The sequence below is a fragment of the Mytilus trossulus genome, chromosome 9 (genome assembly GCF_036588685.1).
Source record: "Mytilus trossulus isolate FHL-02 chromosome 9, PNRI_Mtr1.1.1.hap1, whole genome shotgun sequence".
Lineage (NCBI taxonomy): Eukaryota > Metazoa > Mollusca > Bivalvia > Mytilida > Mytilidae > Mytilus > Mytilus trossulus.
Window position 1 is genome coordinate 43,462,729 of NC_086381.1, and position 144,179 is coordinate 43,606,907.

Sequence of the window (144,179 nt, forward strand, 5' to 3'; positions counted from 1 at the left end):
TTAAATTTTGATAACTTTCTTATACTATTTTTTATTTGTACCAAACTAAGACAGAAGCTTGTTTATGATCAAAAGCTAGTATCTAGAAGGAAATTTTGTTAATATTTTTTACTTGAATGTGTATCTGTATTTTACTTATAAATGGACTTAGTTTTTCTTCCAGTTAACATTACATCCAGTCTGCAGTTAAAGTTTTTAAAACATTTATTAGATTCATAAACTATCCAGGATTTTTTCCAAACTTGGACAGAAGCTTCCTACAACCCAAACATGGTATCAAGCGAATATATTTATTGATTTTTTCCCTCATTTTTGTTGATCCTGCAATTTACAGCAAAAGTAGGCGAGACACTGGGTTCCGCGGAACCCTTACAAATTTTTATTATAGACTCCCATACCACCATAATACCCGATTTATTAACACTTTTGAATATTGAACTTTTAGTCTGAAACGTTGAAATGATTATAATATCAGATTAATCAGTACAATGTTGCAATATTACATTTTGGACAAAAACAACAATCATAAAAAAGATATGTAAACCAAATAAGAAATTGTGACATTTATCACCAATATGTTATTATTATTCTGAATAAATAGTGATCAAATGTATAAATTATGCTGAAAGGTCAAAGATCCTGGAAACTATAACATTACGCAATATATTAGAAAATTGCTATTCTTCACAATAAACATACGATTTCTGAATGAGAAATGTTACAAATAAATGTTTATTCGCATGAGAGAGTCTTGTTAATTTTAACTTTGAAAAATATAGAGAAAAAGTGAGATTGATGTGAAAATCAGTGAATTTATAAGTACGTGATACGGTCTTTGGCGTGTTCATCTCACGGTCCGCTGACCATTGGTGCCTTGTGAGAAGTAGGACTTAGACAAGGGTGCCAGGTTAGTCAACTTATATATGTAAGATAAAGTTTTTTTTATATTTACAAAATAGAAATAATTCAAGTCATCATAATGAAATTGTAAACAAAATTTTAACAAAACACAATATGTTAAATAGAACATAATGATTGAACAGGCGTTACTATTCTTGTTGTTTTTGGTTAAATAATCAGATTTCTTTTTAAATTGTAAAACTTGTTTTTCTAAACACTTAATTATCAATTCTCCCATGAAATGTTGACTGTAGACTGTTTTGGGCGTTTGGAGGTCTTTTAAATGCTGTGCGTGTTAATTCATCAGACACTTTCCACACGTTAGCCTCATGAACGTCCCCATCAAAGGTTAATTGAATAATCAAGCAGCTTCAATAATCGTTTTCAGCACGTGCGATGTCCTCTTTCTCGTCTGAAAAGGGATAAATGTTGTGTAGACTGGTATATATATTTAAATATTGAAAAGTTATAAATGTTGCCCACGCTAGTAAAACCGATAGGAAGCTATGGAGAACGTTTTTGAACATATTGATCTTTTAATAGACAAAATGTGAATATTCATATTGAATATAAATATTTGGTGCATATTCAGCATTAATTTTTTGTTAGATAGATACTGAATTTGTTATTTGAAAAATATGTCAGAAGTCAAAATAAAGTACAACAGATGTTGCAAAAACCAAATACATTCCCACATTAAAACTGAAAACTTGGGCACAGCAATTGTAACCAATACGATGTTTAAGTTTATACTGTAAATACTTGATTTCGTAGGAAATCACGCACATTGCTCATTAATTTTATATGTAATATATTAGGACAACCAAATTTGAGAGACAAAACTAACGATGAAGATTTTACATCACTAGATGTAGATTTCGACAACTAATTAGTATTGGGGTGATAATCAAGTTTAAAATATTTGAAAGTTTCAATTGTACTTAAACGCTGAGAAGATGCATATGTCCTTTTGAACTGCTTGTGAAGTTTTTATTCTCCGAGGGTATCACTAGCCGAGTAGTCAACACTTCTGTGTTGACAAATATATCATTGATATGGTCATACTTATAGATAAACTGTTGACAAAATTCTTTTTTTTGAAATACTAACGCTCTTCTACATCAGGAATAGTTTACCCGTAGCCGTATTTAGCGGAGCTTTCGATATTTTTGGTCCTCAATACTCTCCAGCTTCGTACTTGATTTGGGCTTTTGAACTGTTTTGAATTCGAGCGTCATTGGATGAGTCTTTTGTAGACAAAACGCGCGTCTGTCGTAAATACAAAATTTCAATCTTGGTACTATGAAGAGTTTATCTTTGTCAATAGAATGGAACAAATGGTCATACAAGTCAGCGGTTTAGCTAGCTATGAAACCAGATTTAATCCGCCATTTCCTATATAAAAAAGTGCCTGTACCAAGTCAGTAATATGACAGGTGTTATCTATTTGTTTGATGAGTTTGAGCTTTAGGTTTTGCCATTTGATTATGGAATTCCCTTTTTGAATTTTCCTCGGGTGTTCAGTATTTATGTGATTTAGATTTTGCTATGACTCCTTCTTTATCATTTTACGAAAACATGGATAGAAGAAACAAAGAGAAACGAAACTACACGCACCTGTTCTTTGGCAATTTTTCGATTTCTTTCACTAAATTATTCGTTATTACTAAATTAATTTGAGAATTGAATTCAGTTATCTTTTGGATACGTCTCAATTGAATCGAATATCAAATATGTTAAACTTAGAGGCATTTTAAAAAGGTACACTGATTTGTCTGTAGCAAGTCAGGAATATGACAGTTGTTGTCAATTCGTTTGGTGTATTTGAGCTTTTGATTTCACCATTTGATTAAATACTTTTATTATTTTACTTTTTTTTTGGCAAGAAATTCGAAAATCGGTGAATTTCTGTAAAATAAGACTCCGTACAAAATTACAAATTCAATATATAATATGTGTTATATTAATGAGTTCAAAATACATAAAAAAAACATTAAGTAAGTAGCTCAAAAATTGAAGAAAAAAGATGAATATTATTTGTATAATTTTAACATGATTGTATGATTTTAAAACAATTATTACATAGTTTGTTTCGCGCGAATTCTAGACTGAAGTCATACATGATAGAGTACCGTCCTAGAATACGGGAGAATTAATCATGTTGGAAGTTTAGACTTGTTCATATTTTTAGTTATTAGGAGTCTACTATTTATTACCGTCATATTTTACGACAATTTTTGTTTTATTCCCATTCATTCTGTCATCTATGAGGGAAATAGAATTACACAAATGGCCAATGAACTCACAACCTTAGTATTTATTTTTGTTCAGAGGAGATCATGTTCCTTATTTAGTTTTAGTTGTCTGGGCATTTTTGTCATCTTCCTTTTTTTGTCAGGTGATAATGTTTCTTTGACCATTATTTATTTTATCTTCTCCCTCGTAAACATATGTTTACACAGGGGGGACAACTGACTTTCTCCTACCTATATAATTTCCTGAAGTATATAACCTTTATTCTATTACAGAAATCTATGCATAGGTACTAAAGCTTATAAGAATGCTATGTGTTTGTAACAAAGTATATTTAGGAACTCCATGTGTATGTCTGGTAGCACATTTTTGACTTCTAGACTTCTATGTATAGGTCTCATGGCATATTTAGAACATCATTGTGCAGGTCCTGTTATCTTTTTGGAAATTAAATGTGAAGGTTATTTCGCATATCCCAGAATTTTATGTGTAGGTTTTGTGTCATATTTAGGGATTCTGCGTGTACGTCTTGTGGCATATTGGTGATTTTTATTTGTAAGTGTTGTGTAATCAATGTCATTTGTGTGAAGGGATTGTGGTATAATTAGTATTTTTATGTGTAAGTCTTGCATTCTATCATATTTATGATTTCTATATGTAGAATTTGTGGCATATTTAGAAATAAAAGGTTTAGGTCTTGTGGCATATTTATGATATCTATCAGTATGTCATGTAGCATATGATATGCGATGATTTCTATGTAGAGGTCTCTTGGAATATGTATGATTTCCATGTGTAGGTCTTATGGCATATTATGATTTCTATATGTAGGTCTTGTGGTATATTATGATTTCCATATGTAGGTCTTGTGGTATATTATGATTTCCATGTGTAGGTCATGTGGTATATTATGATTTCCATATGTAGGTCTTGTGGTATATTATGATTTCCATGTGAAGGTCTTGTTGTATATTTTGATTTCCATGTGTAGGTCTTGTGGTATATAATGATTTCCATGTGTAGGTCATGTGATATATTATGATTTCCATGTGTAGGTCATGTGGTATATTATGATTTCCATATGTAGGTCTTGTGGTATAGTATGATTTCCAGGTGTAGGTCTTGTGGTATTTTATGATTTCCATGTGTAGTTCATGTGGTATATTATGATTTCCATGTGTAGTTCATGTGGTATATTATGATTTCCATGTGTAGGTCTTGTATTATATTATGATTTCCATGTGTAGGTCTTGTGGTATATTATGATTTCCATGTGTAGGTCTTGTGGTATATTATGATTTCCATGTGAAGGTCTAATGGTATATTATGATTTCCATGTGTAGGTCTTGTATTATATTATGATTTCAATGTGTAGGTCTTGTGGTATATTATGATTTCCATGTGTAGGTCTTGTGGTAAATTATGATTTTCATGTGTAGGTCTTGTGGTATATTATGATTTTACTGTGTAGGTTTTAAGGCGTATAAAATGTCTGTGTGTACGTCTTCGGGCATCATTTCGATTTCTTTCGATATATATTATGGCATATTTAGATTTCTGTGTTGTTTTATATGTACTCTCAAAAATATATTTTAAACATCTTTAAAACCTGCAGGAAGAAAGGCATGCTCCAGATATTTTGAGTATGCTCTTTTTTATATCACACATTCATATATATACATACATATATCTAATTTCTATGGGTAGGTCTTTTGAATTGGCATATGACGGGGTCTGGTTGCATTTTCCAGAATTTCAATCAGTAAGTCTTGTAGCATATCTTGTGGCCTGACATTAAGGTTTCTATCAGATGGTCTTGTGGCATTTATAATGATTTCTGTGTGTAAGTCTTGTGGCATATTTATGACTTCTATATATAGGTCTTGTGGCATAGTTGTGATTGTAGGCCTTGATGCATTTTAAGAATGTCTGTGGATAGCTCTTTTGGCATATTTGAGATTCCTATGATTCTATCGATAGATTTTGTGGCTTATTTATGATTTATATGTGTAGGTATTTGTGGGATATTTATAAGTGCCATGTGTAAGTCTTTTTCTTTCGTAAATTTACGGTCTTTTGGCATTTTTAAGAATTTCAATCATTAGGTCATTTAGCATATGATGATATAATTTCTTTATGAAAGTCGTGTAGCCTGATGTTAGGAATTTCTACCAGAAGGTCTTGAGGCACATTTATCGTTGCTATTTGTAGGTCTTGCAGCACATTTATCGTTTCTATGTGTAGGTCTTTAGACACATTCATCGTTTCTATATGTAGGTCTTGCAGCACATTTATCGTTTCTATGTGTAGGTCTTGAGGTACATTTATCGTTTCTATGTGTAGGTCTTCAGGCACATTTATCGTTTCTATGCGTAATTCTTGCAGCACATTTATCGTTTCTATGTGTAGGTCTTATGAGTTTAGTGTGTAGGTCTTGGGACATTTTTAAGATTTATATGTGAAAGTCTTCTTTTTGTTTTAGGATTGTGGTCGAATATTTTGTTTATCAAACCAAAAAATCATTGAGGAGTTTTGTGTTGTTTTTTTTCTTTTCTAATGAACATGTTGTATGATGCACACAATGTAACTTTTATTTCATTTTTTAAAATCTGCCATAACCATTAAAAAGTTAGAAATAATAATAAAAAAAACTATATTAGAATACAAAACGAAATTATTGATATTTCACACCTTTATCCCACTTTTCAAGAATTGTCCAATTTAGAAAACATGTAGTGATTGAGGGGATAAGTTAACCATTATATTATATATCTGACTGATCTGACAACACGACAAAATACTTCTTTATTTCCTTTGATGTTAATCAATTATTATGTCACCTTAAGCAAAACATATAATTAGAAAATGTATAATAAAGACCATTATAGCCATTGATGCGTCCATATGTGTATCATGAAGACAATTTATTGAAGTCATAGAAAAATACAGTCATATAATTAATCAATATACCACGAGAAACATTGTAATATATTTCTCATATATTTTAACATGTTTAAGATCAAAGAACATTAAATGGATAATGTGAAGGATAAATTAGGTACCAATATAGTCACATTGAACTGAAATTGAAAGGAAATTTCATTTAACTGTTTGAATAATAAAAATCCTCAAAACGTTTCAACAATTGAACAGAATGTACTGAAAATATGCCAAAATTAAAATATAATAAGAATTATCTTGAAAATGTGTGTTTTACAAGATATATATCCTTTTAAATGAATATATCCGTTTAAATGATTAAAGGGTCAGTGATCCCGTATTTATCATTCAAAGGGTGTCATTGATGAAAAAATCAACAAAACTCAAAGTAAACTTTTTGTGATCGTTTTAATCAAAGCCATAAAAGACTATTTATGGCGTTTTTCACTACCAAAATGGTAACAGATTGGTTAATACATCAACATACCAAGTCGGTGACCTAATGAATTTCATATCAATCAAAAGGGAATGTATGTAGCAAAACCTTGTCAGTTTTTTTAAGAAGTATAGGAATTGGTGTTGAGATTTTTTAGTTTAAAAGAATTGTTTCATGATTTCGCACATTTCATGTACACATTTACAGCTATTTTGTAAGAGTTTATGCAACAATATTTCTGAAAATAAAAGAACAAAAATGTATTACTTTACTTTTCTTTATTATCATACCGCAGATCTAAGCAAAATCATGAAAAATCTGTAATATGTGTAACTTGATTAAAGTCACATATCGAAGAAAATATCAAACATGTTTTTTTTTCTATTTTAAATATATAAAGTTAAATAGAAATAATGATGATATATCAAGACTGTTGTTAATATGAATCTGTATGATCCATCTATAAGATACCTGAAAGACACCTGACCTCGAACCAGTTTAGCTATTATTCTTTATTCTATGATGGTCTCTTTATTTCATATTTATCATTATGAAGTGCACTCTATTGAAGCTGGTAGCTAAATGTTTTTTTCTAAAACGTTTTTATATAGTATCTGTTGTATTTATTTTAATACCATTTACATTTTGTATAAAATATAGTTTGTTTATCTATATTTGATTTCACTTATTGAATAAGCACACTGTGCTAAAATCAAATTTTCATTGTTAACTAATCCAACAAGATTGTAGAGAAAGGAGGTTATACAATCAATGACTTAACTTAATCATGTTGTAAAGTAGTTAACCTATTCGTTTTGTTCAGAGGAGTAGTGTTTTGGTGGTTTGTGTAGTCTGTTGTGGCATGAATTCATGTATTTATCTATTGACATATGTAGAGAGAACGCGCGTCTGGCGTTTTAAATTATAAGCCTGGTACCTTTGATAACTAATTAGAGAATATCCATTTTGCCAAATATTGAGTTTTGAAAAAAAGTCTTTGACAGGTTATCATTTTTTTAAGCAGGAAAAGTATCTGGTGACCTTTTATCCGTTTAAAGCAAATCCAGAGGGGTGGGGGTAAATCCAGCTATTCGAGAACAGTTTGAGTCTACATAAATACTTTTCGAATATATGGCATACGCATACTTAACTGTTTCTGCAACAGTTAAGTATATTTATATCCTAGACGAATAATCATATCATCTACAAACGTGTGCCTTTTGCACTTCAACAATTTGCCTTTGTTTTGCATACATCCATCACACTGTATTCTTATAATTGTTTCAGCTTTTTTTTCCAAAACCAGTATTTTTAACAACTGTTTCTTTCTATTTTCCCCTGAATATGGTTAATGACAGCGGTATATGATACGTAATTGGGTCAATTTTTATAAACTACGACGAATGAAGTTAACTAATAATCGAATTTTGTAAATCAATCTGAAGGAGACAAATAAAACCAGTAAACAAAAACCTATAGGGAATTGCATGAACTCTCAACGGAGCGAGACGGGTGCGTCAACAGGGAATTCCTTCATACATACATTTCTCGTCATACGAACTCCATGAACATGTCCAAATCGATAGTAGGACACAATCGGTAAAATTAAGATCTTGGACTTAATAAGTTTAAAAACTGCTGTTAACAATTTTCAGAGAAACTATTAAAAAGTAACATCCAAATATATGTTTGAATCGCATAATGAACAACCAATGTCTTCTTTGTGTACACAAATAGTTTAATGGGTATGCTATCAAAGTCGTTTGTATAAGGTATCACGATTTAATGACATTGTCATCATCTAAAAAAAGTTATATGTAAGCAATAATACGTTACATGACTATTAATGAGCAAAGAAAGAATGTTGTGTCACTTTTTTTCAATACTTTTTTTTTTTATAGTTTTGGATGCTGGATCCTAATTGTTGGCATAAGTACTATGAAAATATATATTTTACTATCAAATAAAACTCTTTTTTTATTGGTGCCTTTGTCAGATTAATTGTATGTTTGATTTCATTTTTAGTCAATTATTTTGGTATGTCTGTGATGTCTGTTTGAACAGATTTAGCTGCTGAATGCCAATTATTGTCACATGTACTATTTATGTCTGTTCACCCAATTTTGTAAATTTAACGGAACTACAAACAACTGTCACACACGGTTAACATAGCTTTCATCTTTCAGTTTAAGGTGGTAGACCTTGGTTCAGGAAGATAAAATTGAGAATGGAAATGGGGAATGTGTCAAAGAGACAACAACCCGACCATTAGATAACTCTTTACATCAGTAATGTGTTTGTAAAAATCAAGCTTCATCAACGTATTTTAAGCATTTACCTAATACAGATTGAAAATAATCTATGTAACATAACAGCTTAGAATATATTACTGAAAATGGTTGACACAAACGTACTGATGATTTTAAGAGTTATTTCCCTTTACCAAGGTCTACCTCCTTAAATCAACAATTTTCTTCCTAAAATGTCTGTACCGAGTCAGGAATATACATTTTGTATCTGTTGTTTTCCGTTCGTTTCATTTGTTGATATAGTCTAGTGTCTGATTTGTTCATGTCAAAGAACTTCTGCCTTTTTGAATTGAACTTGAATTTCGGTATTTTTCTAAATACGTTTCTCATATATAAATGAATGAGATAAATTATAGACATCTATATGACAACCAAGCATAAATAAAAGAAAGACATCTGTATGTCAGCATTCACTCTTTAACAATACAAAAATGGTGGGGTCTTTATATCGACTTCACCATTTTGTAAAATAACATCATTGTTCAAATGTTTATGTTTAGAGCTACATGACAATTTTCTGAATTTGCAGATATTCACGAAAAGACCTTTAATTACAGGATACAAAATAATCTTGAACAGCTTGTTCGTCCGAACCTGTTATTCTAAATATTTAAGAACTAATTTATCAGTTACCCGTTGCCTGCATTCTAGACACAACAGGTATTAATACAAGTTCAAATCAAACTTATGTTAAATCTGTGGATGTTCTCAAATCCAATTTTATATTCTATGTCTACGTCATTAAGTTTGACATCATATAAGTTATTATGATAAAAAAAAAATAACCGCCCCAATGTGATTACAAACCATATAATAGAGGATTTACGACTCCTAATTATTGTCAAGAATATGTAAATGTAAGTCTGCTAACTATTTGGAAAATACAGACTTTAAATTACAATTTGTAACAACAGTTATAAAGAATTCATGTCAATTTAAAAAAAAAGGCCTTTTATTTTTTATGAGTGTTTTTCCAATATATTCGAAACAGTTTTTCTCTCCAAATATTACAACTAATCCAGTAAAATTTAAAGAATCAAAGTGAGATAACATAATTTGCAACTTTGGTCTGTGGGATGTTGAAAACATCATATTTTCAATTTAAACCGCTATATCCATAAGGAGGACTATTATTTCGTTCCTTGAATTTGAAAATTATAAAGCGTTATAATTTTATATAATACAGCATCCATCAGATGTAACTAAGACATATCTCTATTGAAAATAAGTTTTTGTTCAGTTTTTTTTTATATGTTGCCATTGCTTAATACTTTTGAGTATCAAGTCAAGGGAGCCAAGGTTCTGTGTTGAAGGCCGTTCCTTCACCTGTAATGGTTTACTTTGAAAAATTGTGCTCTTTGGTCTTTAATGGTTTACTTTGACAAATTGTGTTATTTGGTTTGCGATGGTTTACTTTTACAAATTTTGTTTTTTGACCTATAATGGTTTACTTTTACAATTTTTTTTCTTTGACCTATAATGGTTTACTTTTACAAATTGTGACTTGAATGGAGAGTTCTCTCCTTGGCACTCATATCACATCTTCTTATATTTATTGTCCATGCTTTTTTTTAAAACATGTTAGGTTGTAAGATGAAAGGGGAATGAACAAACTATAGTTCATTTTGTATACTCATTCATATTGTAAATTATTTTTGCGTGATACCGCATTGTTAGTATTTGAAAATTGTTGGCAGTAACCGCAGAAATTCTTTGATTTATTATTATATATACATTTAATTAATGATTCTTACCTGTATTTTAGTTATCTATTATACGTTACCAGTACAAAGTTAAGTACTTCTTTGAACAATCATCTCGTGTTAAATATGTGCCATGGTGAATTTCTGTTATCTTGACTTTTAGTTTTGTTATATGCTTTGTCCATATTCATTTTTTTGTGTTTCTCTGTTGACACATAATTTTTTTTTTTATAGTGATTAAGGTTGTGAAAAAAATATTGACTGATGTTTGAAATGTTCACCAATTATAAAAAAAGAAGACGTTATCAATTATGTCTGTTTGTTTTTGTTCACACATTTTTGTCAATATAATGGAATTTTGTGCAGCTGTAAAAGTGAGAGGTTTAGCTAAATATAAAACAGGTTTCATCCATAATTTTCTACATTTAAGGAATGCCTGTAATATTTTTTCTGTCTATGAAGAAATAACATAAAAAATTTGATGCACACTGAATAACGCGCGTAGCGGGTTATTTAAGTGTGCACCACATTTTTTATGTTATTTCGAATAGGCAGAAATAATATTACAGTCATTTCTTATAATTCTAAATTCCATTTTAAACCGTAGAAAACTATGAAAATAATGTTGATGACGTCACGGTCTCATGAGTAAATTATGTCTATGGGCCGATTACAAAATAACGTCAGGCAATCAGAAGACGCGTTACATCCAAAATTAAATTATAAGAAAATGTCTATAAAAATCAGGAGTATGACAATTGTTTGATTTCGTTTTATAGGTTTTGGTGTGCAATTAAAGATAGTTGTCTATTAGAATTCGCTGTCATAAAATATAGAAATCATTTCGAATTGATGAACAAATCTCCCCAATGTATAGATCTGTTTCATTGTCTAGGTTTGTGTGCACTATTGGAACGTTAAGGTTTTATAAGGATTTTAATATTTTCATTGTAAAGTATTAAAGATGTTGTTTCTTGTGTTTCTTGTGTAATTTTATTTGTCTGTTCGTCTTTTTCATTGTCAGTTAATGTTCGATTTATGAGTTTGACTGTTCCTCTGGTATCTTTCGCCCCTCTTTTGGTAAAGTATTAAATAATTTGGCCTCGGCGAGTAAACTTTTATTATCAAAACGACCATCTGGTGCATTAAAATTTGTACTGTTAATGTTATTTGCCCACTAGTATTTTTAAGATTGAATATAAAATTATTTAACGATTGAAGCTATTGTCACGTGACTGTTACATATGCTATTTATCACGTGGCTATACATGATTGACTGCGTTCATAGTAATACATAATAAGTTAATAGATGTCTTTCTGAAGAAAAAATACCCTAATAAAAAGTGAACCCTTGATATTTGAACACAACAAATGCATATGTTTCTATAGGAAATGATTTATTCCTATTGGAAAACACATGTTCCTATTGGAATACAGGCTTTACACTTTATTCCGTTAGGAAAACAATGTTCAAAAATGCTTCTTTCGTTCGGAAAAGATATTATAAGATAACTTCTATTCTATAAAGTTATGAATGTAACAATTTAGAATGCTTTGAAGTCATTGCTGTTCCTTACAATATTAAAGTGAGATGCTTCCTACTTGATGTTCGCGTGTTTCTGTTGTTATGTTGTTTTCTGTTGTTTTCCCCTTATAGTCGATGTGTTTCCCTGATTTGTGTTCGCTTGATCGATTTATTACTATTGAACAGTCTTTATTTATATATGCACTTATAGTGTTAAGGTGGTATGGATGTCTTACTCCATCTTGGATTGTAAAAAAACAGAGAACCAAATGTCCATATTTTCTATCAAGTTAGCAAAATGGGATGCAGGAATGCAGATATTTAATTTGATTTTCATTTAAAAGAACCAATTTATAAGAATATAACATACAAAATTAATACTTTTGCAAATGTTTATTAGTTTTAGTTGTTTTAAAAACAAAAAGAAGGCATTTTAAGGGGAGGTAACTCTAAAACAGTGCATTTTCTGAAGGATTCTACATGAAATTTTCCTATTTTGTATTTTAGCCGGAAAAAAACGTACGGTGACTCTATCTTTTCTTTTGATATTCTCAAAGCATTGTCTGAAAGCTATCTTTTCCTTAAGTATTTAACAATTCTATCATTTTGTTTAGTTTCTAATCACAAAATGGTGTTTTTTCCTGTATAATCCATACAAAATTTGTCATTTTGTCACGTCCTGTAGCTTGAGAAAATGCACGGTGACCTACCATTTTTATTATATTTTTCATATGTCAATAGATAATAAGTTTTGGCAAATTATGAACAAATTTTATCATTTTTATTTTAGACTCCCATACCACCTTAAGGGTTAAAATATGCTGCCTTTATTTATTCATTTTTATTCAAGGAGTAAAATCTTGTTAATGAAAGTAAAGTTAAGGTTTCATATCTCATTTGTATAACTTATAAAGACATGCTTTCCGTTTTTAATTTTACTCGGAGTTCAGTATTTTCGCAATTTTACTTTTTATAATAACTGTTTCTCAGTTTAGTAACTTATTGATATACGGAGTAGGATTTTGTCCATTAAAACTCAAGAAAAACCTCACATTCCGTTACAAGCAGGTTCAAATATGTGTACTTAACATATTGTACATTTCACAATTTAATACACCTACCCGCTTTTTATTTGCAAAAATGCTTGAAATTTCTGGTTTTATGCGTTAACCCTCATTCCAAATTTCTCGGATAAAAGATTCCCAACAGTAATACATGTATGTAAGATATTGTTAAGTTACGATGTCAAGAAGTATACATCTTTATTGATACAACGATCCTTAACTTTAATTAGATACTAGTAAAGATGACGTAAAAGTTCTTGTGTATGGGAAGTGTGGACGGACAAACAAAGAGAAAATTCATGCTATACATTCCGTCGTTTCAATTAGCAGGAGTATAATCAGAGTTGACTGTGATATATAACCATCATGCATTATTGTACCAATGGATATATAACCATCATGCATTATTGTACCAATAGTTATCAAAAGTACCAGGATTATAATTTAGTACGCCAGACGCGCGTTAAGTCTACATAAGACTCATCAGTGACGCTCAAATCAAAAATATTTATAAACCCAAACAAGTACAAGGTTGAAGAGCATTGAGGATCCAAAATTCCAAAAAGTTGTGCCAAATACGGCTAAGGTAATCTATGCATGGATATATAACCATCATGTATTATTGTACCAATTGATATATAACCATCATGCATTATTGTACCAATGGATATATAACCATCATGTATTATTGTACCAATTGATATATAACCATCATGCATTATTGTACAAATGGATATATAACCATCATGCATTATTGTACCAATGTTTTTGCTCACAACATATAGTAAAAGGTGCACTTTAGACAAAAACAGGCTAGATAGCAAAACATATTTAATCATTTGTGACTTTCAAAACTAAGAGTAACAGACTAGCAATATTTATTCTATTCCCTGGACAACAAATAGCTTACAGCTGACAAAATATTCCTTTTTACTAAAATGTTCATTTAACGATTTAGGAACATTTAGCATTATTTTTTAATTGCAAAACATTTTTTTTCTTCAGTACCCGGTCCACAAAAGACCGGGTTGTTGTGTCCATTATATATATTCACATCTCCGTTTATTGTATCAACATTTTGTTAAATGATACTTATTTGTTTTTTTGTTTTAACATGACTTTTTTTAACAAGAAAGGATAGGCAAATTATCTTTTGAAAATAATATTTAAGTACACAAAAAACTACTTGGATATCATTAGCAGTGTATGATGTTGCATATAGGTGTTGTCTTCTTGACATGTGTACCTGATGACAAACATAGATTAGGTTATAATATCTTACTTATTAACTTTTATGTGACTTTGACACCTTTCTGGCAAAAGCCTTAAACTTTAATAACAACTAATATGAAATCACATGAACTATTGTTTCATTCATTCAAAAGATGTGTTTGTTTGTTTTATTTCCTTATTTCTATATCATTGCTTATTATGTCCACCAATTTTTATCAATGCATCTTAATCTTAAAAAAATATATGCGTATATCTAGCGCTTAATAAACAAGCTGTTGTAATTTCTGAGAACCTTGACGCATGCCTTCATATGTAAATCATTATTATTGTATACTGAAAACAATGGACAAATTGATTCAAACAACAAACATAAAGAACCCGTTTTTATGATGTATAGTATCATTATTTCTAAAAAAAAAATAGACAAGGAAAGTACAGTGTCATAAGAAGGGTAAACATTTCAGAGATGACAATAGGTCCTTGGTATAGAATTCGTTCTGTATGATTAAAGAAAATTATAGTACAATGTCATTAAACAGATGGAAAAACATTTTAAAGATGACAATAGGTCATTGGTTTAGAATTAGTTCTTTGTGATTAAAGACATGTATAGTACAATGTCATTAAAAAGATGGATAAACATTTCAAAGATAGCAATATGTCCTTGGTATAGAATTAGTTCTTTGAGATTAAAGACATGTATAGTACAATGTCATTAAACATATAGATACACATTTTAAAGATGACAATAGGTCATTGGTATAGATTAAGCTCTTTGTGATTAAAGACATGTATAGTAGAATGTCATTACACAGAGGGACAAACATTTCAAAGATGACAATAGGTCCTTGGTATATAACTAGTTCTTTGAGATTTAAGACATGTATAGTACAATGTCATTACACAGAGGGACAAACATTTCAAAGATGACAATAGGTCCTTGGTATAGAATTAGTTCTTTGTGATTGAAGACATGTATAGTACAATGTCATTACACAGATGGACAAACGTTTTAAAGATGACAATAGGTCATTGGTATAGAATTAGGTCTTTGTGATTAAAGACATGCATAGTACAATGTCATTAAACAGATGGACAAACATTTTAAAGATGACAATAGGTCACTGGTATAGAATTAGGTCTTTGTGATTAAAGACATGCATAGTACAATGTCATTAAACAGATGGATAAACATTTCAAAGATGACAATAGGTCCTTGGTATATAATTAGTTCTTTGTGATTAAAGCCATGTATAGTACAATGTGTTTACAAAGATGGACAATTATCTTACCTCCTATACATTTCTAGGAATGTGATTGGTTAAAAGCGCCCTAATGGAGACCGTGTATGTTTGATATTAGGTAGTAGGGAGGCAGGGCTTATCTCATACACGGTTAGTAGAGGAGTTAATTCCCTTTATATTCCATAAAAGGTAGTAGCGAGGCGGGGCTTATTTCATACACGGTTAGTAGTGGTGTTACGTCCCTTTATAAAAACAAAACGGTACTGAGAAAAAAATCGTAAAGGTTTCAACAGAAGAAGAAATTGATGATTAAGAGTGAAATAAATTCATATAACACATTTAATCCTCACAAGTTGTTATTGTCGGTATCTGTTTTAGTAGGATCATTGGAAGTAGTTTCTTAATGCTAACAGTATTGAGGACTTGCTCATTTTGATAGGTCTAAATTTCACACGTTAAGATAGTCGGTAAGATAAATTCGTTACATAGTGTGCTAGTTACCTAATACGGTATATATGGGGTCAGTGAATTCCATATGGGGACTCGAGCTTTACTAAAAGGAATTTTACACGTATATAAGATATTTTAAGGTATACGTATACGGATTCGAGCTTTACTGACCCCATATATACCGTATTAGGTCACTAGCACACTATGTAACTAATAATATTTCAAAGATGAAAATAGGTCATTGGTATAGAATTAGTTTTTTGTGATTAAAGACATGTATAGTAGCCTCTGGGTGCGGGAGTTTCTCGCTACATTGAAGACCAATTGGAGGCTTTCGGGTGTTGTCTGCTCTATGGCTGGGTTGTTATCGCTTTGACACATTCCCCATTTCCAATCTCAATTTTATTTACAATGTCATTAGACAGATGGATAAACATTTAGATATGACCCTAGGGTTTTGTATATGTTCCAGACCATATGAGTATTTGGAAATTACGCGTGCGATCCGGACCGTATACGTATACTCGTCCGGTTTGACCATACGCGTACGGTCGGACTGTATGAGTATACGCGTATGTTCCAGTACGAGCTAACCATACATGTGATTGAATCATATGGGTTATATTTAAACAATTTATCACAATCTTTATTTTAAGTTTTACAATTTGTTATTATTACAATTAGACGGATAAACTGAACAAACAAACAATTGAAATTTAAGATTTGTTTAATTGTATATCTGAATCCTATTTTGGTACACTCGCCATAAGTGACACTTGCTAAAACAAGTAACGTAATATTTTATACATTTAAAAATGTACATATTTGGAGTTCATGCATGTTCCTTTGCATTTGCATTTTTCGCAAAGTTGCTAAACATTCTAAAACAACTGCCCTCCCAGATTATGTTTACTTCAGATATCTTCAATTTCAGTGATAATATTTCTATTAATATAAAACTGATCGACATGCTAAATACAAGAGATTAACATAGTTGATTAGCGAGATTGTTTTAAATAGTTAGAATATAAAGTTTTTATTTTGACTTTTTTTTTATATTAATTTGAGAGTAAAGTTATGTTGATCTGTAATATGCATTTGTATCTAATAAACCTGACCAACTTCTTGATATTAGTCGTACAGTACGCGTACGGTCCGACCGTATGAGTATTTTAAAAAGTACGCATACGGTCCAGTCCATACGCGTGCGGTCCAAATAATCATACGGTCTGGAACATATATAATTAGTTTTTTTGTTATTTAAAACATGTTTAGTACAATTTTATTAGTTAGATGGATAAACATTCATTTATATAGAATGGTATACAATTGGTTGAATTTTGTTGTCAACTTTAACCTTTTTAGATGACATTAGTAGTGTTAAAGGTAGAGTTAACAATAACGTAAACATTTACGCTTTATATAGTCACAAGATACCATGTGATAATAGCCAGGTCGCGCATCTGGTGCAAAAAAATTGGTACCGTTAATTTTATTACTACCACTGGGTCGATGCCTCTGCTGGTGGACTATAAGTCCCCGAGGGTATCACCAGCCCAGTAGCCAGTACTTCGGTACTGGCATGAAAATACGGATTTTTTTGTGTTAAAATTTGCTGTTACAAAATATTAGAAATTATTTTAAATTAAGGAATGTATCTCCCTCATGCAAAGCTCTGATTCCTTTCACTGATTTGGCTATACAATTTGGACCTTTTGAATTATAGCTCTTCATCTTTTATATAAGCTTTGGATTTCAAATATTTTGGCCACGAGCATCACTGAAGAGACATGTATTGTCGAAATGCGCATCTGGTGCAAGAAAATTGGTACCGTTAATTTTATTATCCTCTATCATCTAATACCCCTAATAATAACAAGGTCAGATACCAGATTTAAGTAGCAAGCCAACATGTATCCTTCAATATCAAATACCCCTAATAATATCAAGACCAGATACCATGTTTTAATAGCTAGCCAACTTTTTTCCTCCATTATCAAATACCCCAAATGATAACAAGGTTGGATACGAGGTTTAAATAGCTAGCCAATATTTATCCTCCATTATCAAATCCCCCTAATAATAACAAGGGCGGATACCAGGTTTAAATAGCAAGCCAACATTTATCCTCCGTTATCAAGTACCCCTAATAATAACAAGGTCGGTTACCAGGTTTAAATAGCAAGCCAACATTTTTCCTACATTATAAAATACCCCTAATAATAACAAGGTCGGAAACCAGGTTTAAATAGCAAGCCAACATTTATCCTCCATTATTAAATACCCCTAATAACAACAAGGTCGGATACCAGGTTTAAATAGCAAGCCAACATTCATCCTCAATTATCAAATACCCTTCATAATAAAACGTTCGGATACCGGTTAAGTAAGAAAGCCAACCTTTATTCTTCACGTTCAAATACCCTCCATAACGACACGTTCTGATATAGCAAGCTAACATTCACCCTTCATTATGTCATGGTAAGATGTTTAAATAGCAAACCAACAAGAAATTTCACAATGACAAGTTTATACGGCAAGCCAACATAAACCATGCATGGTGGGAGACTGGATTTAGATAGCAAGCGAACATATAACCTTAATAATTACATATCCAGTTACCATGTTTAAATAGCAAGACAACATTTACTTTTTATAATAACATGGTCGGAGACTGGGTTTTGATAGCAAGCCATCATATACCATTCATAATGACAAGATCGGAAACCTGGTTTAGATAGCAAAAACGAACATATGACTCATATAAATGCAACGGAATATGAAAACAAGAAACACTTATATTAATCCGTCTCCCTTAACAAGCTGACAACATAAAGAGCATAGTATAAACAAACAAGACGACAATTGTAATTCATACAGTAAAATAAAATTGAGTCTAATAACAAAATACGATTAACGCATTGTGTTTTAGCTGTGAATACATATATTCACGAACATGATACACAAACAAATTAAGTTCAGTACCAAAGATTTCAATTTTAAATCTATAATGAGATTAAATTTCAACTCCTTCAGATAAATTCACTTTAGCTGGATTTGGCTTTCAATTTCATATCCCTTTTGGTCTTGTTGGTCTTCAGCTGTTTCAGTTGTTTACAGCCTTAATTGGCTTTTACATGTTTTGTCTTGGGTACTCCTTATGAAGATAAATCCAGGAAAGCGCATTGGTGGTATAGATTGTTAAAGTGGTGTTTTATTTTGTTTTAGATTAAAAAAAAAAAGCATAAAAAAACCAAAAGACTCCTTGTTTCAAAATATAGATAAAATTATTCAACCTTAAAAAATATGTTGCTTTTCCTCATCTCTGTGACTTCATTACATGAAAATAAGGTTTTTATATTAACATTTCCTGTTAGAGTAAAAATGGTATGCCCCCTAGTTAATCTATAATTTGAGCATTCTTTATATTAATAATCAACCATATTTACAACGGTTCAAAGGAACTATAGCATGTCTGTAAAAACATTTCCATTTAAGCATTTTAATAAGGTTTTAAGGAGTTTATATAAAAAGAGATTGCAGCAGACATCAGTTTCAAGATAATGCAACCTTGAAAAAGTCAGGAATATGACAGTTGTTATACATTCGTTTGATGTGTTTGAGCTTTTGATTTTTCCATTTGATTAGGGACTTTCCGTTTTGAATTTATTTTTTGAGTTCAGTATTTGTGTGATTTTACTTTTTAAATGTCATTTCAGGCCACATTAATATGTATCATTACTTTAATGTGGTTACAAAACGACATTTGCTGACCATTAAATGTTATTAATAACATATAAACGAAAGGCAATTCATGAATATAAGTTATTGAATTCGTGAAAAGCTCTATGACAAAACAAAAATCAAAAGAATAACAAAATCTATCAAACGTTTTACCGTAACTTTGTCAGAGGAAGAAGTTCATTTAAGGCCAACTTAGCAAGAGAAATCTCCGGCCAACTTTGCTTGAGGTAATAATTATTCTAAATTCAAATTTCGAGATGGAGTTGGAACCTTGGTTAAATTATCAGTTTCTCCTACTTTAGCAGCAATACACAAGATTCAACTGAATATGGAATAAACATTTCCCACCTCATTCGATATTCAAGAGATTCCAGCTGCTACTCGGACGTTATAAAACATCACCAGTATCTGAACAACAGAATTGAAGGACCAGGGTTATGTCAAAGAACAGCTCTTTTTTCTCTCTCTCAAAACGTTTATCGAAAGATACTAAGACCTTGTTATTCGTTATTCCGTATCAACTTCCCAAATAATACACGAGGGGTCCTGAAGTATAGATTCTAGGTTCTGACGGTTTTTATCTTATCTTAAAATTACGTGTACTAGTGTTCTTTTATTTGCCTTTGTAAATTATTACTGTAACTGTTTAGTCTATTTTTGTTTTGGTAATATCCATTTGACGTGGCTTGATACTTATATTGTCACGGAATAGAAGTTCCTTCATAATATAAGTTCCAAAGGGAAAAACTATACTGGAATATTATTTCCTCAGGAATAAATGTTACAGTAGATGTTCCTAACGGAATAAATAGTATAGAATATTTGTTCCATCAGGTACAGGTATTATGACATTGTTTATAATAAAGTTTCCACTGGAACTTCTGTTAGGTGGAACAAATATACGTTGACAATACCATGCTAAGGTAATTTTTTGTTTTGTTTTCGTTCGTCTTTGCTTATGTGCAGTGTCTATATACGCTTTTGTGTTTCTTTGTTGACATAAATGTTTGTATCTATAGTGATTATGGTTATTACATAATTGAAACGTCCACCAGCAGTGGCAATGACCCAGTGGTGTAAATAATTATCAAAGGTACTAGGCTTATAATTTGATACACAAGACGCCCGTTGCGTCTACATAAGACTCATCAGTGACGCTCAGATCAAAATAGTCATTAAGCCAAAGGAGTACAAAGTTAAAGAGCATTAAGGACCCAAAATTCATCAAAACCGGGTTCAATCCACAATTTTCTACATCAGAAAGGAATATGTCAGTTGTTATCCATTCGTTTGGTGTATTTGAGATTTTGAATTTGCCATTTTATAAACTTTTGGAGTTTGGAGTTCGTATGCATGATAGGACCGAAGCGTGACAGAAACTCATTTGTATAATGTATATATTTCAGGATGACTTTACAGAAACACATTTGGGTCATCACATTTATGTGTTACTGTCAACACATAACAAGAGGACTTAACAATGTACCAGTTGTCATGACTGTGCACAGTCTGGCAGATACAATCAGGGAACTCATCAACGAAGCCGCTAACGAAGTCAATATGCAGAGAAATATGATTATGATGGAAAGTAAGTTTTTAAATAGGCTGCTAACGGGGTCAAAATTCAAAGAAATATGATTATGATAGAAAGTAAGTTCTCAAGAAATATAAACAAGAGTTATTGAAGGGTTACTTGATGTCATTAAAATAGAATTGTATGCGACTCTCATACAAGCGAGAGGTTAAACTAGCTATAAATACAGTATCAATCGATTAATTTCTACATAGGGGAAATGTCTGTACCGGATTAGAAATATGACAATTGTTTCCATTTGTTTGATGTGTTTGAGGTTTTTATTTTGTCATTTGATAAGAACTTCCTTTTTTTATTTTCCTTGAAGTTTATTGTTTTACTTTTTAGGGATGTCAAAAGATCTGAAATTTAATACTCGGATACTCGGTCATGATACTCGAGTACTCGCAAGTACTCGAATGAATCTTAAAAGACTGAGACTGAGTCTAAGATGGGATGCAGTGTTTTTCATAAACTTTCATAAAAATATTAACGAAAGACAAACGTACTAGTCTACAAACACAGCTTGGTCCTCTGGTTTTTTTAAGTGTGTGTCAATTGAACAATGATTTACCGACCGCCGTTTCTACAAATAACATATCATAATAGCAATTATTGATTGTGTACGTGTTCATGAACCAAATTACAATAAAATCAAAAAATATTTGCATATAAAGTCCGACAGAGTAAACAATTTATGTATCATCTGTTATAATACGACTTGTCCATTAATTTGTCACAACAATATTGGACTTTAAATGAATTGTGCCTTTCCGTAATGCCCAGTCTTACTTCTTTTCTCGGTTTTGTTTGCACTGTCGTTTGTCTGATTTTCTTTTAATTTTAGCCAGTTCGTTGTCTTTATTTTCGATTTTTCGGTTTGAATATCGCTCTCGTACTTTTGCCTATCTTTAAATTGTAAATTAAAAAAAATTGGTGCCTTTTATAGCTTGTTGTTTGGTGTGAGCCAAGGCTCTGTGTTGAAGTCCGTACCTTGACCTATAATGGTTTACTTATATAAATTGTTATTTGGATGGAGAGTTGTCGCATTGGCACTCATACCAAATCTTCCTATATCTATAGATAAGTTTCAAATACAGAGTAATTAAATTGATTTTGATGTACATTTTATACCAATCACGTTTACATATAATTCGTGATTAACGAACAAAGGTACGTGTTTACGGCTTGTGATGAGTTGATTATTAATCCATGAAAGTGTTGATCCGTGTACAAACACCGTTAAAAATGTCTCTAATCAGTTAAGTAGGATTCACCGTAGGTCAGTCACTTTGATATTGTTCTTGTTTAAAAATATGATCTGGTAAACAATATCAGACGAAAGACTATTTTTTTTTTGTTATAAGTTGAAGTAGTGCACATGAATACATTCCCTTGAAAGGAATGGAGTTGCTGGTTGTACTATAACACATAGTATCCTCACGATAAACATTTATGTTGTAAATAGATTTATTTTGGTATTTAGAAGGGGATATTTCACGGAACTAAAAAGAGTGGAAACATGATGAGAAATATCTAAAGATGTATAACACGCAAACGAGTATCCGAGTACTAAAACAGTACTCGAGTATTCGGCCTTCCAAACGAGTACCCGAGTACTCGAGTACTCGTTGCCATCCCTTCTTTTTACTAAACAAGTGAAAATCGTTCAAGAAGATTTTCAATCCTAGAGTCATCGTGTATGGCCTCTCTTGTTATCCATTTGAACAAAAATAGTTAATAAAACAAACAACAGCTCAGTAGGAATTGTAAATTTTGCGGCCGTAATGAAACCTTTTTTTAGATGGATCCCTATCTATAAATGTTCATTAGCAACATACCAAACACTGATCAAAGCTTCATGCGTATACTATAAAGTGATCAATTACTAGTATGCAAATGCATTGTATCTAATCGCTGGACCAGAGAAGTCTATATATAATACGTAGAATATGTAATTCAAAATACACACTTTCACTGCTGATTGAAGACAATTAATGCCCAAAAAAATCACTCATTATGAGACCATTTGGATACAAGATGAATTGATTTTTCACTTAAAGACCAATATATTCCTTCTTCCGATAAAGATTTTTTTTTATTTTGGAATGTCATTCTCGTTCATTTAAAAAAAATGTTAGATATACCAAAATTACCAAACATGTAGTGTTGATTATTATTAAAGAATTGAATGCTTCTTTTTGTAACTTCATTGGGGTGTTAAAGCGTTGACCGAAGTACATTTTGTATGAAGCGCGGCTTCATTCTAAAAATATGTGCACGGTCAACGCTTTTACAACCCTATGAAGTTACAAAAAGAAGCATTCAATACTTATAATTACATTCTTTAGCTTGTATCATGAAAACACGAATTTTATAATTGTTTTATTCAATTTACCTGTGCACTTTATTGTTGGACCACGTGTTATCATGAATGAACAGTTTTATTGAGTAATGCAATTGCTTACGGAATGGCACGTGATGTACAATTAGCCAATCAGAATAAAGTATCATAATGAAACATACATCTAATGTAATTTTAATGCATTTACTGGCTTCACTTAAATAATTACACATTAAACAGGTCATCAGGTTCTTAAGCTGTATCATCTATGATAAATCAATCTTGTTTTTGATATTCTGAAATTTTTATCATGTTTAGATCAAATGAAAATGAGCCCTCAAACTATGCGACAGGAAACCCACCAATCCACGCCAAGTAATATGATGTATACTTTTCTAAGAAGAAGCGAAGATATGATGATTGAGGGTGCGTTTGGTAAAGCTGCAGAAATTGCAATAACAGCTACCTCTAAAATTGAAAAAAGGTGAGAGATAAATAAAAACATACAAACTATTCAATTACAAGGTGCAAGAAGGCAGACGTTGACATGAAAATAATTTTTGGATATTTGTCCGACGGTCTGCATGCAGTTTATATCAATTAATTGAACTAGGCTAGGACACAATTTTATTTTGGGGCAAGCTGAGTACTTACTCCGTGTGCTGGATTTTCTCGCTGCGTTAAAGACCCATTGGTGGCATTCGACTGTTGTCTGCTCTATGTTCGGATTGTTGTTTCTTTGATATATTTTCCATTTCCGTTCTCATTTTTATTTCCTACTCTACAACAAGTTATCAAATTTTAGTCAATTATTACTAATTTACTTGCCAGACAAGTTGAAATGTGTTATTGTCGACCATTGTATTCCAATGACATTATTAATGTATCTATAAAAATGAATTTAGTTAGAACCATTGTAAAAGAGTAAAAATAAAGTATTCAGAGTTCAGTTATCTTTTTTGCATATCTCGTGGTATCAGATATATTTTAACTATAACAAGTTGTACTAGTCGAATAGGATATTATCATGAGATGTCTTCAAAGTTGACTTGTGTGCTCTTGTGTTTGCCTTAATTTTTTAGGAGTTCGATACATTGATTGTGTCCTGTTCCTGTTATGCATTTCAAAATAAGAGCATGTTCACTGTAAAATATATTACATTATATATACAAGATTACTTCTTCTCAGGATTGAAAGCAAAAATATTTTAAAAGCTTTCCTAAAATGACGACAGTGACTATTTGAACATTGAAATTCCACAGTTTTTATTTTTTAGATTAAAGCGACCAGCAACATCAACGGACATTGTTCCATTATTCCACAAATTTATAGAACCCTATTGTCCAAAACGACATATCGTATGTAACCCATTGGAGAAATACAGAACAGCTGACGGCACGTGTAACAACTTACATAATCCAGTATGGGGTACAGCAATCACACCACAACCAAGATTTTTACCACCTAACTATGGAGATTGTAAGTGTTACAGATAGGACAGAAGCATAGTACAGTTATATATATAGGTCGCTTTTACACACTGGTACCACAGAAACTTACTTAGCGGATATATTTGGTACTCATCTATAGGTTCCTTATACAAACTTGTACCACAGGAACTCAGTTAGCGGATAGATTTGGTACTCCTCTATAGGTTCCTTATACAAACTTGCACCACAGGGACTCAGTTAACATATTTATATGGTACTTTATATGTCGTTTGGATAAAACATGGTACGTATTTATTGGTTGCGTGAACAAACTGTTATCACAGGGACTCGGTTAACATATAGATGTGTTATTCAGGTCGCTTTTACAAGCTTGTGCTACGTGTACTCAGTTATCATATAGATAAGGTACTCATCTACATGTCGTGTTGTACCAAAGGGACTCGGTTAATATATAAATGTGGTACTCATCTATGGGTCTCTTTTACAACTTGTGCCATAGGAACTAAGTTAACAGGTTGTATTGTCTGTACTATCTCCATTAATACCATGTATGACTTGCATGTTTACTGCAAACATGTCATTTTCTGATATCCATATTTTAAAAACAATCGTCCTTGTTATTTGTACAGATCGAGTTCAAGACAACAATGCAATCTACATGTATTCAAGTTACATTTATTATATTGAATTAGTCTGAAAATCAGAACGCAATAATTGATTGGTCCTCCTTTTATAGAACTGATTTATTCTAATGTCATTGTTATATTCTTTGTGTTATAAAATGAATACTGGTATATTATGTCATGGTTATGATATGGTATGTCATTGCTATGCTATGCTATGTTATGTTATGTTATGTTATGTTATGTTATGTTATGTTATTTTATGTTATGTTTAGTTATGTTATGTTATAGTACATGTTATGTTGTACATTATGTATATAGCCAGTTTATGTTATCTCATAGCTATGTTATGTTTTATTATACTATGTCAATTTATCTCATTATGTATATCATGTTGTTGATATCCTGTAATAATATCTTCCATTTAAAACCAGTTTAATGTTTTCAGCACAAAACTTAGGACACATACCACGAATTCTGAGCGTTACAGGTGACCCCTTACCAAGCCCCAGACTTATCAGTAATAACGTCCATGGTTCAGGGGTGAATCATCCCAGAAGTCAGAAGTATACAGTCGCTCTCACACATTTTGGTCAGTTCATAGATCATGATGTTATATCAACGCCAATCTTAATAGGTGAGTTATAAGAGAATAATAATTTACAGAAAAAAAGGTTACAATTTGTTTCTGTATGTGTTGCACTGACGTTTGGTGTTTCTGTTGTTTTGTTGTTTCCAATTATATTTGATGTGATTCCCTCAGTTTTATTTTAGTAACCCGGATTTGTTTTCTCCTAATCGATTTATGACTTTCAGTCAGCGGTATACTTCTGTTGCCTTTATTTAAAAGGAGGAAAATATTGCTGATGTGAATGGGCATTTTAAGGAAATGTATCATATGAGAAGCATACAGTTCATTTTAACATAATTAAGGAACTAGACCATAACACAGAAAATCTAAATTACAATTACTAGTACTTGTTTTATAGAGTCATTTAAAATTAAACCAATTCCCTCTTTGTGCCGTAGACGTTTAAGGTGTGTAAACCACTGTGGTCTACACACCTTAAACATCTACATTTACTTCTATATGGTTTACATGCTTTCCATCATTTCCTAATCATTAATTGTTTATAGAATATAAATATGTCGAAAGCATGGGCTTTCTCCTCAGGCATAAATAACCGCAGTCAGATCTGGTAGACCGTTCTGGGAATTGAGTGTTTTGTGCCCTTCAACACCTTACATAATTTAACCTTCCTGTTTTATTCGAAACAACAGCCTTTTGTAGTGAAAACAAGACGAGCGTAAAAACTTATGATCTTGAGATCTTTGTTGAGTTGTTTTTCACACAAATTATTTAGACTGACATTTAATGTGTATTTTGATGAATACTTTGTTGTTTTGCTAGTTCTTTCATTCATGTTTTGCAATTTAAATACGTGATATTTTAATTGTACTATGTATAAACATAATCAAGTTGTAGAAAACTAGAGTATTTGTTAAAATCAGGTGTGATACGGTGCTTTTTGTCCGCAATTCGCTTTTTGTCCGCTTTTGCTTTTTGTCCGATAATTTTGCTTTTTGTCCGAAACTTTTGCTTTTTGTCCGTTGCTTTTTGTCCGTTTTGCCTTTTGTCCGATTATTTTGCTTTTTGTCCGAAACTTTTGCTTTTTGTCCGTTGCTTTTTGTCCGTTTTGCCTTTTGTCCGATTATTTTGCTTTTTGTCCGAAACTTTTGCTTTTTGTCCGTTGCTTTTTGTCCGTTTTGCTTTTTGTCCGATAATTTTGCTTTATGTCCGATATAAAATGTGTATATTTTTGGCAGGTTTCATTTTGAACTTCAAAATACCATGTCCTTTTAGGAGTTAAATACAGACCATACTCACATTATAAATGATTTGTACATGAAATTTCATGTCTTTTACAATATATCGCATTACCTCTAAAATGGCTCGAAGCACTTATATCCTAGACCCGTAGGTGTTGGTCAACAGAGGACAAGGGGAATAATCTTGTATATCCCTAAGTCTAAAAAAACAACTATTGATAGCTGGCTAAACTAAGACATACTCCAGGTAGGCCATTATACCAGAAGTAGAGGTAGTCAAACCCTTATAAATGGCTTATAGCACTTATGTATTGGATGTACACGAGTTTATCAGCAACGAATTAAAAGGGGCATGAATTTCGCCGGTATATCACGAAGTAAAAATAAACCTCATTATTGCCAGCTCTTCAAACTAAGAGATTCTCCACGTTGGCCATTATGCCAGAGGTATAGGTAGGCACTGCCTCTTAAATGGTCCATGGGCCATGGCACTTATGTCCTCGACCCGTACAAGTTGGTCAGAAGAGGGTAAGGGGAATACTCTAGTATATCACACAGTCCACTAAAAATAGTGACGGCTGCCCAAACTAAGACATTTTTAGGTGCGCCCTTATACTAGATGTTGGAGTAGTCATTCTCTTAGATATGGCTCATAGCACTTATGCTATAGACCCGAACGAGTTTGTCAACAATGAGTTAAAAGGGGGATGAATTAGCCCGGTATATAACGAAGTTGAAATAAACTGTTGCCCGCTGGCTAAACTTAGAAATTATCCACGCGGGCCATAATATGAAAGGTAGAGGAAGGGATTGCCTCTATAAAATGACCATGAGCACGTATGATCTAGACCCGTACGAGTTAGTCAGCAAAGTGTAAGGTTGGTACCCTAGTATATAATAAAGTCGAACTAAACTATTGCTGGATGGCTAAGAGATTCTCCGCGTGGGCCATTATACCAGAGCCTGAGAGGAAGAGGTTGTCATTGCCTCTTTGGCCTAAATCACTTATTCCCTAGAGAAGTACGCGGTATCATCAAAGGGTTTAAAAGGGAGTTGGAACCTCTGTTTACAAAGAAGTCGAAATAAATCATTGCCGGCTTGCTTAAGTACGAGATTCTCCAAGTTGGCCATTAATCCTAGGTTAAATGTGTGCATTGCCTTTTAAATGGCTGATAAAACTAACGCCCTAGACCTGTACGAGTTTGTCAGCAAAAGGTTAAAGGGGGGATGCGATGCCTCTTTTTACAACTAAAATATAAATTAAGCCGACTGGCCTAACTAAGAGATTCTATACGCGGGGTATTATATCAGAGGATGAGGTAGGCATTACCTCTAACATAGCCATAACACGTATGTCCCAGACCCGTGTAAGTTAATCAGCAAAGGGTAAGGGGGGTACCTAAGTATATCACAAAGTCGAAATAAACTATTGCTGGCTGGCTAAACGAAGGAATTCTCCACATGGGCCATGATACCAGAAGTAGAAGTGGCCATAGCCTAAAAAATGGCCACTTATGCCGTAGACCCGTACCAGTGCTTCAGCAAAGTGTTAAAAGGGGGAGGTGGTATCTATGTTTACAACGAAGTCGAAATGAGTTATTGCCGGCTGGCCAAACAAAGAAATTCTCCACATAGGCCATTATAACAAAGGTAGTGGTGGACATTGCATCTAAAATGACCCATTCTTATTCCATTGATCTGTACGATTTTGTCAGCAATGGGTAAGGAGGGTACCCTGGTATATAACAAAGTCGAAATAAACTATTGCCGGATGCCCAAAAATAAAAGATAATCCACGTTTATTATGATACCAGAGGTAGAGGTGGGCCTTGCCTTTATAATGGTTTATAGCACTTATGCCAGCAAAAGGAAAGGAGGGTATTCTAGTATATCGCAAAGTCGTTAATTATATTGCCGGCTGTTCAAACTACGAGATTCACCACATGGGCCATGCTACCAGAGGTATAGGTGGTCATTGCCTTTAAAATAGCCTATAGCACTTATATGGCATATACCCGTACGAGTTTGTCAGTAAAGAGCTAAAATGAGGAGGTGGTACCTCTGTTCACATTAAAGTCAAAATAACTGTAGCCGGTAGGCCAAACTCCGGGATTCTCTACGTGGATCATTATACCAGAGGTAGAGGTTTATTTCGACTTCGTTGTAAACAAAGGTAACACCTTTTATTTTTAACCCCTTGCAGGCAAAATCGTACAGGTCTTTGGAATTAGTGTTATATGCCATTTTAAAGGCAATTACCATATCTATCTCTGGTAAAATGGCCTACGTGGAGAACATCTTAGTTTGGCCAGCCGGCAATACTTTATTTCGACTTTGTTTTAAACAGAGGAACCATCTCCCCCTTTTGATTCATTATTGTTAAACTCGTACGGGTCTAGGGCATAAGTGCTATAAGAAATTTGTATGGCAATGTCTTCCTCTATCTCTGGTAAAATGGCCTACGTGGAGAATCTTTTAGTTTGGCCAGCCGGCAATTATTAAAGTGTATTTCGACTTCGTTGCAAACAGAGGTACCACCTTACCCTTTTAATTCATTGTTGTCAAACTCGTACGGGTCTTGGGCCTAAGTGATCTGTGCCTTTTTTTAAGGCAATGCCTACTTCTACCTCTGGCATCATACCCCACGTGGAGAATCTCTTGGCCAGCCGGCAATTGTTTATTTCGACTTTTTTATATACCAAGGTACTTCTCTAACCCTTTGCTGACTTACTCGCTGGCTTATCCCTTATTGTAAGTAAGTAAGTAAGTTCAATAAATATAAGACTATATGCCAGGTCTTTCTGACAACCAATTACAAACAAATTGGGGTTTATCTAATGAGGCTTTTCCCAGGATGCAATTGCTCGTAGACTGTATACAGTTGACCAAATAATCCACAAATTCCGCAAAAGGATCTTTTAATTATAGGCCATGTCCATTTAGACATTAAGCAACAAAAGCCCAGCATGACCGATGCATTTGTCTTTAATATCTCGGATATTGATTCCGCGTGGCCTTCCAATTGACATGAGTGTCCATTGGTGTTCATTGTTAAACCTTTGGAGCTATATCAGTTTGTGTGGAAATTAAGAGCACGATGACCTTCCCTTGGTGATAACAACATGACCAACATCGTGTGTTACCAAAAGCCGTCAGCAATAGTCACACCGACAATTTGCTACCTTCGTGGACAAAAGCCTGGCTTTTCGCTGGATCCTAATTAACATCTAGTGTTGTCACTACCATTTGCTGTAGAGATTTAGTTGCACAACATAACAGAAACATTCTTTGTAAATACTCTATGTTGATATTTTGACATTTGGATGGTTCATATACCAATTGTAGCCGAAAAATGATAATGAAACATTTCTGTTTAATATCGATCTATTGTTGGAATTGTAAATTTTCATATTCAATTTTTGTTTGTTTAAAGATAACCATTTTAAATAAAGATTTTAATTTTTTAAAAAGCAAGTGTTAGACTTGTGCTTTTATTGCCACTCAGTTCATATAACCTGTCATTTTAGTCGAGCCTGTAACTTTTGTTGCAGAAAGCTCGACATATGAATAGTGATCCGGCGGCGGCGGCGGCGTAAGTTAACTTCTGAAAAGCTTAATATTTTAGAAGGTGGAAGAATTGGATGCTTCATACTCTGTATATAGATGCCTCATGTTACGAAGTTTCTGTCAGTCACATGTCCAATGTCCTTAACCTCATTTTCATGGTTCAGTGATCACTTGAAAAAAAAGTTCAGAATTTTTGTAATGTTGAATTCTCTCTTATTATAAGTTATAGGATAACTCTATTTGGTATGTGCGTACCTTGCAAGGTACTCATGCCCGTCAGACAGTTTTCACTTGACCTCGACTTCATTTCGTGGATCAATGAACAAAGGTTAGAATAAGTTTTGGTGGTCAAGTCCACATCTCAGATACTATAAGCAACAGGGCTAGTATATTCGGTGTATGGAAGGACTGTAAGATGTACATGTCCAACTGGCAGGTGTCATCTGACCTTGACCTCATTTTCACGGTTCAGTGGTTATAGTGAAATTTTTCTGTTTTGGTCTGTTTTTCTCATACTTTATGCAATGAGTCTACAATATTTGTTGTATGGAATGATTGTAAGGTGTTACAGTACATGTCTAGCGGGAAGATATCATCTGACCTTGACCTCATTTTCATGGTTCAGTGGTCAAAGTTCAGTTTTTGAGTTTTGGTCTTTTTATCTAATATTATATGCCAAAGGTCACTATATTTGGTGCATGGAAATATCTTATGATCTATATATTAGTCTCCCAGGTTTTATTTGACCATGACCTCAATTTCACGGTTCACTCAGACTTTGTAAAACGTCATCAGTGTCTGAGTAGAAAGTTGATGAACCAGGGGTATGTCAAAGAACGTCTCGTCCTTTTTCTAAAAAAGTTCATCGGAAGGTACCAAGACATTGTTGATAAATATTCCGTATCAACTTCTCAAATAATACACGATGGTCTTGATGTATAGATTCTGCGTACTGATGTTGTGTATCATCTTAACAACATGTTTTATTGTTCTTTTATTTGTTTTTGTTCTATTATTAAGATTACTTTTACTGTTGAATGGTTTTATGTGATATCCGTTTGACGTGGCTCGGTACTTATACATCTCGTCAATGTGTTTGTATTGGCTTTCATTTTTTGGTGATTTGTTTTGTATATGTGACTCTTTGTATTGCTTTTGTGCTTATAACGTGACTCTGTACTTTAAAAGATCCCGTCAGTATGATATTTGTCTATAATATGTCATTATGATATATTTCTATTACGAATTACTTTATACGTTGAACCACAAACGTCAAAATCAATCAATGGCGTAGTGGAATTGACAATTTTTGGATTCTCATAAATTCTATGTATAACTTTTGAACTAGTTTGAATCTCGGTCTATTTCTGTAATTTATTCTTACATACTTTTGATTTTTTAACTCTGTATGCGTACATTGCCTATGAAAAAATTTTAAAATTGTGTGTATGCACATTGAACATCAAATTTATGTGACGTATATAATTTTTCTAACGTCAGACACTCAAATCAATCCATGTGTTCTTAGACAGTAGATGTTATTGTGTCCTGTTAAATTGTTCCCTTTAAAAGGTTTTGGATTCTCATATATTCTATGTATAATTTTTGGACTAGTTTGAATCTCGGTCTATTTCTGTAATTTATTCTTACATACTTTTGATTTTTTAACCCTGTATGCGTACATTGCCTATGTAAATTTTAAAATTGTTTGTATGCACATTGAACGACAAATTTATGTGACGTATATAATTTTTCTGACGTCGGACACTCAAGTAGATCCATGTGTTCGTGGATAGGTTTTTGTGTCCTGTTAAATTGTTCCTTTTAAAAGTTTTGGATTCTCATAAATTCTATGTATAACTTTTGGACTAGTTTGATTTCTGTAATTTATTCTTACATACTTTTGATTTTTTAACCCTGTCTGCGCTCATTGCCTATGTAAAATTTAAAATTGTTTATAATCCAGGTACTTTGGATAACTATTGTATGCACATTGAACGACAAATTTATGTGACGTATATAATTTTTCTGACGTCGGATACTCAAGTAGATCCATGTGTTCGTGGATAGGTTTTTGTGTCCTGTTAAATTGTTCCTTGTAAAAGTTTTGGATTCTCATAAATTCTATGTATAACTTTTGGACTAGTTTGATTTCTGTAATTTATTCTTACATACTTTTGATTTTTTAACCCTGTCTGCGCTCATTGCCTATGTAAAATTTAAAATTGTTTATAATCCAGGTACTTTGGATAACTATTGTATGCACATTGAACGACAAATTTATGTGACGTATATAATTTTTCTGACGTCAGACACTCAAATCAATCCATGTGTTCGTAGATAGTAGATGTTGTTGTGTCCTGTTAAATTGTTATACGATGATGACTGATGTTCCCATATTTTGACTATTTTATTGATTGTGACTGTTTATTTAACGCATCATGTAAATGTAACGGAATTTGATGAGACTGTTATTAAAGTGAGAGGGTTAGCGCTATAGAACCAGGTTTAATCCACCATTTTCTACATTTGAAAATGCCTGTACCAAGTCAGGAATATGACAGTTCTTGTCCATTCGTTTTTGATGCGTTTTGTTTTTTGATTTTGCCATGTGATTATGGACTTTCCAAATTGATTTTCCTCTGAGTTCAGTATTTTTGTGATTTTACTTTTTTTTCATTGCACAGTGTTAAGTTTTTGTGTTTTGGTCTGTTTTTCTTAAACTATAAGTAATAGGTCAAGTTTATTTGTTGTATCGACGAATTGTTAGCTGTTCATGTCTGCCTGGTATGGTTCGTCTGACCTTTACCTCATTTTCATAATTCAGTTGGTCTTTGTTTAGCTATCTTGGTTAATGTTAAGTTTATGTGGCAGTTGTAATAAATCTTTATACTTAGGGCTATCAACATAATATTAATGATGAGTAAAGTAGACGAGACATTTCAGTGTGTGCACTCTTGTTTAAATGTGCTTATTTATCAGAGTCCTGGACTGCATTCCAGTGGCTTTCATTCGTTTACTTTTGTGTAAATTTTATACAGATCAGTATTTTTTCAAATGTTTTACCAATATTTTAGCTGCATGTAACATCTTGAATACTCAGAACAGCAAAACAAAATTTAGATTTCAGAAATAAATAGCCTTTAGTCATCGACGAATAGCCGATGATTTCAAGAGTTGTTTCTGTTAAAGGACGATTCCTTTTTTTGTGTGCAATACTTGCTCTTTCGGAGGCTCGAAGGTAATTTCAGCAAAATTTTTATCATTTTTGTTTTCATTACAAATTTTATTTATTACACTATTAGTTATAACTTTATGAATTGGCTCAAAAATCAACCCAAAAAATCGAATGTTTTTGGCCTCAGATTTATTTTTCAAATGTTTATATCACTGTAAAAGCTCCAAATTGTCTCCCTTTAGTGCAATAATGGCATTTTGTTTTGGCATTAGAATCAAAATGTCTTTTTCAACTCATCGGTGACCTATAGATATTTTTCAAATATGCTTTACGTAAACAGTTGTAAAATTAAATCGATTTCTATAATTAAGTTCTTTTTTTATTTCGATATATATCTCTCTATTTCTCCTATTAGTTCACCTTAACAAAAATGGTTGCTTCTTTCGAGGGCAGATTGTGAGCTTAAGTGAACGATAACCCCTTGTTTTTATTTGATTTTTCTATTTAGTATATGATAAAAGTTCATCTATAGAAAAACAAGCAAAATCCTACATGTATATTTAAAAAATAATGAATTAATACCCTCCAGTCCCCTTAACGACAAAAAAAATAAATAAAACATTACGTTTAAGTATCACCTACAGTATTTTACAACCTCCATTGGTGATACAATATATGTATTTCTGCTGTTGTTTTATATAAGTTATTGTCCCGAATAAACATCTTTATGCGTTTTTGCGTTTATGCGTTTCAGTTTTTATTGTGAAATTTCTTCAATCAGCCAAGACAAACTTTAAATTTCGCCTTAACGATGTTTTCGCGAGAAATCCATGTATTATTATCGAATTACTACAAATTTAATCATTGTCTAGTTCCCTAAAATGAGATTTTCCGAGACGCTGGGTTTGAAATGGGATACCCTATTCAATTTAAACAATATTTGCAATCTTTTCAAAAAGATGCAGATGGGAATTTTCGTTCCTTATGAAAGTGTTCGCAAGGAGTTAAATTATAAACTCCTTATAGGATTATCAAAAAGCAACTATTAAGGACCCCCTTGGAATAAAGATCTTCCAAGACAACGTGTTCGAGAGTTTGAGTTTAATACATGACTTTTTAAAACTTAATGGACGGAGCAGGATTATCTTACTCTTCCAGTTAACCATACATCATCACAGTTGCATTGGTTCTTGTTGCTCAGATTTTAAATTTCAATGATTTCGTCCGAGACCACAATTGTCGTCCCTTGATTTTCTTTATTAGTCCCTAGTGATAACAGTGGGTTACTTGCCAATAATTTGTATACCCCTTCCAAATTTATTTCTCCTTGTTTAATGCCTCAAATTGTAAGAAGGAGGGGGGGGGGTGAAATTACGCTGTAAAAAAATTTGGGTCCAGAATTTTACAGGAAAGTAGTGATTTGGTCCAGCTGAAAAAGTTAAAAATTAGCACTTTGGAAGCTGTCAAAAGATTTCAAGACACCCTAAACACAAAATTGTCCATATTTTGAGTTAGACGCGATGAAGTTTTCTATAATTTTGATATAATTTGTCCCAAAATCAGTACAACACACTGTAAAAGTTTCATTGAGAAAGCGCAGGTGGGATTTTTTTAATTTTCATTTATGTTCTAAAAGAAATGCACTACGAATTAATTGTGTTCTCGGACCATTTGTTTTGTGGACTGTTGTGTATCTTGTTGTTTTTCATTCAGCTTCGGCTTTGTTGGTTTGTTTCAACCCTTTTTAGTGTAATTTTCCTTTGGTACACTTTGCCTCTCTTTTATATATGATATCGCAATAATTATATATACGTAAGCGTTCATATACATTTATATGGATACAATATTGAATTAAAATAGACATAATAATTAGATGAGTGAAAAAAAGAAAATGAAGTACGTGTGAGGAGTTGGCATTCTTATAAAAAAGAAGATGTGGTATTATTGCAAATGAGACAACTATCCACAAAAGACCAAAATGACACAGACATTAACAGCATTAGGTCACCGTACGGCCTTCAACAATGAGGAAAGCCCATACAGCATAGTCAACTATAAAAAGGCCCCGATAAGACAATGTAAAACAATTCAAACGAGAAAACTAACGGCCTTATTTATGTCAAAAAAAAATAAATGAAAAAACAAATATGTAACACATAAACAAACGACAACCACAGTATATACAGGCTCCTGGACTTGGTACAGGCACATACATAAATAATGGTGCGAGGTTAAAGTCTTTTACACTAGAAATATTTTAGATCTTGTTATATAGACTAATTCTTATTCGTTCTGGTCGTGAGTTAGTCTGTCATCCTCAAACGTGTGAGCAATGGTGTACGTACACCAATTTGTAGAATACATGGGATATTCAAAGACTTAAACGAACGTTCAGTCTCAGAGGCATGACTTTTTATTAGTTGTTAGTGGCTTTTAAATAGCTGTCAGATAACTGCGAGTACTCTCAGATCTGTTCATTGTGTCTTTTTGTGTCGGGATGTACAAGTACCCGGCCACGTCCACTTGTATTTGTGTCTATCTGAGGAGTTAAGCCCTTTTCAACTGATTTTTATAGTTCGTTCTTATGTTGTACTGTTATACCACTGTCCCAGGTTAGGGGGAGGGTTGTGATCCCGCTAATATGTTTAACTCCGGCACATTATTTAAATCTGTGCCTGTCCCAAGTCAGGAGCCTGTAATTCAGTGGTTGTCGTTTGTTTATGTGTTACAGATTTGTTTTTCGTTCATTTTTTTACTTAAATAAGGCCGTTAGTTTTCTCGTTTGAATTGTTTTACATTGTCTTATCAGGGCCTTTTATAACTGACTATGCGGTCACTGATGGGCTTTGCTCATTGTTGAAGGTCGTACGGTGACCTATAGTTGTTAATGTTTGTGTCATTTTGGTCTTTTTGTGGATAGTTGTCTCATTGGCAATCATACCACATCTTCTTTTTTATATGCTCGAAACTTTAGAATAGTTTAGAAATTTATTAAATCAAATAATCCTTGAGTGATGGTTTCGTTATTTAAATTCTAAATTGATGTTTAACCGCGCTAAATATTATATATGATAATCATACGAATAAGTCAGGAACGGAGTTTCAATCTGTAATTCAATAGTTGTTGTTTGTTTCTGTATTTGTTTGTCGTATAGTGTTTTGTAAATCAATGGGTTTCTCGCTTGAATAGTTTTATCATTATGTTAAATGGTGTCGGCGTTTGCTACATGTGGAAGTTCACACATTTACGACATGTTATTGCTTAAACGCACAGTTTCTTCTTCCCGCTAATAATATATAGTCACCATTTGCACTTATATGCGAATGGCCGATTGACAGTCGCTCCAAAATATTTTGCAACATTTCAGTTAAAAAAAAACTTTTTTAAGTCTGGTAATATTTTCGTCATATTTCCAACAACTTTATTTTTCTTAAACATTACAAATATTACAAATATAACAAACAAACAAACTTCATTTTTGGAGCACTATCACAAAGTTTACGTAATACATGTGTAGCTATTTATTGAGATAAACTGTATTAATCCATACATTTCGGAATTATTAAGCAACTATATCCAAATGACGAGGAAGTTCGAGGTTATTCAAGTAATAAGATTAAGGAAACTTTGGTTAACACAACAGCATTTTCAACAAATAGTTTATTTTTGTTTGACAAACTCGAAAAGAGGGGGAAAAGTAATAAAATGGTTACTTAAGCATTTACTTAATTTCTATCACGAAATAAATGCGTTTAATATTTTAGATACAGATACAATATAGTGCATTCGTAAATGTAAAACACTTTTTAATAGAAAATTTAAAAGCGATACATCAACAGTGTTTATTTTAGAATTGCTCAAGTCTGTAGGGCTTATTCCCGATGGTTAACTGGAAGAGTAAGATAATCCTGCTCCGTCCATTAAGTTTTAAAAAGTCATGTATTAAACTCAAACTCTCGAACACGTTGTCTTGGAAGATCTTTTTTCCAAGGGGGTCCTTAATAGTTGCTTTTTGATTATCCTATAAGGAGTTTATAATTTAACTCCTTGCGAACACTTTCATAAGGAACGAAAATTCCCATCTGCATCTTTTTGAAAAGATTGCAAATATTGTTTAAATTGAATAGGGTATCCCATTTCAAACCCAGCGTCTCGGAAAATCTCATTTTGGGGAACTAGACAATGATTAAATTTGTAGTAATTCGATAATAATACATGGATTTCTCGCGAAAACATCGTTAAGGCGAAATTTAAAGTTTGTCTTGGCTGATTGAAGAAATTTCACAATAAAAACTGAAACGCATAAACGCAAAAACGCAAAAACGCATAAAGATGTTTATTCGGGACAATAACTTATATAAAACAACAGCAGAAATACATATATTGTATCACCAATGGAGGTTGTAAAATACTGTAGGTGATACTTAAACGTAATGTTTTTTTGTTTTTTTTGTCGTTAAGGGGACTGGAGGGTATTAATCCATTATTTTTTAAATATACATGTAGGATTTTGCTTGTTTTTCTATAGATGAACTTTTATCATATACTAAATAGAAAAATCAAATAAAAACAAGGGGTTATCGTTCACTTAAGCTCACAATCTGCCCTCGAAAGAAGCAACCATTTTTGTTAAGGTACTTTTTTTAAGTTGAACTAATAGGAGAAATAGAGAGATATATATATCGAAATAAAAAAAGAACTTAATTATAGAAATCGATTTAATTTTACAACTGTTTACGTAAAGCATATTTGAAAAATATCTATAGGTCACCGATGAGTTGAAAAAGACATTTTGATTCTAATGCCAAAACACAATGCCATTATTGCACTAACGGGAGACAATTTGGAGCTTTTACAGTGATATAAACATTTGAAAAATAAATCTGAGGCCAAAAACATTCGATTTTTTGGGTTGATTTTTGAGCCAATTCATAAAGTTATAACTAATAGTGTAATAAATAAAATTTGTAATGAAAACAAAAATGATAAAAATTTTGCTGAAATTACCTTCGAGCCTCCGAAAGAGCAAGTATTGCACACAAAAAAAGGAATCGTCCTTTAACAGAAACAACTCTTGAAATCATCGGCTATTCGTCGATGACTAAAGGCTATTTATTTCTGAAATCTAAATTTTGTTTTGCTGTTCTGAGTATTCAAGATGTCACATGCAGCTAAAATATTGGTAAAACATTTGAAAAAATACTGATCTGTATAAAATTTACACAAAAGTAAACGAATGAAAGCCACTGGGATGCAGTCCAGGACTCTGATAAATAAGCACATTTAAACAAGAGTGCACACACTGAAATGTCTCGTCTACTTTACTCATCATTAATATTATGTTGATAGCCCTAAGTATAAAGATTTATTACAACTGCCACATAAACTTAACATTAACCAAGATAGCTAAACAAAGACCAAATGAATTATGAAAATGAGGTAAAGGTCAGACGAACCATACCAGGCAGACATGAACAGCTAACAATTCTTCGATACAACAAATAAACTTGACCTATTACTTATAGTTTAAGAAACACAGACCAAAACACAAAAACTTAACACTGTGCAATGAACCGTGAAATTGAGGTCATGGTCAAATAAAACCTGGGAGACTAATAAATAGATCATAAGATATTTCCATGCACCAAATATAGTGACCTTTGGCATATAATATTAGATAAAAAGACCAAAACTCAAAAACTGAACTTTGACCACTGAACCATGAAAATGAGGTCAAGGTCAGATGATATCTTCCCGCTAGACATGTACTGTAACACCTTACAATCATTCCATACAACAAATATTGTAGACTCATTGCATAAAGTATGAGAAAAACAGACCAAGACAGAAAAATTTAACTATAACCACTGAACCGTGAAAATGAGGTCAAGGTCAGATGACACCTGCCAGTTGGACATGTACATCTTACAGTCCTTCCATACACCGAATATACTAGCCCTGTTGCTTATAGTATCTGAGATGTGGACTTGACCACCAAAACTTATTCTAACCTTTGTTCATTGATCCACGAAATGAAGTCGAGGTCAAGTGAAAACTGTCTGACGGGCATGAGTACCTTGCAAGGTACGCACATACCAAATAGAGTTATCCTATAACTTATAATAAGAGAGAATTCAACATTACAAAAATTCTGAACTTTTTTTTCAAGTGATCACTGAACCATGAAAATGAGGTTAAGGACATTGGACATGTGACTGACAGAAACTGCGTAACATGAGGCATCTATATACAGAGTATGAAGCATCCAATTCTTCCACCTTCTAAAATATTAAGCTTTTCAGAAGTTAACTTACGCCGCCGCCGCCGCCGGATCACTATTCATATGTCGAGCTTTCTGCAACAAAAGTTACAGGCTCGACTAAAATGACAGGTTATATGAACTGAGTGGCAATAAAAGCACAAGTCTAACACTTGCTTTTTAAAAAATTAAAATCTTTATTTAAAATGGTTATCTTTAAACAAACAAAAATTGAATATGAAAATTTACAATTCCAACAATAGATCGATATTAAACAGAAATGTTTCATTGTCATTTTTCGGCTACAATTGGTATATGAACCATCCAAATGTCAAAATATCAACATAGAGTATTTACAAAGAATGTTTCTGTTATGTTGTGCAACTAAATCTCTACAGCAAATGGTAGTGACAACACTAGATGTTAATTAGGATCCAGCGAAAAGCCAGGCTTTTGTCCACGAAGGTAGCAAATTGTCGGTGTGACTATTGCTGACGGCTTTTGGTAACACACGATGTTGGTCATGTTGTTATCACCAAGGGAAGGTCATCGTGCTCTTAATTTCCACACAAACTGATATAGCTCCAAAGGTTTAACAATGAACACCAATGGACACTCATGTCAATTGGAAGGCCACGCGGAATCAATATCCGAGATATTAAAGACAAATGCATCGGTCATGCTGGGCTTTTGTTGCTTAATGTCTAAATGGACATGGCCTATAATTAAAAGATCCTTTTGCGGAATTTGTGGATTATTTGGTCAACTGTATACAGTCTACGAGCAATTGCATCCTGGGAAAAGCCTCATTAGACAAACCCCAATTTGTTTGTAATTGGTTGTCAGAAAGACCTGGCATATAGTCTTATATTTATTGAACTTACTTACTTACAATAAGGGATAAGCCAGCGAGTAAGTCAGCAAAGGGTTAGAGAAGTACCTTGGTATATGAAAAAGTCGAAATAAACAATTGCCGGCTGGCCAAGAGATTCTCCACGTGGGGTATGATGCCAGAGGTAGAAGTAGGCATTGCCTTAAAAAAAGGCACAGATCACTTAGGCCCAAGACCCGTACGAGTTTGACAACAATGAATTAAAAGGGTAAGGTGGTACCTCTGTTTGAAACGAAGTAGAAATACACTTTAATAATTGCCGGCTGGCCAAACTAAAAGATTCTCCACGTAGGCCATTTAACCAGAGATAGAGGAAGACATTGCCATACAAATTTCTTATAGCACTTATGCCCTAGACCCGTACGAGTTTAACAATAATGAATCAAAAGGGGGAGATGGTTCCTCTGTTTAAAACAAAGTCGAAATAAAGTATTGCCGGCTGGCCAAACTAAGATGTTCTCCACGTAGGCCATTTTACCAGAGATAGATATGGTAATTGCCTTTAAAATGGCATATAACACTAATTCCAAAGACCTGTACGATTTTGCCTGCAAGGGGTTAAAAATAAAAGGTGTTACCTTTGTTTACAACGAAGTCGAAATAAACCTCTACCTCTGGTATAATGATCCACGTAGAGAATCCCGGAGTTTGGCCTACCGGCTACAGTTATTTTGACTTTAATGTGAACAGAGGTACCACCTCCTCATTTTAGCTCTTTACTGACAAACTCGTACGGGTATATGCCATATAAGTGCTATAGGCTATTTTAAAGGCAATGACCACCTATACCTCTGGTAGCATGGCCCATGTGGTGAATCTCGTAGTTTGAACAGCCGGCAATATAATTAACGACTTTGCGATATACTAGAATACCCTCCTTTCCTTTTGCTGGCATAAGTGCTATAAACCATTATAAAGGCAAGGCCCACCTCTACCTCTGGTATCATAATAAACGTGGATTATCTTTTATTTTTGGGCATCCGGCAATAGTTTATTTCGACTTTGTTATATACCAGGGTACCCTCCTTACCCATTGCTGACAAAATCGTACAGATCAATGGAATAAGAATGGGTCATTTTAGATGCAATGTCCACCACTACCTTTGTTATAATGGCCTATGTGGAGAATTTCTTTGTTTGGCCAGCCGGCAATAATTCATTTCGACTTCGTTGTAAACATAGATACCACCTCCCCCTTTTAACACTTTGCTGAAGCACTGGTACGGGTCTACGGCATAAGTGGCCATTTTTTAGGCTATGGCCACTTCTACTTCTGGTATCATGGCCCATGTGGAGAATTCCTTCGTTTAGCCAGCCAGCAATAGTTTATTTCGACTTTGTGATATACTTAGGTACCCCCCTTACCCTTTGCTGATTAACTTACACGGGTCTGGGACATACGTGTTATGGCTATGTTAGAGGTAATGCCTACCTCATCCTCTGATATAATACCCCGCGTATAGAATCTCTTAGTTAGGCCAGTCGGCTTAATTTATATTTTAGTTATAAAAAGAGGCATCGCATCCCCCCTTTAACCTTTTGCTGACAAACTTGTACAGGTCTAGGGCGTTAGTTTTATCAGCCATTTAAAAGGCAATGCACACATTTAACCTAGGATTAATGGCCAACTTGGAGAATCTCGTACTTAAGCAAGCCGGCAATAATTTATTTCGACTCTTTTGTAAACAGAGGTTCCAACTCCCTTTTAAACCCTTTGATGATACCGCGTACTTCTCTAGGGAATAATTGATTTAGGCCAAAGAGGCAATGACAACCTCTACCTCTCAGGCTCTGGTATAATGGCCCACGCGGAGAATCTCTTAGCCAATCCAGCAATAGTTTAGACTTTATTATATACTAGGGTACCAACCTTACACTTTGCTGACTAACTCGTACGGGTCTAGATCATACGTGCTCATGGTCATTTTATAGAGGCAATCCCTTCCTCTACCTTTCATATTATGGCCCGCGTGGATAATTTCTAAGTTTAGCCAGCGGGCAACAGTTTATTTCAACTTCGTTATATACCGGGCTAATTCATCCCCCTTTTAACTCATTGTTGACAAACTCGTTCGGGTCTATAGCATAAGTGCTATGAGCCATATTTAAGAGAATGACTACTCCAACATCTAGTATAAGGGCGCACCTAAAAATGTCTTAGTTTGGGCAGCCGTCACTATTTTTGGTGGACTGTGTGATATACTAGAGTATTCCCCTTACCCTCTTCTGACCAACTCGTACGGGTCGAGGACATAAGTGCCATGGCCCATGGACCATTTAAGAGGCAGTGCCTACCTATACCTCTGGTATAATGGCCAACGTGGAGAATCTCTTAGTTTGAAGAGCTGGCAATAATGAGGTTTATTTTTACTTCGTGATATACCGGCGAAATTCATGCCCCTTTTAATTCGTTGCTGATAAACTCGTGTAGATCCAAGACATAAGTGCTATAAGCCATTTATAAGGGTTTGACTACCTCTACTTCTGGTATAATGGCCTACCTGGAGTATGTCTTAGTTTAGCCAGCTATCAATAGTTGTTTTTTAGACTTAGGGATATACAAGATTATTCCCCTTGTCCTCTGTTGACCAACACCTACGGGTCTAGGATATAAGTGCTTCGAGCCATTTTAGAGGTAATGCGATATATTGTAAAAGACATGAAATTTCATGTACAAATCATTTATAATGTGAGTATGGTCTGTATTTAACTCCTAAAAGGACATGGTATTTTGAAGTTCAAAATGAAACCTGCCAAAAATATACACATTTTATATCGGACATAAAGCAAAATTATCGGACAAAAAGCAAAACGGACAAAAAGCAACGGACAAAAAGCAAAAGTTTCGGACAAAAAGCAAAATAATTGGACAAAAGGCAAAACGGACAAAAAGCAACGGACAAAAAGCAAAAGTTTCGGACAAAAAGCAAAATAATCGGACAAAAGGCAAAACGGACAAAAAGCAACGGACAAAAAGCAAAAGTTTCGGACAAAAAGCAAAATTATCGGACAAAAAGCAAAAGCGGACAAAAAGCGAATTGCGGACAAAAAGCACCGTATCACAGGTGTTTTATGTTTTTCAAACTGTACCTTTACGGGAAATGTATTACTCTTATTAGAAAGTCTCTTACTTAAATTTAGGATTAGTTTTAACAAAATTATGTGACCTTAAAATGGGTTTACAGAATAGCGATTACTCGCCATAAACTAACAATTAGAGAAAAATTAGGGGAACAGACAGAGCTACAAAAGGGGTACAAAAATATAAGCAATGACTTTAAAAAATACAAGATAATAAAGTACTGATTACAGAACTAAACAATCTACAGAATAAAGACCCCCCCCCAAAAAAAAAAAATAAAAAAATAGTTAAATTAGACAGAAATGGAGTTACCTCGAACCTAGACACTTTCTAATGAAGTCACAATCTAGGAAAATAGGACATGTTTAAACTTAGTTATTATTCCTTTGTGCCTTTTATTTAAGAAAAGTACTACTGATAATAACCTCATCCGTTTACAAAAGGACAGAAACAATAATTGTTTTTTTTTAACTTTGAATTAAGAAATACTTTGATACCTTTGTTTTATTTGACAATTCAAGCTACTTAGGTTTTCGTAAACTGGTTAAACTTTATCTTTCATTTTATGTTTTAACTTTTTTTGGTCACACATCATGTAAAGTGCTAAGATTAGAAACCGTCCTTTCATTTAAAATTGAAAGTGTGATTATTCATAATCAATCAGAAAAGAAATAACATATGAACTGTGTGCCTTATTTGACAGATGACCAACAGTCATATACAACATATTTATTATTTAACTTTTTGTTGTTAACTTGTAGTGTGTTTTTTTTATATATCTTTTACATTGGAATGACACGAAGATCGTAAATAAATATTATAATATCGACTATCGTTTACATTTGTAAGATTCATTTCTAAAAGATCAGTATGGGGGAAAATCCATCAATATCGTTTTCTTCATCAGAATGTAAGATTCGTTATTTACTGTAGACGTTTTTTTATTCTCCCCTAATCATGTCTGGACTTAGAATTTGAACACGCTTCTTATGCTGCCGTGTTTGGTATTTGCGATTTGAACACCCTTCTCTCACTGGGTTAAGGAACTTGGTATATGAACACCCTTCACTTACCTAGTTTGTGATTTGGGATTTGAACGCCCTTTCCTCATTGGGATTAAGACTTGGGTATTGAACACCCGTACCTCACCGGGTTTTGGACTTGGGATTTAAAACACCATTCCCTGTCCTGGTTTGCTACTTGGGATTTAAACGTCCTTCCCTCATTGTGTTTCTGACTTTGGATATGTACATCCTTCCCTCATTGGTTTTGGGACTTTGGATATGAACACCCTTCCCTCATTGGGTTTGGGACTTTGGATATGAACACCCTTCCCTAATTAGGTTTGGGACTTGGAATTTGAACACCCTTCCCTCATTGGGTTTGGGACTTTGGATTTAACATGATTCGCGTCGGTAACATTTTGGCACTTTGTCTTCTACAATATCTACGCCTTCTAGGCTGTATAAAAATTTGGTTTTCGTGAGTGAAGTGATTTGTCTTTCGACGTCAGCTTCATCTTAGGTTGTGACACAGATCATGATGTATGTGTGCATGTAGATGGAGTACATGGCAGATTAGTTGTTTTGTCAGACGTGTTTTTACTAAAGACGCCTTTCTCTAAAAGGATTAAAAAAACGTGTAATAAAGTGTACTTTTATGGCTTGAAATTATGTTTTTTAACTATATATCATGTATACATAAACAATAAAATCTCTGTAAGAAATGATACTTGCAGCTGATTTTAGTTTTGCACAAAAATGTATAAGGTTCAAAATTATTGTCAGCATCAGAAAACATTGTCTTTTTCATGTTGAAAATATACTCATATTTTATATATAGCTTAGGTGAAGAAAAAGAAATGAGATAATTAATTTTTGATCCATGCTAAAGTGATTATTTCATTCATATTTGATTATATTCATCGTTTAAGCTTAAAGATAACGTCAAATGTTTCGGGTGTTCCATCGCGTATGAAAAGTTAAGTCTTAATAAAAAAAAATGTTTTTTAAATTACAGATGAAGGTCTAGATCAGATGGTATGTTGTAACGGTGATCAACCTGTCAACAGGTAAGATTGTCTTTCCTTGAAATAAATATTCGGTATAATTACGTCCCTTGGCATCAAGATAAAGGAATTTAGAAGCTTAGTCGCAATCGTGAAAACAACCCATTGGATCAAAACCAAACAACTTAAAAAGTACAGAAAAATATGTCATACCTTTTAGAAAAAAAGGGTTTAAAGGGCTATTGTAGGGTCAAACTTGAATCCTAATCATAAAATTGACAAGACTTCAATATGAGTTAAACATTTGCCGATGGAGATAAAGTAATCTACATTCAGTTGATATATAAAAAGTTGGTAACCTAGTATATATGATGAGTTTGTTTACAACCACTGGGTCGATCGATGCCACTGCTGGTGTAGTTTTAACTCCGTTGGTATCACCAGCCTAGTAGCAGCTGACATGAATTATCATTGATATGGTCATATTTATAAATTGACTGTTTACAAAACATTTGAATTTTTGAAATATTAAGGCTTTTCTACCTCAGGAATAGATTACCTTAGCTGTATTTAGCAAAACTTTTAGGAATTTTGGTCCTCAATGCTCTTCTACTTCGTACTTCATTTGGCCTTTTAACGTTTTTGGATTTGAGCGTCACGGATGAGTCTTTTGTAGACGAAACGCGCGTCTGGCGTAAATAAAAAGTTTAATCCTGGTATCTATGATGAGTTTATTTATTGACTTATGGAGGCATTAACGAGAGGCAGACATATATATTAACAAGAAAGCAACCAAAATACACTGAAAGCCAAAAATAAAAACATTCAGAGACCAAAATACGTTTAAAAAAAGACTTTAGCGTCCACACACCAATCGCAAGGTTTAAATCGCCAACAAGAGTAAAAACAAATGTTGAATGAAATTATCAAATCTTGCAAGACTATCAAAGAACTGTTATCTTATATCAAGAATCTATATTTTTGTTTTAGACCAGAATGTTTCCCTTTCTTTACTCCTCCTGGAGAATTCAAACATACATGTATGGAGTTTGTACGTTCAGAAGCAGCACCAACTACAGGCTGTGGACCAGGTATATATTATCGTATAAGTAAACCAATCACCGCTGAGCACGAAATGTACCGACAAAGTATAACAAGAAAACATGACATCTGATAGAAATTGTAAAAGATTAGAATTTTTTGTATGGTGTAATGTAAAAACTAGATTTTCAATGTGTTTATAACCAATCATCAAATAGGAACAACCAAAAATATACAAGGTCGTTCTAGTTTGCACGATACTAAAATGATCTGTCCATCTACAAACATGCCAAATTGCAATTAGCTAGTATACGTTTTAACAATTCTTTTAATTGCTATAGTGCGCGTTATATACCTCGCATTCAAAACTATTTCAGATGTACGAAAAAAAAAACCCAGAAAACATTACCATTACCAGGAAGTAAAAGACAGGAAAATAAATGTAAAATAATGTTACGCCATTGGTATGTTGTCCCTCACTTTCAATCCTGTTGTGATAATTGTGTCACAACGTTCAGGTTAAAAAAAAAATAATGTATGCTAAATACCAAACATTATAAATATTTATAATATGCATATTCGAGCAACAGTATGGCGTAAATAATCAGCAACACGCTCTGTTTAAACTTTAACAAATAAGACATACTAAAGTACAATGTAATTGTATGTACAGGTCCTCGTCACCAGATGAACCAGAGAACGTCTTACTTAGATTTGTCACAGGTGTATGGCAATAACATCAAGGCTATGAGAGAACTACGTACATTGCATGGAGGTGAGTCGTTTTTAGAAGTCATAATACAACAAATTCTTAGGTCCAGGATTTGAAATTACTGCCAGTAGACGAAATATCTTTTAGAAAATAAATTACTTTTGTCTTTTGGTAAGTCGTAAAACAAAAACGTCTACCTGAGATGGTTAGCTTGAGATGGTGAGCTGTGGACGTATGATGGTTCATTGTTGGTTTTTGAACGGCTGTTATATTGCTGTTTGTCTTTAATGTGTTTAATACCAGTAAAATCAGTTAAGAAACAGCCTATGCGATTCTGCATTTCTTGGACTGTTTTGCGCGATACGATAAAACGCTGAAAAATCGTACGTATGTTTACATAACACAAATATCAGTATAGTTTTAATTAACTTATTATTACATTGCATATTATAGGACTCTTTTGTGTGGTTCTTAATGACCGACTATGAAGGAAATAGTATAAAGTTGTCAAAAATTGATATTCAATGGACTTACTTGACAGCTTATATCCAAAACATTAAGTGAATTATATCTAATAAATTGACTGTTTACAGGCGAGATGCAGGAAGGTGCTGGAGGTTTGTTACCTGATGGACCACCTGATCTAGATTGTGTCGAAGGTCAAGTTTGTTTCAGAGCAGGTAAACTATAATCAAGTATCATTTTACACACCTGAGTCCTGATAACAACTTTTATTCAATTGGAATATCTATAAGATACATTCACTCGTTTTAAACTCACAAATTTCTTTATTTCTAGACTAGACAAAGTTGTTGGTAACTACGAACTTTTTTAAATAGTGACCTCTACATAACTGTGTGTGCGATTTATCTAATTGCTGTCACGTGCATACATATTCTATATTATAGACATGACCACTATTCTTGACTCTGTTGATAAGAATATCCCTTTTTTACAAGAACCAGTACGGGAAAAGAAATCAAATGTTATATATATTATTTAGCAACTACCCTTTACAGCGATGGGGTATCCACAAATGCGTCTAACAGCATACTAGTATGCGATGAAATATATACGGACAAGTAAAATTATTTATACAACATTTTCAGACTTAACATTGCAATTTGGTACATTGTAAAATAAGACATTATCTTACATAAGAAAAAGAACTATTATGTACAATATAAAAGTATGAACTAAGCTAACAGTAACGTAAATAATATTACATAAACAAATAACATTTAAAGTTTAGGTTCCAATACCAATGCTCTCACAGAATATTTCACTCAGCATCTTCTATTTAATAACAGGAGATCACAGACATTCAGATGCACCAACATTAAACGTTATTCACGTTCTATTTCTGAGAGAACATAACAGGATAGCCAGAGGACTCCAAAAAATCAATCTACATTGGGGAGACGAAAAAATTTATCAGGAAACGAAAAAAATATTAGATGGAATGTACCAGCATATAATATACAACGAATATTTACCCGCCATTCTTGGAGAGGAAATAGTTACTAAATTTGGAATCAGAAGTACAGCTAGAGGATATAATAATGTCTACGATCCAAAAGTTGATGGATCTACCAGAAATGTATTTGCTGCAGCCGTATTTAGAATAGGACATACTCAAATTGAATCATTCGTTGGATTTATGACACCAGATTATGCACATGGAGCTCAAACACCAGTTGTTGAGGAATTTTTCAACACACGTTTAATACGCGGACATAATAATATGTATGGTGTGGATGGAATAGCACGATGGATGTGTACACATTTCCAGGGAGCGCCAGATAGTTTTATTACACATGCAGTCAGGGATAGACTTTTCGAAACTGAGCCCGGAAACGGATTTGATTTACCAGCATTAAACATGCAGCGCGCCAGAGATCATGGCATTCCATCATATAATAAATGGAGAGAATTCTGTGGACTTAAACCTGCACTTCATTTTGGTGTCGCACCAATGGGTTTGATAGACCATGACCCTCGATCAGCTAAAGCACTTCAATTGTCTTACAGGTAATGTTCATTATATAGACCATGACCCTCGATCAGCTAAAGCACTTCAATTGTCTTACAGGTAATGTTCATTATATATAGACCATGACCCTCAATCAGCTAAAGCACTTCAATTGTCTTACAGGTAATGTTCATTATATCAAAAATATAGTAACTTTTCAATTGTGTTATATCAAACAGAATGACAAATTATTTCTTTTTTCGATTTTAATATCTGAAATATCAATTCTTTATATTGCTCTTACTTGATTTTTGAGTTTCGAGTTTCTTTCTGATCTGCATGCAATAAGTGTATTTCGACAAAGTATTTTGTATTTGTTTAAATTATAAATGGAAATGAGGAATGTGCCAAAGAGACAACAAACCGACCAAAATCAGAAAACAGCACAAGGCCACCAATGGGTTTTCAACACAGCAATAATATCCTTCACATAGAGGCGGACTTCGGGTGGCCCCTTAACAATATGTTTACAAGTTTAGCTTTGATATTAAACAATAATAACTACTCTTATTTGTACCAGTATAATTATAAATGCAATAGAAGCAGTGATTAAAAATGAAAAATATATATTCATAATTATAAAGTTCCTTTAAGTGCTTATTCGTGAAATAATATCACATGCAAACAAATAGAAACCAATTGATAGAGAATATGGTTAGAGTTTGGATGAGAATCTGAATTACCCTGAAAGAAATCTCCACATTTTGTCCAACATACTTATTTTCTATTTAGAATGTGATACTAGTTATATAGTAAGTAATTGTGTTCCGTACTAAATTTAATGATTATTTAAAAAAATATTAGGGCCAATTTTCCCCAATTTGTTTTTCACAGTAGGGCCACCTTCAGAAAAAAACTTTTTTGTCATCTTCAAACTGTTTCAATCTTTTATTTAATGCATTATATCAGAGCTTTATAAATGGATAATAGGGTTCTTAAAATAGCTATTTTCAAACAGATTGCCAAAGTTTAAACGTATGTAAACAGCTCCAAATAATTAATTTTTACACATGTTGAGCATCTATTAAAATATGCAATAATGTTTAAAGTATATTCTGTTTGCCTTAAGATTTGATAAATTGAAGACTTTGACTCTGTGAAATAAACTTATACAGGGGATAGTGGTTCTTCTGTTCTAACAATATCATATGTATATTTTTGTTATGACAGCCATCCAAATGATATTGACATTTTCCCTGGAGCTTTATCGGAGGTACCAATGCCTGGTTCATTGTTAGGACCAACCTTTCAGTGTCTCTTCAGTCTACAGTTTTTGAATTTCAAAGTTGGAGATCGATTTTATTACGAAAATGATTTCAAACATACAGGATTTACACCAGGTAAATTTTAAAGATTAATTACAGCTAATTTCCTACTGCTTGTACAGTAAAACTTTGTCTGGTTTGCTTACTTTGTTTGAATAAACGTTAGCTCAAGCATTGTTATTAAGATTGACATCTACAAACAATATAAACAGGCATTATCAAATACGTATATATTATATTTAAATTTAATTGAAAGTTATCCCAATTACAATTGTCAATATACAAACAAAGCAAACAAGTAACCAAATTCTGCCTTATTTCCAATGTAATACCACTATACAGGTAACAGATCAACAACAGAGACAACCTAACACAATTTGACAACAATTTACAATAAAACTTGTTGGTCAGCTTAACACTATTTGCAACTTATTATTAAATCTATAGGTCACATTTATACAATTTAACGATTCATTATTAAATCTTGGGTCAATTTATTATTATCTTTCTATTTATAGGTCAACTTAACACCATTAAACAACAGAGGCTATCATCTTTGTTTATGAGAAACATGCAAATGTCTCGTATGCAGCACAATGCTTTTGTCTCGCCATTATCTGGGTAAGTACAACGTAAAATGTCTGGTATGCAGCACAATGCCTTCGTCTCGCCATTATCTGGGTAAGTATAATGTAGAGAATGTTTCGTGTGCAGCACAATGCCTTCGTCTCGCCATTATCTGGATAAGTATAACGTAGAGAATGTCTCGTATGCAGCGGAATGCTTTTACCTCGCCATTATCTGGGTAAGTATAACGCAGAGAATGTCTTGTATGCAGCAGAATGCTTTTACCTCGCCATTATCTGGGTAGGTATAACGTAGAGAATGTCTCGTATGCAGCAGAATGCTTTTACCTCGCCATTATCTGGGTAAGTATAACGTAGAGAATGTCTCGTATGCAGCACAATGCTTTTGTCTCGCCATTATCTGGGTAAGTATAACGTATAGAATGTCTCGTATGCAGCACAATGCTTTTGTCTCGCCATTATCTGGGTAAGTATAACGTAGAGAATATCTCGTATGTAGCGCAATGCTTTTGTCTCGCCATTATCTGGGTAAGTATAACGTATAGAACGTCTCGTATGCAGCACAATGCTTTTGTCTCGCCATTATCTGGGTAAGTATAACGTAGAGAATGTTTCGTATGCAGCACAATGCCTTTGTCTCGCCGTTATCTGGGTAAGTATAACGTAGAGAATGTCTCGTATGCAGAAGAATGCCTTTGTCTCGCCATTATCTGGGTAAGTATTACGTAGAGATTGTCTTGTATGCAGGCAGCACAATGCTTTTGTCTCTCCATTATCTGGGTAAGTATAACGTAGAGAATGTCTCGTATGCAGAAGAATGCCTTTGTCTCGCCATTATCTGGGTAAGTATTACGTAGAGAATGTCTTGTATGCAGGCAGCACAATGCTTTTGTCTCTCCATTATCTGGGTAAGTATAACGTAGAGAATGTCTCGTATGCAGCAGAATGCTTTTGTCTCGCCATTATCTGGGTAAGTATAACGTAGAGAATGTTTCGTATGCAGCACAATGCCTTTGTCTCGCCATTATCTGGGTAAGTATAACGTAGAGAATGTCTCGTATGCAGAAGAATGCTTTTGTCTCGCCATTATCTGTGTAAGTATAACGTAGAGAATGTCTTGTATGTAGACAGCACAATGCTTTTGTCTCTTCATTATCTGGGTAAGTATAACGTAGAGAATGTCTCGTATGCAGCAGAATGCTTTTGTCTCGCCAATATCTGGGTAAGTATAACGTAGAGAATGTCTCGTATGGAGCACAATGTTTTTGTCTCGCCATTATCTGGGTAAGTATAACGTAGAGAATGTCTCGTATGCAGCAGAATGCCTTTGTCTCGCCATTATCTGGGTAAGTATTACGTAGAGATTGTCTTGTATGCAGGCAGCACAATGCTTTTGTCTCTCCATTATCTGGGTAAGTATAACGTAGAGAATGTCTCGTATGCAGAAGAATGCCTTTGTCTCGCCATTATCTGGGTAAGTATTACGTAGAGAATGTCTTGTATGCAGGCAGCACAATGCTTTTGTCTCTCCATTATCTGGGTAAGTATAACGTAGAGAATGTCTCGTATGCAGCAGAATGCTTTTGTCTCGCCATTATCTGGGTAAGTATAACGTAGAGAATGTTTCGTATGCAGCACAATGCCTTTGTCTCGCCATTATCTGGGTAAGTATAACGTAGAGAATGTCTCGTATGCAGAAGAATGCTTTTGTCTCGCCATTATCTGTGTAAGTATAACGTAGAGAATGTCTTGTATGTAGACAGCACAATGCTTTTGTCTCTTCATTATCTGGGTAAGTATAACGTAGAGAATGTCTCGTATGCAGCAGAATGCTTTTGTCTCGCCAATATCTGGGTAAGTATAACGTAGAGAATGTCTCGTATGGAGCACAATGTTTTTGTCTCGCCATTATCTGGGTAAGTATAACGTAGAGAATGTCTCGTATGCAGCAGAATGCCTTTGTCTCGCCATTATCTGGGTAAGTATAACGTAAAGAATGTCTTGTATGCAACACAATGCCTTCGTCTCGCCATTATCTGGGTAAGTATAACGTAGAGAATGTCTCGTATGCAGCACAATGCTTTTGTCTCGCCATTATTTGGGTAAGTATAACGTAGAGAATGTCTCGTATGAAGGATAATGCCTTTGTCTCGCCATTATCTGGATAAGTATAACGTAGAGAATGTCTCGTCTGTAGCTCAATGCTTTTGTCTCGCCATTATCTGGGTAAGTATAACGTAGAATGGTTCGTATGCAGCTCAATGCTTTTGTCTCGCCATTATCTGGGTAAGTATACCGTAGAATGTCTCGTATGCAGCTCAATGCTTTTGTCTCGCCATTATCTGGATAAGTATAACGTAGAGAATGTCTCGTATGCAGCACAATGCTTTTGTCTCGCCATTATCTGGGTAAGTATAACGTAGAGAATGTCTCGTATGCAGCTCAATGCTTTTGTCTCGCCATTATCTGGGTAAGTATAACGTAGAATGGCTCGTATGCAGCACAATGCTTTTGTCTCGCCATTATCTGGGTAAGTATAACGTAGAATGGCTCGTATGCAGCTCAATACTTTTGACTCGCCATTATCTGGGTAAGTATACCGTAGAATGTCTCGTATGCAGCTCAATGCTTTTGTCTCGCCATTATCTGGATAAGTATAACGTAGAGAATGTCTCGTATGCAGCACAATGCTTTTGTCTCGCCATTATCTGGGTAAGTATAACGTAGAGAATGTCTCGTATGCAGCACAATGCCTTTGTCTCGCCATTTACTGGGTAAGTATAACGTAGAGAACGTGTCGTATGGAGCACAATGCTTTTACCTCGCCATTATCTGGGTAAGTATAACGTAGAGAATGTCTCGTATGGAGCACAATGCCTTTGTCTCGCCATTTACTGGGTAAGTTTAACGTAGAGAACGTCTCGTATGGAGCACAATGCTTTTGTCTCGCCATTATCTGGGTAAGTATAACGTAGAATGGCTCGTATGCAGCTCAATGCTTTTGTCTCGCCATTATCTGGGTAAGTATACCGTAGAATGTCTCGTATGCAGCTCAATGCTTTTGTCTCGCCATTATCTGGATAAGTATAACGTAGAGAATGTCTCGTATGCAGCACAATGATTTTGTCTCGCCATTATCTGGGTAAGTATAACGTAGAGAATGTCTCGTATGCAGCACAATGCTTTTGTCTCGCCATTATCTGGGTAAGTATAACGTATAGAACGTCTCGTATGCAGCACAATGCTTTTGTCTCGCCATTATCTGGGTAAGTATAACGTAGAATGTCTCGTATGCAGCACAATGCTTTTGTCTCGCCATTATCTGGGTAAGTATAACGTAGAGAATGTCTCGTATGCAGCACAATGCTTTTGTCTCGCCATTATCTGGGTAAGTATAACGTATAGAATGTCTCGTATGCAGCACAATGCTTTTGTCTCGCCATTATCTGGGTAAGTATAACGTAGAGAATGTCTTGTATGGAGCACAATGCCTTTGTCTCGCCATTTACTGGGTAAGTATAACGTAGAGAACGTGTCGTATGGAGCACAATGCTTTAACCTCGCCATTATCTGGGTAAGTATAACGTAGAGAATGTCTCGTATGGAGCACATTGCCTTTGTCTCGCCATTTACTGGGTAAGTATAACGTAGAGAACGTCTCGTATGGAGCACAATGCTTTTGTCTCGCCATTATCTAGGTAAGTATAACGTAGAGAACGTCTCGTATGCAGCACAATGCTTTTGTCTCGCCATTATCTGGGTAAGTATAACGTAGAGAATGTCTCGTATGGAGCACAATGCCTTTGTCTCGCCATTTACTGGGTAAGTATAACGTAGAATGTCTCGTATGCAGCACAATGCTTTTGTCTCGCCATTATCTTGGTAAGTATAACGTAGAGAATGTCTCGTATGGAGCACAATGCCTTTGTCTCGCCATTTACTGGGCAAGTATAACGTAGAGAACGTCTCGTATGGAGCACAATGCTTTTGTCTCTCCATTATCTGGGTAAGTATAACGTAGAGAATGTCTCGTATGCAGCACAATGCTTTTGTCTCGCCATTATCTGGATAAGTATAACGTAGAATTCATACGTTTGTCTAGTAGCCAGCAAGGTATCAATATCGCAACATTCAAATATATGTCTAGTAGATAGTACGATAACAGAATTTACCATGCAGTTTAGCAGTTTAAAAAAACATCATTAAAGATACAAGGTTTATAATTTGATTCGTGAGGAGTGCCATTCGTCTACATAAAACTCATTAGTGGCGCTCGAAACAAAACAGTTGTAATGACCAAAACCAATACAAAGACGATCAATATGATCAAGGAGATATTAACGAAATAGCCTTTTTAACCTGAGGAAGTTTGAACCTTATTTTCACAATAATATCTTTATTTATCAACGATGATTATCAAGTATTCCATATGCTATCTTTCAAATACTATCTTCAGACATTATATTTATACAATTTAATAGTTGTACGTGTTTTTTTTCCAATTTCAGACCACAACGACACGGGCACGAAATGTTTCCACCTCTCGATTTGAATTTCTGGCGGGAAATAGTTATTCATAAAAAGAAATAATACTCACGTTACCTCATCCTACAGCAAGAGTCCAGCTGTTGTAATATACTGTACGCTAAAATCCATGGTTTTTAAAGGCTGATAAAAAGTTAACTACATATTAAAGAATATGAATTTGATAAATCTGAATAAAAGAACGCCTTTTTTATTGTTAAGTGAAGACACAGCTGAATTGTTTTAATTAAAGTTGTATGTGTTTCATACACATATATTTGATATATCAATGGAGAGGTTTATAACTAATCATTAAACGAATCAATAAAAGGTTATTTTTGTTATTGTTTTATAGACTTTCATAGCAATGGATAATTATAGTATAACTAATCGCCGTATTTGAATATAAAAAATAAGACAACGCGTGACCGAACGACGGCTTGGATTAAACGAGTGCGCAGCACGAGTTTCATCCATAGCGGCGTTCGGTCACAAGTTGTCTTATTTTTTATATTCAAATACGGCGATTAGTTATACTTTTTATTACCTTGGAAAATGTGTTTTTTTTTTATGAAATTAATGTAGAAAATGTAAAGAACTATATCTTTTGCCTACGCATTGACAATTTGTTTTGATGCGACGTTATCGACGTCTTGACAACGCCTATAGTTGTATGACGTCAGGGAGTGAAATAACCACGTTTATTTCACATGTGAAATTATCGATTTTTATTCAACTGGGAAATCAATGTAATTCATTGCAACCAATGTAATAAATGATTTTAATGATACATACCTTTATTTGTGATTGATTGCTAACGTGGAGTTTGTTTATCCCTAATCAAGTTATAGTTTAATAAATAAATTTTGTGTATTTACTGTCTTCTGATTGGTTAAAATTATTAGTTTTATTTTCAATGTTGTCACTTTTGATGGCGACACGCCCACTCTGACGTTGTGTATTCATACGCCAACATGTGTGTATGTTGTTATTGTCAAGATAAATATTATAAAAAGTTCTTTGCGCCTTATTTTTGATAGAAATTTATTTATAATGAATGGCAATAATTTATTTTGATTTTATTGAACCACAAAACTAATTTTTGACTCTTCACATTTTACATAATCCGCTTCGCGGATTATTCAATGTGAAGAGTCAAAAATTAGTTTTATGGTTCAATAAATTCAAAATAAAAAATAGCCATTCATTAAAACATATATATTTATAGCGGATTGGGAAACACGTTATTGCAACTATTTACTCATTTCCCCTTTGCGGGTGCGAGTGTTGCCTTGTAGTGGCATATTAGCCTGCCTTTTTTCGAAATCTAAAAGGTGTATTCTACGTGCAAGAGATATCATGGCTCTCTCTTACACTGGTCAGGCATTTATCGTCCCATTCCGACGGACTATCATCATTACTTAAGGTAGCACTCCACAGTTAGAAAATAAAATCAAAAATGAGCCACAAAATGTTTTAGCATCTCATATTCCTGGATTTCTAATACATTAACCTAACTGTTTGTGTTGTACTTGTGCATATGTATGTAATCAGTATCTTCCATAGATTTGATTTTCAAAAGTTAATAGGGTGAAAATTAATTCCTTTCATGTGTATCCATGGTAACATTCTGCATTTATTTACCATAAAATATTGCAAAAAGGGGGGTGAACATGTCACATTTCCCCCCAAAATTTGGATCAAACTAGAATTTCAATGCCTTTGAGTGATACCTTTTTAGAAACTGTTTTCCTAAATCTTCCTAATAATCAAATAAAAAATGGGTGTCTTTCGCCTCATTTTTTCGTAAAATCCAATCACAAAGTTCGTGCCATAAAAAGTTGGAAAAAAACATTACAATAATTGCCGGACCAATGTATGGTAGGGACATGCAAATACGGACTGTCATACAGAAAACAGCCTATAACTCAGCTATCCAAAAATGAATTTTATTGCACACTAGCTCTCATATTTGAAAAATTCACAGGGGCCAAAATGCGAAACTACACATCTAACTGTGGAGTGCTACCTAAGACCATACTCGCAAATAGTGTCTAGGGAGAACACACAATTCAGTCTTTGGAATGTTGTCCCCGGAACGGGTATCGAATCAGGAACCTTTGTGTTAGAAGTCCGATGCACTAACCACTACACCACGGCTCTCTTAAGTTATGACATTGTGTTTGTTTAATATGTAAATAAGGACAATAGGTATGATTGCCAATGAGACAACTATCAACCACAGTTTAAATGTAGTGGATCTAAGCAATTATAGGCAACCACACGGCCTTCAAAAATGAGAAAATCCATACCGCATAGTCTGCTAAGATTTATTAATTGCCAAACTAAAGGAATGTTATAATCCACATTAGGTTGCCTGTCTATTTATCACTTTTGCAACATAGTTTATACTATCATATGGAAAATTACTAACCACAGAAGATTGCTATTGGACTTTGGCATATCTTATCGCAAAATGTATTTAATAAATAGCATTAAAAAATATATTTGGAAAGAGTTGAAAAACACCATCACCAAGATTACCCGTGGTTATCATTTATGATTGGAAATAAAAAACTCTTAACGATGAATTTTGGTCTGGGCACTGAAAGAGAAATTTATTGGCACAATGGCAAATTTGGAGCAAGAAATGAATTCCTGAAGTCTTTTGGATATTTCTTTTCAGGTTACATATTTTTTCTATAGATTATTGATGTGTAAACACAATACAAGGAACTTTTATTTAAATATTGTGAACACATCTGTGACCTGTAGAAAAAAGTGTTTAATCGTATTGATGTTTAATCCAAACAATTGCATTACATGTATTAGGTAAACAATAGTTTGTTCATTGGCTAATAGTTACAAAGGTGACTGGTGAATGGAAACAGTGTAACAGGTCTTCCTCTGATCAGCAAAAAGTGTGACATCTGTTTGGATGTGCGGGATGAAAAAGTACACAGTCTCGTCCAGTCAGAATGGGGATGTTAAATCTGATGACTCGTTTAGAAAGAAAATTGAGAACCCTCGTAACAACTGGTCCGTAGGTGGTCTTCAAAATTTCTGTGTCAATCAAATATACCCTCTGCTTCTATTGGCAATCTTTAATTCCACGACCTTGATTCCGGACGACTCTATAACAGAACCTGCTTACTTATCGTTTGTTCTCGTCCAAAATATGCATGAAACATTTGCCACTGGAAGTTAAGCGACAAAAAAACTATTAAATGGAAAATTGACATGTCGTAACTATTTTTTTTGTAAGGAGTTAGCTGCCAAATCGACTTTCTGAAATCCATAAATGTTCGATGAATGCAAAAAAAAAACCAACCCCAAAACCTGTAGGACAAATCAAGTATTACTCATAATAATCATTTGTGAAAACATCCAATTTCTATGAACATGTCATGATCTAGTTTTCAGTTATTTGGAATCGGGTTTCTCAACGTGTGGAAATAATCCGTTGAGAACACGTTTTTTTTAAGCAATTTTTTGATTTGTAGTTTGTAGAGAAAAACAACACGTGCTTGTATTTTAAATAGTTTGTGTAGATGCTGATTTCCAAAGAATAGTATCATCTTGGAATTTCAGTCTGTTTTTTTATTCTTTTTGTCTTCTTTGTGTCTTCATTTTTCCATGCATTGTTATGTTAATTTCATGAAAGACAATGTCATAGTATATGTAAAAGTACAATCAAGCAAACATGTATAAATGCACATATTACTTTGGTCTGAGGACAAACCAACTTAATTGTCCAATAACTGTAACATGCGAATTATCCAGTTGTTAGGAGAGTCAATGTATGAATTTGGGTAATTTTTTTCAAATACCAGAAACATCACTGTTTCTTATATTTTAAATATATAAAATATGTCTAATAGTTGCTAACTTCTAGATCATATTTTCTCAGATGAATAGTTGTCTAGAAGTTGTCAAACCACATCCTCTTGTTTTGTACTAATGTCCACGAATGTATTCCACTTGTCACATACACAATGGCGTCTTTTCTCTCTCTCGATTATGCACTTGTCACCGAATGCCACTAACCATCGAATGTTTACTAGAAACGAAAAGTCCGGCGAGTGCAAGTGGTGGAATAGGAATGGGTTTAACTAGATGGAAGACCCTAGTTTAGGGAGCTACCATTTGATTTTTAGGGGGGGGGGGGGGGGGGGAGGGGCTAGGATGAAATTTGAAAAAATAGACAGGACAGGAGTTTTGAGTAAAAAAAAGGACAACAATTTAGGTAAAAAAAGGCAGGACCGAACATAGACAAAGATAAAAAGGCAGGACAGAGATTACAGCTAAAAGAAATGCAGGACAAAATTTTTCATCCATTTATGTGTGGGTTTTCGTTGTATCTTCTGCCTCTATAAATATATGTTCATATACAATTGGTTTTTATAAACAAGATGTATACAATAAACTCATCACAGATACTGCACAATGTACATATGAATACACACAACTGATTTCGAGAAAATTCAACAAAAATCCATATGAATAAATATTTAAAATCAACTGAATGAGCCCATCATTTATTTGTTCTCAAAATTAAATTGTTGTCTTCTTCAATTACATTTTACAATTAACTTTATCGGGTACATTTACATGTATTAAATGGTCCAACCCATCTCTGTAAAATACTTCCTTCTTCACCATTGTCAGATAATGGATACAATCCCTCTAGGGTCGATCTTATTGTGGATTTACATACCAATACAAGGTAAGTTGTAAACAAACAAACAAAACAAAAAAATAAAGCAAATACTACAGGAAAACGTAACTTTTATTTTTCTGAAAGAACTTAACTTATAAAGTTGTATCATGTGAAAAATGAAGAAATGAAAAAGAAAATTAATTATAAAGTAAATAAAAATGGTTTCTTTCTGATCGGTAAATATTGATTTATAGTAATATCCATTTAATCGAATGTAATTACATGTATGCCGTGTCCTTTCATAATTGTTTGATATGGTCAACTCAGTTTTATACATTAAAGGTTCATAACCGTTCATTAAATCACGAGGTATAACCGCTGTGGGGTTTATTCCGGATGTTTCTGTGTATCGAAGCAATAATATAAAGTCATCCTATTTCCTTCTAAGAAAACACATAGGTTGTTATATACATATGCACATTCATGGCTCTACAATCTGTCTATACATGCACCTTTACATAGCACAAAGTTATGTTCTTGGACTGTTTAGGACGTCTTTACACTTAATGCATTGTATGGTTGATATGTATCTATTGGATGTTGGACGGAAACGGATTGGTAATCTTGTCTTAGATGTATGACTTTTTTTGTATATTGATATTGATATTGGCTCTGAACTCTCTGAACTAGCTGTCAGTGACTGCGAGTACGCTCAGATCTGTACTTAATGTCTTTTTGTTACTGGGATGTACATGACTATTTTGTATTTCTATTTTAATCCATCTGATGCGTTTGTCCTTTTTCAACTGATTTTTCTATTGTTCTGTTATACCACTGTCTGGTAAAGAAGGCCTAGGCGCCCGCTAACATGTGTAATCCTGTCATATTCTGTATATATGTGTCTGTCTAAAGTCAGTTGCTGTATTACACATTTTTTTCCCATTAATTTGTGCATAAATCGGGTCGTTGGTGTTTTCGTTTCCTTTAACTAAAGTCATTAACTTTTCCTGATACGGTTTTTCTCATCGGTTCAGTGAATTTGACATTATAACTAGCTGGTCCATTTCAATTAATCTTGTTTGTAATTTAAACTATGTAAAGTTTCGTTCCCTTTCAAATCACTTTATTCGCATGGTCATTCTTATCAGTTTTCTCTATTTTTAAAACAAGTAATTTTTTTTATTAAGTTGACCCGTCGATGGACTTACGTTTATAATTTTGATAAAATTGGATATGTCCCTTTGAGCTTGTTGTTATGTCGCTTCAGAATTAACAACTCCCGGAATGAACTGTACAATGTTTATACCCTGTATAAATGCTCATCTCAGTAAGAGAAAGAAAGAAGACCATAAAGAACATACAGTGATCTAGAAGATTTTAAAATATTTTTTAATATATACTTCAACTATTTATTTTTTAAATGTTTGTAAAGGCATCCCCCGAACTTATTATTTAGACTACTATTTTTGTTGAATATCTGTCAAAGTGAACTTGAGGATTGACTGCTTTATTGTTGACAGTATCAATTACATGGGGTATTTTAAATACCACAATTGAAATTTGTAAGTGATATTATTAAAAACTATAAAACTATTCATATAAAAACACTTCCCTGTGAGTTTAATACATTTTCAACGTTATTAAAATTAGTCATACAATATTTAAGTGTTTTTCAGGATTTATATTTCGGACGTTCATATAAATATCCAGTGGCGGATCCAGGGGGTGGTCCCACGGCGCACCGGACCACCCCATGACGAACCTCAATTTTTTTTGAAAGTATCTATTTTTTCAATAACTAGCTAATTAACAAATTAATACTAAGATTAATCCTTTCATCGCACTAATTGGTAAGGGATTACCTGGATACCTGGAGGTGTCACAATGGTAGAATACGGATCAATGCGTTTCACCTGTATTCATGTAATTAAATTGTCAAAACAGCTCGTCAATATGAAAAGATAAAAAAAATAAAAAAATATGAAGAAGCATCTTTAACCGAAATGATGTTGTCGCGAAATTTCAACAGAGAGACGTCATCCGAGTCCTCAACATTACATGCCTCAATAACTAACTTTCAATTTTTGATTACACTGGTCATAGTGAAAAACTGTATGGCGTTCACCAGAGGCTTGAGCACAAAACTTCAGGGACGGACTGTAGACATCATAGCAGCTTATAAATCTGTCTCAGTTGTCAAAGAAGCTCTAACCGATGTACGCAAAACTATCCACGAACGGTTTAGTGAATGGTTTGCAGAGACCGAAGAACTTGCAAAGACCGTCGCTGTAGAGCCCTCAATACCTAGACGATGCGGTGCGGTTGACAAACTCAACGGGAAAACTGTCCTACAGACACACCAGAAATTTACTACAGACGTGCCATCGGTATCCCATATCTTGACGATGTATTGAGTGGCATGGATCGCTCACATTCGCAACTCATCACCCCCATGGTAGCTATGATTTTTAAGATAACAGAAATATTTGGGAAGTCTGTTTTGCAACATACTTTCAGAGCACCGACTACAGTTTCTGGTTTTGAAAGCATTGACTCGCAAATCTTTTGCCACAAACGCAGTTCTGATGGCATTGTAGATGGACTCGGCAAATCAGTATGATAAAAGTCTACAAAATGTTTAATTTCATCAAATGTTGCGCTTTGTACAAATGCCGGTACCAACTTCAGTGCTTGAATGGCTGTTGATGTAAGGCGCGAATATCTTGCTTCCATGCCACTCAATACATCGTCAAGATAACCTGAATATGTGTATTGCATGGTGTTGTCCAAATTCATGATCTTCCATAATGTCGAGGGTATTTTTTAACCTTTTTCATACCAGACTTGGGGGCAATTACATTGGAATGTAATGAATTAAATTACACATTACATTGCAAAAATGATCAATTACATCAATTACACATTACACTGTTTTTGAAATGTAATTAATTAAATTACAATTACTTTACTAAAGTAATTAATTAAATTACAATTACTTTACTAAAGTAATTAATTAAATTACACATTACATATGGTCATGGTATTTTTTAACAATATTATACATGTATAAAAAATGCATGTGTAAAATATTCATGTAAGCATAGTTTAAGCGTTGCATTTGATAATCATAAGCTATTTTAATGTTTTCTCATTTAGTCTGAATCTCTCTGGTCTGAACACTTTGACATCGATTCTAAATAGCTTTTCAACAGGAGCTAATGCGGCAGATATTGCTTGATCAGAACATGGAAGCTCTATGATCAGAAGATGATCATATTGAAAGGAGGGGGAATTGGTCCCTTTTAACTTGCCAATACATCAAGGGGTATTTTGACGTCTCAGAAATGAAGTCATTTAAATTAAACATAATATAAATAAAGATATTATACATAAATCTTTTTTTTTTACATTAAAAATATCAAAAAGTGTGCTTGTCACAATATTGAAAATAATTTTTAGTACAAATAATGTATGTACAATGTCTAAATATTAGCAATATTTTGCTAATTAGATAAAAAAATACATGAAACAGTGGCATTGCCCCTGGACATTTTAATCTGATTAATTGCTGTTTGTTTTTACCGCTGTTAATTTTTATTTCTATAACCCTTTTGTGTATACTAGTACTGTGACACTTTTTTGGGAGTTTTTGTTTAACAAGGTGATTAATTACAATGTATTTATCAATCAATTTAGTTAAAAGATCTTTCTTAAAAACTGAACACTAATATATGATTCTCACATTTTTTTAATTTAAAATTAAATAATAATTATTAGAAAAAAACACCCTCTCTACACAAATATAGGTCAAATAAATATGGTAACTTCAGTATAAATTATAGACTTCATATATTAAAAAAGTATGTGATATTAATATTTGAAAAACAAGTATTATTTTACAATTTATATTATTAAACACAAATCCTTATTATCTTTAACACCATAAAAGTACATGTAATTGAAATATAATTCGAAAGTAATTGAGCATTACATGCTTTTTTCAATGTAATTAATTAAATTACCATTACATGTAATTAAAAAAATCCTAAATTACACATTACATTCAATTACATGGAAAATTGTAATGCATTACACTTAATTACCATTACATTTTCAATTACCCCATCCCTGTTTCATACCATTCACTATTCATTTGGGACCACCCCCAAATTTTTTTCTGGATCCGCCACTGATATCACTATAACACACACGCTAAATCGCAAACGTTTAGTGCATGGTTGAAAGTATGTAAGCTGTTGTAGGAGGAATTTTTGTTAAATTAAAAGATTTCATAACTGGAGAATATCAGGAAAGGTATCAAAAGTAATAGGAACTTGGTGATTAAAAGTCCGTTCAATGACGGAAACAATATTCAGACCAACAATTACTCACACACATTTAGAACGTATAAAAGTAGCCCTACTCTGACACAATATAGAGAAATATATTGACACAATTTTAGGCCAAAATTACTTGTCTATATGAATTTGCATTACACATTCAGGATTATTTAGTTCAGTTGTAAGATTTCCAGAAAACCAGGGGTCATTTTTTGGTATACTAGTGTTTTGAACGTCAGATTATTTTTATTGAAATATTTGGTATGATTACCAATGAGACAAGTTGAACTTTCCACAAGAGACCAAATGGCATAGGAATTAACAACTATAGGTCACCGTACGAACTTCAACAATGAACAAATCCTATATCTGTTATTAGATTTAACAAAGTCAATCTAAGAAATGCGCTCAATATCGAAAACCGTAATGTAATGTAAAAGTAAAACGAATTCAATCATTGAAGACAACTGTCGAGTTTCTTTTAGATTGGAACAAGTGCATGCACATTTGGCGTTTTTCAAAATCTCGACCTCTTCTTTTTTTTGTATCTTAAGTAGTGGCACATATCCAAGGAAATAGTACAAGATTTTGGAATTTCTCTCTTAATCTTAATACTTGTTTTGCTTTTTAACTATTTTGATCTGAGTGTCACTGATGAGCCTAGTAAATAAATGTAGATCAAACACGCGTCTGGCGTACCAAATTATAAGCCTGGTACCTTTGATAACTATTGATAGGTAACAAAAACATATACAGTCCTTCACTGCTAACAAGTACGCCATTTGATCTTTGGTTGATAATTTTCTCAATGGCAAACTAACAGTTATACTTACTTTTAAATTAAGCAGTACCGTTCGATAGAAAAAAAAATTAAAGATACTACATATACATACCAGTTATATCTATCCACCAGTACTATTTACAAGTGGCCCATTATATAATTATTAAGTCTCACTTATAAATTTTAGTTTTAGCCGTCCACGAATATAACAAGTGGCCCATAACTAAGACTTTCTTTTTATTTAAGAAATAATTCATGGAAGCCATAGATTTGTTGTAAATTTACACATGGCCTGGGCCATGATATTCGAATTTTATCCTGAGCGTTCACGGCCCAGGCCATGTGTAAATTTCCAACAAATCTATGGCTTCCATGAATTATTTCGATTCTAATAGGACAAATAAGTTAATTTAAATACTGAAGCGAGGGTTGGTGTGTCGTGTGTCGTGTGTGGAGCTGTTCTTTTTTACTCCTTGTTAGATAAAGCTCAAATATTCTCATACATCTTCAACTTGCATTATTTATTACGTTAATAACCGCTAGAAAAAAAGATGTTTAATTCTCAAACCCAATATTTCCGATTTTTAATTTACATGTTTTCTCGTAAGCTACCGTCAAATCCAAAATTGACATTTCGTAAAAAAGGAGCTGCCATGTTGACTCGCTGAAATCAAATGCAATAGAATAAAAAACCTCAGAATTCCATTTTTATACAATATTATACGAACTTCGTTGGTTTCAATTTTTTTTAATATTTTGTGATATTGACTAAAGATTGTTTTTATACTGCAACTTAAATTAGTATATTGATATTTTTTTTTAAATCGTAACATAAATATCAAGCTTATTTGCATCCCTTAATGAACCCCTGATTGTAGAGAAAGTGTTCCAAGATGAAATATACATTGCACAAAATATACAGTGTTACTATTTTTAGGAAATAAACAAAACTATTTGCAATACATTAATTCTTTTTATCATGCATCTGAATAAGAATAAAAGTTCTATAATGTCGTTACTTTGTTTAATTAAAATTAGTAATACAATAAAATTGGCAAAGCGTTTGCAATGTAGGTTCAAATACATGTGGATTTACGTGGGAGGTATATTGTAACATCCATTATAATGTATATCTCTGAGTCTGCGCTAAGTATAGATATATCGAGAATTTTCACACGGTGTTGTTTACAAAGCGAAAGAAGCACGTCATATTAGAATTTTAGTTTTAGCCGTCCACGAGTATACCAAGTGTTCCATTATTAAGTCTTAATTATATTTTTAGTTTTAGCCGTCCACGAGTTTACCAAGTGTTCCAATGCATCGGTTTCTGAGAACCTCCCAGGTGAGTGAATACAGAGCTAATATTATTTTTTGTTCATAGGTAAAAAGTATCTATGATCTGTTGCCCTAGAAAACAATAATTCTTTATCTGTTTGTTAAATAGTGCATTAAACAAAGGAGTTTGTTCAGTAAGACCCCTTTTTGGCCCCAAAATATAGCAGTTTTAAAAAATTGGGAAAGTAGAATGCTCCTGCTACACAATTATGGGCTGTTTTTGACAATACAATGCCAAGTATCGGGTACTTCTATCATTACATCATGGTAAATTACTGAAATCTTCATAATTTTAGCATTTTAGTTAAATTTTAGACGGTTTCCGTCTTAAATGAAAGTGGCCGCATTCGTGTTCATTTATAATATTGAAATGTAAGTTGTATTTGATGATAATACATAACATATTTAAAGGTTGAGGATGAACATGGCTCACTTTCATTTTTGACAAAAACCATATGAAAAGTGACGATTTTTTGTATATTTGATAGATTTTTCATATTTAAGCTTGACTCGAAGCGTTTTGAATGGCTTAATCAGTTATAATCTTTCACATGAACGAATTGAATCAATTGAAATAGACACTTAAGTGTTAAAAAGTGTCCAAAATATTTCGTTAGATGAACCTGAAATTTGAGGCAAAAATCGGCCCTTACCGGACCTACTCCTTTCTTATTGCATTAGTTTTTTTTCTAGAATTCACCTCGTATGAAAATAAGGAGATGTAGTATGATTGCCAATGAGACAACTATCCACTTCAAATGATGTGGATGTAAGCAATTATAGGCCTTCAACATATGAAAGTCTAAAGCAAAATATATTAGATACTTTGGAAAATGCGGGTATTGTTTTATTGAAATCTAAACAAAGGAATGATTCTCACTCACGCAGAGTTCTTACTCGTTGTCTGTACTGTACTTTTTGCTTTTATCAGCTTTTCAATATAATAAGATTTATGTATATGATTTGGAATTTCAAATATTTGTGCTTCGAGCATCTTTGAAGAAAAATAAATCATCGAACTGCGCCTGCGTAGAGGTGCATATTGATCCAGTGGGGAAATCTAAAGTCTGTCGACAGCATAACCGACTTGGTGGTAAAAATAGGGATTACAAAAGTAACCAGCAGTACAACTCGGTGTTAAAAAAGTTCACCGACAGCGGTATCGTTTGGTGTTAAAGAAATATAATATCAGAAAATTATAGACCTCAAACAACAGTTCCAGTAGAGTCATATACTATTTTGGCGGTAAACTGTTATCCCATCTGCAGCTACATATTCTTCCGGCAGTGATATAAAAAATTGAAAACAGATTTTATAAGAGTCTAGAAAAAATCCAATCGCTTATATAATGGAGGCCCAAAAGTTCTGGAAATACGTTATTATACATTTACAGAGGAACATTATTTATTCGCCATTTAATCTTTATTTGTCTGACAATAATCACAAATCTGCCATGTGCTTTATAATAGACTATTACAAATATTGGCGAATAACTCTTTTTTCACTTTAATATAAAAGCTACAAAAAAGTCACACATTTTTAATATTTCAGTTGCAACGTTCTGTACCAACAGCGAAGCAGAAGGGGTGCGTATAGTTTTAGATGGATACTTTGCTAATACTATTCCAGACAAGGTTTGTTCATGTGTAGCACAGAGAGGTCAAGCGCAGAAGATTGCATTCTCGAATGTCAATTTCCTTCCATCCCCTATTCAGGGTGGATACTGGTGTGGAAGTAAGATTATCGCCAAACAAGACAACGGACAGAGTATCCATATGACGTGTAGGGTATTAGGATCATTGGAACTACATAATGATAATGATATACAGATTAGTCTACGAAAGGAAACAGAACCCGAAGATACCAGCTATTGTGCACTAGTATACTTTGGTAAATACTTGTTAGCTTTGTCCGTGTCTGTAACGATATTTTAGATGTGAATTTACGTTATCTATTAAATGCTCAAGTACGTCCGTGATTTAGTTACAACAAATAATTTCAAACTTTTACTGCTTTTTTCATAGAAACAACGACTTTATAGAAGTTTGTACCTGTAACCCATATTACAAACGGGGTTATCGCATCCTTATTTTACGGTGATATATTGCATATACAGCCCGTAAGTTTGGATACAATCCAAGTAAATTAAATAGTCCTTTAAAATTATTATATTTATTATTGCCATTATTATTACCGGGAAGCATTCTGCAATGAGCAAAAACATATTATATTCCATATATAGATAAGAATATTTTGTATGAGTGTCAATGAGACAATTCTCAATAAGAGACAAATGATACAGAAAACAACTACAGCTCCTCATACGGCCTTCAACAATGAGCAAAAATCACACTGCAGGGTATATTTAAATGGCTTATATATTTGTTTTGTTCAATTGATCAATCATGCTCCTTCTGGTGGCAGTGAAGAATACATAGCTATGGGTTTGTTTATTTCTGTTTCTCTTTATAATGCCTTTGTTTTTTCAGACACCGACGAACCCATTAAAATATCCTGCTTTTCAAACTATGTAACAACAACCTCAGGGTATGAATCAAGTATAATATCAACGACAAACCCCTCAACAATGACACCAAGTTATTCAACAGAGACGACAACTGTTGATACGTTTAAAGAGACCAGTAAAACGTTGACCTCACAGCATGAAACTGTTTCTAATAGTATACTGATGGATACAATAACACCACATGTGTCAACAACGTATATGGATCCACACACAGCTACTACAATACTTTTTACAGACAACGCGACAGTTGGAATGGAAATCACCGAAACAACCATATCTGTTGACACCTCAACTAAAGAAACAACTACACTAACAGATGTTCAAAGTGATACCACATCTTCCACACCTAAAGCATGGCAGACCAATTCGAGTAAAACTATTTATATGATAACAACAACGGAACCGGGAACAAGTAGAGAGATAAGTAGTCAAATGACTGAGATGACACAAGTACAATCAACACAATTTACTGATGGTTATAAATCAGGTATGGACATTTCAACAGGTCCCAGTATTGGATCTACTCAAGTGAACACTACAAAAAGTCTGACCACACAATATTCCTCCAACACAAACATAACTGTCATTACAACTGCAGAATCTAAACTCAGTACAATCGAAAATGTAGACATTACAGTAAGCACAACCGACCGTCCTACTGTCTCTATTACAACCGATACTGGTACATCTAAAAGTTCAATTGATGCAGTTACTGAATCCACTAATACAAAAACACCATACACGCACCTGTTCAGTGTGACTACTGAATCAACTGAGGAAACGGACACAAGTATGATCTTTGAAACAACAACTACGGCATCAACTTCTATAAAAGAGGCACTCGATACAACTTTATCAACTTCACAGGATTCTCCCAATACAACCACTGATATGATCACGGTAACGAAAACTCACAAAAGCACTGATTCCAGGGTGGAGGTGACTGTAAGCACAGTAGAAGGTCTGAGAACTACGGATTCCAGCAAAACTGAGAGCAGTTTTAATACACCACTAATAACGCACGATTCTGCAATGAGCACCAGGGGCACAACCAAAATAAATACCACAGTCCCTCCTGAGCCAACCACTACATTAGTCAATGAGCAAACAGTTGGTATGTTTAAATAGTTCTGTCTTTTGCATGAACATAGATATGCGTTATCTCCTCTAACTTTTATGTCCTATGATTTATATCATTTCATGATTCTTGTTGATTAGTACCTTATGTGTAGTTATACATTTTAATATCATGAAAATAAGTGTAAATTAAATGAACACAGTTTTAAAAGAACAAACAATGTTTTTTTTATTATTTGTTTTTTGTTGATACTTTTTGTGTCCTAATCAGGTATAAGTTAAATAAATTGAATCGTTAAGTTTCACGTTGCTTATACAACTACAAAAAAATAAGGAGTGGTATTATAGTCTATGTGACAACTATCCCCCGGCCGGGACAGAGTCTAATTTGACATAGATGTTGAAGACCATAATTTGACCTATAATGTAGTAAAAAGAAGATGTGGTATGATTGCCTATGAAACAAATCTCCACAAGAGACCAAATGATACAGAACTTAACAACTGTACGGCCTTCAACAATGAGTAAGGCCCATACCGCATAATCAGCTGTAAAAGGCCCCGAAATGATAAAAGTAAAACGTACCAAACGAGAACAGTATTACGACCTAATTAAAGTACAAACAATGACCGAAAAACAAATATGTTACACATCACAACATCTGAATTACAGACTGTTTACTTTTACAAATTGTGACTTTGATGAAGAGTTATCTCTGACACTCATACCACATCCTCTTATATCTATTCAACCATTTCTCTTGAAACTCAATTAATTCAATAAAAAAGGACTATTGCAATGTATCAATTCTTACAACTTGAGTGAAGGAGCCAGTTTAAAGCTCGAATCCGTAAATATAAAACAATGTGAAGTCATGTTTATATGTGATAGAACTCACTATGATTACAATTACAGACGACAAGAACCTGTATATAGGTATAGGAGTAGGTTGTGGAGCTCTTGTTATCATTATCATAATTCTTATTGGAGCAAACATTCGGAAAAGGTAAGTTTAAACATTAAAGTAACTAACGCAATCGGAAAATTTATATGTCTTTTTTAGGGTTGTTTGGATGTCAGTTCTATTATCTAACAAAAAGGACTGTTTGGATGAAATGTTAGAATACATCTTATTGTTGAAATCATTTATGGCTTAATAGCACATAGTATTTTCTTTTGCCATTTTAAACCATAACAGCATACGTTTTGTTTGATGCGATCAGGTTTCGCTTAATAAGGATATAATATGCTGGTGAACGGATTTAAGAATAAATAATATTTTAAATATGTAAGCTATAACATCGTAGCCAATATGTTCAAGAAGTTTGAATGTTTTGCTAATTTGCCTTGCATCCGACATGACAAGAACACTGTCGATGTTCTTTACCTCGAACAGACACGTGGTCATAAAATAGTGTTTCACTTGTGGTTAGATCTATAATCAAGTGTCAATCTTTTATATATGAAACCTTGATGTATCTTTTTTTCAGACATTTGACAAGTAAAGGCATAGAACTAAAATCATACTTACATGGTGAAGATCATGACTGTACCACAGTGAACGTTACCAATACATCCTCCGATAATCAAACGAATGGAATAAACTTTACAAACGGGCAAGCAGATATGTCGTCAAAACACAAATCTGACTGCATAGAAAGGGACGAATACAAAACATCTGTAGCTAAACATACAGAAGACGTTCCTCCTAACATTACACATGTTGATGGTTTGTATGCTGTCGTTGACAAATCAAAGAAGAAACAGTTAACAAACAGTGTCATTGGTCGAGTGACGGATCTTACTACTGAAGAGAAAACAATAAAACCTTCACAAGAACCAGAAACAACAACTCTTGACGCAGCAACTAATGGATTACAATATGCTGAACTAGAATTCAGTTATCACCCTTCAACTACAGACAAACCGAATGTAACAAATACAGATTCGGTTGATTATGCCGATTATGTTTGAAAAATAAAATTTGAGTCAAAATAACATTTGAATTCGATGAATAGTTTTCTGATGACCGATCATAACTATAGACATATACCTTATATGTCAAATAAAGAACAATGGAACAATTTGACATAGCATCACTTAGGTCACTTTGTAATTACAAAATAAGGATCTGATACATTTGTTAAGACCATACATACGAGTAGTTACAGTGTCAATCATAACCTTGAACTGTACGCATATTTAAAATATTTATCAAATTTAAACAATATACTTATTAATAAATATTTATGTACAAATGTAACAAATGAAATTTTACAAGGATTACGGTTTATACGAGCAATTAGCTTGAACGGTTGCTGATTTAAAAAATCTTAACCTCACTTGATTGTATTTATTTTTATTACGATTTTTAATCAAAAGTAATGAGGATTCGAAATTACCAATCCCCCAACCTGTGAAAAGCAAAATTACAATACTATAAAATTCCAAGGTCATTATAAAACGAAATACTCCTTAAACAAATGGCCAGCCAAAAGCTCAAACACATCAAACTAATGGAAAACAACTACCACATGCCTGACTTGGTACATGCATTTTCTTAATAAGAAAATGATTTAATGGTGGATTACGCATAGCTGGCATGGCTAAAAATATAATCTGTATGACAGTCGCATAAAATTTAATTCTTATAACATCTCCATGTATTGCATGTTACTCGTTATGTTAGGTTGCATTGTTCATTACCTTTACCTAGTGACATGTCATTCATACAGACCTCAGAGGTAATTTGATATAAGGGCACATCTGTATTTTTTTGTAAATGACAATAGCTACGAGATATATATAAAAAATGAATTACGATTTTATATGTTCAATCATTAATGAATGTGAAATAGTGAAATCATAACTCTTTTAGCAGCCAATATTGTTCAATTTGTCCATATAAACCCTCAACAGAGATGGCTTTTGAATAACTTAAGTTTTTCAAGTTATTAAAAGAAAGGAATCTCAAAATTGAAAGTGAAACAAAGGCAATTCATTTGATTGACTGATTCGATCAACAAAAAATCATTCTTATACAGGTACCATTGAAAATTAACTTATTTAGTTAACCTATAACATGAAATTAAAGAGACATAAAAAAAAATCCAATGGTACGGGGTCGCTATCTATTTATATTTGTATTTATATCGCATTGTGTGACCGTCGGTAGTTTCGGAGGTCATCTCGATAGACTAAAATACACACGAATTTCTGATATATATTATCTAGTATGAAAATTGTAAATTGTTTATTCAAAACTCATCGTAACTTGGATATGTGTTTTGATTAGATATAAATCGATTATGAGAATTTGAATCAAATTAGTGAACACGATTTTGACAGCTAGTGCCCCTTTAATAGTATCTAATGTCATCTTGCTTAACAGTATGTTAAACCGCTGTTTTTACTTCATTCACTACAAACCAGTATTAGTCTAAAATGGCCTATATCCGTACTCGACTGTACTGATTGTTACTCGACTAGTCTGAATTGGTCTAAATTTTACTTCACATTACTCGACCAAAGTCTAAACTGTACTCGACTGTACTAATTTGTACTTTACCCTTATCTTTTACATTGAAAGTAGTCTAAAGTATTAGTCGACCAGTCTAAAACAGTCTTCTCGACCTGTACTAAACCTATTTTTTTCAGTTTTCAGTCGTAACCATAGCTAGGTTCCCACTGTCAATCAGATTAACCCGATGATCCTGATTGTCAAAATTATCACGACCAAGCTCAACCAAATCCTACATTGGACCTGTTTATGACTTTTACCCGACCGCCATCCGACTGTAAACAACACTAACTCGACCATGCACGACTTAATGACTCCATCACGACTCCATCCCGAAAAAAAATGAATACTAATTCGATTATTCCGATCAATTCACGATCTTAGCACGGTTTTTACTCAACTAGCTGAAAAAAAAACTATTCACAATATCAGCCTAATCCCGACCAGACAAGATCGACTTGATCGTATACGGGTCGTAGGAATAATCGGGAATTGGTCGGATATGCACATTTTTCAACGTCCGAATTGTTTAATCCCTGCCGCTTCGGAGTGGTTATTAAGTGTTACCTTAGTCCATCCATACGAACGTACTTCTCAACATGACCCTTTATAATGTTACATATGCTAGCAGGGACATTATTGGTGTTCTATGGACACAGTCTCCGTTTATTTTGTTATATTCAGTAGAAGGTCCAAGTAAAAGCATACATTTAAAATACATGTATTTACATAGAAATAAACAATTGGATTTGTTGGCTATGTGTCAAGAGCTCATAGAGATAGGTTGATAGCAGTGACGGAGCTTGTACAGTGCATAGAAGACGAAGAAGATGGCATAGACATCAAGAGGCGCTGAGAAATGTAGGTGTGACAGTGGCTGACACGATGACCACTGTGTAAGCAGTTTGAGAGACTTACACTTACTCAATAAAGAGGAACCCAATGCTTATAAAAACTTCCTCATAGTAGACACTGCTATGTTTTATTGCTCTTTTATGGAAATGATACCACGAAATGAGATTTGTCACTGGATAAGTACTTATGTTATATAGCACATAAACTTTACCATCCCCATTTCCTTGCTTTCTTACAAATAAAAGCATACTGTTAGTCAAATATATGTGCATAAGTATGTACTCACTGCTTTTTTCATAGATTTGATATCCAGTAGTTCAATGGTTAAATATATTTGTTTTCTTTTTTCTGTATTTATTTGCCAAAGAAATATAGCAAAAAGAGGGCAAAAATGTCACATATTTCCCCTAAATTTGACCCAAAGTAGAATTTCAACCCCCTGGAGTGATACCTTTTCTAAAACAGTTACATGTAACAACTTTACATATATCTTTCAAGAGATCAATAGTACATTTCTTTCTAACCAAAGTTTGGTAAGTGTTATGTGCCGTTTTTTTCATAGTTTGTTAAACGTAACGTCTGGTAGAAACAAATGCATTGTGCTGGTTAGAGGGGATTGGAATTTTGAGCAATTTTAGACAATGTGTTGAGTTATGACAATCAAAAACACGCTTAGACGTAGCGCGCGCGTCAGGCGTTTACAAATAATTTATAACCTGTTACCTTTTGATGGCTATTATTCGTTTGTTTCTCTGTCCTATATTTTCTCGCATTTATCTGTTAATTCATTGTAACCCTGTCGTGTAATGTTGTCATTTTAATGTTATAATTAACACTGTCATTAAAACGGGGGTTTTGCATGTCACAAAACCAGGTTCAACCAACCATTTTTTTCATAAAATGAACTGTACCTATTCCGGAAAATGGTCATTGTTACATTATAGTTCGTTTCTGTGTGTATTACATTTCGTTGTTGTGTCTCTATTGTGTCGTAGTTATCTTATATTTGATACGTTTCCATCAGTTTTATTTTGTAACCCGGATTTGTTTTCTCTCTATCGATTTATGGATTTTTGAACAGAGGTATACTACTGTTGCCTTAATTTCGATAATTGATTTAATGTTAAAGTTAAAAAGAAATGTATCGTTTGAACTAACAAACGACGAATGACAAACTGTAGACGCATTTGCAGCGAGTGTATAGTTTGTCAAAGTTTTATGGAAACTTGCAAAAGTATGTTATAAACAAAATGTTTTAATGATCAAATCTTGTGCTTGCTGAACAGTTTGTATCGTTACTGTTAAAAAGAATTTGCACCAAATAAATAATATTTGTCTTTCGTTTCATTTTTGTTTGAAATTACGTCAAAAAGTTCCAATGAAGAAAAAAACATTGACCTATAGTTGTTATTGAAAATTTCTGTGTCATTTGCTGTTCTGTGAAGTGCTGTCTCATTGGCAATTGTACCACATCTTCTGTTTTTATGCTACAAACATTTTTGGACAAACAGAAAAAATGGAAAGACAAAGCAGAAAATAGCCCATAAAACAGGTAAAATATAAACTTGTTGTTCATTTAAACCAACTTTGAAAGATAACTTAATCATCAGCAGTCTAACAATGAATATCATTGCACAATAACTTTGATATTTGAAAAATCCGCCGGTGACAAAATTGCAGGATTTTCTTCCCTTCTTGAACCTCTGCGATCAACCCAGGTTTTGTTGGGTTACGTGTTGCTAAGTTTTTAGTTTTATATGTTATGTGGACTGCTGTCGCTCTCTCGTCGATTACCGTTTTACGCTATGACTGTGTCGGTTTGTTTTCGACCTCTGAGTTTGATTGAACCTTCGGTATCTTTTGTCTCTTCTTTAAAATGTTACCTTTCCTTGCAAAAATAAAGACACGTACTGTACATAGAGGAATTTTTGTACAGTTGACAATAATGTTGCCAATATATTTTTGTGGAAGCATAGTTACGAGAGTTAATCAGATTTGCACACACTTTTAGAGAATAGTGTAGCAGTCATGTGTTCTCGTATATGGCCAAGTACAGATCGAACAGTGGTCGAATATGGTCGTCAAGGGATATGGTATTGGTCTGGGATAATATAAATATACAGGTCGCAGTGATCTGGAAGCGATCGAGCATTGGTCGAGTTAATTTGGAAATGATCGGATATTGGTCGAGCAAAGGTCAAAATGATCGAGTTCCGATTGGTAAGTTTTTTGTATTCCGACCAAACTCGATCTCTACACGATCCTTTCCCGATCAATTCGACCGCTACTCGATGAATTCTCGATCTCTTCTCGAGTGACTAGCTTCTCGATCCTTACTCGAATGTTTTTGACATGTCCAAAACTCTCGTGTAGAAAGTCAGATCGATGACGTTCTTTGTCTTGATCGGGCTTGATTGGGTTGATCTGAACGGCAGTGTGAACCTAGCTTTAACAATATTTGACCAAAGGTCTGAACAATACTGGACCTGTCTGAACCATACTTGGCCTAATAACCTTTATTTTTTTAACTGTTGAAAAAAGAAATTTCTTTCTAACTGACATGACAACAGCCACAATAATATATATATATTTAAACTTCTCTATTGGATAAATCTGAGAGTCATGTAAGGATGTAAAAATCAGATTTTTACATCCTTACATGATTCTCAGATTTATCCAATAGAGATGTTTAAATCAGATTATCTTATACAATGATTTTTTTTTAATTTTAAAGTTTAAGATTTAATTTGAATAGAAGATATTCTTTTACCTTAACACTACACTATCATGTATTCTGAGGGTAATAAAACCATTGGTAGGGGTCTTCTTGTTTAGCACGTTTTTTAATTTTAATTTTCCAAAATATCTAAATAAAGGCTACATAGGTTTTATGGTTACATACTATATTATATAATTACCTTTAAATGAGATACAATAAGCCAAAAAAATCTCTTAATTTGTCCAACCCATATTAGAAATATCTTTCCGTATAATTTGGGATATATTATATGTGATACATAAATCAGATTGAGAAAAGAATAAAAAAAAATATCTTTTTAATAAAATTAATTAATAAAGTTAATACCTCCTGCTTGGGGCAAATATAAATCAGATTAAGAAAAGAATAGGGGTAAACTCATTAAACAGACCACACCTGGTCAAATAGTATTGAATTCTAAATAACATTCATCTAAAATTGCAACATCCTGTACAACTTTTAAAAGGCCTTTTGAATTCACTATATAAGTAATACACGAGTTTAAGACAAGTAGGGTTTTCATTTTACCTGTAAAACATACATTCAAGTGCTAAATCATAATAAGTGCGCTTCTTATCTTTAATTTTGACAAAAATATTCAAATTTAAGTGAAACAATTTTTTTTTTTTACATTACTGCAACTTAGGAACACATTTCACTTTTAAAAGGTTATTAAGGATTGATAAGTTTATTCATAATGACTTTATAAATTCAAGGTTTTACAAAACAAAGGTGTCAATTAAATTGATTAAGTTGCTTTATATATTATTTTTCACAAATGTTATATGAATATGTTTTTTTATTATAAAAACAAAAATTCACTGCATTATTTAATTTACTCAACTGACACCCTAAATCTATACTAGACTTAAGTTTAAATGATTTCAATTGTCCAGTATATATTAAACCATAAGATATATATCTGAAAGATTCAAAAGTTTTGAAAAAAAAGAAAATATTAGTCATAATTCAGTTTTCGAGATAATTTGATTAGCTTGTTCTATTTAATTGTACAGGCTATAAATATGTGTAACTGTTGATAAATATGCTGTTGAAGTAATATATGTTCACTGTGAACTTTTGGTTTAAATGCTATAATGAATTATTCATTTATAATTTGAAATCGCTGTTTAAATTTCCAGTTCCTTAATTGATTAAATACAATGTATAGATAAAAAAAATATAGGTCTAGGTTGGTTGAGATCTGATCGAGTGTGGTTAAGACTAGGCAACACTGGTTCAGACTAGATCGAGTATTGTTCAGACTAGGTCGAGCATGGTTCAGACGCGTTTTGAATGGTTGAGAACAATTCAGACAAGTCAGTATGGTTGGGATTACAGTCGAGAATTGTTTAAAAAAAGAGGGATGCAACATACCATAGGGACGAAAACTACCAAAGGGACAGTCAAACTCATAAATTGAAAATAAACTGACAACGCCATGGCATACACAAAAGTTTGAATTATTTAGTGAAAGAACATCATCAATATAGCGGAAAGTGGAGTCAAACTTCTTATATATCTTCCTCAGAAGTTCCTGTATTAATTCAGACTCATAATAATAAAGAACCAAGTCGTCAAGAAGAGGGACACAATTTGTTCCCATTGGAATGCCGACAGTCTGTTGAAAATCCCGTTCCACAAACGTAACAAATATGTTGTCAATCAAGAAACAAGCATCTTGATAATCTCAATTTCAAAGATTTTTTTGTTTGAATCAGAGTGATTCTTCGCAAAGTTGGATTTATACCTCCCTAAGGCACGATTCTTGTATCTACGTTGTCCATTCCTTTTTTATGAAACACAGCAATACCAACTTTTTCAATTTGTCTTTAAGTTTGGAATGTGGAATACTTGTGTAAAGTGTAGAAAAGTCAAATATTTGAATACAAGATGAAAGAGACTTAGATTATGTGTACTCTAAAAGATCTTTGGAATATTTAAGTACCCATATCTAATTCACGCCACCTCTAGAATAGGCAAATTCACAATAACTACGAAGCCCGTCTTTGATTGTTGATAAAATAGATGCTTATAATTCAAAAAGAGATTTCGTGGAGCACTTGGAAGACCCAACAATAAACCGTTGTTTGTAAGAACACTTATGTAGTTTAGTAAATTTTAGACCATTCAAACTGGTCGAGTAAAAATCAGTACAGTCGAGTACAAATGTAGGTCATTTTAGACTTTAACTGGTTTACAGTGATCTGTATGTCAAAACAGCCACATTTAAATAGCTCGTTCTGAATATGTATGTAATATTTTTCACTTGACGTTTAACTTCACCTAATCTACATTGTAATGGTAAATGTATTAATTGCAATTTAATTTACGGGGATTTGGGAACTATGCATTTTTTTTTTTTTTTATCATATTCTTATAATTTGTTAATATGATCCTATCATTTATATAGTTAACTCATTATTTTCGCAAAATATCAAAATGTTAATGGAGACAATGAAGAATTCTCTGAAAAAAGGTATGAGAGTTACTTAGGACCAGTAAGAACATACTATTCTTATAATTTATCATTGCAATTTGACATTTTGCTCTTCCAGTTGACATTTCGTAGTTCTAACTATCAACTTGGTGTTTCTTCGTTCCGTATTGAAATTCCCAAATGTAAAGCTATCAACTATTACTTCTAAGTTTGAACTATGAATGTTTAACAAAGTGGGAAGCTCAAAATGTCAAAATAAAACTGGAAATTGTCAATTTTATAATTGACAACGACAAAAAATGACTTCTGTGGATACAGTGATACCTACTATTTATCAAGTTTTCATTTTATTGTGATAGTCAAATGTATGATCAAACTTTAAGGTGCGTTATCACGGTACGATTTTCTTTTCGATCTTATATCCGATTTGATACAGCGTTCTATTAATACGATGCGATTTTGTATTCGATTTGAATATATTGAACAGGTGCTTTTTTGTTTTATAATGATAGTATCTTCATGGTGTGTTTTCGACAACTATCTTATCAGTTAAAAACAGTATATATTGTATTATTGAATTATTTAATATCTATTGGTAAATTACACAGTATCATCTAATCGTCCATATGATTCACACATGTCACAATTAATTTAGCAAATAAAAGATGAAAAACAACTTTCAATCTTAAATTGACAAATGACATTATGCCTCAATAATACTTGTCGTTTGGAGCCAATATCCATTTCAAAGGAGGATCTCAACTAACCCGGCAGTTTCAAACAAGTAGATTAACTTTATGGGAGATGTGATTAAATGAACTACAATAATACTGAACATGTACGCAAATTGATCCCACAATTAATGATATGATTATGAAGTCATGGATTAATTACCATTTAGGGATTTATCCGAATGCGTCATCTTGCGCAATTGTTAAAATCGAAAAAATTACGACATTTACATTAAGAAAATGAGAGCCTTGGAGTGCATTTTTCTGCTGTTGCCGCTAAAAGATGAACGAAAAAATTAACTCAGAATTGGATAAAACCGTTGCTAATACTTAATGTGATTTGTAAACGTTTTTAAGTTAATAACTCTTATACATTTGTATATCCATTTCCCATTTCAATTCTTAAACATTCATTGTTTTTGTGCCTATGGCATAACTTTCGAAGTCGGCGCAGAATAGTCAGGTTATCATGGTGAATGATGAAAAGATAACATAAAAATATAATTATGAAAAAAATCCCCTGATTGAAATGAAATTCGGATTATTATCGATCATTAAAATTATTTGCATAATATTTTTCCAATCATCTTAATAGTAGAGCCAGTATTTTTTTTGTAAAAATGAACTTTTAATTGTTTTACATTGTCTTATCGTTTCCTTTTATAGCTGACTATGCGGTATTGACTTTGCTCATTGTTGAAGGTCGTACGGTGACCTATAGTTGTTAATGTGTGTGTCATTTTGGTCTTTTTGTGGGTAGTTGTCTCATTGGCAATCATACCACATCTTCATTTTTAATATTTTTAAATTCTTATGTGCATGTTTTGCTAAGTGTATTATTTTTGAAAGGGTTTTACAAAAATTGTGTTGTATTTTAAAAGATTTCATCTTTGTTAATTTTTCATGACATTGTCACTTTTGTCACCTTATCTCATAATTTCGTATCTGGAGTCATTCGTCGCCCATTCAAATTGTGGTTGAAATGTGAATCATCGCTTTTTTGAGGACGTCATATCTTCATCTAGATGGAATAATGAGAACATCAAAATTGACAAGGAGAATGTTTTTAAGTTGGACACAAAACAGCTATATTCCTTTCAACCCCACATTTTTACAATTTGATGGTATTAAAGTAGCATTAAAAAAATTTGTTACAATCTATTGGAATCAACACTGAAAGGAAAAAAAACCCAACAAGCTTTGTAACCTTTTAATACTAATATTTTTCAAGTCAAAAAAAGGTTTAAAAGACATGTATAATATATCAAATCAATGTGCGATACCACTTGTAATAGCAGCTGAGCGAAAATGGGAGGTTATATTGAATTACGTTGTAGGGGATTGGAGAAAAACCAATATCTGTGTCACTAAAATTTCAAAAAATACCAAGCTCTGTTGGTTTCAATACCGTATTTAGGTACTAATACTTTACTTTTATAAATGAATCTTGTAAAGTGTAATTTATGTACATTTTGCAAGGAAGAACCAGAAAGCATAAAACACTTATTGTGGGTTTGTCATATTGTAGCAGACATTTTTCCCCATCTGAATTCATGAATTTTTTAAACAATACATATTGAAACTCCGATAAAAATGGATAAAGTCATTTTTGGTCTTTATGATAACTATAAACTAAATCTAATACAAAGTAAAGTAATTTTACTGGTAAAGTATTTCATAAATAGATGTAAGATGCAAAATGGAAAACCTTATATAACGAGACTTAAAAACAATGCCAAAGAAAATTTATTTTTAGAAATAAAGGCAACAGTAGTATACCGCTGTTAAAAACTGATAAATCAAAAGAAAAAAAAATCGAATTCGAGTTGCAAACTAAAACTGAGGGAAACGCATCAAATATAAGAGGAGAACAACGACACAACATTTAAATTTGACACACAGATAAACAAACATATTTCCTCAAGCAATATAAGTGTGTTAGATTATTGCATGTACTGGAACCCAATAGATAAAGTCATTAATTAATTATTTAATTAAATAGCGAGTTATTATGTATTAATTACAATGTAATTTCCTTTATCACTTTACATTAATTTTTTTTTAAGAAAATGATATTCTTCGTCCACATTCATACTAGTATATATATTTTATTCCGTCATATCATATCGTATTATTGTTACTTTTTTTGTTTTCTCCTATTTGCTTGATTGTGCTTATTTTTCTTGCTTGCTTCATTATCTGCAACTATAGATAGTTTATGTAAATGCCTGTTAATCAATGATGAATAAAAATTAAAAAATTGAAAAAAAAGAAAGTGAAGAATATGGTATATCATGAAAAATATTTTAACCAAAGTTTTTGTGATCGAAGGATAGTGTTACTTTTAGTATTACAAACAAATTGCTACAAACGTTTATATGCAATAATTCAGGTTTTGTTAACAGTTACCGACATCTATGACGTCACTTATGAAACGGTTCTGGGAAAAATTCTTTGACTGAAACAGTTTGTATATCATAAAACAATCTTTAAAATGATACCCCTGAACAGCGTGTTGAAGGCTATTTACCCATATGAGGAGTAGCTTTCATCTTCAGCAGAATTGATGCGTGATTTAACGTTATGTGTGCCTCCTTTCATGCATCACATGGTTGCTAAAGGTAAATGTAGAAAAGCGCTTCGGACGTCGGACATATATGCATCTTCATTTTTTGACAATATCTTTTTCTCACGTAGAAACGAAAAAAAATGGGTATGACTCACCTGGTACACATCAGGATGATAATACATTTTTAAAGAAATCCACATATTAGTTTCAGTCAAATTGCACTGAAAAGGTATCGAAATTGACACCTTTTTCATTTTTGTGTTTAGTTTTACAATAGCTATTCATGTGAAATCTACATGTACCTAACAAATCAATATTATTTTAGTGAATACATGGTTATCGGATAATCATTAAAAGTAAAATAACAAAATACCGAAATTCCGAGGACAAACTGGTGGTATTTAGAGAAATGAAATGCTACCATTTGTTTATATCATTTCTGAATTTACTTCGTTTCCTTATATGATTTGACTTTCCAACTATTTAGATTCAAAAAGTGTTTGTCAGCGAAAGCACATATGTTGTAGCAAACAATATTTAACTTTCTTCTACCGAAAAATGAGATAATTTTATATTGTAAAAACATTAATTAAATTCTATAATAATATCATGGACTTATAATTTTCTATGTTATCAAGTGATGAAACAGACATTTTCGTCTGCTGCACAGTTCTTGAACACACAAAACATGCACGCTATGAAAATTTGATGTATTTTATTATTTTTATAATGGTCAATGTAAAGATGATTTTAAACAAAAACATAAAAAAGAAAATGAGAGTTGTCTCATTGACACTCACACCACATCTTCCTATATCTATATATAGGAAAGTGAAGCGTTTTTTTATCCTTACAAAATAAAACCAACATTAAGATACAACAACAAAAAAGAAATCAACCCAATATGAAATCAATAATTTAGTGTTCCGGATCCAGAAATACAAATATCCTGATTTTTTATGATAAAAAGGCAAAACTGAATGTTTAAGTCATATGTATCAACTCTTGAATGTTAAGTGCATAACTTAATATAATATTGTGAGTTTAATTATATTTTTTTTTTATGTCAAGTGGAATCCTAGTTATCGAGGTAATCGACCTTGACCTTTTAATGATCATGGACATTGTTTTTGAATTAAAAAAAGGTTAGGTCAACCAGTAACTCAATTATCTTCCTGAAACCAAAATATGACGAATGGATAACGGACATGTTCATTTCAATATGTAGCCCACCCGTTTTGGTGATGGAGGTTTTAAATATTAAAGTTTGGAAAAAGAAGTTGACAATGTATAACATAAAACAAAAACAGTTATATTTTCTTTTTAAATGCTATGCCAGCCGGATATCCATACGCGTCATGTTTCGTGTTTTCTCCGTAAACCCAAAGACCAAATCGTATGCCACCTGCATGACTGATGCTATGCAGCCCCGGCAAAATTGGTAAACTAAATGTGCTATAATGATCGGTCCCGTTAGAAATACTATAAGCAGCATCTATGGTAGTCACCTGACCATCAAGTATAAAGCCACCGAGACCACTGGACTTTACACTTAAGGCTATATGACTTTTCAAATCATCAATAGCAGGAACTGCAAAATCATAACTCGACATGAACTGGTTAACACCGTGAATCGTCATCATGAAAACAGTACCTGTACCTTTTGGAAGGTCGTGGGAATAATCATCACGAGAAAGTCATGATTACCATTGATATACGATATTTTGTGGTGAGTAAAATCTATAAAATCTCGATCATCTACATGTTTTGTCAGACGATTACTGCCGTCATATATAATCAATGTCGTTTCCTTTGGGCAATACACACGAACAGTACTGGTAGGACGGGTAACGATTTCAGGTATAACGTAAACACGATCTATTTGATTTAATGGGAGGACCATTTCTAAAAGTTCATTCAAATTGTCGTTTCCTGTGATTTGATTGTGAATACTGCTTGTCAACACACTTATTGGTTTTGTAGCTTGTATGGTCGTTCCAGAAAGGTCTGACGAATGGGAAAGCTTAAAGGAATGAAACCTATTCAGCACCAAAGAAATCACATCATGATTGTTGTACTCTACATTTTTATACAGTAACGGTCCATTCTCCATTTGCAGGTTAATTGTCACTGTAGTACTGTCTTCTGTTGTAATAATAGTTAAAGCGCTGTCAGCACTACTGCTGTATACCTTAAAGGACGGAAGAAGATAATTTTTCGACAAGTATTTTCTCGGAATGACCATGTATGCTTCTGTTGTATGGCCATCATCATAATCTTGTATCCCATAAAGAGAAATAGGAACGGAGGATTGCACTTCCATGCCTACCTTCTCAATGCCTTTGTTAATGATAATTTTGTCAATTGGAAGATCGAGTGAATACTGAGTGTTGGTAAATCTTGTTGTTTTATTACGATTATCGAAAAATGTGTACTGAGATAACAATCCATCTATTTTCGAAGCTAATAATAGTTTAGTTTCTTGTGTGTGACTCTTTTCTGTAAAAACAATTGTAAATTGGACACCTTTGGAATCTGGAAAAGAGTTTAAGAATATTTTATGCGTTTTCCTCAGTTTTAGTTAGTTACCCCGATTTTGTTCTTTGTCCTTGGATTTATGAGTTTGAACAGCGGTATACTACTGTTGCCTTTACGATCTCTGTACACAGAAAGTTACAAATACATCATGTTCATCGACTGTAAGTTTACTCAGATACTTAGATTTCGTGTAAAACGAATAGTAAAATTTATATTTTTTTTGTCTATATAGTTGTGTGATATATTCAATGTAAAACGTGCACAGCAACACCAAAATAATGACAACAAAATGAGAAATAAACATTCAAAATTCAATACATATTTCGGATAACTATTATGTCATTGAGTAGTCTGGTGTAAAGATGCTCGGTCAACCTCACATTTTAAAGTCCATAGATTCAACTATAAACGATGTTGTAATGTGGAATCCGTTTACAATCGTTTATATTATATGTTATTCAGGTCTCAGACAGGGTATATACTGTGACATTCCCGGCTTCGAGTTTATATAAGCCCTAATTATAAGCCGGGAATGTCACAGTATATTACTACCCTTTCTGAGACCTGAATTACACATATATTACGGATTACCACTGACTTCATGTTATTTTCCAGTGCAGGTATTTGTGGACAACACATATATAAGTTGAAAAACCCAACCTGATATGTTCGGCATACGTGAAGGATTTTCTAATTTGCTGTGAACATAATTTTATTGTGTATGTAATAATTTATTATTCCCGTGCTTGCATTTTCTATCATGATTTTCTTGAAAGAGTGTTGCTGCTCACCAGAAAGCCATCAAACCAAGAGTTCCAAATTGTGAAGTTGAAATCATCCCTTCGTAAATTTTATGGATGCCACCACGAGTTGGTTGACCGTTATGGAATAACCGTTTCACAAATGATATCGGATATCGTCCTTACGTAGTAACTACAATCGCCTTCCCTTCATGAATATGACCTGCTAAATTAGACTATTTGCTGAATTTGTTATAACATGAAGTGCACGAGGGGTGCCACATGAGGAGCAGGATATGCATACCCTGCCGGAGCTCCTGAAATCACCCCTTGTTTTTGGTGGGGGTTCGTGATGTTTATTCTTTAGTTTTCTATGTTGCGTCATGTGTACTACTGTTTGCCTGTTTGTCTTTTTCATTTTAAGCCAAGGCATTGTCAGTTTATTTTCGATTTATGAGATGACTGTCATACTGGTAACTTTTGTCCCTTTTTCTTACAAACTGTCAAAGCTCAACGATTGATGATTTTGATATACAGGACACGTGGCACATTATGTGCTGCATACCCAAAATTAATGACCATTGATAAACTGGCCATATTCTTTCTTATTTCAGAATCCTATAAAATCTCGTATGTGTGCACCTATATGAGCCGAAAAATGAAAATGAAAAATGATTCTATACATCACTTCGGAATGTTGAAAGATGAATGTGTTTTACGGGAAATCGTTTCTTGACAAATATTTAATTAATTTTGACTCATTGTCTGGTAAATAAAGGCAACATTAGTACATCTCTGTTTGAAATTCAAAATTCGATTGAGAGAGAAAAAGTCCGGATTATAAACTAAAAGTGAGGGATACGCATCAAATATAAGAGGAAAACAACGAAACAACAGAAACACGGAAGTGAAACTAAAAACAAAAGAATATGGAACATACATAGAAATAAACTATAATGGTTCACTTTTATAAATTGTTGCTTGGACGGAGAGTTGTCTCACTAGCACTCACACCACATCTTTCTGTATCTATGACTTTAAATTGTATTGAATTTCTGAAATAGACATTATTAATTTATTTTTATCAATATTACTGTTCAAATTAGACAACACCTTTTTGTCACAGGTACCGTAATATTAGATCTCTTGAAAACAGCCCGTCTCATTGGCAATCAAACTACAGATTATTTTGTTTATATTGATTTAAGAATCATATATGTCCTCCAGATATAAAGTGTACTGAGATTTAGATAAACAATAGATATATCCTACAAGTAGCTATTCATATCTGCGATACTGTTTGATAATAAGGCATACGTATACATATGTGTCTTTGAAAATATTGTCTAGACAGCAAAATGGCGGAACACACGATGCCTAAATATTCATGGTTTCTACAATTTTCAAACAATAGAGGAATTTATCTTATGATAACGAAACTGTAAATGTAATATCAAAAACTCTGATATAATGCTTCAATCTCAGACGATAAAAGAGTATTTAAAAAATACCTTCAATAGGTTTGCAATAACTGAGTAATATTGCTAATTCATTTCAATGTGTACGTTAGTATTTGTATTGAAAATATACTGAAAACATGTATTGTTGTTTACCATTAATTGCGCAGTTCCGCATCTTGACTGTTAAATTTGTCGAAGGCTTAATGTTTTTCCACGATATAATTGAAGATTATCGTTTACAATAATTAGCGCTTGCATACATGGGAACGATATATACGTCATCAAAAATACTTTGGTATGCATAATATGCATATATACAAAGGATAATTTGCAATGTTGTATCTTCAGTTCAAATGTCAAAGCATTTACATTTCAAACTACAATACATCTTGTAAATAAATGTCTTACTGTATAACTTACTTCCATCGCATTTTATTCCATTCCAGTGTTCTGTCCTGCTGCATTGACAATACCGGTTTTCGCAGGTTAATGTTTCTTTACATTCTCGTGTGGATGAGCAGGATTTATTGAGCCTTTTCCCTATAATTTCAAATCATCTATTTATACAAACTACGAAAAATACTGCAGCAGTTGCAAAGTTTGTTTTGTGTCAAAGTAAAAAAATATTTGAGCTCAGAAGTCAGTTGTTCAAAAGAAACAGAGGTTAGCTAAGTGCTATTTTCAATATTTTGTCCTTGTTCCAGTTGTGATTTCATAGTTTTGAATGAAGAGTTGAAAAAATCTATCCATGTTTGTTGCACATATCTTATTTGACCGTCAACATATATTCCAGTGTTAGAAGGAAGGACACCAAAACATGCTCAACATATCTAATTTTTGAAAAAGACAAATTAAATTATGATATAGGAATTATATAAATCAACTGATCATAGAGACCGGATTGACATTTTATAATCATAGTCATAAGTATAATAACTTTGCACTTGTAAGTGGATCAAACCTTCTGGCCTAGACATACCTCCTCTATCGACATAGTAAAGGTATATTTAATTTACAAGTCTCATTCATTATTTATAAACTTTTTTTACGATTAATGCAAATTACTGAAATTCTTCTGCTTTTCATTTTACCAAGCAGCAATATATTCCTTCTATATTACATCGTGCGAGATGTCCAGTATTACAATCCAAGATGAAGTTAACGAGCAATGACATCATGAAACTACAAATGCATCTATACTTTTATAAATTTTGGTTTGCTAATGATCCAGTAGAAGAGAGGATAGTTAATGTACACACATTTTCCCCATGTGTGTCAAACAAGCTAAGGAAAGTCACACATAGGTTAAGCAAATGTACGATAAACCTTTAAATAAACTCATCATAGGCCTAGGGACAAGGACGAAATTTTGTTTATACGCCAGACGCGCGTTTCGTTTACAAAAGACTCATCAGTGACGCTCGAATCCAAAAAAGTTAAAAAGGCCAAATAAAGTACGAAGTTTGAAGAGCATTGAGAACCAAAATTCCTAAAAGTTTTGCCACATACTAGTACAGCTAAGGTAATCTATGCCTGAGGTAGAATAATAAGCACCTAAAAGTACGTATCTTTTCCAACTCTTGCTATTTTGCATGTTTTAATACCAGAAGATGATGGCAGGCCAAAATAGCATAGGAGATATGGGGCCTTGGTCGATCGACAATACTTGGATATGTTGTATCCCAGGCATAGATTACCTTAGCCGTATTAGGAATTTTAGGAATTATGGATCCTCAATGCTCTTCAAAGAGGGACGAAAGACACCAAAGGGACAGTCAAACTCGTAAATCTAAAACCAACTGACAACGCCATGGCTAAAAATGAAAAAGACAAACAGAAAAACAATAGTACACATGACACAGCATAGAAAACTAAAGAATAAACAACACGAACCCCACCAAAAACTAGGGGTGATCTCAGGTGCTCCGGAAGGGTAAGCAGATCCTGCTCCACATGCGGCACCCGTCGTGTTGCTTATGTGATTACAAATCCGGTAAATAGTCTTAATTCGGTAGGTCAAATTCATGAAAGGGAAGGGGATTGTAGTTACGACGTAAGGAACATATCCGATATCATTTGTGAAACGGTTATTCCATAACGGTCAACCAACTCGTGATGGCGTCCGTAAAATTTACGAAGGGATGATTTCAACTTCACCATTTTGAACTCTTGGTTTAATAGCTTCCTTGTGAGCAGTAACCCTCTATCAAGAAAATCATGATAGGAAAACTTTGTACTTGTTTGTCTTTATAAATATTTTGATATGAGCGTCATTGATGAGTCTTATGTAGACTAAACGCGCGTCTGGCGTACTAAATCATAAATCCTGGTACCTTTGCTAACTATTGACACCACTAGGTCGATGCCAGTGCTGGTGGACGTTTCGTCCCCGAGGGTATCACCAGCCCAGTAGTCAACACTTCGGTGTTGACATGAATATCAATAATGTGGTCATTTTAATAAATTTCCTGTTAAAAAACTTTGAATTTTTCGAAAAACTAAGGATTTTTTTTTTCCCAGGCATAGATTACCATAGCCGTAGTTAGCACAACTTTTTGGAATTTTGGATCCTAAATGCTCTTCAACTTTGTACTTGTTTGGCTTTATAAATATTTTGATATGAGCGTCACTGATGAGTCTTATGTAGACGAAACGCGCGTCAGGCGTACTAAATTATAATCCTGAAACCGTTGATTACTATTGTAACAATGTCACATAAGCGTGGGTAAAAATCCAGCTGAAGGAAGAACAAAATATTGTGGCCGCTTATTTGCAGATTGAACATGTTTAACATTGTTGAGCGGTTTATGTAATTCAATGAATAGCTATCATATTGTACTTCATCTGGAGGGCTGGAGGGTAAATAATTTTTTAGTAAGCTTTTTTAAGGGCAAAAAATTTCTCGTTAGAAAAACGGAAATAAAGCCAATTTGATAGAATAAGCTTTAGGGTCACCCACTTTCTAACCAATAGTCTGAACTGTCACCAACGGATAGTGTTTTAGACTCTGATTCACTTAATAGCTATTATATAGTTATACATCGGGAGGTTAAATTCTTTCGGGGGTAGGCTTTGTTAAAGACCCAACATCGTTAGAGACACGGAATTAAGTTCAATATCAATAAAAAACGCTTTAGGGTTACCGACTTTCCAACCAATTGTCTTAATATTTTTAATGGCTAGGTTTTATAGTCTCTGCTTCAATTATTAGCTATTATATAGTACTATATCGAGAAAGTTAAGAATTTTTGGGGTAAGCCTTTTTAAATGCCAAAATGTCTCGTTCGAATCACGCGTACGGAATAAAAGCCAGATGAAATACTCTCTAGGGTCATCAACTTTCCAACCAATTGCATTTAGTAGTTTTAATGGCTTGGGATTGAATTTTCTGCATCAATGAATAGCTTTTAAATTGTTCTACATCAACAATATAGCCAAATTCGATAGTAACAGTAGTTATTATATATTAATACATCACCCACTTTCCAACCAATTGTCTGGATAGTTCTAAATGGCTAGGGTTTATAAGTTATGCTTCACTGAATAGATGTTTTATAGTAAATCATCGGGAGGGAAACGAATTTCTGGGGTTAGCTTTCTAAAAGGCCAAAAAATATCATATGTGATACCGATATTCCATAACGGTCAACCAAATCGTGAGGGTGTCCGTAAAAATTACGAATGGGTGATTTCAACTTTTTGAACTCTTGGTTCCTTGTTAGCAGCGGCCCTTTAAAATACACGCCCGGGAATATCGTATTAATTGGAAGATATGTACTAATATACAGGGGATGCTGGAATGTTGCTACATACAAATTTGAATTTCACAATTGGGAAGTTAAACTCATCTTTTTGTCATAAAGGATTTTTTCCAACGAGCTTTATTGTTACTTTCTAGATGTAAGTCAAGATATGAGGCAGACCTGGCTGAATCTGTTGTATCCTTCATCTCCAGTGGGATGGGATATGTGGTTTCAACATAGTCAATTAATTTTGATTATTTAGTGAGAGAACATCATCTTAATACTAGTAGCTGAAAATAAAGTAAAAGAATACTACTTACTTCTTTTCTTCCTTCCTAAGAAGTTCCTGTAGAAAGTAAGACTAATAATGACTGAATATGATGATGTTAACTTAGGTCAGCTTAAAAAATAGTAATATTTGTTAGGTTAACCAATGCAAAACTGTACACAGTCAGATTACTCCAAGTCACTTTTACAATCAATTTGTGTATTCAGATTACCTTAGGTCAATACTGCAAAACATACATTTGCATGGTCAGGTTAACTAATGTCACTGTAATACGATATTTGATAATGTTACCCAATGTACTTTTGCAATGCAAAATTAGACCAGGTTCATTAATGTAACCTTTACAATATCATTGCTATTAGAATTACCATCGACCTAATTTGCATTTACAGTACATTGTCAATTTACTTTACAAAACACAAATATTTCCAGGCTACCTCAGGTCACCATTAGAATACTGTACATGGTCAGGTAACCTCAGGTAACCACTGTACTGTAGTACTGTACATGGTCACGTTACGTCATGTCACCACAGTATTAATAAACATAGGCATACTACTCTAGGCAAGCATTACAAAACACAAATATTTTTGCAGGTTATCTTAGGTCAGCATTGTATTACTTCTGTGCATGGTCAGTTTACCCAAGTTTACTCATTGGTCGATCCAGTCCAAATTCCCTTTCGTGGGAAAACTGTTGTTGATTTAAGCAGACATCACTTAGCATTACTGTAGCGGTAAAAAAGGTTATTGATCAGGTTATTGTCACCACTCTTTAACTGTACATGGTCAGGTTTACCCAGGTCACCATTACATAACCTATACGGGCAGGTCATTTTTACAATTCTGTTTTCCCTGAAAATTTTATTTAATTTTACCATCCAACCTTAGTCTACACGCACACATAAGATAAATGAGCGTTGCAATAGGTATGAGCATAATAAAATCGCCTGGCAATTTAGTTAACGTCTTTTGCATTTAACCACATAAAATTGTGGTCAAGATTGAACAAAATAGGGAACTACATTTTCGTGTGAAATAATCGATGACAAATTCCCCACATTACCTAAGGGCATCTATTACCTGAGGTCATATTTCAGCGGACCTTTTATCCATCTTCATTTAAAGAAGTGAGAATTTTTTAAAAGATACAAACAAATTTGAACATTACTATAAAGTTTCAACTTCAAATGTGAATCAGTAAATAAACGACTTTAAAAAAATAAAGTAATTATTTATAAAAAGAAGAACACATACCATACAGTACCAACATTTGACACTGTTAATTGTTTCGTTGACAGCAAACAAATTATACCGATCGGGCGTCTCATATCACTCAGACTACTTTAATGTCATTTAATATGATAGATCTTCACGAAACACATACTAGTACTAAATTTCAAAGATTCGAATGTTCGCATTCGATTACATCTAAATGTATAATTAATAAATAACTTTTTAAATTCACAATATATATATTTTGGCACTCATACTGGGAAATGGCTCTCCATAATATCGGCAGTTCATAAACAATAAGACACTTCCTATGTTAGATGAATAACTGATATTATAGCAAAAGTCTTGTAAAACAAAGCAGAAAAAGATTATACGCATTTTTCGTGCAAATTAACTGCGTTTGTAATTAATAAGACAGTGGGTTTATTTTTTGTAATTTTGTATTTCTATGGCATGCAAAGAACAAATACAATTAATTAAACACTGTCCCGTTCTAGTTGTAAAGAATAACAGAGACAATGGGTCAGAAAGTGGGCACCTTAATGCGTATTTTACCGGACAGTAGGTTTAAACAAGTGGGGTGACCCTAGTGCATATCTTATCAAATTTGACGTTTTTCCCGTGTAACGGACGAAATTTTCGGCCTTTAAAAACGCTTACCTCAGAAATTCTATACCCTTACGTTGTAGTACTGTCCAATAGCTATTCATAAGAGTAGCGTATATAATGCCTAGCCATAAATAACTACCGAGACAATGCGTCGGAAAGTGGGCGTTTCCTAATGCGTATTTTATCGAATAAGGGCTTATTTCAATCTTCCTGACGCAATTTTCGTCCTCTAGGAATGCTAATCAAAGAAACTCTTTGCCCCTCGTTGAAGCTATGAATTAAAGCAGACTCTATAATTCCTAGCCATACAGTACTGCTGGGTAATGGGTTTGAACAAGTGGAGTGACCCCAGTACTAGTGCATATCTTATCAAATTTGACGTTTATCCCGTGTTAAGGACCAATTTTTCGGCATTTAAGAATGTTTTCCCCAGAAATTCTATATCCTCACGTTGAAGTACTGTCCAATAGCTATCCATAAGAGTAGCGTCTATAATGCCTAGCCATAATTTATTTAAAACATCAACATTCGATTTTTGGTCGTTAATATGAGTTTTGAAAATCGCAAATATGGATTAAACATGCGTTTATCACATCCCGGACCTAACAGATAATACTTTTATTTTTAAAATGTTTAAAAAATTTGAATGTTGAAAGTTGAATGTTGAATATTGAACCAACTTGACATCCGTCCAACTGTTGCAATTATTTTTACTTTTTAAAACTGATGTACTGTATCTTTGAAATACTAGTGTAGTTTTTGTAATAAAAAGCATATTCTTGGAAGTTGAAGTCATGTCATTTAAGTGATATCAGTTAGACATTGAACTCAAGTTATTTTAGTGACGATGTTTAAAAGAAACAATTCCTTATCTTTTTATCATATACTATATATAAATACCCATTCCAGTGTCGTTGAAGCAGGAAGATATTTGGCAAAACCCATGACAGCAGTACATATCAAATGCACATTCGATGCTTGAACTACATTGGCTGTATATTTGTTTTTCTAAGGTAAAAAAAGGTACAGGTTATCACAAAAACAATTTTTAACTATCACTTCTAATTGAGGCAATGCAGACAGCAGCCCAATGCGACGTACGGCATACGCATACTTTTCCCTTATCTTACAACTTTCGGAATAAATAAAGGCAACAGTAGTATACCGCTATTCGTCATTCATAAATCGATTGAGAAAAAATTAAATCCGGGTTAAAAACTAAGAAACTAACTAAGAAAAACGCCTCAAATATAAGAGGAGAACTACGACACAACAGAAACACAACACTAAAATGTAACACTCACAGAAACGAACTATAAAAATCAATGGCCATTTACCTGACATGGTACAGGACATTTAAGGGAAACAAATGGTGTGTTGAACCTTGTTTTGTTGCTTGCAAAACCTCCCGCTTTTATGGCAATGTTAAATATAAAATTAACATGACAACATTACATGACAGGACTACAATAAAAATCAGAGGTTAAACATAGGATAAAGAAACACACGACTAATCGCTAACAAAAGGTACTAGGTTTAAAATTAAATTCGCCAGACGCGCGTTTCATTCACACACGACTTATCAGTGAACAAGCAACTGATTCGTTTGATATGTCTTGTTTAGCGATCAAGGAATTAAGAACAAAAGAAGTAATTCTGTCAGCAATTTTATATTCCAAAAGTATTCAACATTGCATTTTTTTTATCTTGGATGCAGATATTGGATATATATTTTAGTTAGATCTTTAGGTACGAACAATACAGACTTCAAAACGATCAATTGTTTTACATTATTTACATTGGAGGAAATAGATAACAACATAATGTAAATTTCTTTTAAAGGGGCTTTGGCTACGATCTAGCCTTAACATTTATAAAAACGGAATATTGTAGTGATACTTTCAGTTTGGTGAAATGTTGTCCAAATAAACCTAAAAACCAATATAATTGCATTGCAAGTAATTAATTCAACTCATTTGAAACCGTATTCATACAGCCTTTAATCTAACCCCGTATTACGCAAGTTCTTATCGTGTTCAGTTATTCAACAAGAATGGCTACACAATAAGTGAACCAAAGGATCAACCAGGAATAATGTTTCGTTGATTTATTCGACCCACCGACAACAATCACATACAGGTAAAACGATAATTTACATGTTTTAAAATCTATAACACTAAATCAAACTGACCATGGCAAATCTTCATAAACAATTGCTCTATTCATTAGTATCCATATCTATGTTCAAAATTGTATCTTTTCATAAGACTGTAGCTAGTCTTTGGATATAATCTCTTTGGTTAATTAGATAGCATCTGGGCTTAATCACGTACGAAATGCTGATACATTTAACAGAGTTTATGCATTGTTTATTGATTCTTTTTGAACTTTTGTTCTTTAGACATAATGTTTGGTATGTTATAAATGAAATGTGGTAAGTTACGGCAAATCATTTCTATACATTTGACAGTTTATGACCCTTTAAGAAGTAATTTCATTAAGCAAACTTTATATGAAAATACTAGTATGAGTCTAAACGTACTTGTGATACAGAATGTTCCATTCCAGTAGTTATCCTCACAACATACACAAGTGTTGTTTTTACATTGGAGAGTGTCTCCACATTCACGGATCAATCTACAGGTTTCATTCTGAATTTTTCCTGTTCATTGATAGAAAATAATAATGAATAGTTCTTATTTTTTTAATCTTGAAAATCATTTCTGATTATACACAGTCTATAAATTGTAACTAAAATAAACAAAAACTTAGTTATCGATATGCCTAATTGCGTATTTTATTATCGAGCTTATGATGGATCTGATTTTGAACGTGAGACTAATGCCTAAAATTACGTACACTTGTCTATCTAATCTTTACTGAAATATTTAAGATCTCCCGAATAATAACTTGTTCCAAAGCCACATTCTTTGTTTGTCCATGTTAAGATAAGAAGGTTGTGGCTCGGATGTTACCTTTGTTTGAATTTCGTGTCTTAGATTTTGTCAATATAGTTTTTTTTTGCATTCGTTGTGCGATGTAATTATTATATATCTTCTATTAATTCAACAGAAAAAGGTACCTGTACGAACATGTATGCATCTGTCGAAGGTAGATTGTGAGGTTAAATGTGACCCATCTTATTTTTATTTCTTTAAAATATATGATAAAGATATAGCGAATCTTATATTTAAAAAAATAAATGATTTATACCCACGAGGCCCCTTAAATCAACTACCTTTTCAATTGCGATTTTCAGAAAGAAAACAAAACTGTATTTGTACTAACAATGTGACAAAATTGTGTTGATAAATAAGGTTGTTGGATCTCATTGTTCTATATGACATTCTTAGGTTCTTTTGAAACACATGCGTTGCATTCGTACGAATAAGATTTAAGGAAAGTAATACATTATGATTCATTTTTAGCAAAATAAACGTTCAGCATTTGTATGAATTGAAAACATACTGTAACTATCAAAGTCATAAATAATTCACCTAATTTTTCGTGTATTATACATACGCAAGGCACACGATGATCCGTTCCAGTAATCCGATGATGGACATTGGCAGTAACCACGAGCACAACTAAGTGTCGGCTGACATTCAAAGTGTAGAGAACATCTGCTATTCAACAATTTTCCTTGGAAAAAAAAACCAGATATAAAAAATAAAGTAAGAGTAGTTTAATCAAAACAGGGTTTAGAATAGAACGGAAATCATAAAGCCTTATTTATGAAGCTATTTATATTTGAGAAACATTTCCTGATGTAATTAACAATATTTACATATGTATTAATAATAGGAACCATATTATACCCATTTCTAGAATAAAAAAAACAAACTCAAGGTACTCGCAGAGCGGTTTGTGTTCGTACCGGCAGACAAGGCAGCACATAATGTAGTGGTGGTGTGACGCATATACTACACGAAAGTTCTTCATAACGAAATTATCAATTCCTCTACATTCAGGTCAGTGCGCACCACAGAGAGTCAAATCGTTAACAAGCATACCACTGCCACTACCCAGCTTAAAGCATCTTCCGAACATTCGAAAGTCCATACCATGTACTGGTTACCGAAATTACACAAAACAACATTTAAATTCCGTTTCATCTCCGCTTCGAGTAAGTGTTCTACTACTAATCTATCAGTGCTTCTAACTATCTCCCTTACTACTACCAAAGAACTGTTTATTAACTTTTGTAATAAAGCTTATGAAAATAATGGTATTAATTATTTTTGGAGTGTTAAAATTTGTTTAGAGGTTTTAGATAAAGTACATGCTTTCAATGGTCCTTACAATTCTGTTGACAGTTATAATTTTTCTACTCTGTACACTACACTTCCACACAATCTTATAAAGAAAAAGTTTTTGTATTTGATAAAATGGTCTTTCGAAAAATCTCATTGTAATTTTATTTGCTGTGACTCGTTTAAGGCCTTTTTCTGTAACGAAAAAAGAAAAGTATGCTAGATACACTTACTGGAAATGTGAGGATATGATTGAAGCTTTAAACTTTCTGCTAGATAACATTTATGTACGTTTCGGCGATAAAGTGTATCGTCAGGTAGTAGGTATTCCTATGGGCACCAACTGTGTCCCTTTAATAGCAGATTTATTTCTATATTGCTATGAATCTTAGTTTATGACCAAATTCAGTAAAGACCCATTATTGTTATTTTTGGTTGATACATTCAAAAATACCTACCGTTATCTGGATGATATTTTTTCGTTGAATAATCAAGATTTCTCTAAATATACTTCAGAAATTTACCCAAACGAACTTACTTTAACTAAATCTAACATAAACAGCAGCAGTTGTCCTTTTCTAGATTTAGACGTTTCAATTTCAAACGGGAAACTTCACACTAAAATTTACGACAAAAGAGACGATTTTTTATTTCCTATTGTAAATTTTCCTTTTTTAGACGGCGATGTGCCTTTGTGTCCATCATACGGTGTTTATATATCGCAACTCGTTCGGTTTGCCCGTGTGTGTTCTGATGTCATAGATTTAAACGATCGTAATCAATGCATCACTGGTAAATTGTTGTGTCAGGGATTTTGATACCATAAATGACTTAAAACTTTAACTAAATTCTTTCATAGTACAAAGATTTGATTAGTAAATTTGGCTATACATATTGTTTCAGAAAAAGGGAGAAGGTTTGGATCCATTAAAACGTTTAATCCCGCTGCAAATGTTTGCACCTGTCCTAAGTCAGGAATCTGATGTACAGTAGTTGTTTATGTAATATTTACGTATTTCTCGTTTCTCGTTTCTCGGTTTGTTTATATAGATTAGACCGTTGGTTTTCCCGTTTGAATGGTTTTACACTAGTAATTTTGGGGCCCTTTAAAGCTTGTTGTTCGGTGTGAGCCAAGGCTCCGTGTTGAAGGCCGAACTTTAACCTATAATGGTTTACTTTTAAAATTGTTATTTGGATGGAGAGTTGTCTCATTGGCACTCACACTACATCTTCCTATATCTATTGAAAGTATATGAAAAATGGATATAAAATAGATTTAAAGTATTTTTTACTTGCAACACATTTGTGACCGTCCCAATAGTCTTCCTCTGCACATATACATGAGTTTTCTACACACAGAAGAGATTCAATACATTCTAAAGATGAGTTGCAATATTGTCTCTGTCCTTTTCCTGTAACAAAACATATAAATGATATATCACATTTCTAAATTTGAATGTTAAATTGAAACCTTATAAATGGTTATGTAAAGAAAAAAGGAACAGGGTTTCCATAGAAAAAAAAAACACATTGCATTTTAATATCCTAAATAACTTAATAAAAACAATACAAGTATAACTGCATTACTCAAAATGTATGAGTCCTGTAAAGATGAATTGCGCGTCTGATATTTTAGTAAATGTCGATACCACTAGAACTGCTGATGGAGGTTTTCCTCCCTGATGGTATCAACCGCCCAGAAGTAAAAAAACTCTGTGTTTACATGAATCATCATTGATAAGTTTATAATTTTAAATTAACCATTAACAAACAAAATATTAAGGAAGGTTCTAACCAGGAATACACTACCTTAGCTCTTTTTGGCAAAACCTTTTAGAAGTTGTGGTTCTAAATGGTCTTCAGCTTCGTACTTTCTTTTGCCTTTTTCATTTTTTATATCGGTCGTTTTTTATGAGTCTTTTTTTTTTATGAAACACGCGTATAACATATACATTTTAATTCTGGTATTCATGATGAGTTCATTCGACACTCTATTATTCATAAGGATAGCTTTGATAAACTCACAACTACTCCGGGTGAAAAACCTGCATAGTATAGCTATCAACATGATTCCAACATTGACCAAGGAAATAAACGGCCACAATGTAATCGCCTTCACATGATACGAGCTAAGCTGTTAGTTTGGTATTACTGGTCAAAATGAAGTCATTGTGTACCCTGCATTTAACATGCTATATTTAAAAAGAAACAGGTCAACATCTCACAGACTCTCCTTTAAATATGGAGACTTTTTAAATATGGATTTAAACCTATCAAAAACATTAACTATTATAACCTGATTAATACTAGACAATTGTCTGTTCCAATATTCAAATACGTTTTTGCTTAATGATGCAAATCCTGAAAGCGTTCTGGTAGATGATATGCATTCAAGATTGGCCGCTATGTTTTTGTTGTTTAAACGAATATGACAAAAGATATGAGGATGGGCATAATATGTTGTAAAGCAGATTTCACTTTTTCTAATTCATATGCAGAATGAAAAATAGCAAAACTGAATTAGACAATATATATTAGGAATCTATCTTCCATATTACCTGAGTTAAAACATTCATTGAAAGGAAAAATTTACCAAAAGAAGAATTGTCCGTCATAATAGTTATTCATTTAATGATTTGTTTCTTGTGTTGCCTTGCTTCGAGGACTGTCATACATTGCCAGAAATCCTTATTGTTTTTCTCACAACAAATCGGGACGAAAATAACATTGAAAGAATTCCTGCTCATGAAACTTAACAAAATAGAAGTACAAATAATATTTACATGTAGGTACACGATTTCTAATATCAAATCAGGGTGCGTAAGGGACGATCTCGTTTCTAACATACATCTTCATTGAAAAAGATAATTTTGAAAATAACATGATACTAGAGCTACCTTTTAATGTACTCTGAGATACAGTGTACAACCCTATTGCCAATGTTTATGAAATATTTAACATACTTACTTGTTAGACAGTTTGTTCCGTTCCAATAAAGTTCTTTGCAACATTGACATTTGAAGTCGGTACATATCAACTTTCTGTTACAATCAAACGATGTCTCGCATGCTGCATAGATGTCATTTCCTGCTACGAAATATGCTTACGACTTTGATACTTATTACAATAAAAAAATTACTAATTAATATATATGGCATCAAGGATAGTTAAACAAACTGTGTACTGATCCGGGTTCTAGAGTCACTTATTTGTTTGTATGGTGTTCTGAGGTTGACTGTTGTTTTCTTTTTTTAATCAATTCTATTGGTTATGTCGTTGACCGCTTTATTCGAAAAAAAAATTCACAAAGTCAATAATTGTATCCGAGTCATACTAAAACAACCTTTTTGTTTCCTCTGGTGGACTTTTGGTTGCATGACCTCTTCATACGTTAACAAATCCTACGTTATTTGGGATGTTGGACATTCAACAATCAATCATACTCGTCTCGAAACAACAGAAATAGCTCACCGAAGCTCACATTACACCTGTTTCTTAGCCTCGTACAAATACAGGTGATATTTGAAGATACTAAAAATTTATTGTCTATATAATTAGAACTATGATAGTTATATTTTACCTGTTTTAGTTTGGACTGATTCATTCCTGTTGTCATCGGAAGAAAACTTTGATAACGATGTACTTTCAATTTTCCCTATTAGTAACGCTAACGTCAACACAAACTGGAACATCCTTCCATGAAACTATATTTCATGAAGTATACGAATCCGGTGAAATCGTTCAAATGTGCATGTCTTATTTCAAATCAGGAAGTGAGGTTCTGATATGTACAACCATCCACCAGAGTCTTAATGTCGTGTATTAGGCAATCATTTGTTATCAGCCTTTAAAAAAGATAAATATACAATATGTGGTCAATTTTAGAAATATATAAAAGAATTGTATGAGGCTGATAAACTGGGTAAGGGCGAGGTTCGAGCGAGCCCCTCAATAGTTTTGTGCCGAATACTAAAGAACATTTAAAGCAAATCTGAAATCGGCGTCAAATTGTTTTTCAGGTCAAGATCTATCTGCCCTGCAATTTCAGACAAAGCGGACATTCTGTTGTTGGGTTGCTGCCCATGAATTTGTAAGTTTAAGGAAATTTTGCTTTTTTTATTATTATCTTGAATAATATTAATAATAGAGATGTTCAGCAAAGAAAGATCTACACATAAGTCAAACATGTTCAAAATAGGCAATTGACCTCTAAAGGAGTTTTTGTCCTTCATAGTAAGTTTCTTTTACAAAATTTTGTAATCTTTCAAATATCTTCTTCTCTGAAACTGTCAAGACAAATTTAACCAAACTTGGTCACAATCATTAATATTCGGGTATCTAGTTTAAAAGATGTCAGAGTATCCCGCTTGCCAACCAACATGGCCGACATGTCTTAAAATAGAACAATAGGCAGGTTTTGACTTATATATCTGAACTAAATTATAACGGTATAATTATAATATATAATATTTCATGCATCAAATTATCAGGCAAGCGACACAGGCTCCTCGGAACCTGTAGTTTATATCTATATAACATTAATGGTATTGTACTTTGAAATATTACCAATAGCGTATTCTTTGTTAAAATATAGTTTAGTTCGAGTTATTTAAAAAATATTTTTTATTAACTCATCATAGATTTCGTCTACAAAATACCCATCAGCGACGCCAGAATCAAAAAATGTTTAAAAGGCCAAAAGTTGAAGTGAATTGAAGACCAAAAGTTTATATAAGTTTTGCCAAATACATCTAAGGTAATCTATACCTGAGGTAGAAAAGCCTTAGTATTTGAAAAATCCAAAGTGTGGTTAACAGTTGGTTTATTGTTATGGATATTAAACGATATTGATCACCTTTTTAAATTTCAAGGTACATGTTGTGACAAATACATATTCCAGGAAATGCATTAATTTCTACATTCAAATAGACAATAATTAAATGACTTTTTTTAAATACATTATGAGAAAACATGTGATATGATGATTATGCAATTGAAAGATGCGTGTGGTCACCCAAATTGTGTCTTGTTATAGTTCAAAGAAGTATTTTAGCTACTGTACATGTAATTACTTTATTCAGTTCGATTATTTTCTAAATTATTTTAACATTGGAATCATCAACAGAGTTATATTAAAAAATAATGGTTATATAAATGGTTCAATCACATTTTTTTCCTCATTTAAAGTCGAAATCTTCTAAATGGTTCGTATTCATCCATCAACATTATATTTTACCTTAAAAACCTGTACCAATTGTTTTTCTGGTTATTTTTGAACACCAAGATGGCGAAAGACACTGATATTGCGATTTAGTCCCCCAAATTCATTGTAGTGACACAAATTCTTAAAATAAATAAGTAATGTTTTTGCAGTAATTCGATCAAGTTGATATAAGAGATGCCAAAAATAATTGTTGGATTTATGTCAAGATTAATGTTCTAATTCATCTACTAACATCTCTTGAATATAAAACTCTACAAAGGAAGCAATTGGATCCTCGGCCTCTTTATATACAAAGTAGATTTAGCTATTTTTACCATATGATATTAAATTTTGAGACGTACTTACTTGAAAATGGTACTTAAGGATAATGAAAGTCTAAGTGTATTTTGAAATTCAAGCCCATTTGAAATTAACAAATATAAATTAAAGTGATTTGAGTGATTATGAAATTTGTAATGTATGATTCATGTCCATTTCCATACATCAATTAGTCAATGTTAATTGGATCAAAACTAAAAAAGATTATCCAACGGTCAATTGTTCATATAGGTCAAAATATTTAAGCAGTATTTTCTGTTAAACCAAGATTTTATTTTTTTCCAAAAGAAAAGGAGTCAAGCTATCCTTACTGTTTATCACACTTTCTGCAATATTATCGTCAAAGGGTCTGACTTATTTTGAATTATATTGGCCCCTCGTATGTATCTTTCCATTCTTCATTTACTCTGTTCAACAGTCTGATAAAAATAATCCTATAATAAGACACAACCTCAAACCACCCCCAAAAAAGTTTCAAACTAGGTTTATTGTTTAAGAGTATTTATTCAACCTTAATTCAACTATATAAACAGTATTTGTTGTTAGTAGTAAAGTTAGTAGTAAAAGTGATAATTTGAGGTATACATTGGCCATTCATTACATTTTAGTTTGAGTGCAGAAGTTTAAAACGTAAGCACTTAGATACAAATCATGGGAATTAAAGTATCTATTAAAAAGTAAAAACACAAAAATATTGAACTCAGAGGAAAATCAATTAGGAAAGTCCATAATCACATGGCAAAATCAAAAAACAAAACGCATCAAAAACGAATGGACAAGAACTGTCATATTCCTGACTTGGTACAGGTTTTTTCAAATGTAGAAAATGGTAGATTAAACCTGGTTCTATAGCGCTAACCCTCTCACTTTAATAACAGTCTCATCAAATTCCGCTACATTTACATGATGCGTTAAATAAACAGTCACAATTAATAAAATAGTCAAAATATGGATACATCAGTCATCATCGTATAACAATTTTAAAAGGAACAATTCAACAGGACACATAAACATCTACTATCTACGAACACATGGATTGATTTGAGTGTCTGACGTCAGAAAAATTATATACGTCACATAAATTTGTCGTTCAATGTGCATACAAACAATTTTAAAATTTACATAGGCAATGTACACATACAGGGTTAAAAAATCAAAAGTATTAAATGTGAGAAATGTGTTTTAATGAGTGTGACATATTACCAAGGGTTATAGTAATAGTAAGAAAATGACAATGTTAAATGTTTTGCATGGAAGGTTAATATGAAGTACGTATTCATATAAGTTACATTTAATTTACAAAATTACCAATGATGTTTAAAGACTGCAAATAACCTGCCTTGAGATATATAAAATGCAAATAATCCTTTTGTAGTTCCCTCAATGTCGGTTGTAAAATTACCACAATTGGTGGCCATAAAACAACACGAGGGAACTTAATATGAATGAACTAGTAAATTGATTTTTATAGTTCGTTCTTATGTTGTACTGTTATTCCACTGTCCCAGGTAAGGGGGGGGGGGGTTAAGATCCCACTAACATGTTTAACCCTGCCACATTATTTATGTATGTGCCTGTCCCAAGTCAGGAGCCTGTAATTCAGTGGTTGTTGTTTGTTTATGTGTTACATATTTGTTTTTCGATCATTTGTTTACCTAAATAAGGCCGTTACTTTTCTCGTTTGAATTGTTTTACATTGTCTTATCGGGGACTTTTATAGCTAACTATGCAGTATGGGCTTTGCTTCTTGTTGAAGGCCGTACGGTGACCTATAGTTGTTAATGTGTGTGTCATTTTGGTCGTTTGTGGATAGTTGTCTCATTGGCAATCATACCACATCTTCTTTTTTATAGTAAATTTAAGCCAACTAAAAGAGAGACGTAAGATACCACAGAGACATTTAAACGTAAACCTCGAAACAACCCGACAACGCCATGGCCACATATGAACAAAGCCAACATTGTTTGAGGTTTCTGATCAGAACAGACACAGTTTCATCAATAAATTAAATGTTTGTTTTACATTTGTGTCAGTATCACGTAGGTAAAAGTCAAATATTTGCAAAATTAAAAGTTGCATAATTGAGTAAAACTATTGAGCAAATAAAAGGGGTTTGATTAAAAAGACACGGTTAGAAAAATAATGTATCTTATCAAAGACAACAGATTTATAACATCTGGTTTAAGGTAATCAAATTTAAGAAATAATTTCAAAGAGAAAATGTCCAAAAAAGATGAATTTTCATTTTATTTTGTAGAGAGTACGAAGTGTACAGCGTATCAATAATTGACAAAAGAACTCGATTTGCATATATATATATATTACTTGTTGGCAAGGATTTTGTTATTCTCTATGCGAACAAAATATTTTCCTATTTGTTTTTACTCATCAATAATCTGAATCTGTTACATCAGAGTTTAAAGTTAAAGTTTTTCTGGAAGGGTAAGCAGATTCCTACGAACATGTTGAATGATTAATCAACTCTCGATGGTGTCCGTTGATTTTTGTAATTGCTGATTTCAACATTACCACTTGGCACCCCTGATTTAATAGCTTTCTTTAAAGCAGCAACTGTCATCCAACGATATCTTGATAAATGCCAGCTCAGTAATTTCGTACCAACGCTGCAGGAATGGTGCTATATGTTCCCAATTGGGCAATTGAAATCCTTTCATTTGTCGTAAAGTATTGTATTTTATCAACCAACCCTCATTGTCAGTTTCTAGATGTAAAATTAAGGCGGAAAACCTTTGATTAAAACAATTTTAGTTGTACTTCAAATTTAATTGTGGTTTATATTTGGCATGTAAGAGATGTAGTTTAGTAGTGCTTTGCATGTATCACAATATGCCTGTGCTGGATCTATGCATTGAAATACATGCTGCTTAAATATCTGATCTGCATGTTCTGTGTTTTCATGCTATGTATATTTTGTCTATACTCGGTAAAAAACATGTGTTGACTGTTGTATGTGAACTGTATCAAAATAACATTTCTTCTTCGTATCTATGAAAAGTTATATAAAAATACCTCACTCAAACGTCCATGGAAACCGATCAAAGATCCTTGTTTTAAACATTAAGAAAAAATGAGAAAGGCGAAATATATTATAAAAACATTCAAACTCATAAAGTCGACAATAAACTGACCACGCCATGGTAAAAACAAAAAACAGACCGAAGCACATGCAACAGTACATAACATAGTAAACTAAAGACTAATTGATAAAACCAAAAAGAGGGTGTCAGGTCCAATTGAAGGTCAAGCTGATCTTTAAGACAACCTACTTGATGTTTGAAATAGGTTTGGAATCTAACTTCGTCAATACTTGATATATCATTGAAAACAAATAATTAATGATTATTTATTTGGTATTTGGAGTAATGGCGATTAACGTGCATTTGTATAGCAATTGTTTCACTAATTAAATAAATGCTTTGCTTCAGGAACATTGCAATAACTGTACATTTTTGCAAATTCAGACTGAATTTGGCCTTTTGAACTTTTTTAGATTCGAGCGTCATTGATGAGTCTTTTGTAGACGAAACGCGTGTCTGTCGTATTTACACAATTTAGTCCTGGTATCTTTGATAAGCTAAATTACTATTTGGGCCTTTTCATTTTTTTTTTATAGATATTTTCAACAGATTAGGTATTATCATGTGACCAGCTTAACTGTATGCGAAAGGCGGCCATTGGCTTGCCAGTCCACTTCGGTTCATTGATTAACTTGAATTGATACATATACATCTCTAAGACAATGTTATTTTCAACAAATTTATACAAAACTTTTGATTAAGACGTGTCATGGTACTTTTCTATCCCAAATTCATGTTTTTGGTTTTGATGTTATATTTGTTATTCTCATCAGTATAATGCTTAGTCCGTTTTTGTGTGTATTACATTTTAATGCTGTGTCGTTGTTCTTCTCTTATATTTAATGCGTTCCCATCAGTTTTAGTTTGTTGACCCAATTTTGTGTTTTGTCCATAGAGTTTTCAACAGCGATATATCATTGTTGCTTTTATTGATTAAAAACTTTTACCGTCAATACAGACATTTTATTTATATAAATAGACATTATTCACGCTGGATCAATTCCTAAATAAAGGCAACAGTACTATACCGCTGTTCTAAAACAGCTGTATATTTCAGCTGAGATTATTATACTATACATTCGTATTCTAAAACAATCTCAACTCTTAATATGTATACATGTGCAGAGGTGGATTTATTGGGAAGGGAAGACAATTTAGTGATTATAAAGGAATCACTGAGGCATGAATGCCATGGATTCCCTCTTATGCTAATAATTGACTTTCCTCTTACCCGTTATAAAAATCTCTAGATCTGATACATATGTGTAATCAATTATTGCATTATTAATGCATGATCATATAAAGAACAGTGCTGTTTTTCATTCTTCACATGGATCACTACGTCATCATCTAGACATGCATATTCCACTAAAAACTAAAAAGGTAACATATCACTCTACATCAGAATCGGCACTTGTGATCTTACTATGTATAACCATCCTTTCATTATACTGAGAAAGACCATGGAGAACTAGTTCAAATCGGATTAACAATAATTTCCAAGAAAAATAGAAACTTTTAAAAAAACAAAAAGCTTTGAGTGTACATTAACATTTTAAGGCTATTTCCTTTCCTACTTATGATTTGAAGTATTGCCACTCACACCTTGGTATAAAGCAATTAATGGTTATGGACTCATAAACATATTCACCAGATTAAACCTTAGAACCAGGATCACCTGGCCTCACAACTTATTTACTACCCCTATAAAAACGTCAAAAAAAGCTGTACTAGACCAATACAATTCAAGACTCTGCCGTAATGGAATCAATCCAGATACAATCTTGTCCATATGTGTTTCCGTAAAATGGTTTATAAAGACGGAATGATGGTATGATGTTGATAAGCGGTCATGGTTGGAATTTCCACAGATACTGTTGACGCAGTGAAACTAGGTTGGTGTTTAGACGTTGGACGTCGACGGTGTCCTTGTTTTCCTTGGGGGAAACATTACATATATACAGTCTGTATCCATGTTATGTAAAGAAACCTTTGAATATTTAGATTACTTTAAAGACTATATTCCTCAGTAAACATGAATTAAACTGACAGTACATATACACGTTCTAATGGCATTGATATCCAATCTACACACGATTCCATATATAGTCCTGGACATATAACAAAATATGGATATAGTCTTTAATGTGTCAGAACAATACGCGTTTAAAATGGTAACTTGAAACCAAAGACAATTCAGACAAAAATGATAAACAGAAATCCGAAAAAAAATATTGCTTCTGACATTTCAACAAAGAAGTACGATACAAAGTCAGTAGAAGATGTACATAAGGCATTGATCTAATATCTACTGAAAAATAATCACGAAAAGAGTGAAACTATTATGTATATGATTAGAAAACTCACAATTAAGAAGGTTAGCGTATACATTTTTATCAACTTGGAAAAAAGAAATCAAGTCACAATTATTTCACAGCATATGTGTACAGTATCTAATTAAGGTAGTACAATACAAAGATTTTACAACTCCAACTTCCAAGTTTGAAAATGCTGTATCTTTCTTAATTATGCTTGAAAATTTACAAAAGTGGTAGGTTTAGATAGATGACAGATTACTCTTTCAAATTAATGCAATGTTAGTATTATGCAACAATTATGTAACCAATTATAATGTTAACTGTGTCTAAAATATTTTTCACCAAATTTCCACTTTCAAATGAAATTAGCTTTTGCATAGGTATCCCTAGAGGGTTGATTTTATTATATGTCGTTCCTATGGCCATTATCTACAAAAGGGTGTCTCAGATTTCAGATAGAATGTATAGAACAAATTTTACACCTAATTAAACATTATCTTATTTTATGTGGTTAGGATGTTTACACTAATAAGAGATTTATGAGAGAATAGAATACCATAGAAACAATCTGAGACACTCTTTTGAAGCCCATGATGTGTTGATTAAGATTTCGTTAAAACTTTCTGTATAGTTAAAGAGATGATAGAGCTATATTCATTCAAGTGAACTTACCCAGATTTTGCCACTTATTACATAATAATTGATTATATAATGATTGCATAATAAAAATTTTGCATTCATTTAAAAGATTAATCTTTTATCTATCTATATATATCTCTTTTTTTATTTTCTATGCATTCATAAGAAAGTTACAGCATTTCAAAGGTTAGTTGTTGGAAGTAAAAAAATCTTTGTATTGTGCTACCTTAAATATCAAATGATGGAAAATATGACTAATGCAAAGCTTTTTTCAGACGTACTGAAATATTAGATTAGGATATTAAAAAGAAATATCATACCAAATTAGGAATAAAGCTATTGACAGCTTTGGTATGAATTCTGAGAACATTAAATAGTATGATAAGAACAATATTAAAAACCAATTCTTCAAAGAACAATTGAAGGTCTTTCCACCTCTAAAATTAGAATGATATTTAGAAAAAGATGTTAGAAAGGTTCACTCCTTGTTGATGTAATTTGGTACCTCAACTGATATAGAAAAATAAGATTAATAGGCATATACAGAAGATTTTATTGTTTTATAATGAACAAAAACAAATTTAAAGCAAAGGTCAAAATCTTTTTGACCTTTCACCTTGACCTCAATTTCAAGGTCATAGGTCAGTGATCTCAAATCAAAAGACCCCAGGTCAATCCCTTGTATGGTTGTAGAGAAATATCGATTTCAAAAACAAAAGGGGAAAGCTCCTAAAAGGGTTGACCAAAACACTTCGACTTAAATGGGTTGAAGTTGCCCCTTGTTGTAAACAGTAATTAGGCAAACACATCGTATCATTAGCTGTTACAGTTTCTTTTGAATAACGATAACAAGCAAAATTCAAAATTTATAATATGACCTTGACCCTTGGCCTCAATTTCCTTTATATGGACCAAAGAACTTCATATCAAAATACTGTAGTCCTCTACCACTTATACTGTATGAATAAACCCAACATATCGTTTATTTTAAATTTTCAAAGGGAAATAACTCCCATAAGATGTCTTCCGATCACCCCAGTCAAGTAAAACAAATCATTCTTAAGAGTAGACGAACAATTTGGTGAAAACAGTTTGTAAAAATATTATACGGATTTTGAGATATAGCGATAACAAGAAAAGGGGGACGCGGGGAGATAACTCCTATAAGAATAAGTGTTCGGTCACACAGGATGAGTTTTGAAACCTCCATTACTGAACAACGTCATTGGCCAAACATCCATTCGATATGTTGTAACACAAAAAAGCATCTCAGACGGCAGAAGGAAAAAAAAATCAGAAGAAAAACAACAGGTCTTTCCACGAAAAGTGGAAAGACCTAATTAGTATATGTTTAATTACTTATTAACAAGTATTGTGAAGTAGGCATCCTATCTGACTTTCTCAAAATTAGTTTTCTATTCCCGTTTTATATTAAAAAAAAGAAGCAAACACTATCAATGAATAACTATTACACATATATTCCAAAATCATGATAAAAAAAGATTCTTGTCATCAGAATCCATAACTGGGATGATTCACTGAGATCACCACCCCTCTTTTATACGAGTTAATCATCGCAGAATTCTAGCCACATACACATCACATTTGTATTTGATTAAAACTACGTATACACTTTAATGTAACACAGGGTAACAAGCTCACAGTTTTGTTTTATTTTGAATCTTCGTTTTTTTATTGATAGTTAATATGTCTTTTATACCTACATAAGAGTACCTTTCTAATAGCAAAGTGACACTATCATTGTCAAAAACTATAACTTCCAGAATACATAACTTTACTGGAGGAAGAAACTGCAGTTGGTGTTTAGGTACATCCACATTTTATAAAGTTGTATAGAAATAATGTATAATGAATTTGAAGACGGGTTTCTTTTAATACCAATAACAAATTCAAAATTGACAAGTGCATGGAAACTGACCAAAGATCCTTATTCTAAATTGAAAAAAGGCGAAGGATACAAAAAGGATCAAACTCTTTGTAATATAATGCCAAAAATAAGTTATTGCATCTATATATTTGTATAAACCAATCGTTGGTAATTTTTTAAATTTTACTCCTGGGTTTTGATTGTTATTGTCTTTTGACAAATAAATAGGTCTGTGGTATTCCAGTGAGAACCAGATCGCAAATGTTTTATTTCATTTTCAAATTTTATAACATAACTACATAACCAAATCCGTACACTGTAAATGGAAGACTTTATAATATGAATAATGAAAAAAAAGAAATTATACCACATAAAGCATGTACTTCAAAATATCTTGATGTTGAACAAGCTATATGTTAATGATTCTCCGTAACGCAACTTAAAGCAAGTGATTTCGTGAAAACAGGATATGAAGTACTTTTATCTGTAACTAGTATAATAACCATTTTATTGCAGTTGTCCATATTGAGCAGATCATCGCCATCCAAAATGAAACTCTTGGTTTCCATATATATGACTTTTCAATTAGCAGTTGTATGTTTATCCAGTAGTTTGCCATGCGAAGGAGAACTGTGTTCCAAAGTTATATCTATGCCGCTGGTGGATAACATGAAAGCTTCGTTAAAGGCCGATATACCGTTTTACAGATTAACAATTATCTTAAAGCATATATACAACAGGAGATCAATACAGAAATACGTACTATAACGAAAGATGTTGTCGAAGAAATAATAGACAACAGAACTAGCAGCACGAAGGAAAAAAATATATCAAGGCAGGAAGGTCAGTGTTAAATATATATATATATATATATACAACTCGTCTAAACATCAACCCAACAATGTTAGATCTGTAAACTTGCTTTCGCAAATTTTTGGTTCTTCCCTCGCCGGGATTCGAACCCATGCTACTGTGATATCGTGACACCAAATCGCCTGCACTGCAGCCGTCCCGCTAGACCACACGACCACCTGGGCTCTCAAAAAAAAAGAGCTTTCGGTGGCCATATTTTACCTTTCCACGTCAGTTTTAATCTAGCGGCGTACTACAGTACATGATATATAAGGCATGAAGATATATATATATTAGTTTATAATGAATATCTTTCATTTTCGACAGACGTTCACTGTAAAATTACCTAAAGTTAAAAAGGGCTCTCACCACTAATTACATAAACCGTCCAACAATGTCAAATATGTAAAATCTTGGACTAATGTTTGTTCTTCCATCAGCTGGATTTGTTCCCACGCTCATGTGTCATCGTAATAACAAATTCAGAAATATGTCGAGCGACCCAGGCCCCTAAATCAACTATGCTCTTTTGGCCTGCCATCATCCTTTGGTATTAAAACATGAAAAATAGGAAGAGTTGAAAATTTGATACGTTTGGTGATTAAAGATGTCGATTAAAGGCTAATCATACATTTGCTCATCTATCCTCTGTGTGACTTTCCCTAGCGAATTACAGTCTCACACTTACGTGGATAAAATGTGTGCACCTAAACTATCCTCTCATTTCACTGGATCAACATCAAACTAAAATTTATTAACGTATAGGATCATTTGTAGTTTCATGATCTCACTCCTCGTTAAGTATCTTGTAACACTGGACTTCTCAAAAGATGTGAAGTAGAATGGACAACATTGCTGCTTTGTAATATGAAAAGTTGAATTCCAATTAGTTGTAATACCTAAGTCTATAAGGATTAGTACAGAAATTTCTAAATAATGTATGAAACTGGATAATTTATTCTACTTTTACTTTGTCAATACCGTTTAAAAGGTATGTCCAGCCCGGGAGATGTTATCCACTTATTAGTCCATAGTTATCTCACTCATGATTCTGAATTTAAAACTTCAATCCTGTATCTATGATCAGTTGATTTATATAATTTCTATATCATAATTTAATTTGTGTTTTCATAAATTAAAGATGTTGAACGTGTTACACATACATGTTTAAATGTCATTCCTTCTGACACTGGAATATATGTTGATCAGATAACATATGTACAACAAACACGGATAGATAAGTTCAACTCTTAGTAAAGTATTATGAAATCACAATTGAAATCAAGACAAAAGATTATAAATAGCACTTTGCTAACCTCTGTTTATATTAAACCTCAGAACAATTGACTCTGACCTCAAAAGATTTTGTTTGTTCTATTTTGACATAAAACAAACGAATTTTCAACTGCGGCAGTATTTTCCGTAATTTAATAATTAGATGATTTGAAATTATAGGAAAAAGGCTCAATGAATCCTGCTCATCCACACGAGAATGCAAAGAAACATTAACCTGTGCAAACCGGTTTTGTCAATGCAGCAATTCAGAACAATGGAATGGAATGAAATGCATGGAAAGTAAGTCATACAGTAATACATTTATTTTAAGCCTTACTAGTGGTTTTCATTGTATATGCTTTTACATTTGGAATGAAGGGTACAATATCCTTTCCGTATATGCTTATAAAGTACAATAGTATTCTTGATGATGTATTTCATTGGTATGAATTCAATCGCAAGTTATTCTTAAAAGTTTAGGCTTCGGCAACATTTACTCTATATTTGTATAAAGATGCGAACCAGCACAATAGTGAACCAAATAAAATGTTTCATTATATTTACGATACAAAAGCGTACAGACAACACAACTTGAACGAGCAATGGTAATCGGTACTTGCAAACCATGGGTTTCTTTTTATTTATAATTACTAGTACGTAATCTAAGTTTGAAGTATTATGTTAGAGTTATAACAATACATGCCTTATTATCAAACAGTATTGCAGCGATGATTTAGTATGGGATTGATTTATCTTTTGGTTTACTCAGTACTTTTTTTAATTCGAGGACTTGTATGATTCTAAATCGACATGTGAACAATACAAGATGTAGTATGATTGCTAAAGAGACATCTCTCCACCAAGGACCAATTGACAAGAAAACATTGATATTAGTTTATGTTGTGACGAAAAAGGGGATGGTATAATTTGAAGAAGAAAAAAGTATAAAAGAACTATAACAAATCAAAATTAATCGAATTTTTGTCACATTATTCTTCCTCATATTTATTGAGGAGGCTAAATAACTTCGACGCAATTACTTGTACCCCAACGACCTTCTATATGATGCATTAATAAGAAAGAATATGGCCAGTTTATCAATGATCTTTGAACACTTAATGAAAATTTTGATATGCAGCTTGATATGTATCGTGCAGATTAAGATTTTGTACACATATATTAGCTCTACAGTTAAACTCTTAAGTAATGAGATCACAATTGGCCCAAACACATATAAATAATAGCTCTCTGCTAGCCTATGTTTATTTTTAAGCTCAGAACAATTGAATTCAGACCTTGACTGTTGATATTTAAGTGCCAGTCTGCCTAAGAATCAGGTAGTGGTGTAAACATGACCAAAAAAACCCACCCGATTTGACAATGATTTCAGTTCATAATATGTAGTTATGCACAAAAATAACATTCATTTCCGTTTTCTGTTCTGGTAATAGAAGATACAATTTGGTTGAAATGCACTAGGAATTAACGAATGAGGGGAGATAACTCTGTCATTTGCTATCATTCTAACCAATTTTTGAATCGAGTTATTTGATATTACCAGACACACACAAACGAAAGACTAGTAATTTTTAACTCAGGATGATGGTAAGTATAAAATAGCATGATTAACTCGGTGGGTTTTTTTTATCATGTTTTGAATTTTACCTAAATTGCCTGATTCTTACAAAGACTGGTACTTAAACCTTGAGGCAAAATCAAACCGAATTATGCAAGTGGAGCATAATTTCCTTATTTTTACATTAGATTATTTGCAATTATAGGGAAAAGTCTCAATGAATCCTGCTCATCCACACGAGAATGTAATGAAACGTTAACCTGTGAAAACCGGTTTTGTCAATGCAGCAGTACAGAACACTGGAATGGTATACAATGCATGGGAAGTAAGTCATACAGTAATACATTTATTTTAAGACTTACTAGTGGTTTTCGTTGTATATGCTTTTACTTTTGGAATGGAGGGTACACTATTGCACATTATCCTTTCCGTGTATGCTTATTATGTACAATAATATTCTTGTTGATTTCTCTGATTGTCATGTATTCAGTGGCAAGTGTTTCTTAAAATTTGAGCCTTCGGTAAAATTTACTATAAAGATGCGAAACAGCACAATAATGAACAAAATAACATGTTACAAAAAAAGGAGAGGTGGTATGTTTGCCAATGAAACAACTATCCACAAAAGACCAAAATGACAAAAACATTAACAATTATAGGTCACCATACGGCCTTCAACAATGAGCAATACCCATACCGCATAGCTATAAAAGGCCCCGATAAGACAATGTAAAACGATTCAAACGAGAAAAATACCGGCCTTATTTAGGTAAAAAAAAATGAACAAAAACAAATATGGAACACATAAACAAACAACAACCACTGAATAACAGGCTCCTGACTTGGGACAGGCACATACATAAATAATGTGGCGGTATCTATCTTTTAATTCTGAAAAAAAGTCCTAAAATATACATGTACAGATTTTATTTTCATATGTGCAGCCTCAAATACAGTATTGATTTAAAATAAAGGAAATAATATAAATTAAGGGACAATAACTCTTGGACTAGTAAACTAAATCCATAAAAATTACAGAAAAAACCCAAAGTCCTAAACAGCCTGCCATTCAGTAAGATCAATATAAAAATGGTATAGCAGCAAAATTTTATGAAAATGCAAGTTGATATGAAAAAGTTATGAAAAAATTTAAAGATGACTATCTTAATATATTAACCCAAACTGAAAATTTGAGCTTTTTGTAAACCTTTTTATTAAATCCATAAGAATGATAGCAATACACCAAACTACCAAACAACTTGACATATTATAAGATCAATATATAAATGAAATATCTGTAAAGCTTATGAAAATCCATGTTGATTTGAAAAGTTACAAAAAAATTTAAAGATGACTATCTGGAATTAGCCTTTAACTACCAATCAACTTGGCATTCTGTAAGATCGATATGTATATGAACTAGCTGTAGAGTTTTATGAAAATCCATGTTGATTTAAAAAAGTTGTAAAAAAATTAAAGATGACTATCTAGATTCAGCCTAAACTTAAAATTTTAACTTTTTTTTAGCCTATTTATAAAATTCATAAAAATGACAGCAATACACCAAAGTACCAAACAAACTAGCTTTCTGTAGATCAATATATAATTGAGATAAATGTTGAGTTTTATGAAAATCCAAGTTGATTTGAAAAAGTTTAAAACAAATTTGAAGGTGACTAACTGAATTTAGCCTAAAATGAAAAGGAGTAGGTCCGGTAAGGGCAGATTTTTGCCTCAAATTTCAGGTTCATCTGACGCATATTTTGACCACTTTTAAAACACATAAGTGTCTATTTTATTTGATTCTATTAGTTTATGTGAAAGATTTTAACTGATGCCGAAAAATGTCACTTTTCAGATCGGTTTTGTCAAAAATGAAAGTGGCCGCATCCGTGTTCATCCTAAACTTTTATATAGGTTATGTATTATCATCAAATAATTACATTAGATGTATGTTTCATTATAACACGTTATTCTGATTGGCTAACTTCACATCACATGTTATTCCGTAAGCAATTGCATCACTCAATAAAACTTATCATTCATGATGACACGAGGTCCCACAATAAAGTGCACAGGTGAATTAAACAAAAACTTGATAGAAATCGTGTTTTAATGATCCTAGCTAAAAAATGTAATTATAAGTATTGAATGCTTCTTTTTTGTAACTTTATAGGGTTGTAAAAGCGTTGACCGTGCGTACTTTTTTAGAATGAAGCGCTTCCGCGCTTCATACAAAATGTACTTCGGTCAACGCTTTTACACCCCAATAAATTTACAAAAAGAAGCATTCAATTCTTAAATACAACTTACATTTTAATATGAAAGATGAACACGAATGCGGCCACTCTCGTTTTACACGAAAACCGTCTAAAATTTAACTAAAATGCTAGAGTTGTGAAAATTTCTGTGATTTAGCATGATTTAATGGTGCTAGTACCCGGTATATGTGCATTGTATTATAAAAAAACAGCCTATATATATATATGTAGCAGAAGCATTTTACTATCCAATAAATAACTAAAACTTTACCGTTTAGCAATTTTGTAAAACTGCTATATTTTGGGGCCAAAAAGGGGTCTTACCGGACCTACTCCTGTGAGCTTTTTTCTTATCTTACCTATTAATCAAATTCATAAATTTAACATCAATACACCAAACTGTTAAACAATTTGGTATTCTATAAGGTCAAAATAATTTAAAAGATAGTCCGAGCAGAAAATTCTAGCTTTTTTATTCCTTAATAAATCCTTAAAATTAACAGAAATGAACCAAGCTACCAGTTTGTTGAGACATTTTTTGAGTTCCCGTAAAAGAAATTTCCAACACACCGATAAAATTGATAGCAATATTTTTCCTATAAAATATGTTCTGGCCCATCCACTAGATAAATAAATGCTTTGAATATAATAAACTGTTAAAAGATGTGCTATATATCGTTTCCATTTGGTGTCCTTCCATTGTACGCGCTGAAAGGGTTTAATTGTCATTCCTATTTTTGTAAAGTTATCGTTGACAATTTATCCTGTTCTAAAATTGTTTTTGCTCAGAAAAAATGAACTTCTAGGAAAATTCAAAACAGAAATCCTCTAATCAAATGGCAAAATCAAAAACTCAAACACATAAAACGAATTGATAACAACTATTATATTCCTGACTTGGTACCGGCATTTTCTTATGTAGACAACGGTGAAATATATCTTGTTTTATAGCTAGCTACACCTCTCACTAGTATAATAATTAGTACCACGAACGTAAAACGTCCGTTTTCCCCATCCGTATAACATCAGTTTCCCCCCATCCGTATAACGTATGTATATATCATACAGATTGTTAAATTATGTCTATTTTACGGACCTAATTTAACAATTATTTATGGACATAAAATGAATAAAATGACATAAATCAGTAGTATATGTATTTTATAACATCATTCAAACAAGTCTAAACAAGTGTCAATAATACAATGTATATGTCCACTGGAATTTAGAGTGATAGAGATACATAGTTTATACAAATATTTATATGAGTCTGAAAATTACCCCCCACAGTGGTAGAGTTTAGATTTTCTGCTGACAATTTTTTGTCCGTCCCTCAGCGGATTTGAACTCACACCTCTGATACACTACAGCACCAATCGTTAGGCTTTTGTCCAGCACTCTAGTATAGTAATATAATTCAATATTAATTATAATTTTTCAAACAAAGTTGTCCAATGACCATGCCTGGTAACGAGCATGACCGACCTGGCTTATTATAGAACAAATGAGTGACAAGGCTTCAAAAAGAAAAAATCTTACAGTGACAAAAATGTTTAAAATGTACAGATCTACCTATTGTTTATTCCTAATATCTAAACTGTAGGACGGCTTCTTATAGAACATTTAAATATGGTATCTCGCGAAGCAATTTTCTTGATACATCTGCAACATGAGCTCTCAGAACTTATAGATTCGAAGAGCTACAGTATATGGCAAAAGCTGGAACTACAGAGATAATTGTATTTTAAGCTTGGTCTTCGTAAAAGTATACACATCTATCGTTAGGTGAAGTCAATTTGGGATAGAAATATTTTTGTTTTACGAAGACTAAGTTATAAATACAATGCAGTATTTATCATAAATTTCAATTTTTTTCAGATCTATGTTAGTCTGTAACTTATATGCTTTCTAAGGTAAACAAAAGTCGATATATTCTCTGTCTTTTAATTTTTAGGTTCTTCAGGATCATCATTCATAATAGCCTTTACAGAGCTTGGTAAAATAAAGGCACAGTACTTACTATTTGACACTAGAAACAAAGATGCGCTATCTCAATTCACATTTTCTAACAACATAAATAAATCTGTCACAATATCAAGTGATAAATATGTATATCACTTGCCCAAGAACGTTGTTATGCCAAAAGGATTATCACAAAATGGCGCCAAAATATATTCTCGAATTCCGCAGGTAATGTACAGTATACAGATGAGCAATGGAGGTGGATACACTGAAGGTTATATGGCAATCCCATTACAGTATTCATCAACTCGATACATCTTTCCTTCTTTCAAGGCTTCAGACAGTTCTATCACGATCTCATCGATTCATGACAATAACAAGATTCAGATAAATCTGAAAATGGAAAAAGAACCACTTACGTACATGGGCGTTTCATACAGCAATAACGATAATATCACAGTACTTTTCAATAAATACTTCTCGTTAAAGCTGTCAGATACATCTGACTTATCTGGGACTTTAGTATCAACCTCAAAACCTGTATCTGTGTTAAGCAGCAGTGCATGCACAACAATAGTAGGAGGTTTAGGTTGTAATGAGCTATTGGAGACCGTGTTACCTATTAACCAGCTAGATCAATCATACATCATACCAGAAATAGAAACAAGACCAAAAAGCTCTGTGAGAATATTTTGCACGGAAACTACTACTTTGAGAGTGATAAATAATAAACAAGAAACATATATATTAATCCATGGACAAGAACACTTTGAATTTATCCATGAAAAGGTTTCACATGTGCATGCTAATAACAATGTGTTGGTCATGCTTTATGCACATGAAATTCCTCCCAGTGGACACGGATCTGTTTTTATGATGACGATACAAGGACGTAATCAGTACTTATCAGAATACCATTTTGCAGTTGCAGATAATTTTACAAGCTTCATAAGTGTCACCGTAATCTCTGAAGCGTTGGATGGGTTTTCTCTTGACGGTGCGCTTATAACAATAAGAAGTGCTTACAATATTCATGACGGAGCAGAATACTATAGTACGTTTAGTTTACCAGTAACTGCTGGAAATCATAACATGAAACATGCGAGAGGGGTACGCTTTGGGCTTTGGGTATATGGACAAAATACAAATTACGATTCATATGGCTATCCCGCTGGTATTGCTTTCAAGACAATATAAACATTTATTTCACTACGTAGCTTTGTACACAAATGAGATTTATGTTGTCTTATAATTTAAAAGAAACGCATTCAAAGACAAAAGACAAAAAAACTGCTGCTAGAGACTGGGTGTTTCTATATAAAATACTTTTAATTGATTTCGAAACATAACCATCATTATCTAGATTAGATATTGACATCAAATATAGTATGTAGAAACCTAAAACACTTGTGGAAACGTTTTTCTTTATTAAAAAAATCATTGAAAAGAGCTTTGATATAATACATTTTTACTAATTCAAACATTATATTAAACATTTGAATAAAACTAGGCTAGGATGAAAAAATTTTGTCCTGCATTTTTATTTTCCACTCTGTTCGGTCCTGCCTTTTTTTTTAGTTTAACCTGACTTTTTTTTACCTAAATTGTGGTCCTGACTTTTGTTTTTGCAAGTGTCTCATCCTGCCTTTTTTTACTCAAAACTCCTGTCCTGCCTATTTTTCAAATTTCATCCTAGCCCCCCCCCCCCCCCCCCATAAAAATCAAATGGTAGCTCCCTTAGATGCATCACTTTGCAAGACGCCCCCCTCACTTACACCTTATAAATAAAGGTTACGATAAGTGACAAGTAACAAACTTCGAAAGACATTAAAGACGTAAAACTAAAAATTTAAAGATGCAATACTTCATCAGATAGTTGTAAAAACAAATTATTACAATTACAGCCAAATCAGATATAACCCATTGGTTGCCATTAAAAATTTTGGAAGATTTGGCAAAGAGATGAATATTGTATAACAATATTCAAAAAGATGTCTATCATAGCATATAAACGCAGTGAAAATTTAAAAGAATCCTTTTTTAGACGGCGATGTGCCTTTGGCTCCATCATACGGTGTTTATATATCGCAACTCGTTCGGTTTGCCCGTGTGTGTTCTGATGTCATAGATTTTAACGAACGTAATCAATGCATCACTGGTAAATTGTTGTGTCAGGGATTTCGATACCATAAATTACTTAAAACTTTTACTAAATTCTTTCATAGATACAAAGATTTGATTAGTAAATTTGGCTATACCTGTAGAAAGCTTATTAAAAATGGTATTTCTCATCCTAAATTTTATGGTAATATTGTACTTAAAGCGAGGAAATCACTATGTGATCCTTGTAAACTCATCGAACCTTGAACAAACTTATAAGTAAGGGTTATCGTACCAATATTGTAATTTGATCTCTGAATATAGTTCACATTGGCACTAATATTGATTTTGTCATTATCAAATTAAAACATAACTAAATTTCATTATCTTTTGAGGCGAGATGTATAGGGGACACAGCCACGTTAACTTTTATTTCTATAGAAGTCGCTCTTCACTATACTACTACCTGTCGATACATTTATTTTTGGCATTGCACAAGTCATGTCTTCTTTGACTATTAATGACGTTAAAATACTAAATCCCTGTGATGTGTTTTAGTCGATTTTAGTCTCTGATGCATGATTTTTTACTATTAATTGGTTTTGGCTTTTAACTAGCTGTCAGTAACTGCGAGTACTCTCAAATCGTATTTTCTTGTTAATTCGACCTGTTGATACTGTTTATAATGCTTTTTTGTCATTTTTTATTTATATGGATCTTGGCTGTATACCAGCTTTGATTATTTGTAATATCTTCAATTTTTCACTTATTCTTACAACATTTGTATAAACTTCAAGATTAGAAAAAAACGGGTTTTTTCTAAAGTGAACATTGATTGGTTAAATATTTCTCAGTGTGTTTGAATTTATTTGATAGCCTTTTGGTCATGACTGTTTGTCTCTAATATTTAATTAACTGTGCATTTGTATTCAGATATCGCAGATCAAATTTATTCGTTCTTTGTGTAATCATACGTTTTTTGATTGAGTTAAGTCTGCTAATTGATATTTTATCGTATGTTTTTATATGTTGTGATGTTATGCTATTGTTTCAGAAAAAGGGAGAAGGTTTGGGCCCATTAAAACGTTTAATCCCGCTGCAAATGTTTGCACCTGTCCTAAGTCAGGAATCTGATGTACAGTAGTTGTCGTTTGTTTATGTAATATATACGTGTTTCTCGTTTCTCGTTTTGTTTATATAGATTAGACCGTTGGTTTTCCCGTTTGAATGGTTTTACACTAGTAATTTTGGGGCCCTTTATAGCTTGTTGTTCGGTGTGAGCCAAGGCTCCGTGTTGAAGGCCGTACTTTAACCTATAATGGTTTAATTTTTTAATTGTTATTTGGATGGAGAGTTGTCTCATTGGCACTCACACCACATCTTCCTATATCTACATAGCAAAGACAAGACTTTTATATAGAGTCATCTTGAAAAGGGACCATTGCAATTATAAAAAAAGAAGATGTGGTATGATTGCCAATGAGACAACTCTCCCCGAGAGACAAAATGACACAGAAATTAACAATTATAGGTCACCATGTTGGTGATGGTGATCAGTGCATTTGTGGAAAGATCCACCCAAATGTTTATAAATTTTATACAGTAAGGACAATGATAGATATGACACAGGATAGACATAAATTAATATTTCCAATCTTGCTTCAAGCTATATATTAACCAAAGGCATCCTTCAAATTCGAAGAACAATGTTACTCAGATCTTTGCCAATAATATCATGGAGACAATTAAACAACAAAATTGATGGACAAATCTGTATTCTGTATGTGCCTGTAACAAGTCAGGAGCCTGTACTTGAATGGTTGTCGTTGGTTCGCGCCTGTCATATTTATTTTTCGTAAAATGTTATAAATTGGGCCGCTAGTTTTCTCAATTAAATTGTTTTCTGTATTTCATGTCTGTTCCTTTTATTGCCGTCTATACGATATGTTTCCCCCCCTCATAGTTGATGGCCGTGCGTTGCCAGTAATTTCTTTCATCCACTTCATTTGAACTTTGGTTGATAGTGGTATCATTGGCAATTATACATCATCTTTTTATTTTGATATAAGTATGTGATTGGGTTGTAATGTTTGTCCTCTGAAAGTTGTAGTACAGATTAGTCCGTGGGTTTCCTCTCTTGACGTGTTTCTTGTTCTGTCAACCAAAGCATTTCTAGCCTTCTGTATGTTATTATTTGTGCTTATTGTTGGAGGCCGGTCGTACGTTATAAGTTTACCTGCAATAATAATTCCTGTGATGGTCAATGTACAGTTGTCTCATATGCAATCACATTATTTATTTATATAACATGTATATACGTAAACGTTCTTTCAAAATAATGAAATAACATCATTGAAAAAAAGCGCATATTGATCTAAAGCAAAAAAACTAGAATGTTGTATTTAACCATTTATATGTATAGATTGCCGTACTACATGTATATAACCTTCAAGTCAAAACCCGAGGTACTTAATTACGCTACACATCAACTACTGCATAAAGGATTTCCGAATAAAAAAGATACATTAAAAATGGATATAAACCATGGCTTCCAATTATGCATGCTTAGTTCTTCAAACTTGTTGTAGGTAATATAAAACTGCATAAACTGACGATATCAAGCTTTTTTGATATCTTGATATCTATATATTTATGTTAAAATGCACGACACAGGGCGGATACTGCCATCTACAAAAGGGAACGGGGGTCCTAACCCAGGATAAAAGGGGGGTTCCAACTATATGTCCCCATTCAAATGCATTGATTGTCCAAACCAAAGAGGTGATAACTCCCTGAGCGCCCCTCCTTTGGATCCGCCACTGCGATATATAAGATTACTTTCACATAATTTAAAAGCTTTACGAATTTAGCAGTATGTGCTATTTGTCGTGCCAAACAATGGAACTAATGATTTCTGATCTTTTCTTCAAGTAAGACAGAATAACAACATTCGTTGAAACTATCCATGAAAAAGGACGAGCATCTATGAAATTATTCTAAAAGTAGATTCGCTTATCGCAATATCCTTGGAATACACAGTTTGTTCTATCATGTTTACTTTAAGACTTCACCGTTTCTGTAGATTCAATATTTATTGATAATATCTGTTTTGGATCTGCGAGTTGTTATACTGTGTTGCTATGGGTTATTGATTGGAAATATTCTAGAATTGTAAAAGAAGAAGAAAAATAAAATCTTGATTTATTTGCCACAAAGTCCCCTTTTTCTATTAAATGCAATGGAACAGTAAAAAAAAATGCTTTGCATCAAGTTTCCCATTGGAATATGTACAAAATGGCCTATCTTTATTATTCATTATATCTGTGTTTTAATACAATTGAAGTTTGAAAAGTTTGTACAAAAATGGCTACAGAAGGGTACATAAACCTTATGGTTGATAGTGGTATCATTGGCAATTATACCTCATCTTTTTATTTTGATATAAGTATGTGATTGGGTTGTAATGTTTGTCCGTTGAAAGTTGTAGTACAGATTAGTCCGTGGGTTTCCTCTTTTGACGTGTTTCTTGTTCTGTCAACCAAAGCATTTCTAGCCTTCTGTATGTTATTATTTGTGCTTATTGTTGGAGGCCGGTCGTACGTTATAAGTTTACCTGCAATAATAATGGAACTAATGATTTCTGATCTTTTCTTCAAGTAAGACAGAATAACAACATTCGTTGAAACTATCCATGAAAAAGGACGAGCATCTATGAAATTATTCTAAAAGTAGATTCGCTTATCGCAATATCCTTGGAATACACAGTTTGTTCTATCATGTTTACTTTAAGACTTCACCGTTTCTGTAGATTCAATATTTATTGATAATATCTGTTTTGGATCTGCGAGTTGTTATACTGTGTTGCTATGGGTTATTGATTGGAAATATTCTAGAATTGTAAAAGAAGAAGAGCTATTCTATTTATAACTATTTTACATGCTAAAGATTAGTCATTATGTAATTTGTGTTTAAATTGGGAAAATGCTAAAGCAAACAGTTATTTGTATGATTGTTATATAAATGGAATTAAACTTGCGAAATTGTCTGACGAATTCTATTAATTGTAAGTATCGTTATTTGAATAGATTTTTATTTACAAAATTAAGAATTGCAGTTACCATGGTCACATCAATTGAAATATTTTATTGTCAAACACATACTACATGCATATATTAATTACAGAATGTAATATGTATATAATTTAAAAATGCACGACACATAAAACGAAGATGTGGTATGATTGACAATGAGACATCTCTCCATAAGTGACCAAACTGACACAGATATTAACAACAATACTAGTTTGCTTATGATAATTTTATAGTTTACACCTGTCCTAAGTCAGGAATCTGATTACAGTAGTTGTCGTTTGCTTATGTAATTTATACGTGTTTCTCGTTTCTATTTTTTTTTATATAGATTGGTTTTCCCGTTTGAATGGTTTTACAATAGTAATTTCGGGCCCTTTATAGCTTGTTTTTCGGTGTGAGCCAAGGCTCCGTGTTGAAGGCCGTACACTGACCTATAATGGTTTACTTTTACAAATTGTTATTTGGATAGAGAGTTGTCTCATAGGCACTCATACCACATCTTCCTATATCTATATGTTAACAAAACCGTGTAGAATACAAGTTTTTATAAAAGTGGGAAACATGTCATATTGACCTCCTAATGCACTATCCCCTATCGAGAACCATATAAAACAAGGTTAACTAAGCTTTTACATGATTTAAAACTTGCCAGGTGTACCACATATATCTATATATAGCCTAGACTACATGTAGTGCCTTTGACTAGGTTCAATAGCTGGGTTTATGCCGCAGACAATGAACGTGTCATCCCCAAAGGAATCGCCAGCTAAAAGTCAGTAATCCTGAGTGTGTCAGCATTAAATACAATTGATTCGGTCAGTTTTTGTACGTGTACTGCTGATAAAGCTTAGAAACTATTGGAGACATTATTGTTGCGCTCGATTTCAATCTGTGGCTTACCAGTTTGCTTGCTTCGGTCCGCTACCAATTACAACTGACCGCTGCATATAAGTACATTGTGCTGAAAGTGGCATTGAACAATAATCATCAATCTCCCTTCGGGTATTCTAGTATATGGCTTTAGTTTTTTTAATGTTTTAATACTTTTCAACTTACACAGGAATAATGTGAATTTCATATGAAATCCACTTTAATTGAGGTTCAAATAAATCTCGAGTGAAATTTAGCACGTGAATTTCACATTAGATTTTTGTTGTTGTATTTTTCATGTTTTAATCAAATTAAAATTTGGATGTTATTTGAAACCCATCATTTTGAAAATTCATGTGATTTACAGATGGATATTTGCAATTTCAGGTTTTCCTCATGAGGAACAGTTCACTTGAGTTTCTTGTATAAGCTCTTTTGAGGTGACAAATACGTGAAATTTACACGAGATTCACATAAATCGTTATTCATCATCATGTAAGATAAATGTCCCTATATATATATAGCCGTTTATTTGGTCGTACAGTTGCTTTCATCTGTTGTCAAGACTTGAAGTCGTTGAACGTCGTCGTAGACGTTTTCAAAGATCTTCTCTTCTGAAACTACAAGACCAATTTTAACCCTATGGTACAATATCTAGTAAATATTTGCAAATACAGATTTAAATCAATTAAACATAACGACATCTAGAGGAAATATTGACAAAGGAGTGGGTATTATAAGGCCATTTTGTTTTTCAATTTCAATTTGAAAATGTATTTTTAATTGATTAAATTTCATCGTTAGATGTTCATTAGATTAAATTGTATAGAATAATAGAGATTTTTTTCAGATCGTATTTGGGGCGACAGTATCGGTGGAGGTTTCAGAAGTGTTGTAAACACGTGACTGGAAGTCAATTGATCGGACAGGTAAGTAAGAAGATTGTAGCATATTAATTACAGCGATATGTTAGAAATTAATATTTTAGTTCAACTAGCTATAGGGTTACTGAACGATTATAACGTTACTGCAATTCAATATCATGCAATTCAATAATTACTAATACGATATGATTTAAAACACTCTTTTGACGAGTTGCTATGTTGCGTTGCTATACATCATTGATTGATAATTATATAAGAGTGCACAAGATAAATAGGGATTTCAAAAATCATATAACTATCTAATATAATACAAACTTATCTTTCTGCTGTCTAGTCTAATATTTACAAATTCTTAAACAAGCATCTATTATAGGCATACACATAGAATTAAACGGTACATTTGAAAAATCTGAATGCAAGTATCTAAATTCTAAATTCGACTGTTCTAACTTTATTAAGATTATATTCACTATCCATGGAATAACATGTTAAATGAATAAGAATAAGAATAAGAATAAGAATAATTTTATTTAGTCCAATTACAGGGCCTATTATCGGGAATATACATATAGACCATGTGTAGAATCAGAAAAAATAATGCACCCACCGAACACACGGCTGAATTAAATATCAATGAAAAGACAAAATTTTAAACTTTTAGAGTAATGATGCAGTAATCATGAGAAGTGGTAGGAATTTTGAATAATTAAGGACAAAGGTCAACAGTTATATTTTTCCAAATATTGTTCTAACTGTTAGTTTTGGGTTAAGTTCAGAAATGAAAAAAATATATTAAGAAAGAAGATGACAATTTGCCATACAGTATACATGTAATACCGCTCAAATTTTTTTTTTTTTTTAAATAACAACTTGACTTCAAAGTTCAAAGTTTACGGGTAGACTTTACATGGATAAAATTTGAAAATGTATTCTTAATTGATTAAATTTCATCGTTAGATGTTCATTAGATTGAATTGTATAGAATAATAGAGATTTTTTCCAGATCGTATTTGTGGCGACAGTATCGGTGGTGGTTTCAGAAGTTTTGTAAACACGTGACTGGAAATCAATTGATCGGACAGGTAAGTAAGAAGATTGTAGCATATTAATTGCAGCGATATGTTAGAAATTAATATTTTAGTTCAACTAGCTATAGGGTTACTGAACGATTATAACGTTACTGCAATTCAATATCATGCAATTCAATAATTACTAATACGATATGATTTAAAACACTCTATTGACGAGTTGCTATGTTGCGTTGCTATACATCATTGATTGATAATTATATAAGAGTGCACAAGATGAATAGGGATTTTTAAAATCAAATGACTATCTGATATATTTAAATAACAACTTGACTTCAAAGTTCAAAGTTTACGGGTAGACTTTACATACATAAATTAAGTCGTATAAGAAAAGCAAAATGAGTATGTTAAATTTGATGTACTGTATGACTTTTTGTGCTTCTTCGTTACAATTGTTGTTTTCATAGTGATATTAAGATGATAACACAATATTGACTGCTGTACCACTATTTTTGACATTTTTACTCTTTGAGTATGTTTGTTTTGTTCATGCATCGTTAACAATGTAATGAAATTTGATGCGATTGCCATACAAGTGAGAGGTTTAGATAGCTATAAAACCAGGTTCAATCCACCATTTTCTACATTTAATAGAAAATGCCTATACCAAGTCAGGAATATGACAGTTGTTATCCATTCGTTTGATGTGTTTGGACTTTTGATTTTGCCTTTTGATTTTTGATTTTCCTTTTTGAATTTTCCTCGGAGTTCAGAATTTTTCTGTTTTTACTTTTGACCTCAAAGTTCAACTATGAGAAAATAATTATAAGGTCACCAATGTCGTTGAATTTACCAATCTGTTACATATTTGGTTGTGAAAAACGTCACAAATAAACGTTTCACGACGTACAACGAGATGTCGTTACGATCATTTTGACATTTTGTGTACCTTGTTTTTATTTTTATTTTACCCAGAACACCACTTTAAATGATGAAACCCGACCGATCTGAGCTGGTTTAATTCTCAAAAATTAAATTTGACGAAGGTAAAGTAATAACAACATCCCAAAAAAATTGGGTTTAGAAAATATTTTTTTTTTCTTTCTATAATCAAGTAATTCACCGTGGCTGCAGATTTATACATCTAAAATGGATAAATAATTTTTACTGGTACTCTAGAATTTTAGAGTTGACAAAGGTAAAAAATTAGCAGTAGAGACTGTGTAGTTACAATAAATATAACACAAATGAAAAGCACAGCGCGAATTAGACCTCCACCTTTTTATTGATCCTTTATAGGGTCAAAGTATTTTATTTTCTCATCGAAAACCTTTCCCGAGTGAGTCAATCCTCCATAGACCAAGCAGTTGTGTGGTCCATGATTGTAATGGTCAGTCGATTGAATTTTTTTTGTATATCTCATCTGTCTTTTATTGTACTACATTGTACATGAGTTTACATTTATCAATTATGTTGGTAAAAATTATTGTGTCTACTCCCAAGATGTGCCATTATCATGGACTTTTCATTTGGTCTTAGATGCAGTGCAAGTTCTGGATTATTATTTATGTGTGTATTTTCTTTTCATTAATTACTCGAATTTGTAACGAAAAGATTGATGAACATTATCAACATTATTAATGTATAGTATACGAGTTGAGATTCGTTTGTTCAGCTCATTTTCTTTTCATATAACCGATATTTATATATTAAAAAAATTGCCGACAAGATCATTTTAAGTAAAGTTATTGTTTACTGTTGGTATTTTAGATGAGTTGTTTAAACTTATTTTAAAGTAAGATATTGTATTCAATTCCTTCTAATTAAGTATGTTCACAGTTTTTTTTTATGTTCCAGATGTTTTATTGAAAGAGATCGGTGTTTATACAAAGCAAAGAAAATGTTTATCTGGCCATGGTGAGCAATAATTTGTTTAAATTCTAATTAGTAAACTCAAACAAACATAAAATAGTTATCAAATAACCACAAACTCTTTCATGGGAGACGCCACTTGCAGAGAAAAGCGAACATTTTTCTTAAATATGAGTTTAGTATTGTGGAAAGTTAATATAAATACACAGGTCTTAATCAATATCCCAGTCGAACCGACCTTATATATAATTAACCAAACACAAGTCAACTATAAACAATCAGCATTTTTTGCATGTTCGATTTTTGTACAACCTTGATAAATACATTTATTTACAATAAGTGACATACGCTACTCTGCTGTAGAATAAACGACATTCAACATTTAAATTATATGCATACCTTACCACAAAATAATATACAAATCTTGTTATCTTATTAATTAATTGAATGACTTATGTGTTGAATGACTTCGGTGTTGACATGAATATCAATTATATGGTCATTTTTATAAATTTTCTGTTTACAAAACTTTGAATTTTTCGAAAAACTAAGGATTTTCTTACCCCAGGAGTAGATTACCTTAGCCATATTTGGCACAACTTTTTGGAATTTTGGATCCTCAATGCTCTTCAACTTTGTATTTATTTGGCTTTTAAACTATTTTGATCTGAGCGTAACTGATGAGTCTTATGTAGACGAAACGCGCGTCTGGCGTATAAAATTATAATCCTGGTACTTTTGATAACTATTATGGGCAAAAGAATATCTGTTAACACTACACAGAAATGTAATGTAATGAACAAATAATACGAGCCAAAACAAAAACGTTATGAATTTCGACATTATGGAATAGAAAGTAGTTCCTGTTCACCCGTTGCAACCCATCGTGGAAGTCATGACTAGTAAAACTATGTTTACAAAAGTATTCAAACCGAGATTCGAACACTAGATACGATATCGACCCAATACTAGGAAATGAAAATAACGTTTAAAACTTTCATTCGTCTTGGATTACCGTTATCAAAATCACACAAACCAAAACATTTGAAAGTGAAGGATGTATTCGCAAAACTATTAAGAATGGATCGCGAGATAATATTCAAATACACATAAGGTCACCTATGCCTGAGAGAGTAATAAAAATGTATGAAAACGATATCAGTTTGTAAATTCGATAATGCAAATAGGACAACTATTAGCTATATTTAAAATACGTTTGGAAATAATTCTGATAATAAATTGTGACATATGTGGTTCGTTTTCACTTTTGAAGTGACATGTAGCATCAAAAAGGGAATAATAATGGGGAATGTGTCAAAGAATGAACAATCTGACCAAAGAGCAGAAACAGCCGAAGGTCACCAATGACAAAATTCCGTATCCATATACGGGACTTCAGCTGGCCCCTAAACATACATCTACAGGTACTAGTTCATTGCAAATAGATGTCATAATAAACTCCAAAACATATTCTAGTAGATGAATTGAAATATAAAGTCCTACATGACGTTAAAGGTCAGAGGCTCTTGATTTGGGACAGACGCAAAAATTCGACGGAATCACTATTTTCAAATTGACTAACAAAGCCAACATATCCATAACTAAGGAGAAATTTCATACACGAGATAAAGCTCTCGACAAAAATGTCAACTAGCAAAAGATAAATTGTTCTTCAGAAAGAAAAATCACTATCTTCAACGTACTCGTTTTATAGTTTTGTGTCCGAAAGTCCTGAAATTAAAAAATATTACTAAACAACATAAACTTCTATTAAATAGACTCATGTTTTAAAAATAATTTAAAAAGAGATATAAATTTTATATGGTAATGTTATAAAGAAAATTAATTCAATGGATGCCTTTATCACGTCTATACCAGGCAGACTATCGTTAGGACCTTTTCTTTTAAATACATTCACTTATCAACATAGGGATCATCAAATTAATTACATGGTGTAAAACTGGTGTTTTTTTAAAACTCCATTGGTGAATGTTATATAAAAATGAGTAGATATGGTATTATTTTCTAATAAAACGCTACATACCAGAGTCCAATGACGTGACAGTAAACAGTTAAAGGACATATTGTCGCCTTCAAAAACGAAAAAAAATATATGAACCTGGGTAAAAACAGGAACCGACATATATGAAACAATTCAAATAAAATACTAAAAAATTCGAATGGATGACTAAACAAGTATGACAGATACGAACCAACAACTTCAAGGCAAATAAGTAAGTATTTACAACCTTTTGAATTCCAATTGGCTTACAAATATAAAAACAGACAAACAAACGAAAACAATAATCATCCACTGATTTTTTAGAGATACAGTAATTAAAAAGTCCTGCAAGTTTTCTTCCGAGTTGTTTTGTTTAACTCAGTGTGTCACTTGACTTAAGCTACCTCAAATTCTTGGATTAATAACTGCTCATTTAAAAATAATATTTTATTTTATAAGAAGTCACAAAATATATTGGATTTCGATCATTTGAATTCTCCTTGTAGGTTTCTATTTCAGAGGTAACTACTTGAAAAGAGATAGTGAAAAGGTTGTGAAAGCAGAAAAAAGAGGAGGCAAGAAAATGAAACATACATTACCTTTAACATTTTCTGTAAATTACGCTTAATTACACATATATATTTTATAATTATTCAATATGATTGTCGTTTCAGCATACTTCGACTTTTCGCTTGTTTATATGGTGTTCTGAAACTGTAACTTGTGAGATCTAAATTATTACAGTATATTATTTTGATATCGGTGATAATTAAGGATTTAAATATTGGTATATTTGAACAATGTAGAACATATATTTTTCATAAAATTTTAAACGATTTTGAGCATTTTGAAAAATAAATAAAGGCACAATAAATTACATTTCTCTATCAAATTTAAATGCAAACATGTTACGTCAAATCCGGTTAAGAAATTTTGTTAAATTCAATGGCAACCATGAGCATAGGCTAGACTTTCCTGTAAATGGTGTGTACATTTTTCTTGGCGAAAACAATACGGGTAAAAGCTGTGTTTTTGAAGGAATTAGGAGGTGTATGCAAACTGAGTTAAACTCCTCAATCTCAGCAAGGCACAATCCTGGCGATATATCATATGTAATTTGTTTATTTAAGAAAATCAAAGGTGACTTGTTGACTTCCTGTTTCGTTTCATTTAAAGAGGACGATGACACAATCTTTTGCAAAATTGTATTTTACAAGGCTGGTAACGGAACTATTATTGCTCGTTCCGTTCGTCACACAAAGGAAGGTGGATGGGGAGCATTTTATGAATGTACTTTGTCAGATGACAAAGATAAATTTCATTTATTGGGCTCCCAACTTTTGGATGTCAATATTAAAGACGAAATCGATTCAACTGAACTCATTAAATTTTTAAAAACCCATAGAAGTGATAACAATGTCATTGAAATTTTTGATCAGTCGTTCGAACGGATAGAATTTGAAACCATTTTTGCTTACAGAGGCATAAATCCGATCCAAACATCTCGCCAGATACCAATCAAGGAAGTTTATAACAAATACAAAAGTGCAAATGATCTGGCCTATGTAATAAAATCTCATCTAGATGACTTACGTACAGATAATAGTAAAGTAGATACAAATACTGAATCTGAGTATTTCCGTTGTATGACTGAACCCAATTCATACACATTTCAGCTTAAAAATGAAGATGATACATCCATAGGCTCTATAGAGAACATGCACATCGTTGTAAGCAGTGGGATGAATGGGAACCCATTTTCAATACTAAAAGCACCGGAAGGTATTTTAGAAGCAAAGCTCTTGTCTATTACTTTATCTAATAGGGAAACAACGACACTATTAATTGAAGAACCTGGAAGGGGAATGCATCCGTCCATGCTTGACTGCTTGAGAGATTTAATCTTGTATGATGTTAACACAAAGAAAGAGAAAACTGTTATACTTACCACACACAATCAAAGATTTATTTGCCCCTGGACATTTGAGAAAATGTTTTATTTCTACTCTAGTGAAAGCGGAACTGAAGTGATAAGTCTAGGCCATGAATTTAGTGACAAAAAACTGAAGAGCAAGGAATATTTATGCGGTGATCAGGTTAGCCCAATTTTTTTCTCCAAACGGGTAATTATGGTGGAAGGTCCAGATGACATGAGATTCCTAGCTACTTTAAAAAATATCATGTTAACAGATAAGTCAAGAAGAAATTCAGTTTTTCGTGTTTGTGGAGGTAATAGTCAATATGAACATAAATTGAAAAAGTTTTTAACGTCTTTGCATATAATCGCTATGGGGGGTAGCGATCGTGCCAAGGAGATAGAGCCTCTTTGCTCTGCTCTCAAACTCAACGATAGAAATCTACGGTACTACATGTTTGATAGCGATGCCTTATCAACAATAAAAAATTTTGTAATGCCAAACCTACAAAAGAAAGATATTGAAGGATTTAAACTAGATGAAATGGAAAACACTGGAATCTTTGTTTGGTTCGCGTATATCAACACAATCGTAGATAACTTAGGAACAAACGCTATTTATAAATGTAGTGAGCTTCATAATTATGGCAGATTGGAAGAAGCCTTACTACAATTTTACAAAACACACGATCGCAAATATCATGCATGTAATGCAAAATGCAAAATAAACAATTGTACAGGCTTAGAAGAATTTTTAACGGCCAAACATTTAGATTTAAAAAAGAAAAAGATTTGGAACTCAAATGAAATTACTGACATAGATATGAGAGAAATTATTGAACGTATAATAGATATTAGCATGGAGTATGGGGATGATTGTAAGTATAAGGGAATTGATTTCCCATGTCCTTTCAAACGTCTATTGCAGTTCCTCATCAAAAATGCAGAAAGATCTTAGAAATAAACATAAACGAGATGTGTTCCTCCAACAACTTCCTCACGTTCTCCAAAAGAAACAAAGACAATATAAATACAAAACGGTTCAGGGTTTCACAACCCAAACGGATTAAAAGCATAGCCTTAACCAATCCAAGATTGAGCTACGTATTGTTTTAAACAAAACAGTCTTGTTGATAACGGTACTCAAGAAATGTGAACGTCAACTGTATATCTGAATTTTTCTGTTTTCGTCTTTCTTAGTTCCACTTGAATAGTGTAAGAAATATATCCTAATCTAAGGGAACAATTAGTGAGTTTTTTCCTTCTTTTTATTTTTAAAAGAGATAAGTTTAAACACATTTATTTACAGCTGTGGATTGGGAAACAAGTTATCACAATTTATATCAATTCCATTCCACTTTGCTGGTGCGAATGTTGCCTTGTAGCGGCATTAGCCTGCTCTTTTCGAAATCTACAAGGGTGTCCTTTACGTGCAATAGATATTGGTCTCTCTAAACACTGTTCAGTCATTTATCGTCCCTTTCGACGGACTATCATCCTTTCTCAAGACCATACGCGCAAATGGTGTCTAGGGAGAGCCAAAAATTAAATGGCTGAAAGTTTCAACGGGGATTGAACATGGGATTTTTGTGTTTGTAGTCCGATGCGCTAACCACTAAACCAAGGCTCTCATTGGTTAAGCAATCGGGAGAAATTCAAGGTGCATAAACTTCGCTTTTTTTAGAATCATTATTATAGTCAATACCAAGTTTCAGCTTAACCTTTAAGTTTTTGTCGCATTTAAATTAATGATAATCAATCTACGTCGGGCGGGATAAATGTTTTAATTGATGTAGTTTAAATGCATACAATAAATTTGTAAATAAATACGAAGTTCAACGTTGAAAATTTGTATAATATATACATGTGTTTGTTTTATACCTACAGACTTATGCGTGATAAACTCAACACATCTAAAATTTTACCTTGTATACATTGTATTCTTTATAAAATCATTCAGTTTAACAGATATAAACGTATTACTATATCTTAATACTCTTTGAATTTAAAAAAAAATATACTTATATGCACTATACATATATTTGTAAGTTGTGAACTAATACAATTTGGAAATTAGTATGGCGTTCATTATCACTGGACTAGTATATACTTGTTTAGGGGCCAGCTGAAGGACGCCTCCGGGTGCGGGAATTTCTCGCTACATTGAAGACCTGTTGGTGACCTTCTGCTGTTGTTTTTTTATTTGGTCGGGTTGTTGTCTCTATGACACATTCCCCATTTCCATTCTCAATTTTACTTCAGTTTGATGTATGGGTACGCTCAATATTATCTAGCTAGCGTCATCAATTAATGCAACAGAAGAACTTTAAACATGGCTGAATTTTCATTCCCATTTGCCTGTAACATAATATCTACATTTGTTTGTTTTATACTAAAGACTTATGCGGGATAAATTCAAACACATTTAAAATTTTACTTTTTATATTCTTTAAAAGATCATTCATTTAAACAGGAATAAACTTATTACTATATCTTAATACCCTTTATAAATCTTATTTTTAAATATTTATATGAACTATACATATATTTGACGTACAAAAAAAGACAAGTTGTGAGATATTTTAGTTCGATGTATGGGTACTCTTATTTTTACCTTTACACATGACTGAACTTTCATTCCAATTCGCCTGTAACAATTATCTATCTAACAACTGAGCACAGAACACATTCAGTTTTCTTAACAATTCTTTATCTTAGAGATCATGTGAGATACATACTGTTACGTCACATGTTTGTGCATCTTTTTTTTTATCACTGTATTCTTTCAATATAAAGATGTTAATGCGTTTTTGAATTGTTGTACTTGATTATCCGCTTGAATGTATTTAAAATATAGATGGATAATGGATGCAATTGTCAAAAATTGACATTATAGAATTTGTTATTGTGTTAATTTATTTATTCGTGTGTTGGTTTGGGTGTGTGTTTTATTGTCAAGTTGTTAGATTATTTGTTTAATTGTTTATTTATTTTGTTTGTTGATTTATGTATGTATTTATTTATTTATTTGCTAATTTATTAATTTGTTAAATTGTTTGTTTTAATTTTTTTGTTTAATATTTTGTTTATTTATTTGTTGTAATGGTCATTTGAATTATGCAGGATTGAATTTTACATAATGCTTAGAAGATTGTGATAATATACATTTAGCAATACATAATTGTCATTTTACATCTTAATATATTCGATATATATACAGAGAAAGTATGATGAATGGTCCAATGTGCACCAAAACGAATTATATTTCAAATTGTTTTTATAGCCTCCTTTAAAATCTTATCATTAAATATTTTAATGCTTGGTAAATTTTTGGACCAATAAGTATTTTATTTAAGAACTTTTTATGCTTTTCCAAGTGCTTAATGTTTAGGAAAAATAAAAGATATTCATAAATGTATTGTGATCAATAAATCATTGTGTTGTTACTTTTGTTTCTCTTCTCTGTTTATCCAAACCTGAAACTTTCAGATCAAAAGAGAAAGTTGGTATACTTACATTGATTCGATGTAAATCAAACATACTTCGTGTTAAAGGCCATACCTTGACCTATACTAGTTTACTTTTATAAATTGTTATTTGGATGGAGAGTTGTCACATTGGCACTCGTACAACATCTTTCTATATCTATAGAACTTGTGTCTGCAAACCATCGATTATTTGTTTTAACAAATCAAAAATAGTATTATTATATTTCTTACTTGAACACTGCAAATACAACATAAGTTCAAAAATTTTAAACATGAATTATTCGGGACATAAATCACATGCAATGTCCAGCAGAACGCCATTTTTAAAGGAACTATATAAAAAAAATGTGTTTTGTACAGCACAATAAGGTACGAGAGTTGAAAACAGTATAAACGGTATAAATAAACTGTAAACCCTGCTGAGTTAATCTATACTTTATACCGTTACCTTGAACTTTCGTACCTTATCGTGATGTACAATAACACTTGGAATTTGTAATAACATAATCAACACGACGGGTTTCACATGTGGAGTAGAATTTGCTTACCCTTCCGGAGCACCTGAGATCACCCTACGTTTTTGTTGGGATTCGTGTTGCTTAGTCTTTAGTGTTCTATGTTGTGTCATGTGTACTCTTATTTGTCTGTTTGTCTTTTTATTTAAGCCATGGCGTTGTCAGTTTATTTTCTATCCATGAGTTTGGTATCTGTCGTCGCTCTTTTGGAACATTCATTTTTGGGAACCAGATTTGGTGCGACCTTACATTTATCGCCCATACATCATTTAAGTTTTTGTTTGGATTCGTGTTGCTTAGTCTTTAGTGTTCTATGTTGTGTCATGTGTACTATAGGATAGTTTTGTTTTGTACAGCAAGATAAATAAATTGAATCCTACTGAGTTAATTTATACTTTTAAAATGGATGTCTACGAGAAAACCATGCAAAATCAAAAAAAAATTATGAAAGGGGTTGTGGAGTTTTCAGCTGATTTTGGGTTCCTAGTAAAGTATTAAGTACATCTAATAGTTCTATGTATAAAAATTGACAATTTATCTCAAAATATGTGAATACAGGGCAATTCTATTAAAGTACCAAATTTGCTGAAAAATGTTGTTGAAAATGGACATTTTTGTTTTTTTTTATTGAATAGTTCAAAGTATTATATGACAAAAAAACAGTTTTACCGCAATTTTGATCTTATTTCAACCTTTATTTTTGTTTTTATTTTTATTGACATAAATGTGTTTTTCTAGAATTTGAATCCAGTCTGTACTGAAAATGTCCATAAAACCTCAAAAGTCACTCAAATTGAAACAATATTTTGTTAAACGTTATGGTTCACGACAAACTACTATTCCTTAACGGGATTTTCGTTGCAAATTGATATAAGCTTATTTAAATAAATGATGAAAAACTGAAAACTATACCTAAAATTATCTCCCTTTGTAAAACTCTTCACAATAAAAGGTAGATTTATTGTCAATAACAGAAGGAGGGAAATCAACAAATGTGCAAAAGGATAGAAAATAATGGTATTTTTGATGAATATGGTGTAGCCAAAAACTTATTTTCATTGAAAGAGTGTAACAAAAACATAGTAAACCATGTGGCCAAGACATTCCAACTGCCATTGGGATAAGTCTGATCCTGATCAGATGGTCTAGACATGACATGAGGCTATCCTCACTATCTGATAATCATGTCTAGGTTTCAGACTCACATAACATAATTTTAAATGCATATGCTGCAAACATGGACAGGAGTTGGATTGCAGTGGACAAGAAGACAAAAATGAGTTGATGTCATCCTTTCATGACCCTTGCAAATCTAGCAACGGAAATTCGTAGGCAAAACTTTCAGTTTCATTTGGTTCTGGTAAGTTTGTTATTTATTTCTTTTGGTTAGAAAAATCAATTTGACACCATAAAAAGACCTACTTTAGAACAGCACATCAACTCATAAATATAGGAAGAAGAGCATTGACCATTTGTCTTTGGGAGAAAAAGGGGGGGGGGGGTATTTACATAATTTTATGGAAGCAAACACTGATTTAATTTTCATTGACATACATTTATAATGATTTAGAATTCTTCTGAAATTTATAATAATCATGATAAAAGATATATTCGATTACAAAGTTCCCCTGAGTTTGTTTTCCAAATTGTCAATAAGAGTCCGTTGACTCAGGTTTTTTTCTCCTAATTCAAAATTAATGGTTGCTTCAAATCCCTGTTTTTAAATATAACCCATTGAAATAGTAAACATTCAGTAGATAGATATAGGAAGATGTGGTATGAGTGCCTACATGTATTCATCCAAATAACAATTTATAAAAGTAAACCATTATAGGTCAATGTACGGCCTTCAATACAGAGCCTTGCCTCACACGGAACAACAAGCTATAAAAATGATAAAGGACCCCAAAATTACTAGTGTAAAACCCTTTGAACAGGAAAACCAATGGTCTAAAAAGGAATAACAAGAAACACGTACAAATTAATGTACATAAACATAACGAAAACTACTGTACATTTAGGCCAACTAAAAAGTATGTGTGTTAACCGCACTACCCTTACCTACCATTATTTTTATCCCTTACCTAAAGATTTTTGTAAGGTTTTGATAAAACACTGTTCAAGTCACAATATAGCTCCCGAAGAGTTGTGAACTTCCTGTCTTTATTCATTCCTTTACCGATACTACATTGTACAATGCAACTAGATTGATTCAATATATGGTTCTCAAACTCAAAAACATGTTTTACAGACTATGAGCTTGTTTTTTTTCTCTCTAAATATTTGTTACTGTGAATCTCGTTCTTTATATTTCCGAAGTGAAGGTCATGTATCACAGTTATAAACATGGGAAAAGAACTTGTACATGTATTTACTTCTATCAGTTAATAAAATAGAATCAGAATAGAATATGCTTACAAACTAATCCAAATTAAAGGGCACAGAACAGGCAACATGAGATTATAACATTACAGATTACTCACTCAGATAAAACAAATTCAAAATGACAATACTGAAGAAATGAATTACTTGATGGTGTGATTGATATCGTAGCATTTATGACATTTACACAGATTAATTATCATATCTACAAAACTTTTTTTTCAATGATCCAATGCATTATTTTATAAAGCCAACTCAATTTACAATGCACATATACATGTAGATGTAACTCACTGTACTGATCATGCAAATGCACAAATATACAATATTTTATTTCTTATCAACAGGTTAATGTTGAAGATGGAAAAGCACAAAAAAAATATAAAAATGAAAGCAGATACATGTATGATAGGAGATCATATAGGTAAATTTATGATATAATTGATAAAAAAATGAATCAAACAAGTCATAACAAGAGACTACTAAATAGACAGCAAATATGACCTGTGTTGTGGCATTATTTGTGAACTATAATCATATATAGAAATTGGAAATTGACCAGTTACATTTATTATTGTAAAAACATGATAAATGTTCAGAAATTAGATTAACCCTTCAATTTTAAAAGTTGAATCTGGTAAACAAAAAGTAAAAATAACACACAGAACACTCAAATTCTTATTTTATGATCAATTAAGGCATGTAAGGGCCATATCAGTACAATTTACACAACAAAATTTTCATTACTCATCATATTGAAATTGTTTTCTTTATTAAAATTAAACCTAGAAAAAAATATATATGTTCTTGTCAGCTTGACAGATCCTCATTGATAGTATACATGCATACATTTGTATATTGTAAACCTGAAGACTACATTTGTATTTTTCATTTTTGAAAAAGCACTTTTAGCATTATTACAGCTATTTTCCTACTGCATGTAGAGTAAAACTTTGAAAGGTTTGCTTGCTCCGTTGTATATATATTAATTCAAGCTTTGTAGTTAATGTTGATATCTTCTTGTAGAGTACTTTTAAATTTGATTAGACGTTATGCCAATTGTAATTGTACAATATACTAACAAACCATGCAAGCTAACCAGATTTACATGCCTTTGGAATTTAGCTGTAAAATTAATTATATATTTGTTTTCAATGCTTATTGTTTTACCAATTTCAAATGTTTTGGCTTGTTTTTAAATGATCCATATCAGCTATAGGGTCAAAAGCGTCCAAAGTTAAACTTTAAGTATGTTTTACTTGTGTCTGATGCTTTTTTGCTTTGAGCAAATAAAATATGTTTAAATCTAAATAAAGTTAAAATGGAATAATTGGTGTTCTTTGATATTATGCAAAATTAAACAGTGCATTGTAGTCATATTTTTCTAATTTCGGGCATGTCTTAAAAGCTTTAAATTGAACCACATCAAGGTATAAGGAATCTGATGTACAGTAGTTGTCGTTTGTTTATGTAATATATACGTGTTTCTCGTTTCTCGTTTTGTTTATATAGATTAGACCGTTGGTTTTCCCGTTTGAATGGTTTTACACTAGTAATTTTGGGGCCCTTTATAGCTTGTTGTTCGGTGTGAGCCAAGGCTCCGTGTTGAAGGCCGTACTTTAACCTATAATGGTTTAATTTTTAAATTGTTATTTGGATGGAGAGTTGTCTCATTGGCACTCACACCACATCTTCCTATATCTATATAAGGGATTCAGAACTAAACTTAGTTTGATTTTTTTGTTGAGCCTGCACCTTTTGTTGCAGAAAGCTTGACATAGGGATAGTGATCCGGCGTCGGCGTTAGCTAACTTCTTAAAAGCTTTATATTTTAGAAGGTAGAGGACCTGGATGCTTCATACTTTGTATATAGATGCCTCATGTTACGAACTTTCCATCGGTCACATGTCCAATATCCTTGACCTCATTTTCATGGTTCAGAGACCACTTGAAAAAAAAGTTAAGAATTTTTGTAATGTTTAATTCTCTCTTATCATAAGTAATTGGATAACTATATTTGGTATGTGCGTACCTTGCAAGGTACTCATGCCCATCATACAGTTTTCACTTGACCTCAACCTAATTTCATGGTCAGTGAACAAGGTTAAGTTTTGGTGGTCAAGTCCATATCTGAGATACTATAAGCAATAGGGCTAGTATATTGGGTGTATGGAAGGACTGTAAGGTGTATATGTCCAACTGGCAGGTGTCATCTGACCTTGACCTCATTTTCATGGTTCAGTGGTTATAGTTAAGTTTTTGTGTTTTGGTCTGTTTTTCTTATACTATATGCAATAGGTCTACTATATTTGTTGTAAGGAATGATTGTAAGGTGTACATGTCTAGCTGACAGGTGTCATCTGACCTTGACCTCATTTTTATGATTCAGTG

General features: G+C 32.7%; 5 protein-coding genes and 1 long non-coding RNA gene across 15 annotated transcripts in view; 5 read left to right on the forward strand and 1 right to left on the reverse strand.

Annotated features, from left to right (window-relative positions):
- The first annotated feature begins 749 nt into the window (after window positions 1-749).
- On the forward strand, window positions 750-57,105 carry LOC134683912 (peroxidase-like protein). 2 transcript variants are annotated; one of them, XM_063543218.1, is made up of 13 exons: window positions 750-925; window positions 21,208-21,389; window positions 24,037-24,202; window positions 24,995-25,197; window positions 26,241-26,429; window positions 46,621-46,672; window positions 47,600-47,700; window positions 48,324-48,425; window positions 48,956-49,042; window positions 49,673-50,393; window positions 51,565-51,734; window positions 52,178-52,280; window positions 56,755-57,105. In XM_063543218.1, coding segments are annotated over exons 1-13 (2,160 nt in total). In that variant the 5' UTR covers window positions 750-923; the 3' UTR covers window positions 56,837-57,105. The 2 variants fall into 2 exon arrangements, with proteins under 2 accessions (XP_063399288.1, XP_063399289.1); XM_063543219.1 differs by having other exon boundaries at window positions 750-907.
- A 4,300-nt stretch (window positions 57,106-61,405) lies between these two features.
- On the forward strand, window positions 61,406-73,679 carry LOC134684646 (uncharacterized). The gene is made up of 6 exons (XM_063543950.1): window positions 61,406-61,496; window positions 67,834-67,893; window positions 69,438-69,776; window positions 70,376-71,527; window positions 72,406-72,496; window positions 72,981-73,679. The coding sequence occupies exons 1-6, from the start codon at window positions 61,442-61,444 to the stop codon at window positions 73,462-73,464; spliced, it is 2,181 nt and encodes a 726-aa protein (XP_063400020.1). The 5' UTR covers window positions 61,406-61,441; the 3' UTR covers window positions 73,465-73,679.
- An 11,529-nt stretch (window positions 73,680-85,208) lies between these two features.
- LOC134683913 (uncharacterized) lies at window positions 85,209-102,922 on the reverse strand. The gene is made up of 8 exons (XM_063543221.1): window positions 102,811-102,922; window positions 102,198-102,317; window positions 100,523-100,642; window positions 98,500-98,619; window positions 97,520-97,639; window positions 95,878-95,985; window positions 89,522-89,641; window positions 85,209-86,898 (listed from the first exon to the last, which is right to left on the reverse strand). Exons 1-8 carry the CDS (start codon window positions 102,920-102,922, stop codon window positions 86,003-86,005), a joined length of 1,716 nt encoding a protein of 571 aa, XP_063399291.1. The 3' UTR covers window positions 85,209-86,002.
- A 17,950-nt stretch (window positions 102,923-120,872) lies between these two features.
- LOC134684647 (IgGFc-binding protein-like) lies at window positions 120,873-121,838 on the forward strand. Its single transcript, XM_063543951.1, has one exon. It carries the CDS (start codon window positions 120,873-120,875, stop codon window positions 121,836-121,838), a length of 966 nt encoding a protein of 321 aa, XP_063400021.1.
- Window positions 121,839-126,531: 4,693 nt separating this feature from the next.
- On the forward strand, window positions 126,532-137,171 carry LOC134683914 (uncharacterized). Of its 9 annotated transcripts, none has more exons than XM_063543222.1 (5): window positions 126,532-126,804; window positions 128,553-128,631; window positions 129,590-129,668; window positions 131,472-131,531; window positions 133,995-137,171. In XM_063543222.1, exon 5 carries the CDS (start codon window positions 134,394-134,396, stop codon window positions 136,359-136,361), a length of 1,968 nt encoding a protein of 655 aa, XP_063399292.1. In that variant the 5' UTR covers window positions 126,532-126,804; window positions 128,553-128,631; window positions 129,590-129,668; window positions 131,472-131,531; window positions 133,995-134,393; the 3' UTR covers window positions 136,362-137,171. The 9 variants fall into 9 exon arrangements, with proteins under 9 accessions (XP_063399292.1, XP_063399294.1, XP_063399295.1 ...); XM_063543224.1 differs by having other exon boundaries at window positions 134,008-137,171; XM_063543225.1 differs by lacking the exon at window positions 129,590-129,668.
- Window positions 137,172-140,574: 3,403 nt separating this feature from the next.
- The window catches only part of LOC134682963 (uncharacterized), a 4,729-nt gene continuing 1,124 nt past the window's right edge, over window positions 140,575-144,179 (forward strand). Inside the window, exons 1-2 of the long non-coding RNA XR_010100937.1 lie at window positions 140,575-140,766; window positions 142,136-142,212. This is a non-coding gene — a long non-coding RNA (uncharacterized LOC134682963). The remainder of the gene's footprint in view (window positions 140,767-142,135; window positions 142,213-144,179) is intronic.

What these genes read in the sequence shown, in the direction of transcription:
- LOC134683912 (XM_063543218.1), top strand. An exon ending in AAATATGATTATGATGGAAA is followed by an intron (nt 21,390 to 24,036) that starts GTAAGTTTTTAA and finishes TATCATGTTTAG; the next exon opens with ATCAAATGAAAATGAGCCCT. An exon ending in AACTACAGGCTGTGGACCAG is followed by an intron (nt 47,701 to 48,323) that starts GTATATATTATC and finishes TTGTATGTACAG; the next exon opens with GTCCTCGTCACCAGATGAAC.
- LOC134684646 (XM_063543950.1), top strand. Translation starts at nt 61,442, where the DNA reads ATGGATACAATCCCTCTAGGGTCGATCTTATTGTGGATTTACATACCA. An exon ending in GGTTTCTGAGAACCTCCCAG is followed by an intron (nt 67,894 to 69,437) that starts GTGAGTGAATAC and finishes TTAATATTTCAG; the next exon opens with TTGCAACGTTCTGTACCAAC. An exon ending in TTGTGCACTAGTATACTTTG is followed by an intron (nt 69,777 to 70,375) that starts GTAAATACTTGT and finishes TTGTTTTTTCAG; the next exon opens with ACACCGACGAACCCATTAAA.
- LOC134683913 (XM_063543221.1), bottom strand. Translation starts at nt 102,922, where the DNA reads ATGTTCCAGTTTGTGTTGACGTTAGCGTTACTAATAGGGAAAATTGAA. An exon ending in ATCAGTCCAAACTAAAACAG is followed by an intron (nt 102,318 to 102,810) that starts GTAAAATATAAC and finishes ATTTCGTAGCAG; the next exon opens with GAAATGACATCTATGCAGCA. An exon ending in TGGAACATTCTGTATCACAA is followed by an intron (nt 95,986 to 97,519) that starts GTACGTTTAGAC and finishes TTTTTACCTTAG; the next exon opens with AAAAACAAATATACAGCCAA.
- LOC134684647 (XM_063543951.1), top strand. Translation starts at nt 120,873, where the DNA reads ATGTACAGTATACAGATGAGCAATGGAGGTGGATACACTGAAGGTTAT.
- LOC134683914 (XM_063543222.1), top strand. Translation starts at nt 134,394, where the DNA reads ATGTTACGTCAAATCCGGTTAAGAAATTTTGTTAAATTCAATGGCAAC.